Source organism: Emys orbicularis, chromosome 1, assembly GCF_028017835.1.
Source record: "Emys orbicularis isolate rEmyOrb1 chromosome 1, rEmyOrb1.hap1, whole genome shotgun sequence".
Classification (NCBI taxonomy): domain Eukaryota; kingdom Metazoa; phylum Chordata; order Testudines; family Emydidae; genus Emys; species Emys orbicularis.
The window spans coordinates 56,276,240-56,420,418 of NC_088683.1; the positions used below are offsets into that span (position 1 = coordinate 56,276,240).

Sequence of the window (144,179 nt, forward strand, 5' to 3'; positions counted from 1 at the left end):
GTATGGGACTGGGAGTCAGGAGTCCTTGTGGAGAAGTACCTGACAAAGGGACACAGGTGTGACTGAGCCCACCTCTCTTAAAGGCCCAGCTTATTATGTGACAGACAGACTCTGCTACCTTTGCCTGACTCTGAAAGTTGTCCTACTGATATAAAGTTTTACTTCACCTTAGGTATAATTTATTTCAGTACACTTTATTTGTATTTCCTTATGTGATGTGTGTCAATTAACCTCTGAAGTCTTTTACCCAATGCACAGGAGGAGTTAAGATGAATTAACTAAAGGTGAGATGTTAAAGTACATTAAATTTCTGTGTGGACACACTCAATCAGAAGTAAAGTGGCTTTACTTCATTTTAGCTTCTTCCTGTTTACTTCTGAATTAAAATGTCCACATAGGGGTTTTCAGCACTTTAACTTATGTGTATTAACTTCACACCCTTAGTTAATTGGCCTTAACTTTCTTGAGTGACCTCATGTAGACAAATCTTCTCTCTATCCTGCTCCAATGGAATCTACATTCTTGTCATAACTGCATTGGGGTACTCTTCTGAAATTATAGGTTCGGTCTTTGGGGATAACTTTGAAAGTTTCTCTCTCTTTGTCACTCCTTAGATGATTCTTATGAATAAACTTGAGCTTGGTTCTGGACCCTGACTGTATCATATGCACCACTTCATTTATTAAGCACAATACCGGGCCTGTCCAGTATTTTATTCAGTACAGGCTTTCTACCTTCATTATGCTGGGTTTGCAGTGTTAAAGCAGGTCATGGTTTTTAAAAGTCTTAGTCATATAGTTTCCTCAGTGTATAAGAAGACCTTTTCAAATGTTCCCTGGAGACATATCACACACTGGGGTGTAGGTGGTGCGTCATAGTGGTCAGAACAGGAGTGGGAACAGGCGAAGGTTGGAGCAAGGGCTGGTACAGGAAGCGGGTCTGGCACAGTTGGGGGAGTAGAATGCATTGAGAAGCTACTGTGCTGCTGTTGCTACCAAGCTTAAATGATGATCTGCTGGCTCTTCTGTCCAGTCACTTAGTGAGAGCTTATTGGGCCCAGCCGAGCTCATTGGATTGCCAGGCCACCATGCCCGGAGCCATCTCCTCCTAAAGGCCATTAGCACTGGCTTGTCAGTGTATCTTTGGTGAAATTCCTGCAGGAAGTTGGGAGCATGAATATTTTCTTCTGGTTCCTGAAATCACTCCTCTGGCCCATACATCTTCCTGGCTACCAGATACTGCAGCTTCCCCCGAACCTGTTGGGAGTCAAGGACCTGATGGACTTTATGTTCCTCCTGCCTCTGGACTTTTATTGATGCTGGAGGAGAGTCAACCCCATCAGAGAAGGGGTTGTCAATGAACAGCTTGAGGAGGGAGACATACAAGATGGGGTAACTCTTAGAGATTCTAGGAGTTGAACCTTGAAGGACACTGAGTTTATTTGTTTGATGATCTGAAAAGGATTCAGGTATTGGTGGTTGAGTCCATTCTCAAGTCCTGCCAGACTTTATCTCCGACAGCAAGTCAGGAGTGGCTTGCCACATTTGGTTAGCATAATGCTTATAAATAAAAATTAAGAATAGTTTAAATTAGAACATACAATAATGGCAGCTATAGGGTTATGTAATGTAATGGGAAATTCTATAGGAATGTATGAGAGCCCATAGAAATTAATAGGGATGATGCAATCAAGGCAAGGTATTGATTCAGCAGAATCCCATAGAAATAGAAATTGTAGCCCAAGAGGGACTTCCAGTCAGGAAGTAGCTAGGGTTCATCTAAAGGTCAGCTGAAAAAACCCATAGGAATACATTGAGCCCATAGAAGTCTATAGGAGGAGGAGGAGCTTTCTGTACACGTGACTAATTAGCATACGCTAATCTCTGAACGCTGATTGGCTAAACTTGAGTGTCACATTGGAACATGTGACATAAATTAGCATATGCAAATCCCCAAAAGCTGATTTGTTGAATTATGATAAATTAATAACTAATGAGCTGGAATCATATTTAAAGGCGACAACCAGCAGGCTAAAACCTTGTAGGAACAGGTACCTGAAGGAGAACGAAACGCTGCAGGACACCTGGAAGGAAGAAGACGTTCACAGAGCTGCAGCAACCACACCAACAGAACGCTGCTGGGTAAGAAAGCTAACTATTGCCTTACAGCAGCAGAAGGAGCTAGCTACCCATAATCACAAGCATCGATAGCGCTCACTAGCGGCCAGCACTCTCAAAGCAGATACTGTGGAAGCAACATCACAAGCCACAAGTAATGGTTTTCATAAGTAGCTAACGGCCCTTCTACCCTAGCAGCTTTAGCAGCACCGCAGCCCTCTCTCGCTATTATCGTTCTTAAGCAGCTCTTACAGCAACAGCAGCAATCCCCACAGGGTTCTGAGGTTGCCCTGGCAATGGCCGTTTCTGCCACTCCACCAGCAGGAGGCCACCACAGCAGCTACCACAGCAGCTACCAACGGCTTCCGTATCTGTCATCTGAGGAGAAACTTTACCTCAGCAGGAGCAAGCAGCCACCCAATGCAGCCGCTATGACTTGCGATCCACCACGTACGAACTGTGATCTCTAGCTACTGACATAGCAGAAGGACTCTTGTAAGACGACTTGGAGGGACTTTTTAAGAAGACTTCTGTAAGTTTAATTGTCTTTTATCTTAACATGGCATATGGGTGCGACGTGTAAATCAAGCTGGATGTTCGTGGTCTGAGTGACATCTTCCCTCTACCCATCTAATAATTGCCTGATCAGCATTTGTTGGATGGTTAGTGTTAAGTGTTAGTGTTAAGTATTTAGTATCAAATGTTTAACTGATATAATGTCACATGTTTAATTGGTATATTGGCATAAGGCATAGAGTGTTAAGTAAATGATTATATTGTTATGTGCCATAGAATTAAACTGAAATTGTTAATGCAGAATTGTTTTTATTTGCCGTGCCACTTCATTCCCTTTTAAACTGTAACCCTGTCTTATCTATCTCTACTCTTTGACTGTAACCACTCACTTCTAAATAAATACTATTTTTGTTTTTGAAAGATTTACTGCTTGACTGTCTATTCTTAAATCGGAAAGCTGTATCCATGTCCTTTCAAGGGAAAGTTAGCTAGTCGCGGCTTTCCCTGGAACCTCCTTTAGGGCGGGCCACAACCTTAATTACCAGAATAGATACATTTAAAAATAAAGATTTTTAATTAAAAACAGCATTTGTAGGCAATATCACTGGCTTAGTACAACTGGTTTCAAATCTTCCGGTAACAAGTTTTCTGGTAGGCCTGGATTAAACTAGGGGTGAAAATTGAAATGGAATCTTCTGAGTTGAAGTGTGGGTCAAGTTGTTTTACACAAACTTGGCCAACACACTTTTCAGTTGAGTTTTTTCTGCAGCTCTAAGCAAATTTTTTTGGGGGGGAGGGGGGCCAGGGGGTTGCACTTATTTCTTAACTTAGTACATTTTGCATGTAATGCTGTACTCACTAAATACAGTCCTGGAATGATGGCTTCTTTTTACTTTGGAATTATACAAATATCAGACTAGTGCTTGTGAGTGGAGAACTAGTGTCTATCAAGGATACCCAGGGGAGGTAATTTAGTTTTCCCAGGTTTTTTGGGTGAGGGCTTGAGCCATGATATCTGTTAATTGTTGAAGACCCTAGATGTTTCAGTCCAGGCCTTTTAGCTGCTAAATCCTCCTGGCAGAAGGTTTACATATTCGCTCCAGCAACTGTACATCCGAGTCATTTTTGGACTTGATTCTGAACAACAGGGAGGAATTAGTTATGAATCTGAAGCTGGAAAGCAATTTGGGTGAAAGTGATCATGAAATGATAGATTTCATGATACTAAGGAAAGGCAGGGAGGGACAGCAGCAGAATAAGGACAATGGATTTCAAAAAAGCAAACTTTAACAAACTCAGAACTGGTAGACAAGGTACCGTAGGAAGAAAATTGAAGGGATAAAGGAGTTCAGGAGAGCTGGCATTTTCTGAAGGAGACAATATTAAAGGCACAACTGCAAACTATCCCTATGTGAAGGAAAGATAGTAAGAGGCCAATATGCGCCATCAAGAGCTCTTTAATGACTGAAAATAAAAATCTTACAAATAGTGGAAACATGGATGAATTGCTAAGGAGGAGTACAAAAGACTTGCACAAGCATGTAGGCACAAAATCAGAAAGGCTAAGGCACAATATGAGTGTAAGCAGAGTCTGAATGAGCTCTCCCCTGACATCTAATGGTAAGCTGTGGAAAAGGACTTCAGGAGCTGATCTCGTTTGCATTGGCACACCTACCCTGCCTAGGTGCTCATCATGATGGGATTGCTTGCCCAAATGATCGCTTGTGGCTGGTGTTGGATCCCCAGTCTCCTTGTTATTGGGGCAGGAGCAATAAAGGGTTGTTATCCTTGTTGTGTGAATCAAGGGCAGCAGAACTGTACCTGGCATACCCCAATGGAGGGACTCACCCTCAACTGAATGTCACTCGGAAGGCATGGGACATGGGTTCCGAATCCCAATGAGTTGAGAAGGTGGGGACAGGTACTTGTACCTGGTAGTGTAGGCCCTGTTTAAAGCTCCTAGACACTACTTGACCCTTCCTTTCTCCACAGTATAATAAAAAAGCTAATTTAGACTCAATTAAGAGTCTTGTTACATGCTGCAGAGCTGAAATCACTGATACCTAGGTCTAAGTATTAGACCTATTCTGGGATAACATCTCTATTGCAAGAGACTGCTCAGTGTGCACCAACAGTGAGGCTTCCCCACTAACAGCTGAAATCACTGAGAGCTGTGTTAAGTGGTGGGCCCTGAAGACCTCTTGGTAAGTGGCCAGCCAGGTTGGCTGGCGGAGAGGCACGGTGAGTGGGCAGCTGGTGGAGAAGTGCAGTGAGTGGCCAGCCATGCGGCTGGTGGAGAGGCGCAGCCAGCACTGCGGCTGGCAGAGAGGCACAGCGAGTGGCCAGCAGGGCGGCTGGTGGAGAGGGCCAGAGCAGAGCCCCACAGAGTGCGGCAATTGGCTGGCGGGGTGGCAAGCGGGTGCCCAAGCATCAGAGCGTGTAAGGTGCTTCCTTACCCCCGCTTCCACCCAGGGTGGGAGGTGAACTCTGCGGATGACTCTCTGAACTCTTGTCATGTATAGCAACTGTGAGTGGGGTGCAAAGAAAGGACGGGCATGTTAAAGGACTTTTTGGGTTGCTGGACTTAAGAACCTGAGGGGAAAAGAACACTGCCCAACTTACTTGGGGGTGGGTCTTTTGTTCATGGTTTAGGTTTATGAACCCTAGTTGCAGTGTTTTCCCAAATTAATGCTGAATTAATTCCCTCCTTTTATTAAAAGTTTTTGCTACACTCAGACTCTGGGTTTGCAAGAGGGGAAGTATTGCCTCTTAGAGGTGCCCAGAGGGTGGTGGGTAATTGTCCCAGATCACTGGGTGGGGGCTCAAGATGGTTTTGTGTTGTATTGGTGAAAAAGGAACCCCTAGATCAGTGGTTCTCAAACTTTTGTACTGGTGACCCCTTTCACATAGCAAGCCTCTGAGTGTGACCACTCTCACAAACACTTATTTGTATATTTAACACCATTATAAATGCTGGAGTCAAAGAGGGGCTTGGGGTGGAGGCTGACAGCTCACGACGCCCCCATGTAATAACCTCACGACCCCCAGTTTGAGAACCCCTGCCCTAGATACTGAATCCACCCTTTGTTGCTGCTGGCTCAACCTGGCAGAAGAGTTACATGAGTTACACCTAGCAAGGGACATAAAGGCAATAAGACAGGTTTCAGAGTAGCAGCCGTGTTAGTCTGTATCCACAAAAAGAACAGGAGTACTTGTGGCACCTTAGAGACTAACGGGAGAGCATAAGCTTTCGTGGGCTACAACCCACTTCTTCGGATGCATATCATCCGAAGAAGTGGGTTGTAGCCCACGAAAGCTTATGCTCTAATAAATTTGTTAGTCTCTAAGGTGCCACAAGTACTCCTGTTCTTTTTAAAGGCAATAAGAGGTTCTTTAAATACATTGGGAGCAAGAGAAAGACAAAGGCAAGTGTAGGTCCTTTCCTTAGCAGGGAAGGAGAGCTAATAACAGATGACATCTAGAAGGCTGAGGTGTTTAATGTTTATTTTGCTTCAGTCTTCACTACAAAGGCCAATTGTGATCAAACACTCAACATAATATTAACAAGGGAGAAGGAATGCCAGACAAAATAGGGAAAGAAAAGGTTAAAGAATATTTAGATAAGGAGATGTATTAAAGTAAAATATTCAGGTAAAATTTACCATTAAATACTTACAGAACTAGTTGAAGCAATCTCAGAACCATTAGTGATTATCTTTGAGAACTCATGGAGGATGGGTGAGGTGCCAGAGGACTGAAAAAGGGCAAACATAGAACCTCTCTCTCAAAAGGGGCGGGGGGGAAGAACCAGGGAATTATAGAACTGTCAGCCTCACTTTGATACCGGGAAAGATACTGGAACAAATTGTCAAAAAATCAGTTTGTATCAGGGGGTAGGCCGTGTTAGTCTGTATCCACAAAAACAACAAGGAGTCTGGTGGCACCTTAAAAGACTAACAGATTTATTTGGGCATAAGCTTTCGTGGGTAAAAAAACCACTTCTTCAGATGCATGGAGTGAAAATTACAGATGCAGGCATTATATAATGACACATAAAGAGAAGGGAGCTACCTCACAAGTGGAGAACCAGTGTTGACAGGGCCAATTCAATCAGGGTGGATGTAGTCCACTCCCAATAACAGATGAGGAGGTGTCAATTCCAGGAGAGGCAAAGCTGCTTTTGTAATGAGCCAGCCACTCCCAGTCCCTATTCAAGCCCAAATTAATGGTGTGAAATTTGCAAATGAATTTTAGTTCTGCTGTTTCTCGTTGAAATCTGTTTCTGAAGTTTTTTTGTTCAAGTATAGCCACTTTTAAATCTGTTATAGAATGTCCAGGAAGATTGAAGTGTTCTTCTACTGGCTTTTATATGTTACCATTCCTGATGTCCGATTTGTGTCCATTTATTCTTTTACGTAGGGACTGTCCGGTTTGGCCAATGTACATGGCAGAGGGGCATTGCTGGCACGTGGTGGCATATATAACATTAGTAGATGTGCAGGTGAATGAGCCTCTGATGGTGTGGCTGATGTGGTTGGGTCCTCTGATGGTGTCGCTAGAGTAGATATGGGGACAGAGTAGGCAACGAGGTTTGCTACAGGGATTGGTGTTTCCATGGTGTGGTGTGTAGTTGCTGGTGAGTATTTGCTTCAGGTTGAGGAGTTGTCTGTAAGCGAGGATTGTCCTGCCTCCCAAGGTCTGTGAGAGTGAGGGATGGTTTTCCAGGATAGGTTGTAGATCACTGATAATGTGCTGGAGAGGTTTTAGCTGGGGGCCGTACATGATAGCCAGTGGTATTCTGTTATTTTCTTTGTTGGGCCTGTTCTGTAGTAGGTGATTTCTGGATACCCGTCTCGCTCTGTCAGTCTGTTTCTTCACTTCCCCAGGTGGGTATTGTAGTTTTAAGAATGCTTGATAAAGATCTTGGGTTAGTGTTTCTGTGGTGTGGTGTGGTGTGTTGTTGCTGGTGAGTATTTGCTTCAGATTGGGGGTCTGTGAGACCTTGGGAGGCAGGCCAGTCCTCGCTTACAGACAGCCCCCCAACCTGAAGCAAATAGAGAGAGGCAGAACACATGACATATCTTGACTTCAGTAAGGCTTTTGAACACAGTCCTACATGACATTCTCATAAGCAAACCAGGGAAATGTGGTCTAGATTATATTACTAAAAGGGGGGTGGACAACTGGTTGAAAGATAGCACTCAGAATAGTTATCATTGGTTTGCAGTCACTGGGAGGACATATCTAGTGGGGCCCTGCAAGGGTCAGTCCTGGGTCTCATACTAGTAAATATTTTTATATAATGGAGTGGAACATATGCTTATAAAATTTATGGATGACACCAATCTTGGAGGAGTTGCAAGCACATTGAAAGATAGGATTTGAATTCAAAATGACCTTGACAAATTGGAGAATTACACTTGTTTTTACCAAATTTCATCTGATTTCAGATCGAAGTCCTTCATTTGGGAAGGAAAAATCAAATACACAGCTACAAAATGGGGAATAACTGGCGAGGTGGTAGTACTGCTGAAAAGGATCTAGGAATTATAGTGGATCACAAATTGAATGAGAGTCAACAATGTAATGCTGCAAAACAGGATAATATTCTGGGGTGTATTAACAAGAGTGCTGTATGTAAAGCATGGAAGGTAATTGTCCCACTCCAGTAGGCACTGGTGAGGACACTGGTGTGTCCAATTCTGGGTGCCACATTTAGGAAAGATGTGGACAAACTAGAGAGAATCCAGAGGAAAACAACAAAAAATGATAAAAGCTTAGCAAAGGTTAGCAAAACTGGGCATGTTTAGTCTTGAGAAAAGAAGACTGAGGGGGGGGACCTTAGAAAGAGGACTGTGATCAATTGTTCTCCATGTCCACTGAAGGTAGGACAAGAAGTCATATCCTTAATCTACAGCAAGGGAAGTTTAGGTTAGATATTAGGAAAACCTTTCTAATTATAAGAGCAGTTAAATTCTGGAACAGGCTTCCAAGGGAGGTTGTGAAGTGCCCACCATTGGAGAGTTTAAGAGCAAGTTGAATGAACACCTGTCAGGGATGATCTAGGGTTACTTGGCCTGGCTCCAACACAGGGGGCTGGACTTGAGGGCCTCTCAAGGTCCCTGTCAGACCTACATTTCTATGATTCTATCATTAAGGGATGAATGTGTCCTTATGTGGTTATTGTTCCTTTAAGGCCTCTGGCTTGTCTGCTACAAGAATTCCTCAAAACCTCTTTTTAAGTATGTGCAGTTGGATTTAGGACAGAGAGGGAAGTGTGTAACTGCTCAGAAAGTTTCTCCTGTCCCTTAAATGGATTGATTTCTGTAATGTCTACAAGTCCCAGTTTGTAACTTTCTATCAACTTGAACTGCCTTTTCTACAACTATGTCATTTTAGTCTTTTCTTCATGCAAATTGGGGTTCACTTACAAATTAATATCACATCAAGTCTCCATCTTGTAAGATGCTGAGCACCCTTTATTTTCCATTAAGCTAATGAGAGCTGAAGACACTCAGTGTATCACAGAATCAGGTTTTGCATCGTTTGTTTTCAGAAGCTACTAAGAACAAGCACAGCCATGGGGATCATTGTTAATAAAAGTCTTCTCAGTAGGCTTACTATGTATCTGGCTCAGTTGTTTAAGCCTAAAATTAAAATATTTTTATTATTCCCTAAAGAGGGGGGGAAATACTGTAGGGATGTGGCTGAGGGGGGAAAAAGCAATGAGAGAGCCTAGCTATAACACAGAATACGTTCTAGTCAATTAACAGCATCCGTGCCAGAAACCACAGTACCACTGAAAGGAGCTCAAAGCATCTAATGTGATAAGATCATAACTTTTACACTCATCCAGTACTCTCCATTCTTAATATTTTGAGAACTTTCAGTGTATAAAATCAAATTGTCAATTAATCCTTACATGACAGTTTTGAAAGAAAGGGGCTTTTTGCCACTTTTGGCTGCCATCTAGTGTTAGGATGCAGAATATATCTATTCTGTATTTAATTTTTTTTTTTTAATGAAGAATACTATAAAGCTTCTGACTACTGTTAAACTATGTTAAAGTGAAAAACACAGTATTTTCCCCAAAGATGAATTTGAGATATTGGAGTCAAGCAGACTGACAATATCCAGCAATATCCTGGACAAACCTTATGGAATGAAGATAAACTTTAATGAATTAAGTTAAACCTTATTGAATTAGGTTAAATACTTTTAGGGTCCATTATATTAAAAATGCAATTGTGTGTGTGTTATTGTATGTACCTTTTCTACTAGGAGGGTGAGATGATAATGTAATTCCTCCATCATCAGACCTTTGAAGCCACCCCCTGGAGTGGTATGCATATACTAGTTCAAACTAGATTCTCCAGGGACCAACAGACAAAAATGGATTTTTGGATAAATAGCCTGGTTTTAAACTGTCTCAGGGCAAACTGATCCAGCAAACAGACAGGACCTCTGGTCCACAGAGAGCCCCAATCCTTAGAGATGGATTGGAAGGACTTGGCCTATTGAGGCCCATAAGACTGGATGCTAGCTCAGAGCAGAGACTGTTATGAATTTGTGACTGTAGAAGAGACCCCTTTGTGGGGTTTTGAAGGACTGTTCCTGCTAGAGCCTGTTATGGTTCGGGTGATCTCTTGTAAGCTTGTTAACTTGTATAGGTTCTTTTATTGTTTTTAATGTTTCCTCTGTAGCACTTTTACCTTAAGATTAAAACAAGTTTGCATAAAAAGAGCTGTGTGGTATCTGTAACTGTGGGCAGTCACTCTGTTAGCCATCTCTGAAGAGACAGCAAGCAGGTGTGCTTGGGCAGCCTGTCTCTGCTGGAAAAAACATAGTGAAGGCAGCAAACTGTGCAGCCTGGAAATACTCTGGTCAGAAGGGAGGGAGACCCAGGTCTCCACCCCAAAAAGGCAACAGCTGGGGAACTGGAAGCCTAAGAGAAGGTGCCCTTACTGGACCATTGAAGGGAAATACAGATGCTGTTGCCCTGAACTGTGACAAATGTCAACCAACTTTCACCATTAACTTCATCTGGAAACAGACTCATGCTGTTAGGGACTGTCGGACACAGACTACTAGGTGTAGAATCTAATAGGACTCTTCATGATGCTAAGCAGTATGGTCCAGACCACAAAAGACACTTGTGTTGTGCACTGAGTGTTGCAGCGCCTAACTTTTAGGTGCCTAGAAAATCATAGGAACAGCAATGTGATCCATAAATCCTGAGTTAGGTGCCTAGAAATTTGATATAATTGTTTCCAAGGATCTTTTAAGGGGAGATGGGGCCAGCCACACCTGTGCAGTAATTAATTAGCTGCTTCCCAGTCTGAGGGGGCAGGACTAAGGAAGATCAGGTGATAGTTAATGGGCACCTGTGCCTTATAAAAGTGCTGAGTGAGCTCAGTCTGAGAGTTGTTAATGAGGGTTATTAGGAGGCTGGGATGCAAGGAGTACTGGAGCTAGGACTGGCTGTGGGCTGCCATGGAAGATTGTCTGACCCCCCCAAAAAAGGTAACTCCAGAAAATGAAGAAGCACTTAGTAGAGAGGGTGAATGGATACAAAGTAGAAAAAAAGTAGCAGACTCAAATGATGGTGACATAATCAAAAAAGCAAAGCTGAGAAAATAAATAAACCAAAATGTTATAACTAAGGCCACTACCAAAGAAAACAAGAATAGGTGATGTTAACACTGTGAAAGTAGCTATGACTGGTTTTAAGAAAGCATAGGGAATATAGTAAAAGCCAGAAAAATGCAAGATAGGGATTTTTTTAGCTGCATGTAAATACAAAGAGTAGGCTGATAAATGCCTAACAAACTAAAACTTTAGGGAAAGTTAAAATATTTTGCCATCTACCAAAATGTTTGACCGAAATGAAGGGGGTAATATATGGGGTACCACTGGAACTGACCAATGAGATAACAAAAAGCCTAGAAGATAGCGTTAAAAGTAAGCAGCTAACTAGGCCATGTCTACAATACAAACTTTGATGCAAATTATGGCATCATAAAGTTGCTGCAATTAGTATATTGCTTATGTATTGTTCGCAGTGCAGGTACTCAACAGGATTGCTTGTATAGATACACAGTGCGGTGCTCCAGGGGTAGGCATCCCAGTGTGCAACCATTCAGCACTCTCTCCTTTTGGAAGTTTTGGCAATGCATGGTGGGGCAGAAACAAGTTGCACAGGGGTGACTGGGATCAAGGTGGGCAACTGTCTCCATCCCATAATTTTCATGTTGTTTTTTTTTCAAAATCCCACAAACCCGCATGTCCCTCTTCACTGTCCACCATCTCTTATAAAAGCATGGAGCCTGGACAGCTCTGCACTATTGTCATGAGTTTTGGAAGCACAGGACATACAATCCTCCAGTATTTGCAGAGCTGCAAGAACTGAATCATTGGGAAACATGATGATTTCTCTGCCAAGTCTAGTATGTAGCTCTTTGTAAAAGCAGCAGGTCTGCAGCTTGGTACTGGATTGACTGTTGGCCTCTCTGGTATGCCTGCCACAGTTCCTTCGCTTTCACATGGCACTGCTGCTGGTCCCTGTTGTACTCCTTTTCCTGCATCTCCAGTTTGCTCGTAGATGTCTACAGTTCTATGGCTGGTCCATAGCTGTGCTTGCACAGACACTTCTCCCCTTAGGCCAGAAGATCCAATATCTTCTGTCTACTCCAAGCTGGAGCACATTTGGAGCGAGTAGCTGGCATGGTCAGCGAGACAGTTGCACAATGGAGAGCTGTTAAGTATGCTCACCAACCTGGACAATCAGGAAAAGACACTTCAAAAATTTGCGGGTCTTTAAAGGGACCTGGGGCCTTCCAGTCTGCCTGACTTCTGGGCAGTGGAGTTCAAAATTATGACCAGAGCGGTCAGTGTTGGGCATTGTGGGACAGCTGTTGGAGGACTGTTAGGATCAGCATAGAGAACGCAGTGTCTATACTTGCACGACCTCAGTACATCAACCATGGCTCAATGCCACTCAGGGAGGTGGTGGCAGCATAATGGGGAGCTTCTGTTGGTGGGAGACAAATTTAAGTGTAGACATATACACAACTAGGTTGATGCAAAGCGGCTTACTTCAGCCTAATTTTATAGCATAGATCAGGCCTTAGTAAAAGAGGAGGAAAAAAGCCATCAAAAGCTGTACTGATTACATTTAAGGAAGGGACTCTACCTGATAAAATAATACTAGGGCATCAGATCTTTAGAACCAAGCCTTATATCCTCCTCCCCTAAGGTAAGCAGGGCTTTGGAGCTGTGCTCCGGCTCCGTTCCAGCTCCAGGCAAAAACCTGCAGCTCCACTGCTCTGGAGCTGCTCCGCGCTCCAGCTCCGGGCTCTGCTCCAAAGCCCTGATTATAAGTGTCCCAATATGGACATGTGACATGTTTGGTAAAGGGAAAACAAGATGTGGTAAATGTGATGATGAGCACTCCTATGAAAATTGTGTAGATGGGGAGGTCAAGTGTAATAATTGCATTGGGAATTACAGTCCAGCATATAGAGGATGTATTGTGGCAAAACAAACTAAAGAGATGCAAAAACTGTTAATAATATATCTTATGCAGAAGCTCTAAGGAGACTCTCAAAACATTTGGCGGAGAAGGAAGAGAAAATCATCACAGGAAAAGAGGAACTGAAGATACAGCCTGATTCTATAAAGAATATGATAAATACTGAAGAAGGAATCAGCAATGATATATTGGTAGTGGAAAAAGAGGTTTATTGCATTTGTGATAAGTGAGAAATTGCACATTACAAATGGGAAAAATGAAAATTATACCAAGGGCTGTGGAAAAATACTTGTACGTTAGCAATATGTCAATGGATCGTATTCGTGCAATCTTAAATGAGGGTCATGATGAAATATGACCAGTATGGGAATTATGATATTTTGTTGCGATGCACACAGTTTGATAGCACATGATCAAGAAGTAAAAGAAAATATACTTGAAATGAGAACTGAACCAGATATCACTTGTATCCAAGAAACATGGTTGGTTGAAAAGATTGCTTTTAAAATTCTAGGGTATATTGCCTTTAGGTAAGACTGAAAACTAGGTAGAGGAGGCATTTGTACTTTCATAAGGGAAAGATTAAACCACATAGAAGCATTACCGCCGTCCCTTGTGTTCAGTGGAAGAGAACATCCTGGTTATGGGTGACCTCAAGCCCTTTGGAAGCGCTGTAATGCTGTGAAGAAAACCTCAGAAACAACTTCACTGACCATTTGCTGCAGAGCTCTGCTGACTACCCCATTAATGCACACAGCCTGCCCTCCTGCATGTGTGGATGCTTCCTTTCGGTCATTTCCCTTCCTCAGTCCATGAGGCTGCCCTGGGTTATGCCTTGGGTTATTAAACACACCACCCTGGGCATTAGCAGCCCCCGTACTTGTGAACCCCCCTTGCCCCTGCTGCAATACTGTCTGCCTTGGGTCCCCTTCCAGCCCTTGGTCTACATTGGGACTGCCCTGCACTACCGCTGCTGCCTCTGCTAGCCCCCTTTTAAGCAAAGGTACAAGCACCTGAGCAGCAACCTGAGTCCGAAAGAATTGCAGCCTGAAACATCCACTTGCAGCACGGCTGGTACATGAAACAATTAAATTTCCTTGCCTTCCTCTCCCTTCTCCTCCCCTCCCCCCCAACCAAAGCACGTTGATTGTTTCAGACACTGACTAGCCTCCCTCGCTTGCAAATTCACCCTCCCCAATTGCAGCTTCCAGCCTGCCTGTGGGTGGAAGTACCTGGGGCAGGGGGATGCTAGTTCCCCTTCTTTCCACTGTCCCCTTTCTGTGTAATTTGCCTCTGCCTGCCCTTCCCTGTCTCTGGGGCTAGGGGGGTTACAGTCCCCTGTTTTCCCAAGCTCACCCTTCTCCGTGCCCCTGGAGCCATCAGGGCCGGCTCTACCATTTTTGCTGCCCCAAGCACAAAAAAAAAAAAAAAAAAAAAGCCGCTCGGACTGCTGCCCGAACTGCCAAAGCAAAAAAATAAAATAAAAAAGCCGCCCGTACTGTTCCGCCCCAAGAATGGACGGAATGCCGCCCCTTAGCATGTGCTGCCCCAGGCACGTGCTTCCTCCGCTGGTGCCTGGAGCCAGCCCTGGGAGCCATGCTGTTTCACATGCTGGCTTCCACGCGGTCCTGCAGCGAGCCATGCACGGGAGCCTCCTTGCCTGCTGTCCAGCCTGTTCTGAGTAAAGAAGCTGACCTTTTTAAGCCCCTCATTCCTAGGTGGTGAGTCATCCACCACGCTGACTGCTCTTCCAGCAACTTTACATCTTCCCTCCTCCCCCAAGCCAGAAAGCATTGCCTTCTTCTCCCAGCCAGACAGACAAACTCCTCCCTGCTTGAATGCACGGTGGTGATTATCATGAAAGTTGAACTTACAAATGTAGGATTATGTACAAAAATACTGAATTAAAAAATAAAACAATGTAAAATTTTAAAGCCTGCAAGTCTACTCAGTCCTACTTCTTGTTCAGCCAATTGCTCAGACAAACAAGTTTGTTTACATTTGCAGGAGATAATGCTGCCTGCTTCTTGTTTACAATGTCACCTGAAAGTAAGAACAGGTGTTCTCATGGCACTGTTGTAGACGGCATCGCAAGATATTTACGTACCAGATGCTCTAAAGATTAGTATGTCCCTTCATGCTTCAACCAGCACTCCAGAGGACGTGTCCATGCTGATAACGGGTTCTGCTCGATAACAATCCAAAGCAATGTGGACCGACACATGTTCATTTTAATTATCTGAGTCACATGCCACCAGCAGAAGGTCGATTTTCTTTTTTGGTGGTTTGGGTCCTGTAGTTTTCGCATCGGAGTGTTGCTCTTTTAAGACTTCTGAAAGCATGCTCCACACCTCGTCCCTCTCAGATTTTGGAAGGCACTCAGATTCTTAAACCTTGGGTCAAGTACTATAGCTATCTTTAGAAATCTCACATTGGTACCTTCTTTGCATTTTGTCAAATCTGCAGTGAAAGTGTTCTTAAAATGAACAACATGTGCTGGGTCATCATCCGAGACTGCTATAACATGAAATATATGGCATAATGTGGGTAAAACAGAGTAGGGGACATGCAATTCTCCCCCAAGGAGCTCAGTCACAAATTTAATTACGCTTTTTTTTAATGAGCATCATCAGCATGGAAGCATGTCTTCTGGAATGGTGGCCGAAGCATAAAAGGGCATACAAATGTTTAGCATATCTGGCACGTAAATACCTTGCAATGCCAGCTACAAAAGTACCATGCAAATGCCTGTTCTCACTTTCAGGTGACATTGTAAATAAGAAGCAGGCAGCATTATCTCCTGAAATGTAAACAAACTTGTTTGAGAGACTGGCTGAACAAGAAGTAGGACTCAGTGGACTTATAGGCTCTGAAGTTTTACATTGTTTTGTTTTTGAGTGCAGTTATGTAACAAAAAAAATCTACATCTGTAAATTGCACTTTCATGACAAAGAGATTGCACTATAGTACTGTACTTGTATAAGGTGAATTAAAAATACTATTTCTTTTATCACTTTACAGTGCAAATATTTGTAATAAAAATACTATACACCAATTTCAATTACAACACAGAATACAATATATATGAAAGTGTAGAAAAACATCCAAAATATTTAATAAATTTCAATTGGTATTCTATTGTTTAACAGTGTGATTAAAACTGCAATTAATCATGATTAATTTTTGAGTTAATTGCGTGGGTTGACTGCGATTAATTGACAGCCCTAATTGTAATGCTATTTTATACATGTGCATAGGTTATTTGTATGCTACTTTGTAATAAGTCTAATGTTAAAAGCCTTATGCATATGTATGAAAGGGTCAGTGTGTACCAATACCACAACACTGTATTTGTTATACAGTCTGTGTAGTCCCCTGTGCCATTTAAATGTATAATCTCAATGTAATTGGTCCTTACTACATGTATATGTTAGTTAATGCACTACTTTTTTGAGTTGAAGGAGCACAATGTTAAAATGTTAGTTAATGCACTACAATATATATATACTGTAATGCTTTCTTTCTTGCTTTATTGAATATAATTTAGTCACCTAAATTATATCTCAATAAATAAGACTTTGCTCTCCTGTCGACTTATTGCGTCTTCACCAGATCCGCTAAATTGATGCCACTGCATCAATAGGAGTGGCGCCAATTTAGCAGGCCAGTGTAGACAAGCCCTGGGTGAAACAGTCATTACAAATTTATTCAGCAAATATATCCTTTTTTTGTTTTGTTTGAGAATTATTGGTGAAAAGACTTTGATTTTCCTTTCTCTTTACTTTTAAATGCTAAAAAAGATCCAGATTTCTACAACAAATCTATGGGCTACCGAGAAAAAGAGGAACACTACCACCAACCACCATCACCTCCTTGGTATTTGTTGAGAAAGAGCTTAAGTGCCTGTCTCCAGAAGAAGATTCGCAGCAATGAATCTTACATTGAGATCTGCACCTCCCTCTCGTGTGGATTTAGGTACTTAAGTCCCTTTGAAGTACAGCAGTTTAGCCCTCATCATGCCTTCCCTCCATGCCACCCTTCAGCATTTGATATTGGCTAGGTTAGGTGACTCTCTACTCAACATGCCTGCTTTTGTAGAGTCCATTCGGAGGTGCTTAACTTTTCCCCATTGTAGGAGCCTGGGCACCTAAGTCAGTGCTATGAATGCCTAACATTTAAGTCCCCTTTGAGTTCACAGCTGAAGGAGGCAGTGCCATCTGATCCATGAAAAAAATCATCCACATTTTCATCATGTGTAGATCAGGCCTGCGCAGGTCAATTTATCTATGACTGAGCACGATCATCATGTGGAAGCTGCATCTTTCACTACATGCAAAGTGGACGTAGGTAAGAAAACCTGACACACACGGCTCACACCTGCCCATACCCAGTGCCTCAATAGATCCACAGACTCCCCAATGGTCTCCAGCCTGAACTACAACCTTGGTTCTAATCTATAAAGACTTTTCAGAGATGAGGCACCTCAGAGGCAAATTGGATGAAACTGTAGTAAAGACCAGTGTGACGTTGCACTCTATATGATTTTATGAAACTATGCTAATAAGTGTGAATATAATGTAACTGGAATATGCTTCATGCAAAAGGTCTCTTGTAAGGTATCATTACAAAACTTATAATCTACTGTGTTCATCCTATTTGTATGAATGTATCATTCTTGTATCTGAAACTAGAAATACGAAATATAACTCTGAGGTCCTATTGTAATTATGCAAAGTGTGGGCCATTAATGGTGGTTTGGAATCTTGATGGCTCCCATTAACTAGGACAATTGACTGTAGGTGGCTCTGTTTACTTGCAAGCCATCTGGAATCCATCTTAAACCTGGGGCTTTTCCATTTAGAAGGAGTGGTGGGGACCCAGAGAGACAAAAGATTCCCATCTTGTGCCAAAGCTATAGAAGGGGGTGGAACAGAACAAAGGAGGCTGCAGTCATGAAAAATCCCCTAGCTACCACCTGAGCTGGAACAAGGACTGTACTGGGGAAAGGATTGGGCCCAGACTAGGAAGGGGTCTAGTCTGTGAAAGAAGCTTACTGGAACATCTCGGAGGGTGAGATTTACCTGTATTCAGTTTCTTAATGCATAAGGCTTAGACCTAGGGGGAGGGATAGTTCAGTGGTTTGAGCATTGGCCTGCTAAACCCAGAGTTGTGAGTTCAATCCTTAAGGGGGCCACTTAGGGATCCGGGGCAAAATCAGTACTTGGTCCCACTAGTGAAGGCAGGGGGCTGGACTCGATGACCTTTCAAGGTCCCTTCCAGGTCTAGGAGATAGGATATCTCCATTAATTTTTTTTTTTAATTTACTTGCATGTTTTTGTTTTATTTTGCTTGGTAACTTACTTGGTTCTGTCTGTTATTACTTGGAACCACTTAAATCCTACTTTTTATACGTAATAAAATCACTTTTTGCTTATTAATTGATCCAGAGCAAGTAATTAGTTCCTTGGGGAGCAAACAGCTGTGCATATCTCTCTATTAGTGTTAGAGAGGATGGACAATTTATGAGTTTACCCTGTATAAGCTTTATACAGAGTAAAACAGATTTATTTTGGGTTTGGCTCCCATTGGGAACTGGGTGCTAGAGACAGAGCACTTGTTAAGCTGTTTTCAGTTAAGTCTGCAGCTTGTAGGGGACATGGTTCAGACCTGGGTCTGTGTTTGTAGCAGGCTAACATGACTGGCTCAATAAGACAGGGTACTGAAGTCCCAAGCTGCCAGGGAAAACGGGCTCAGAGGTAGTCTCAGCACATCAGGTGGCAGTCCCAAGGGGGTCTCTGTGACCCAACCCGTCTCAGTGAATTATCAGACATACAGATGAACACGGTTTGTTGAAGAAGAGTCAACACGACTTTTGTAGAGGGAAAACATGCCTCACTAATCTATTAGAATTCTTTGAGGGTGTCAACAAACACATGGACAATGGTGATCCAGTGGATATAGTGTATTTGGACTTTCAGAAAGCCTTTGACAAGCTCCATCAGCAAAGGCTCTTAAGCATAATAAGAAGTCATGGGAGAAGAGGGAAGGTCCTCTCATGGATCACTAACTGGTTAAAAGACAGGAAACAAAGGGTAGGAATAAATGGTCAGTTTTCAGAATGGAGAGAAGTAAATAGTGATGTCCCCCGGGGATCAGTACTGGAACCAGTGCTGTTCAATATATTCATAAATGATCTGGTAAAAGGGCTAAGCAGCAAGGTGGTATAATTTGCAGATGATACAAAATTATTCAAGATAGTTAAGTCCAAAATTGACCACGAAGAGGTACACGGGGATCTTACTAAACTAGATGAGTGGCAACAAAATGGCAGATGAAATTCAATGTTGATAAATGCAAAGTAATGAACACTAGAAAACATAATCTCAATTATACATACAAAATGATGGGATCTAAATTAGCTGTTACCGCTCAAGAAAGATCTTGGCGTCGTTGTGGATAGTTCTCTGAAAACATCTGCTCAATGTGCAGCAGCAGTCAAAAAAGCGAGCAAAATGTTAGGAACTATTAGGAAAGTGACAGATAAGACTTCACAAAATATCACAATGCCACTACGTAAATCCATGGTACATCCACACCTTGAATTCTGTGTGCAGTTTTAGTCACCCTATCACAAAAAAGATATATTAGAACTGGAAAAGGTACAGAGAAGGGCGACAAAAATTCATGGCTGGGAAAAACATGTCACAGACCATGAAATCTGATCTACTCCATGGGAAGGGGCAGGGCTGGGGGAGCCCCAGCCGGGGAGAAGTTCCATATGAGAGGGATTAATAAGACTGAAACTTTTCAGCTTGGAAAAGAGATGACTAAGGGGGGATATGATAGAGGTCTATAGAAAGTGAATAAGGACGTGTTATTTACTCTTTCACACAACACAACACCGAAGAGTCACCCAACAAAATAAATAGGCACAGGTTTAAAACAAACCAAAGGAAGTACTTTTTCACATAACGCACAGTCAACCATGGAACTTGTTGCCACAGGATATTGTGAAGACCAAAACTGTAGCTGGGTTAAAAAAAAAAAGAAAGAAAGAATGAGATAAGGTCCATCAATGGGTATTAGCCAAGATGGTCAGGGATACAACCCCACGCTGTGAGTGCCAGAAGCTAGGACTGGGGGTCAGGGAATAGGGCACTGGACAAATTGCCCTGGTCATTCCCTCTAAAACACCGGACATCGGCCACTGTTAGAAGACAGGTTTCAGAGTAGCAGCCGTGTTAGTCTGTACAGAGAGCATGAACAGGTGGGAGTTGTCTTACCAACTCTGAGAGGCCAATCAACTCAGGATTGAATAAGGACTGGGAATGGCTGAGCCATTACAAACATTGAATCTATCTCCCCTTGTAAGTATTCTCACACTTCTTATCAAACTGTCTGTACTGAGCTATCTTGATTATCACTTCAGAAGTTTTTTTCTCTTACTTAATTGGCCTCTCAGAGTTGGTAAGACAACTCCCACCTGTTCATGCTCTCTGTATGTGTGTATATATATCTCCTCAATATATGTTTCACTCTATATGCATCCGAAGAAGTGGGTTGTAGCCCACGAAAGCTTATGCTCTAATAAATTTGTTAGAAGACAGGATACTGGACTAGATGTACCACCAGGCTGACCTAGCACAGCGAGTCTTGTGTAACAGAACCACTCGGAGCTGCCAGGTGGGCCCAGCCTGCCCAGAGCCCCCGGGGTTTGATCTGCGGGTAGCGAGGCCGGGGTGGTGCGCGGCGAGACACGCTCAGCGGAGGGAAGGAGCGGGCGCGGAGCTTGGGGCGGGTCTCTCACGCAGCGCTGGGCGGAAGGGTCGGCGCGCACCGCCCCGCAGCTGGTTCCGGGGTCCGGCGCATGCGCACTGGCATGCCTCCGGTTCCTGCCTGTCGCTGTGTTGTTGTTTTGAGCCAGTCTCCAGGCCCCGCCGCTGTGAGGGACCCGCCGCGGCCCGCGCGCCAGGAGCGACGGGGAACGCCCCGGCGCTGCCCCTTTCTGACAGGGGGGGCGGCAGGTCGCGGGGCCTCCTCGGGGTCTTGCCAGAGGGGGGCGGGGCCATCGCCCAGGAGGTGCCACCCCGCGCCGGCCTGGGGCTGGGTCCGGGTCCCCCCGGGGTAAGTGTCAGCGGGCTCCGCTCCGCGCGGGCCTGGCCGGGCCTGCGCCGCGCTCGGCACACGCCTGACCGGCTCCCCGGGCGTGTGTCCGGGCACCTGGGCTGTGCGCGTCTAGGGGCGGGCGAGAGACTGTGTCAGGCACGTCTGGGGACGGGAGGGTGAACAAGCGAGACTGTGGCAGGCCTGTCTCGGGGTGAGTGTATCTGCGTGGGTGACACTGGGTGTGTATCCCTGGGTGTGCCCTGGCCCCACCCCGCATGTCACACTGGGTGTGTATCCCTGGGTGTGCCCTGCCCCCACCCTGCATGTCACACTGGGTGTGTATCCTTGGGTGTGTCCTCCCCTCCGCCCATGTGTCACACTACTTGTTTATACCGTATATGGCACTGTGTCTACGTGCAGGTGTCCCGTGTTACTGGGTGCCTATCACTTTGTCCTGCCTTTGTGTGTATCACAGCCTTTGGACCATGTTTATCTTGTGTGTGTGATGTCACTGTGTTTATACTGCATATTTCTGTCCTGTATGTGCATATGCCCTGTATCTTGTCCTCTGTATATCATGTATATATCTCTCTGTGCTTATACAGTGCGTGTGCCCTGTTTGTGTGTTATGGTGCTTATACCAGCAGTGAAAACAACGAGGAGTACTTGTGGTTAGAGACTAACAAATTTATTTGGACATAAGCTTTCGTGGGCTAAAACCCACTTCATCAGAAGCATGGAGTGGAAAATATATACATAGTACATGAAAATATAGGAGTTGCCTTACCAAGTGGGGGGGTCAGTGCTAATGGGACAATTCAGTTCTTAACAGTAGAATACCAACGGAGGAAAAATCATTTTTGTAGTGGTAATGAGGGTGGCCCATTTCAAACAGTTGACAAGAAGGTGTGAGTAACAGTAGGGAGAAATTAGTTTTTCTAATGACCCATCCACTCCCAATCTTTATTCAGATCTAATTTGATGGTGTCCAGTTTGCAAATTAACCAGTTCTGCAGTTTCTCGTTGGAGTCTGTTTTTGAAGTTTTTTTGTTGAAGAATTGCCCCTTTTAAGTCTGTTATTGAGTGTCCAGGGAGATTGAAGTGTTCTCTGACTGGTTTTTGAATGTTATAATTCTTGACGTCTGATTTGTGTCCATTTAGTCTTTTGCGTAGAGATTGTCTGGTTTGGCCAATGTACATGGCAGAGGGGCATTGCTGGCACATGATGGCATATATCACATTGGTAGATGTGCAGGTGAACGAGCCACTGATGGTGTGGCTGCTATGGTTAGGTCCTATGATGATGTCCCTTGAATAGATATGCGGACAGAGTTGGCAACGGAGTTTGTTACAGGGATAGGTTCCTGGGTTAGTGTTTCTGTTGTGTGGTGTGTAGTTGCTGGTGAGTATTTGCTTCAGGTTGCGGGGGCTGTCTGTAAGCGAGGACTGGCCTGTCTCCCAAGGTCTGTGAGAGTGAGGGATCGTCCTTCAGGATAGGTTGTAGATTCTTGATGATGCGCTGGAGAGGTTTTAGTTGGGGGCTGTAGGTGACGGCTAGTGGCGTTCTGTTACTTTCTTTGTTGGGCCTGTCCTGTAGTAGGTGATTTCTGGGTATCCTTCTGGCTCTGTCAATCTGTTTCTTCACTTCACCAGGTGGGCATTGTAGTTTTAAGAATGCTTGATAGAGATCTTGTAAGTGTTTGTCTCTGTCTGAGGGGTTGGAGCAAATGCAGTTGTATCTTAAAGTTAGTGAGTGTCTTGTGTTCTTGTCTGTGTTTGTAGCATGTATTGGGTATGTGATAGCTAAGTAGCACCTATGTGTACCTATCACTATGTTTATACTGTGTATGAATGTGTGTGCATGTATACCATATCTGTGTATACATAGTCTATGTATCTGTGCGCTGTGCATGTACATCACTTACCTGTCTGCAGCCATGCATCTCAAAATATGGCTTCCTCAGCTTTTGCAAACCGTGTCCTGACTACTTATGGCAGTATTCACAAGAACAGAGGTGTTAAATCCTGATGTTTGGGCCAAATTCTAGTTGGAGTAATAATCTGCCTGCCTGAATTCTTCCTACACTTTCAGCTGGTACAGCAGCTATTGTATAGTATTTGCATTTCACTCCAGAAGTGGCGGTTCTTCAGTGGTGTCTTAAATCTCAGTGTATAGGTTGTATGAGATTTATAAGATTCAGGATGAAAGGTATTCAAGATATTATTTTTATTGGTGGAATGTGCTGGATTTGCAGTCCTAAAGTGTAAAGTCAACTATTTATTCACAGAACACATACAACACCTTGACTGGAAAAATCATTTTTAGGGATGACATTTCCATGTTACCCTTGGTCTCTGCTCACCTGTCTATTAGAAACTGTATGGGGGCTACCTTCTGATTTCCTATAAGCAAACAAATATTTTGAGTGACTTTGGTTGCTGCTTATTGCCTTGGGGTGCATTTAAACTAATAACTTAAAGTGGGAAGGTTCTGCATGTCATTACCAAATACTCTGAGCAATACAGTACCCCTAAGAACTTCTCATTTGAATATGTTTGTTCCCTATTTAAGTAGAAATAGAACTAAATTGTATTCACTTGTAAACTACTCCTAATCTTTATTTTAACTAATGTTTTTCCATTTCAGATAACATCATGAAGTGTGACTTTTTTGAGATAAGCTTTCTGGCGTGAAGTAAAGAAGCAACATATGAAAGACATAAATATTTATAAGTAATGTCAGTTAATTTGCCTTTAAATGAATATTTGTATCTCCTGATTAACACAAGAAGCCTTTGGGGGAAGCAGAGAAACAAGCAGCTGTACTACTTGTGTAGACCTAAACTTTATTGGAGGATTAGTCATGGTATTCCACTTAGAGTTTTTCATACAAGCAAAACTCAATGTAAATGGACCAGAAGCAAAACACTGGAGTGTAGTAAACACAATTATAGCCATGACTTTTTGTATTATAGAGTTTCTAAACATAGCACTTCTTCTCCCAAGGGACTAACAAAAGTGAATAATCGTATGTCACGAATTAAGAACACTTTTGAATCTGTTTCAAAGGCTGTTTCTGGCACTCACAGTGAACTGGTTGCACGAATAGCTCGATTCAAGCCCAACTCTGGCATATTGGGGAAAGCATTTGAAAATAATGTTCAGGAAAACAATCTCCAGGTAAACCTAGAAAATGATAAACGAACCACATGTGTTGCTGCTCAGGGAGATTACAACAATAGTCAAATTGTAAAGAACTTTGTTCACACAGATGAAAACTCAGAGTCTACATTGATAAGTAGAAGTGGCACTAATCAAGATACTTTAAAAGATTCTGTAGATATTAAAAACAACCTTTTTCATGTAAGCTACTTCACTACAAATTTTGGAGAGACTTACAACTTTTTAGCAAATCATATCAACTGGTACTTTGGCACTAATACTGTTATGGATCAAGAGAAAAAAGGAAATGCTTTTCTACAAGACTCTAAGAACGAACTCAGAAATAAACTCGATTCACCAGAAAGTGACATAATGAGTAATGAAAATAGGATGAGTTCAGCATCCGCTTTAATTTCTGCTGCTGAGATTCAAGATGCTGAAAAGACAAATATTGCTCTTCCAACTTCCACTAAAAAGAGCATTGCAAGCTTCCTTTCATACCCTAGTAACAGTGTACAAGCTTTTGTAGACAGTTATGTAGGCAGTCTGGTCCCCAAGTTAAGATTTGAGACAAAAGCCGCCTCAGAAGATAAATCACAAGAACGCAAAGAGTCTTTGAAAGATGAAGAGGATGGCGGCAAAGAGATCAAAACTGCAGAAGGGAAAGAAAAGCGTTTGTCTCTTCAGAGAGAAAAGGCAAGTATTTGCTTAGTATTTACAAATACTGGGTTTTTTAGCTACTATAGTTGTCAGAGGCATGTTATAATGTTATCATTTCAAAGCTACATTGAAATCTCATCTGCATAGGTGAAACATTGAACCAAGTTATTTGAAGGACTGTCACTGTGAGCCAGATTTATAATAGGCTCTTCTACTTTACGTAAATGAAGAACCAGAGATCGGTTCAGTAAAAAAAACCCAAACAAACATAAAACCACCTTCCTTGAAGCCTATAGTGGTATTCTACTATAAGCCATTCATCTCTTCTTGGAGTAATCTAAGAAAACAAAAATTCTGAAAAAGTCTTGTCAAGTTTTGTATATATCTTCTTGGAGCAGTTTCATATTCTTAATATACATATCTGTTTATCTTTAGATTATTGCAAGAGTGAGTATTGATAACAGAACACGGGCTTTAGTTCAGGCCTTACGAAGATCTTCTAACCGAAGAGTCTCTATCAACAGGATTGAAGAATTGACTTACCATCTTCTAGAATTTCCAGAAACCAGAGGAGTTGCTATTAAGGTACAAATCACTTTCACGCTCAACCTATCAACTACAGATAGATAATAAGTTCTTATGTAATGACAGATGTTTTATCATAAAATAGATAAATGTATAATCTATCACTTTGTTTTTTCTTCTTAAACTGTTGTATCTTATACTTGTACTATGTGAGTATCTTCAATTTTTTTATTGCTAATGTATTACCTCCAAGAGATTCATATGGAAGCCATCATCATTGACAGTTAATGTCTGCTTTGGAGAATACCTTGGACTTTTAATTCTCCTATATGTTAATTGTTAAGGAATTCTTTAGTTCTCAAAGCAATACTGTGTACATTGCCATAACAGAACCCGTATCCTAATTGAGGTCCTTTGTGTGCTCTGTAATACAAATAATGAATAGCAGTAATAAACCTAATAGACTGTTCAGTATGACAGAACAGAAACTTTTCTTCGTACAACTAAAATAATTTGAAGGCTTTTCCTGTCTGAGAGAGCTTTATTTTGTCTTAATAAACACCTTAGATTTTGGCATTGTAGTTCATAACAAACTATGAATACCATATCTGTTCAAAACAAAAGGAAGAATTTAGGCAGAATGGTCCAGATCCAAAAATGGCCCAGATCCCAGATTTAGGCATTACTGTGATGCACAAAACTCCCACTTCCCCTTCCCCTAACCCTGTAGGCATCTAAACTCAGTAGGTACCTACGTTTCTGTCTTTGGGCATGTGTACCACTGCATCAGGCAGGCTTCCAGATGCCTAATCTCACACCTAAACCCCAGCACAATTCTCAAATCAGGTGGAGACAGGTGTTCCCCTGCCTCTTGTCTGCAGGGGCCTGATCCAGAAGGTGTGCTCATAGCATCCTTAACTCCACACAAAATGGCATGGGGGAGAAGGAGGCTACCCTTATAACTAGGACCCTACAAAATTCATGGGCCATTTTGGTCAATTTCATGGTCATAGGACTTTTTAAATAGCCAGTTTCAGATGTTTACATCTGAAATTTCATGATGTTGTAACCATGGAAGTCCCGACCCAAAAGAGGGTTATGGGGGGGTCACAGAGTAAGGGGGGGGTTGCCACTTTTTTGGGGGCAGGGCTTGCCTTATGGGTGGGTGACCGCCCAAGGTCAGTGGGACACCATGGTCCATCCCGCCTCCTCCCCACAGCCAACACAAGGCCCCTTGAACTCCTGAGCCCAGAGATGGGGAGGGGCAAGGCGGGGGGCGCCCCAGCCAGGGTCTCATACTGTGCGCCAGTTTTCAGCTGCTAATCCCGACAGGGCTGTGGAGGGACAGGACTTCCTCTTCCCTTGCATGGGCCGCTCCTGGGGCTCGGTCAGATCCACCTCCAGGAACCGACCGTGGCTGCACTAGGGGAGGGGCAGGGGCCCCTGCAGGGGAAGGGAAAGTCCCATTCCGCCATAGCCTGGCTGGGACTAGCAGCTGGAGCATGTTGCACGTTAGGAGACCCCAGATGGGTTGTCCCCAGTCCTGCCCCTCCCCTACAAGAGCTCTGCGGCTGTGTTGCCTTCAGTGTCCAGCTCACCAGAGCCCAGAGGTGGGTCTGACCGGCCCCAGGAGCTGCCCCTCCAGGTAAAGAGGAAGTCCTATCCCTCCCCAACCCAGCTGGGACTAGCAACTGGAGCCCAGCACATGGTGGGAGTACCCCCAGCCCTGCGCCTCCCGTACAATAGCTAGGTATCATGGGGGAGATCAGATTTCACAGTCTGTTATACGTTATTCAAGGCCATGAATTTGGTAGGGTCATACTTATAACCCTTAGTACAATGTATAGGGTACTCACTCCGGATGTGGGAAACCCCAGTTCACTTCCTCCCTCTACTTGAAGAGAACGGGATTTAAACAGGGGATTCCTGCTTCTTAGACGAGTGCCTTAGCCACTGAACTACAGTCGTTCTGTCTCTCTAGCCTAATGCATATTTAATTGTTTATCCAAGGTGGAACAGCTTCAACAGGAGACCCACATCAGAATAGCCCTGATAGATGGGAAACCCCTGTTCCAATCCCTTTTTTGATCCAGGCCAAGGTCTCCCACATCCTGCAATGAGTACCCTAACCACTGGGCTAAAGGTTCTAAGAGGGGACTCCTCATCTTTCACTTCCCACCCTGACCCACTGGCTGTTTTGTGTGGAGTTAGCCAGGGGCCACTGCTGTTCTTTCAAGAAATGGCTTATACACCTAAGATACCTGATTGTAGCAGAGGGTTCCCAGCTGTGCATTCCAAGCAGCGATACGTATGTAGGCAGTAGGTATAATAGGTGTGTATATGAAACGCTCAGTGTTCTTCCGATGGGCAGCTGGGGGAGGTGCACTGCCTTTCCCATTCTCCAGCTGGTGTGGCTTGGGTCGGCCCTGAGTTTGGAGCTGCTGGGGCTGGCCAGTGGCTGATGCAGCTTGGGCTAATGCAGCTGGGGCTGGCCCAGGACTCGTGTCAGTTGGCCAGCACACCTCAGGCCAATCTGGAGCTGCTTGGGGTGCTGGGGCTGCTCGGGCCGGCACAGCTGGAGCTGGCCTGGGACTTAGGTCGGTTTCCCGGTGTGGTTGGGGTTTGAGTCGGTTAGCCAGTGTGGCTCTGGCCGGCTCAGGGGTGCTTGGGTTGCTGGGGCCGGCACAGCCAGGCCGGTGCTCAAGTAGGCCTGCTGGGACCGGTCCAGGGCTCCTCCAGTGGCGGGGGAAAGGGGGTTTGGGGTTCCGATGGGCCCGGGGCTTTTCTGGCTGTGGGAGGCAGGGCAAGGAGTGCCTGAGGGGTGGGGTGGGGTCTCGTGTGGATGGGGCAGAGCCAGGAGGCTAGCCTCGCTGAAAGTGTCCACCCACTGCCCAGGGGTAGGTATCTCCCTCCAGCCCAGAGATAAGCTCCTATGTCCCTGAGGGGGCAGGGCCTAGGATGTTCCCCTCTCCTCAGTGTCTGATATGGGCTGGCTTACACATCTGCTCACTGAGCATGCTGGTTTTTGTGCATCCCATTTTCAGGCACCTCGCTCTCTCTCCATGCATTGTATAGGGAGCCTAGGTGTCCGGCGCAGGGTTTGCCGATTCCAGTGTGTGGCTAGGTGACTAGAATTCAGGTGTTGCAATGCTGAGCATTGCTATGCTTAAGTCCCTTTTTGGATCTGGGCTAATGTAATTACCTGAGTTGCTATTTGGCTAGTACGCCAGAATTAACATCCTAACTCTAAAACCCCTGTAGCTGTAGTTGTAATAGATATTAGACGTTTTTAACTGTTTCACCCTTGATTTTTGCATTGTGATATAAAGTTTCTCGTGAATACACAAGACACATGGTGTTGGACTTTTTCCTCCCCTCCCCGTCCTGAGATTGTAAATTTCCTTAAAAAAAAAAAAAAAAAAAGAAAGCTATTTTTTATTTTAAGTTAAACTTTGCATTTAAATTTAAATTTTAAACTAGTAAATTAAAGGTGGAAGTTTTTTGGTATTAACACTTAGTCTAAATACAACTTTTTTCATTTCAACTATAGGAAAAAATAATTCCATGCTTACTACAGCTGAGACAAGGAACTGATGAAACTCTTCATGCTGCCGTTATGGAGGCTTTGGCTATAATTGGATATACAGATCCTGTGAAAGCCTGGGGAATTCGAATTCTCACTATTGATGGAGGAGGAACAAGGTATGACAGAAACTGTTTATCCCTTTGTAAACTGCAAATGTAGGTAAAATTGCAGTCAAACTCTAACCTCTAGAACCTGATCCTACAAACATTTGTGTGTGTGCTTAACTTTACATGCATGCTTGGTCCTGTTGATCCCCTAAGATAACTCCCCTGTGTGAAGTAAACTATGTACATAAGTGTTTGTGGGAATCGATCCCTAGTTTGTTTATGGAGGCAAGTAAAGGAAACAAATGTAAGATTATTTTTGTAAAAAGTCTTTCTGTTGTTAATTTATGATTGATCTTAATACTTCTGGTACCTGAGATTAGACATTCTAAAAAAATTAATTCAGTTTTTTTAATCTTAAAGGGTTCTGTTGTGCATTATGCTGGTTAGAGTGCAAAGTTGCTAACTGGTTGGAAGAATCAGCTTACAAAACTTCATAATTGGTATAAAAATGAAAAATAAATGTATTTGCTTGTGGTAATAAACTCGCAGTAAGATAAACAAATACACATGTAGTTCCTGGAGCAAGGATAACACCAAAGCACACTACTCTCTCACATTGGGTATAGCAAGTAGCAGCTTTTCAGGTATTCTGTTTTAGCAGCTCCGCTGGTATTGTCATCTATAGAAGAATAAATGGTGTGGTGAAGAAAGCAATATTTAAAGGCCTACTGATTCATGCATCCTCTTCCACCGCCAGTCACTGATCCTTTCCCCCCCCCCCTCTTCCTAACTTACTTGATGATTAGAGTTCCAATCCTGAAAACACTTATGCACATGCTTAACTTTGCATATGTGAGTGGTGTCATTGAACTCCGTGAAACTACTAACATGTATGAACTGAAGCATGTGCATAAGTGTTTGCAGGTTCGGGTCCTACATTTTTCAAAAAGAACAAGTGCTTTCAAACATGTTCAAAAAATGTGGGTTACAGATAATCCCCAATGGAAAGTGAAATATTGGCCAGTAGCTCATAGGTATAGTTGCACAGTATTTCTTACTCTGGGGGGAATTCTGCGCCACTGCACATGCACAGAATTTATGTCCCCCGCAGATTTCTTTGCTTCCCTGCAGAAAAATGACTTTGTGATGGGAAGCAAAGGGAAGCCACAAGAATGGCCATGCGACCGCCCAAGCAGTATGTTTCTGGTGTCCAGGGCAGCCGGCAGAGAAGTAAATCACTGTGGGGCATGGGCGGGACTGGGGAAGACCCGGCCAATGGCTCCGACCCTGTGCTGGGCTGGGGAGGGCAGGCCTTCCTCTTCCCCTGCACGGTATCCGGGGCCGTGTCAGATCCACCCCCAGATTTCTCCCCCGGCTGTAGGAAGCTCTGCAAACTCTTCCTATCTTCCTTCCCCCACACTTCCTGCACCCATCGCTTCTCAGCTGCATGGGGAGGGATCACTGTACAGGGAGCTGCTCCCCCATCTACCCAATCCTGTGTATCCAGACCCCCTCATACTCAGACCCTCCCACCGAGCCTCACTTCCCTCCCCCCCCCCCCCGCACCCAGAACCCCTCTGATGAGCCCCACTCCCCCTGCACCTGGACTATCCCGACGAGCCACCCACACCCAAATCCCCACCCTGCCGAGCCCCAGCCACCTGCACATGGATCTCCACCCCACTGAACCCCACTACCCCAGCATCTGGACCCCTCACTCATCCCCCCCACACCCAGACTCGCCTGCCGAGTTCTATCCCCTCATACCTAGACCCCCATGCTGAGCCCCAACCACCTTCACCTAGCCACCCCCTTCAGAGTCCCATTTCCATTGCACATAAGCCCACACAACAAGCCCCTATGCATCCAGATCACCCTGCACCTGGATCCACCACTGAGCCACCCGCACCCAAATTGCCCCACACAGAACCCTCTCAACGCACACCTGGATCCCTCCACACTAAGCCCCTTCACACTTGGATCCTGCCTTGCTGGGCCTGCCTGCTCACAGTGATCTCCCACCTCTGTGCAGCCTGTGGCCTGTGTTCCCCAATGCCATGCTGGAGCTTCCACATTTACACCTCTACCCCGATATAACGCTGTCCTTGGGAGCCAAAAAATCTTACTGCATTATAGGTGAAACCGCGTTATATCGAACTTGCTTTGATCCACCGGAGTGTGCAGCCCTGCCCCCCCCGGAGCGCTGCTTTACCGCGTTATATCCGAATTCGTGTTATATTGGGTCGCGTTATATCGGGGTAGAGGTGTATTCGTCAAATAAAATTTGCAGACTTTTTCAGAATTTTAAAATGTGTGCAGAATTTTTTTTTTTTTTTTTTTTTTTTTTTTTTTTGGGCACAGAATGCCCTCAGGAGTAAAATTTCTTCATTCACTTCAAAGGCAGTTATTTAGGACTAAGTCCATGACAAATTTTAAGTTCCAAAACTATCCTGTTTTGGTTACTTGAGTATGGAAATAATTTTTTTTTCTTTTTTAAAGGATATGCCTTGTCACCCCGTTAGCATAACTCCAAAGCTACTCAGCTGACTTTTGTTAATGTTTTCCTAAAGAAAATCACCATTCCACTTAGAGCATGAAAACTTCAACGCAAAAGGAAAAGCCTTGAGACAGTTGACATGGTGATAATAGATTTATATAATGCAATGGCTCTTTTCAGTCCTATATTTAATTTATCTAGCACTGATAGTATGCTCTAAACTGGACAGACATGTTTGATGACAGGGTTCATTCTACAAGGAGTTTACATTCTAAGGACTGTTACTTCAGCCCTTTCTAGCATGAATAAGACTTGCGGAGTCCAGCTTAATTCAGACAATTGTAGGTTGCTGTGATGCTTTGGCAGAGGACCCATGAAGCCTGCAGCTCGGGGTCTCAAGATCATAAAAAGGTAGCAATAGGCTCAGTCTTCATTAAAAATGTAAATACCAGTGTAGTTTTAACAAAAGACACTCGCTTTTCTGCTTTATAGTTATACAAATATTTGAATATTTGCATGGTTTTATTATTTACAAAGAGGCCAGATTAACTATATTAGATACGGAAGGCTTTTATATATCCATAGAATAGATATACATGCAGTGGGTGTGTGTATTTTTTCATGACATCGTGCCATGTTACTTTAATTCTGCTCTAGAGGGATAATCTTCAGGCTGAAAAGTTTTCTTCCTATTTATTCTTTAGACTCAGTGGTCAGAGTGCCAAGGGATGTGCCAGTTGCCTTTTTGGGGGAAATCTGGCTTCCTGGCCACTAGGACCTGAATTTATTTTGACAACCAACAGCATAAAAATTATAAAGCTTCCTTCAGGGACTAGTTTCTTTTAATCACTATCCTCTTGTCTGGTTTTGAAACAATGAGCTATAAAGGTGAATGACAACAGATTGTTTCCCATTTTATGAGACATTAATCCTACCCAAATAAAATATTCCAGTTTTTGTACTTAGTTTTAATTTTCCGAGGGCTTTACATTTTCACTATGCAGCCTTGACTTTTTTCCCATGAATTAGATCTGTGCAGTAGAAACTAAGTTTATGAAAACAGGGGACTAAATTTCTATTGACTTCAGTATAAAATTATTTGTAAATCCTTTAATTTTCAAGGATTTAGATGCTAAAACTTGTAGGTCTCTTCATATTGTAATTTTATTTTTTATGGTATGATTTCTAAAGCAAGGGAATAGAAAATTTGCAAACTTAATTTTATTTGGTGTCTTAAGGCAAATCTGCAAAATTCTTCAACTTTTAAAGTAAAATTTAAATGCATTTTCTTATGTAATCAAAATGTAAAATCAGTTTTATGGTACCCATTTGTGTTTCATCCACTGATATCTTATTTCCTGTACTTTAGTTTCCAGATAATAAAAGTTAGAGATGGAGAAGTCATATTAGATTATCTGCAGGATTGCTTCCTACAGGACACTTTCTAGACAGTTTTTAAAAAGTGACTAGTCATTTTGAGTACCTTAATTTGGCTTGATTTTCAGAATGTACTGAGCACCATGGAGCACATGAGTCTCCTTCAAGGGCTCTTAAGTTAGGCACCCAAAATCATTAGTCACTGGTATTTAACCTATATCTTTCCCTTTCTGATTGCATCCTATTACTCCTCATTATAATTGTCAAACTACAAAATTCCTCTTCCTCCTTTGTATTAAAACCTTGTAGACTTATTATGTCCTGTCTTTGTTGTTGCTTATTCAAACTGTATACATGTTTAGCTCTGTGTAAGACATAACCAAACTACCATTCTCTGTGATGTTGCTTTAATATGTTTCAGGGGTTTAGTAGCACTTCAGACTTTACGTAAACTAGAAGAACTTACTGGAAAGCCTGTTCATGAACTTTTTGACTACGTTTGTGGTGTAAGCACAGGTAATTAGTATTCACATTATGGATTTTTATATGATAAACTTAATAAAAGTAAAAATAAGAAGAAAATCTTGTTTTGAAAAATCGTTTTTTTCCCCCAGGAAAAGAACTCCATCTTTATAAATGTAAGCCAGTTCTTTTGTTAGGGAATACGTTATTTTTTGGTAACTGGCTGCGACTTTGAGAAGTGTGCTTTTGTATTTACAGCATAATTTAAGACCTAGGTTACTTGGCTATAATTTTTTGCCAAGTAGAATCGTAGGTGACACAAAGAATGCTCGTTTATTACCACGTGATTTCAATCTAATTTTATGTTGAGCCATCAAACTATGAGAGGAATTCATTTTTGAAGAAATTGCTCTTTAACACCTAGCTATCAAGATATTTGGTGTCCCATAAATACTGATGAGGAGTATTGCAGGTTTTGAGCAATACCACAAAGGGTCTACAAACAAATGTAACATGCAATAATATTAATATGTTATGTACGTACACCTTCTTTTCCTTGATATTTAGGAGGTTTCCTGGGTCTTGCTGTTTTGGGAGGGGGATTGAAATCCACTATCTCTTTGGCATCACATTCCAAGATGCTTAATAGACACATAATTTTATTGATGTGGTTCATAATTGTTATAAGGTTTGAGTGACTAAAAATGGGCACCTCAGTATAGAAGACAGTGCTTGTTGATCTGATTCTACATAGTATACACTAAAAATATCTAGGAAACTCAATTATGCCTAATAGAACTTATAATTTTTTTAAATAAAGGGGATACTTTTTGCACACAAAAATTATAAAGGATCTGTAAGTTGTGCACAATAACTGAATGATTGTGAGAGAAGTAGTAAGGCTTGTCATGAATATATTAATATGTCAGCACTGTATGTATTATGATCGTGTGTACATACTATTACCATGGCTGGATATTCTTTTTAAACATGCTATTTCTTTAAAAAGTGAGTGTCATGGTAAATATACTTGTAATCTTGGTCTTTTTTTAAAATAGTGTTTTAATTTGAGCCGTTTGCCTCCCCGTGTCCAGGGAAAAGCCTTGCTACTTGCTGAGATTCTTTCCTGTATATCAGCAGGAGTGGGACTCTAGGCAGCAGATGTCCAAAGTGCCTGAAGAGACAAGGCTGAAGATGTGCAGTGAATTTGGGGCCAGGGGAGAGGAAGCAGTTGTGCTCCTCTTCTGAGTTCTGGCAGCTTGTGGGAGGGGGCAGATAAGCAGTTTCCTCTGCAAAAGAGAGAACCATCACAGGGTGAACAAATACAGAGAGGTGCTGAGCTCCTATTCTTCCTCTTGTCCCATGCCAATCTGCTATCCTGGCCTGCTTGTCGCTACTCTTCTGGCAACCATCTGATCTGCCACCCACTTGAAGAGGATACAGCACCTATGTCTCCCTCCACCCCTTGTCTTATCTTCCCTCATAGAATTGGTTTTCCGTCAACCAGCCTTTTGATCTCCCCTTTAGTGGTCTCCACTATAATCATCTCATTCTTGGGAGGTGATATTTCTCACCCAAGCTGCAATATTATGTTAGGGTGGGCACCAAAGCTTCTTTGCCCATCCATGCTGTACATCTTAAGCTACTGTTCAAACAGCAGTGTGTTATTTTCAGGAGCTCCTGCTACTACCCCATGTGTTGATTTAGAAAACAACCTCAAGAGGGGGGCTGATGCTTCTCCCTAGAAAAGAAGAAAGGTTCCAAAACCATCTTAGTATAACAGTTTTTTTTAAAGGTCAAAACTGACCAATTAATCACCCTGGTGTTCACTTTTCAAAAAGTGATGTCAAGTCAGTAACAATGTAATATTATTAAGGCTGATGTAAGTGGTATATTATAGGTTACAACACAATACAGCTTACGTACAAAACAGTATACTTCACTTTAGAAATTTAAGTACCTCATTTCTCCTGTTCTATATATCTCTTCCAATGTAATCTGTTCCCAGAATATGTTAGCAGGCATCATGACTTGAAATATTGCAGTTTGACTTTCCATGAGGAAGTACTGAGTTGAATCATAAATATTAGAAAGAACTTCCAGATCTAATAGGCAGTTTCAAGTAAAAACTATTTATTCATGTCTGAATACTGGTGACATCATAGCATAATTTTTGGAAGCCTTCTTAATCCATCCCTAATTTCACACACTCAGCTTACCTCCCATTTACAAAATGAGAGAGGAAGGCTCCAATCATTTGGTCATTATAAACACCATCTTCACCCAACATCCTAGACATTTTATATACATGGAGATCAGCTGACTGCACAACAACCAAACAGATATCGGGACATGGGAGATCGAGCGTCCAATGGACAAAGACTTTCCCAAGTGCAGACTGCCATCTATCCATCTCCTCGCTGGTCATCTCTTACCATGATGACCCCACACCATTCCTTCTATAATAACTTTCTCAAGGTTATTTCCACCTCTACTCCTGATGTAACCAAAGTACACAAGTTTGTGCCTTTTGATTTCCAAGGACAGAGTCCATTTTTCTCCAGTAATATTTCTAACATCCGCATTCATGTTTTCTGTCCAAAGATATGCAAAAGTCTTTGCCAGAGCCACATCTCAAAGGCTTCAGTTTTCTTCTTGTAAGCAGCATTAGTTTCCATAAATCGCTATGGAAAGAATTAAGCTTTTCGCCAATTGAACTTTCATGTATTTTGAGATGCCAATTTTTTTCCAGAATTTCTTAAGGGAGGCCATGACTGAGCGAGCCATCCCATCCCATCTTCTGTTTTCTTTGCAGCAGTCTTCTAGGCTGGATGTGTATGATCCCAGATAATTAAATTCATGTGCTGCCTCTATAGCTTGACTGTTAATCATGATGTCTGCTTGCATCTGTTGTTAATTGTGTCAGTGTATGTGCCTTTTATTTTTGCCTATTAAGGAATAGTCTATATACCTCACTAACTATTTTTACAGACCTCCACGTTTGTTGCATTACATCAATGGTTGCAGCAAAGAGCATTATATCAGCATATCTGAGGTCAGTTAAGCAGTGTCCATCAATGGAAATCCCAGTTCCTTCCACTTCATCAAAACCTTCTAGGGCTTGTCTCATAATAATTCTGCATACATGTTGGAAAAACTTGGAACAGAATGCATTCAGTGGAAAACCACTTGCTGACACCCATTGCTGTTCACACCAGGGTCTGTTGTTGATAGTGGAGACTTGGGATGAGTTCAGTGAGATGCTTTGGATTGCCCATATCTTCCAGTATCCTCCACAGATGATCATGTTGGATTGTATCAAATGCTTTGGAGCAGTCAGTGAAAAACAGAATCAATGGCTGATTATACTCCCTGCATTTTTCAGTGTTATGACATATTTGCGATTTGATTATATGTGCCTTGTTCTTCTCTGAAACACTTGTGGTAGTGGTTCTGCTTCTGTCATTCCCCTGCTGTGATCCTGAATGAAGTAATGTACCATCTCCGTGATAGTGCCTGTGAGTAAAGCATCACTTTACTCACAGGCAATGTCAGGGAGATGATACATTAGTTACTATACTCTTTCTGCCCTTTCCAAGGAAAGGAGATATAACAGATTCCCATTGTGCAGTCATGCAGCCAATTTCAAGTCATCTATACATCTTTGCAAATTTTCCCCATGAGATCAAGACCTCTGTCACCAATCACTTTCAGCAATTCTACTGGTACACTATCTACTCTTGATGCTTTCCTTGGCTTCATTTTCATAATAGCATGCATCACTTTCTCTTGCGGTATTGATGACTTCAGCTCTGTATTCTCATTTCTGTTATCCTGTATTGTAAGTGAGGTGTACAGATTACATAACAATCTCTTCACCTGCATTTGATATCACCGTCAGTAAGAATCCAGCCATCATGATGATTTTTATACTAGGTGGTGAGGAAAACTTTTTAGTAAGAAACGTGACCACTGTGAACATACCTTTTATATTATTTCTCTCTTTATAATTCTCAAGTTCCTCACATTTTGCTCTGATGTATTCCCTCTTGTCTCATCTAATCTGCCTTTGAATTTGTCTGCTCAAATTTCTTCTATTTTCTCCTGCATTCTTCAGTCTCCAAGCCATTTCCTTTCACCCTGCATGATTTTTTTGCCTACTCAAACACCTTCATCAACTATGGTGCAGTCTGACGCTGACTTTTTGAAATGTGTTTTGGCAGATTCAAGTATGCTAGTTTTCATTTTATTCTTAAATTCATTGGGGGTGGGGGGTTCTCCTCTTTCACCTGTGACAAAGACTCAAACCCATTCTGTACAGAAGTCATGTAGTTTTTGTTGATTTTGAACGAATCCAGATGCATTGGATGCCCCAAAACTCTTATCTTCTTGTTTTTACATTATTTAATGCTAACAGTTTGATGGTCTGACCTGCAGTCTGCACTTGGGAAAGTCTTTGTCCATTGGATACTCAATCTCCCAATATTATTTGATAGTCTGTTTGGTTCTTTGTTGTACCATCAGCTAACCTCCATGTATAAACATGTTTAGGATGTTGGGTGAAGATGGTGTTTGTAATGACCAGATGATTGGAGCCTTCCTCTCTCTTTTTGTAAACAGACTATTGTTCCCATTACTTCTTTATGACCGCATATAGCTCCAGTTTTTGCTTTTAAGTTCCCAGTTACAAGGGTGATGTCTTTGCTTGGTGTTTGAATGAGTGTCTCTTCAAACCATGTGTAGAACCTATGTATTGCGTCATCAGATGCTGCTGTTGGGTCGTAAACCTGTATGATCGACATATTAACTGGCTTAGTTCAAAGGCAAATTATAATGAGTCAATTGTTGATGGGTTCTATCAAAGCGCACACTTGGATATCTCCTTAGATAAGATAAATATAATTCCATATTCTGTTGCTTTCTTGGATCCTGAATAGTATGTGAAATGACCTCTACCATTTATCATCATGAAATGACCTCTACAATTCCATCATAGCTTTGAGATTCCACATACAGCTATCTTACATCTTTCCAATTCTTCGGTCACAATAGCGATCCTCTGGTCATATATACTTTACTCTGATGATTAGTTTATGAAAGTTCAGGTCATTCCTTACCTTCAAGCAAATATCAGGCACTGTATTTCCTGAAGCATTTAGTACACCACCATAACCACAATCAGTACTCTTATATGGTCAGAACCTCTTCCCCAGTGTAATTTATCATGCCTTCTAGCCAGTAAATTAGAAGGCATGTGTGTGGGGGAGGTGTTCCTCACCATTCAGCACCACACATGGATCATGTTACCTTTGTTCTCCCATGTTAGTTCTTGTGAGAGAAAATATAAAAGGTGGTTTGCCATTGCCTTACCTCAGGTTTGTGGCTGCATTGGTTAAATCGTAATTGAATTCTCCAGCCTTTAGATGCCATTACCTCCATCGGCTGTCGCACTACACTCCCCACATGTTCGTCCGTCCAAAGCCATTGATTTTTCCTGAGACTTTGGCCAGTCGCAGGTGGTACCATCTACTTCTATTATGATAGCAGGCTACAATACAGCCTAACCTGACCAGGCAGTATAGATAATATTAATTTGTGAATGCAGGATTTTTCCCTATTACATATTTTCTTTTACTCTGAGAAGTCTAGTTTTTAAATGACTCGAGCAATGGAGCTTTGGCTGCTTCCTTTGGGGAGATTATTCTACTAATTAGACATTTCCTAATAACTATCTCAGTTATATCTAGGACTCTTTTGGGGGGGGATATTGAGCCTAAATTTTCTTTTACCCAATTTAATCTAATTACTCCTAATTTATACCTTTTTGCTTCTCCTTAACAATTTTTCTCCCTCACCAGCATTGAAACTCTTCAGATATTACTAAATTCTCTCCCCACTATCTTAATTGTCTACTAGTCAAATTAAAATCTGTCTCATAATTTTTTTATAAAGGGAAATTATTAACACCCTTTCCCTGATGCTGTGCCTCTACATTTGAGCCCCCAATGGCCTTGTTGTGGGTTTTTGTGGAGGCATGGGAGGGGGAGAGAGGTTCAGTCATAATATCACATTGCCAGTCCATAGCTAATTTGTGGTCCTGCTGTTCTTTATATGTATGCATTTTTTGACATTACTTCTGTCCAAATATTCTCCCCCCCCCTTTTTTTAAATATCTGTAGTTTTACAATATTTTCCTGAACTGCACCAATTTGAATCCAATTTTATTTTATACCCAGATTCCTAATGTCTATACAGTATATAGATTATTTGTGTCCTTGCCCACATTTGCAGTATCGTCTGGTTTACTGTAGTATAAACTCTGCATCTGACTAGAGCTCAGCTTCACTTCAATACATCTATGCTTTTCTTTTGTGCTAGCTGCAAAGTGACTCTAGATTGCAGTGCAAGTAACATTTCTTAGTAATGATAAGGAACGCTCCCTCGGTGTATATGTGTTAACACAGTAGAACAAAAATTCCATGCTGTCATAGATGCTGGTCCTGCCCTTAAAGCCACTGCTGTGATGCACTTGTCAGCATTGTCTCAAGTCCATTCTGTGATATTCTGCAAGCATACTCTTCAAATATCATTGAACCTTTTTTCTCAGCAGTTCAGGGTCAGGCTATTTTGATACACTCTACGTGGCACTATGAATGAATGGCTAACTACAAATCAGTTGCAAATAAATACCGTGTATTACAAAGCACTCTAAACTTTTATTTTTTCAGAGCTTTCCTGGAATCTTTACATCTTTATTTAATATCTTTACTGAACTGATGAGTTTGTTAGACATTCTGTATGTAAAAGGTGAAAAATAAACAGCATGATTTGATTTTAGGCTGTTACATATAGCCTAGACTTCACATGCTAGGTTGCCTTCTCAAATAGAAAAAGAGACTTAACTTGATATTTATATCGTAACTTTTTGCAATAATAAATCAAAGTATATTTTATTGTTTCTTTGACAAAACTTTCTGTAATTTTATTGCTGAAAGTAAAAGCTGTCTCTATCAATTATGTCCCTCCAAACAAATTGATATAATCTTTGAACAAAAAAATGAGCCTGTGACACAAATGTCAATTGATCATACCTTTTAAAGGAAAACATTATAATATGTGAATTATCATTGCTTCTGAAACTTATTATATTAAAATAAGTAATACAGCATCATTGTGTCATCCCAAGTTACATTTAAAATTTTATTTTATTTTTTTCAGGTGCTATATTAGCATTTATGTTGGGGTTATTCCATATCCCTCTGGATGAATGTGAGGAACTGTATCACAAATTAGGATCAGATGTGTTTAAGCAGAATGTCATTGTTGGGACAATGAAAATGGGTTGGAACCATGCATTTTATGACAGTGATATCTGGGAAAAGATGCTCAAGTAAGTTAAAATGGATTTTAAATCATTTCTGAAAATCTGTGATCTCGTTGCTGTTTTAATTGTAAGCAAAAGTTTAAAAACACAGCTCTAAAAGGGCAGGTACATTATACCAATATCTTTTGAAAAGCTGATTGTTTTCATTTAGCCAAAGTATCTGAAAGCCTTTAATACAATCATTCTTCTGTTTCCAGGGAATAAAATGAGCTGTGATTTACAGCTTTCTGATTTTATGCCCATATACTTTCCAACTTTGCTCATTCTGACTCCTTACATGTCTGCTACAAATATTGCTTGCCACATGCTGTGCATTTTCCCTACAGGAAAAGTGCTAAAAGTGAAATAATAGGCTGTGTCAAGCACCCCGCCTCCCATTTTAAATGCTACAGTATGAATCTTCCTACCCATTGCCTTTTTCTTTAAAAAGAAAATAAAAACCACAAAAATATATTGTGATGAAAAGATGTACCTGTTGCTGTGTAAAATCGGTCTATAAAGTGAGGAGCAGTTGGTTTTCTGTGTGTGTAATAACAGATAACAAATTAGGAAATCATTTGTTGAAGAAATGTATTTAGTGTTTTTATATATTAATGTCGGGGGTTTTTTGTGTGTTTTTGTTTTTTTTATTAAATTGCTTCACATTCATATTTAAAATAGTTTTCGTATTCATAATTCATTATATATTTAGAGTGGCTTGCTTTTTGGAAATAGTAAAGTTAAGAAAACCTATGTAAACATTATGGAGGAAAATTGTTTAAATTTTAAACTTTTGGGCTCTTAAAAATGAGAGATAAATAACATTGATTATCTATCAAATAATAATGACAAGCTTCCATATGTAGACTTGCCAATACATTTTAATCCTGATTTTTCAGTACCCATTCTGTTTTGTTCCGTGCCTCTTTTGAGCAGCTTTTATGTCAGCACCCGAGATTGGGTATTGCAATATTATCTTCAGGTATTTACTGGTGAAAGCACTGAGTATTTGTTTAGAGGACATTCTAAAGCTGAGATGGACTAGAACTCCCTATTCGTTACCAGAAAGGATCACTTTCGCTGGGTGCTAACTCTCTCCCTCGATGATAACGTTTCCTTGTAGAAAACACAGCATTACATCTGTGTTAAGACAGTTGAGTATTTGTGAGTCAAGTTTGTCTCAAGCAGGCATCTGTAGATGGTAGAGTAAGGTTGGCTGACACATTTGCTTACCTCAAAAAATTCATGCTCTGGACCATATCTGCGCTACCAAATAGTATCTACTGACGGCAAGTTTGCAACTGTACATAAAGTAGAAGCAACTTGCTACCCAAACAGTAGTATAATGGAGAACTTGTCACATCGTGCTATTCTGGGAAGTCTGTCTTCTGCACTGTTGCTTTGAAAGCCACACAATATTGAAGGTCGCGTCTATTGGTAGAAAATTATACCTGAATTGCTTCACTATCCGGAAGAAGATTGGGGACATAGTTTAATCCTTGAAAACAAATGCTGTTTTAACGCCACATTCAATATTTTAAAGAGATGAAAATGTGGAGCAAACATTTTACAATAACTTCTTTCTTCTCCAGCCTTGCCTGAAATGAAAAATATATGCATCTTCAGGGTTGGCCTTGAATTGGCATAAGATGCCTATTTTGAGTGACAAAGTGTTACAGGTCCAGTCTCTCACCAGCTTGTGATTTTCTGTGGCTTTAGTGGTCCAACTCCTGCATATTTTCAGGTTTAGACAAGATGGAGTCAAGTGACTTGACCCACCTTGGGTTGGGGTATAGGAACACTGCAAGAGCTGCATTGTGGCACATTCTGCATGGAAAGATATCACTTAAATAAGAGCTTTTAGTGATTGCCCATGTGCATTCCACTCTTAGTGTACACGCACAGTTGCCGGAAGTTTTCCCTCGGTGGTACCCATTGGGGTGGCCTGAGCGCCCAGTGCTGCTACATACTGCTGACATTGGTATAAAGAGCCAAGCCAACCTTAATCCCTCCCAGTTCCTTCTTACCACCTGTGATGGAACTGTTCTTCTTGCATTTGCAAGTTCTCTCAGTGGACTGTGCTCTCTTGTATTATAAATAGATAGTTATTAAGGTTATTAGTATTTAGTTAGATTTCTTTTTTTTACGATCTCAGGGTTTCCATCGTGGTGGTATCTGCTGCCAATGAGAGGGAAAGGCAGGGACATCAGGGCACAACCCCCCAAAATCAGAAGACTCAAAGAAGTTAGACCTGTTCGATAGGAAAGTTCATTCTACTGGGCGGTTGCAGCTCAGGATTGAAAACCAGCATGCACTTTTGGGCAGGTATGACTTTAATTTATGGGACTCCATGCTGAAATTTAAAGACATGCTCCCAGAAGATGCTAGGCAGGAGTTCTCCTTGCTAGTGGATGAGGGAAAATTGGTGGTGAGGGCCTCACTGCAAGCTGCTGTAGACATGGCTGACTTGGGCACCTGGTCCATGGCTTCAACAATGGCTGTGCATTGGAGCTCCTGAGTGCAGTCCGTTGGGCTCCCATGGGAGGTCCAACAAGCTATGCAGGATCTGTCCTTCAAAGGATCCTCGCTCTTTTTGGAGCAAACTGATGCTAAGCTCCATGGATTAAAGGACTTGAGGGCAACTGTAAAGTCCCTTGGGTTGTACACCCCAGCCCTTCCAGAAAGCACTTCAGGCCTTAGCAACTCCTCTGGTATTCTATTCCAGTTGTCCGAAAGGACCTGCAGAGAAAGAAGATTATAGGCCTAGACCACCTTTTCCTTCGACCTCTGCTTCAATGCCTGTCCCACCTACACATCCAAGGGGTTCTAAGCAGGTGTTGGGATGGCATGCTTGAGGATGCCATACCAGTTCCCAGGATGCCAAACCCCATTTTTCCTTTGTTTCCCATTTTCTCAATGCTTGGTCCCATATCACCATGGGCTGTTGGGTGCTGAGTGCTATAAAAGTGCTCCGGTTTGTTTCTTCTACTCCCTCCCTGTCCCTCTTTCTCTCACGAAGAACTTCTGGTCCAAGATGTTCAATCTTTCCTTCAGGTGGAAGCCATAGAGGAGGTTCCTCAGAATTTAAGAGGGATGGGTTTCTACTTCCATTATTTCTAATCGCAAAAGCCAAGGGAGATCTCAGGTCTATTTTAGATCTGCATCATCTCAATAGCTATCTCAAAAAGATAAAGTTTTGCATGGTCATCCTGGCATCCATTATTCCCTCTCTGGAGACTGGTACACTGACCTTGGTTTAAGAGATGCCTACTTTCACAAAAAGTTCCTCAGAGTCATAGTGAAGCACTTGCATTACCTGATCACAATGCTTCAGTTTGGCTTACCTGCAGCTCCTCAGGAGTTTACAGAATGTATGACCATTGTAGCATCATTCCTCAAGAGACAAGGAATGCAGATCTACCCTTACTTGGACAACTGACTAGTCAAGGGCTAGTCCAAAACTCAGATTATATCCAGTGATCATTTTATTCAGTCAGCCTTCAAGGCCTTAGGACTACTGATCAATGCAGCCAAGTTTATCGTTTGCTTGGTACAAAGGATAGAGTTTGTAGGGGCTATGTTGGACACTACCCAGGTTAGAGCTTTTCTGCCAGAGTCCATATTCCAAGCTATTTGATCTCTCACGACCAACCTTAAGACTCATCCAACCACAATAGTCTGAAACTGAGAGACTTGTAGGGCACATGGACTTGTGCACATATGTAGTACAACATACGAGGCCGCACGTCAGACCCCTTCAGACGTGGCTGGACTCAGTGTACTCACCAAGTCATCTGCACTTGGACACTGGGCTGACGGTACCTTTGCAGGTTCTAATTTTGCTGAATTGGTGGTTGAATCCTCTCAGCGTTTGTGTGGGTGTTCCCTTCCTCTGCCCTCAGCCATCAATTACTCTGGTTTTAGATATTTCGGCTCCAGGGTGGGGAGCTCACCTAGGGCCCCTCTGAACTCAGGATCTTTGGTCCTCAATGGAACTTGCTCTTCATTTCAATGTCAGAGAGCTCAGGGTGATTCATCTTTCCTGTCATGGTTTCCTACCTCTCATTGCAGGGAAAAACCTGTTTGTCTTTATAGATAACATGGCAGCAATGTTTTACTCAACAGGAAGGGAGGAGCTCAATCATCCCTTCTGTGTCAGAAAGAAATTCACCTGTGGGAATTTTATATAGCCCATTCAATCAACCTCGAGGCCTCATACCTTCCGGGGGCGCAGAACCAGGGTGGATAAAAATCAATGATTTAAAAAAAAAAAAAATCAAAAAATCAGATTTTTTTTTTTTAATTTAAATCGGATTATTTTGATAAAATGCTTTTTGAGGAAAAAATCTATCCAACGATAGTTTTAATTAAGATACATTATAGCTCAAAGATATCTCATCATGGAATAAGGATTATAAATTCTAATTCTATAGTATGAGACAATATATTAATGTAGTGTTTAAGAAAAGTTTTGTAAATGAGTTCCAATAGTTCATGGATTAGGGACCCAATTTTATGGGATTCCAGGGACTTCTGTATAGATTATTTAGCTTAATCTTTCTATCTACCCAGTGGGACTCAGTGCTCAGTCTAGAAGATACCATCAGAGATGCTTAGTTTTGCAGTTCTCAAACTGTCATTTTTTGTCTCCGGAGATAACATGCTTGTTAACAGCAAAAATGTTTTTAAATAATATATAGAGGTGATAAATAACAGACCTCAACCCTATTGTCCCTCTGCAAATGTGTGTACACAGAATCAATCCCTTACCTCTCTCTAAAAGTGCAAAGTTTCAAAAAGTTGAATGAATAGAAGATTGTTGGGGGCGGAATAGATCTGGACAAGGAGAAGAAGTCTGGAAAAAAATGTGAGAAGGGAGGAACAGGCAGTAGAAACAAAAGTGAAACTGTTTGAGCATCATATTCCAGAAGTCTTGAGGTCTTTTTGAGTGTAGCCTTCATTGATTTGAGATCTACCACACCATTCTCTCACTAGAAGGGAAAACCAATAATGGCAGCAGGCCATAAAAGAGACTCAGTTTGGGAATATTTTAATGAAGTTCCTCTACCTGTGGGTAAGACAGGCATGCATGCAAAATGCAAACAGAGCAACAAAGAAATGCAAGGCCTGGTTGCCCGAATGAAACAAATCACTGTTTAAAAATGTATAGTGTGTACCTTCTAAAAATGAAACCTATATCTATCTCTGAGTTGTGAAGAATATGTATTAAGGTTATAACAACCAACAAGAATGCATTTATGTAGAAATCCATGATTAAATCGAGTCTTCCTGACTAGTGATTTAAATCAAATCCACCCTGCGCAGAACGAACTAGCAGATCACCTGAGCAGGTCTTTCTCCAGTCACCGTGAGTGGTCTCTTCATCCAGATGTAGCCAGATACATTTTCCAGCAGTGGGGTACTCCCCAAATTTACCTAATTATGAATAAGTACAACAGAAAATGTCACCAGTTCTGTTCTCTACCAGGCCACAGGACAGATTCCATCTCAGATGCCTTCCTGCTACCCTAGATGGGAAAGCTTTATTTGGCTTTTCCCCCAATCCTACTCCCACATAGAGCACTACTAAAAATCAAGTGGGACCACTCCTGGGTTATAGTAATAGCCACAGCATAACCCTGCTAACACTGGCTCTCTATTCTACTGGATCTCTCAGTGGAGACTCCAATCTCACTCCTGTTGCACCCAGATTTGATCTCTCAGGACCACTGTCGGCTGCTGCACCTGAACCTGCAATCTCTTCATTTGATGTCTTGGAAGTTCCATGGCTAAATCCCAAAGAGCAGGCTTGCTTGGAGCAAGTCCACCAGGTCTTCCTAGATATCAGAAATCCCTCCACCAGGGCCACCTACCTGTCAAAATGAAAGCAGTTCTACATCTGGACTTGTCAAACAAGTCCTCACTGGTACATTCATCCATCGAGGAAAAACTCAACTGTCTGCTGCACCTGAAACAATACAGACTTAGCAATTTTCCTGTATCAGTGTTCACGTGGCAGCAATATCAGCTTTCTGGATAACTGTTCTGTTTTTTTTCTAATGACATGACAATTAGACTCCTTAAAGGCATGGAAAGATTGTACCCTCAACTAAAGGAGCCCATTTCCCCTTGGGATTTGAACTTAGTTTTGTCTAAACGTATGGGATCCTCTAACAGTGTGCTCCTTATTATACCTTTCCTGGAATGTGGTTTTCCTAATTGCTATCACTTCTGCCAGAAGGGTCTCCAAACTGCACATCCTCACATCCAAACCACTGTACACAGTCTTCTTTAAAGATAAGGTGTATTTACAGCCTCTTTCGAGGTTTCTCTTTAAGGTAGTTTCAGATTTTCATATCAATAAATTTACTTGCCTGTATTTTACCCCAAACCATATTCAAATAGGGATGAGCAATGGCTCCGCACACTGGATGTTAAACAAGACCTGTGCCCAAAAACAACCAGGATATTTGGATGCATAAGAAATGGATTGGATAATACAGAAAATATTATGATTCCATTCTGTGAATTAATGGTGCAGCCTTAGTGACGAAACTGTATGCAGTACAAGTCACCTCATTTCAGAAATGATAGAAGAGTTAGAGGAGGCTTAGAAAAGGGTGACCTATTATTTATGTCATGGAAAAACTCTTAAAGGAAGAGAGATTGAAAAGATTGGTATTGTTTCCTTTTGAAAGGAGACATGGGGGCATGACAAAAGTATATAAAATAATGAATAGTATAGAGAAGGTAACCCAAAAACAAGAGGATGCTCAATGAAATTAAAAAATGGGCTAATTCAAAACTAGTAACAGACAATGACTTGAACCATTGGATGAAAATTAGACTGTGGAACTCATTGCCATGGGATGTTGTTGAGGCCGTATGCTTAGCAAGATTCAAAAATTAATTGGACACTTATGTGAATGTTAAGAATATCCAGAGTTATAATAAATAATGCTAACAAATTTGTAGTGGTTGCTGGTGCAACAGTAAACTTTCTCTGCCTGAGTTGGTCTTGAAAAATTACCCAACGTCTACTATCCCAAAGGCTAAGCCTACTTTTTGGGGTGAAATACACCAGTGGTCCAAGCCACACTTCCCAAGGGCAATTCCATATCCCGAGTCTCGCCCAAGCTATGCACCCCTTTTACTTGGTCTTCCACTGGTCCTCTACTTCGATCCGCACAATCTAGTCTCTGTAAACAAATCAATGAATGACCACCCCAAATAAACAGTCAACTCCCCAGCTCTATTGCCCATGGGCAACACAAGCACTCCCCTCTAAGCATTGCGGTTTCTCTACAGGTTAGCAATTGGTACACTCCAGCCCTTGAGCATTTTCCTGGAATGTCCAGTTCCTGGTCCACTGGACACTCAAGGTATTCAGATCTGCTGCTTTCAAAAAATAGGACATCTCAGCTTACCAGTTCCATCTTAGATCAGTGCCCCACTTAACACACAACACTTACGTATGTTTATAGTGAAATCAAGTATTTAAAGAGATTCAAGTAGTAGCAAGTACAAGTATTGGAAAAAAGTGGTTAAATATAAAATAAAATCATAACATTCCTTCTAGAGTGTAGACTGAAATACTGTCATGTATAGTAGAGTAATGCTCCCCCAAAATCATTGCAGCGCTTTACAGCCAGGTTTGGCTGTGATCCATCTCTTCATGAGACACAAATGCTGTCCACTTCCCTCCTAGGTGAAGGACTCCAGTGTTTCTTTGCTTCCCAAAATATACCAGTCCCATACTGTGTCTTTTATTCATCCACAGGAACACTTCCCATGGTGTTTTTTTCGTCTTGTAGATTTCATTTCTTGTAGATTTTCACAATCTCTCATTGTATTCTTTCATGCAAATAGGCATACAATACACTATACCCAATGGCCAGATAGGGAGATAGGTGTCTGCTAGCTCTTGTATGAAAGGAACATGTCTGAGTATGTCACCTCCTGGTGACCTGCTTTAATGTCAAGACCTTAAGAACATAATTTTTGGTATAGATATGTAACTCCTTAAATATTATCCGTACATATGTTTCTCAGTGATTATAACAACCAGTGGGATACCAGACCTTACATGCCACCCTTTGATGAACTATTATGTGTATATCTGACCCAGAGGATCCCTGTAAATACCTATGCACTCCCTGTGCCCTCTGCCAGTTGGCACCAAGCATTGGCTGGGTCACAAAACCACCTTAACTAGTGACTGTGGCAGCACTGGAACTGTCTTTGCAGACTTAGGAAGACAGCACCCCATTGGTTTAAACTTGGGCTGTGTTCAGAAAGTTTTTTTGATTATCAGGAGGGCTAGAATATTTTTATGTAAATGAAATCTTGTATTCTGCAGAAGCTGAGGGAATTTGGCTTGGGCAAGAGCCTACTGTCCGTAACGTGTAGATTTTTCAAGCTCTCCCACAAGAACGTCTATTTTAAGGTGTAAATGAATTTTGTTAGCTGAGACGGAAGATCAGAGGTATCTTCTGATACAAGGCCCTTTGCACAGTGCTGCTTCCATGCTTCTACCCAAACCAGTCTTGGATCATGTAATGAGGTCATCTTCTGACTCAGATGCTGCAGCACTAACCCTAAAGTTGATGTGATGATGGATTCAGCTTTGGATGATTCGCATGGTTTCTCCTTAGCAGTTGGAAGAGTTGTAAAGAATCTATGCAGAATGAAGAATAGATATTTTAACTTCTGTTTTCTTGCTGCATGCTTATATTCTAAAAAAATTGTAATCGTGATGGGTGTTTTTTTTTTTTTTTTTTTTCCCAAGAAGGATGTTTTTATTTCTTGTTTGATAATGGTCAGCACATCAGCAAGAATGACTTTCATTAAAGTAAAACCACTACATTTAAGAATTCCCTTTTCAAGTCCCAAACAGTCAAAGCACCCTAGCACGTTCCTAACTTTAATTACCGGTCCCATTGATTTAAAATTAAGTACATGCTTAAATACTTTGTTGTACTGAGGCCTCAGTCATTCTTTTCAAATCATTTGAATACTGAATTCATCGTTTCCAACTGAGAAGATACAGTGGGTGAAATTTGGGGTCTGTTGAAGTCAATGGCAAAACTCCCATATACTTCAATGCAGCCAGGATTTCACCCTGTGTATTTTAAATAGAAAATACCAGAAGTAAAAGTGGGCATAAATGACTAGTTTTGATTATGCAGTGGTGGGGTAGCCGTGTCGGTCCCAAGATATTAGAGAGACACGGTGGAAGTGATAACAGGCCACTTCACCTTGAATGGTCCCTTGAAATATGTTTTAACTATTTATGCTACACAGTCTGTTCCATCTTGTGTTTAGCTGTGACACACTGAGTAAGTTTCCCAAACCTGAAGAAGAGCTCTGTGTAAGCTCAAAAACTTCTCTCTCACCAACAGAAGTTAGTATAATAAAATATTACCTCTCCCTACTTGTCTCTTTTGACTAATTTATTGTTCTGATGATGCCAAACTGGTAATGCGTTTTCATTTTTTTACCTGTTATATAGAGATAGAATGGGATCGGATCTCATGATTGAAACTGCAAGAAATCCCAGATGTCCTAAGGTAAGTGAAGATTTTCAAAAACTAATATTGTACTGAAAAAAATTTATTAGGAACATATAGCTTTGGGTGACAGTGCCATCACTTGACGAATGTTATTTGTACAAATTGCATGATTTTTTGTAACCTATACTCTGAAAAGTATCTATAAAAACAATCCCCATTTAAAAATTAAAATTCCACAAGATATCGTAAGTATTTGCCAACCCTGCTGTAGTAGTCTTGTACTTCTTAGCTGATTAGTGTCCTGATTTTAGATACATTAATTCCCATGAGATGATGTTTGTGAACCAACTACTAATACATACTTCTCAACTACCCTCGCTTTTATGTCACATCTTGGATTCTACAGAGATTTGCTATTTTGTCCTAGAATCCTTTCAGTGTTTCCTTGCAGTCCTGTGATGTTGGCTGTTAACTTTCTTCCTGTGGGTGGTGTGAGAGAGCTAATAGTCTCTCCCCATTTGATCACCAGGTTTCCTCTTGTCCCTTTGGTAGGTAGTGATCTGTTTGCCTGTAGTATATGAAGGGCACTAATTAATTGAAGGAGTTATATTTAGCACAGCACAAGAGAGAAAAATGAGAAAGGAGAGGGTATTTTGTTTTTGTTATTAGGAAGGAGAAGAAATAAAATAGTACATTTTAGTACAAATAGTAAAGGGAAATCGTGTCTTACTAATCTATTAGAGTTCTTTGAAGGGGTCAACAAACATGTAGACAAGGGGGGTCCAGTGGACATAGTATACTTAGATTTCCAGAAAGCCTTTGACAAGGTCCCTCACCAAAGGCTTATGTAAATTAAGTTGTCATGGGATAAAAGGGAAGGTGCTTTCATGGATTGAGAACTGGTTAAAAGACAGAGAACAAAGGGTAGGAATAAATGGTAAATTCTCAGAATGGAGAGGGGTAACTAGTGGTGTTCCCCAAGGGTCAGTCCTAGGACCAATCCTATTAAACTTATTCATAAATGATCTGGAGAAAGGGGTAAACAGTGAGGTGGCAAAGTTTGCAGACGATACTAAACTGCTCAAGATAGTTAAGACCAAAGCAGACTGTGAAGAACTTCAAAAAGATCTCACAAAACTAAGTGATTGGGCAACAAAATGGCAAATGAAATTTAATGTGGATAAATGAAAAGTAATGCACATTGGAAAAAATAACCCCAACTATACATACAATATGATGGGGGCTAATTTAGCTACAATGAATCAGGAAAAAGATCTTGGAGTCATCGTGGCTAGTTCTCTGAAGACGTCCACGCAGTGTGCAGAGGCGGTCAAAAAAGCAAACAGGATGTTAGGAATCATTAAAAAGGGGATAGAGAATAAGACAGAGAATATATTATTGCCCTTATATAAATCGATGGCACGCCCACATCTTGAATACTGCGTACAGATGTGGTCTCCTCATCTCAAAAAAGATATACTGGCACTAGAAAAGGTTCAGAGAAGGGCAACTAAAATGATTAACGGTTTGGAACGGGTCCCATATGAGGAGAGATTAAAGAGGCTAGGACTTTTCAGCTTGGAAAAGAGGAGACTAAGGGGGGATATGATAGAGGTATATAAAATCATGAGTGATGTGGAGAAAGTAGATAAGGAAAAGTTATTTACTTATTCCCATAATACAAGAACTAGGGGCCACCAAATGAAATTAATGGGCAGCAGGTTTAAAACAAATAAAAGGAAGTTCTTCTTCACACAGCGCACAGTCAACTTGTGGAACTCCTTGCCTGGGGAGATTGTGAAGGCTAGGACTATAACAGCGTTTAAAAGAGAACTGGATAAATTCATGGAGGTTAAGTCCATTAATGGCTATTAGCCATGATGGGTAAGGAATGGTGTCCCTAGCCTCTGTTTGTCAGAGGGTGGAGATGGATGGCAGGAGAGAGATCACTTGATCATTACCTGTTAGGTTCACTCCCTGTGGGGCACCTGGCATTGGCCACTTTCGGTAGACAGGATACTGGGCTAGATGGATCTTTAGTCTGACCCAGTACGGCCATTCTTATGTTCTTATGTACATGGTTAAGAACAATTTGGTAATTAACAGGTGCCTTAGTGTCATTATAGTACTATATTCAGTATTTTATAATTAAATGGTAAAGGTTCAGATTCTTCTGAAAATAGACATGAGCTCAACTGACTCTCCTTATGCTCTGTGTGTAAAAGGAGGACATGGAAAAAGCTGGAATGACATATTACTTTTTGAGGGAGATGTCCTATACTGACTTGATTGGAAAGTTATCTTTGAACTGAGATCTTGCCTTTCTAAGTTCCTGAGTAATAAAATGAGTATATAAATAGATATGAAACTGTTAGTTATTCAAAGTAACCGCTTTAGTGGTGGCAGGGCTATAGTATTATCCAAATAAAACATGCAACCGTACAAGGTTGCTCTCAACTCCTATTGAATTCAGTAAGAGTTGGATGCTTAGTGCCTTGCAGGAAGCATTTAGTACTTCACAGATTAGGATTATATCCTAAAGTGAAAAATGTGTAGGTGTTAAAAAACCAAATATGAGTTTTTCAGTGTGATCCTATTCCCATTGAAGTCAATGGAAGTTTTGCCGTTGGCTTCAATGGGAGCAGAAGACGACCTTTTTGGGGTGAACAGAAAATTGTACTTCATCATTTGTACCTTAATCACTGTCATATAGAAGTTTTACACATATATTGGTTTTTTTCCTGGTAAAGCTATATTTTCTGTGAATACAGTGATTTACTTGTAATTGTGCAACTGAGCGATGGGAGTTAATACGCTGATATCACTTCAGCTTCAAGTGCTGATGAGTAATACTTTCACAAAAACAAAGACTACTTTGTAAACTAGTATGCAAATAGTATCACCCACCCACTAATTTGCCAAGAGGCATTGTTTTAGACAATGCCAGCCATGAGCTATGCATCATCAGTTAAAGATCTTGCAAATTCTTACCATCATATGGTAAGCATTTAGTAAATAGTGAATATAATTATGGGTAAGCATCTCTCTAAAACATTCTGATTGTTACTTCCAGACCTTTCTTTCTGGGAAGGACTACTTTCTCTCTCCTACTTGGAATGACATGCACAGTTCTTTTGTCCATGATATTTCAGTATCTTTATGGAAAATTCCAGAACTATAAAATGTAGGACAATTTCATACTACTTATGACCCTAGTTATTTTAGTTATATTGTAATTTGATTATTTTTTTGTTGAAATATAGTGAATGTTTTTGATCTCTTTTGTTTTCCTGAGATAAGGAAGCATGCCACAAGTGTAATACAAAGGTGCACTTTATACATGAATTATTAAGATATGAGCCTCTGTGCTAGACTGGAGAATCTAAAGTTACTTCTGTTGAGGCTTGTAACATTAGGTACGTGTTGCGCATCATTTTTACTTGGATAGTGCTATTTTCTGACTTTTTGAGTGCTCCTCTTTGCAGCCTTGACCACCTTTTAATGTAGTTCTTTGTGTTGATTAGAAATAACTATTTTATAGTAGCTCCAAGAAGCTGGAAATAACATCCACATAAGTTAAAAATAATAAAACACTTGTTAGACATAGAGACTTGTCTTTAAACAATATTTTTTTCTCCAACATTTGCCTTTGCCTATAACTTACTAAAAAACAGCAACATCATTTTATGTCAGGCATGTGACTATTTTCTGTAAAATTTTAGTTGATAGAGCTTGTGAAAAACAGAATAGCAAATGGTGATAATCTCATTATTTCTCACTGAAAATAACAAGTTCAAGAAAAGATATTTCACTGATTTACAAACTTTCTTAGTTAATACAGAGACCTATTTCCTCTTGACTGTTGTAGCATACGGTGCTGGTAACTCATGATGCCTGTTTGAAAGAGGAATAGGAAATTAAAAGTCTGTATGGTCTTTCTATTACCACCTCCAATTCAAAAACAAACAAAGACGACAGTATTTGGTCCTGCCACGCGGGCAGGGGACTGGACTCGATGAACTCTCGAGGTCCCTTCCAGTCCTTGAATCTATGAAAAACTTTTCCCTCCGTGCTTTCTTTCCATTAAGTTCTGTCGTCTTCTTTTTAAAGATAAAAATAATACAGGATGCTGTCTTTACCTCAGAGTTTGAGTTTCTCTGGCTTTTACGGGTGAGCAGAATCTTGGGGAGGAGGTATCTCAACTCTGCGGCTGTGACTCTGGTTGACATGGGAGAAGCATTGGTGAGCTCCACAGGGAGCAATGTCCATATTTCACAACCAGAAGGGCAATAGAACATGACATAGGATAGAAACAAAGAAAAAAATTTCTTGACTATACCTAATAAAAAAAAAATTGGTTTACGAGGGTGGTAAATTACAAGGGATTAATTTTTGTTCAAGCTAGTCATGTGAATTTTATTTTCCTGTTTTACTTTAACGGTTGTATTGTCAGGTGTACTTGTACTCACAGCATGATGTACAAAGCTAATGTTTAAATCTTGTAGCTGTGGGAGATATAGTGTCGGTATCTGAAATTATCTTTATTTTTCTAACCTACTAGGTAGCTGCAGTAAGCACTATTGTAAACAGAGGAACACCACTGAAAGCATTTGTGTTTAGAAACTATAACCACCTTCCAGGTGTCAAGTCTCACTACATTGGAGGTTGTCAGTATAAATTATGGCAAGCCATTAGAGCATCATCTGCTGCACCAGGTTACTTTCAGGAGTATGCGTTGGGTAATGACCTTCATCAGGTAAGTTGACATCTGCATAAATAAATATCCTGTTACATTATATTTGGAGATGAATATGTAAGAACTATTATCATGTTTAATTATAATATTAGTAATTATTTATTCTTTAGATTATTAGGAAGGGGCAGCAGAGAGAAAATCCAGGAAGGTTAGGGGAAGGAAAGGAAACTCTTCGTTTCCTTATCAATTACAGAAGAGTTAAAAAGCATGAAGAGAGAGAATGTGTCTCTCACTCACCAACCCCCTCCACACACACATACTCCACCCTCGCCTTCAAATTCTTCTGATTCTGGAACGAAACTATACAAGAGTTGCAAATTGCTTCTAAGTTCCTATTTACAACTGGTAATTCATTAAGCATTATTTCACTAAGCAGATGTTATAACTAATATTAAACAATAGCATAAAGCGTGAAAAATACAAATTAGTACTATTCAGTGTTCCCTACACTAGTGAAGTTTATAATTTATTATTTCAATTCCCCTCACTGACAGTCATAACTCCTAAGAGAATTTCCCTTGCAGTCCAAGACCACATGCTATGTTATGAGAATAGGCCTGCTGTCACAGCATCTCTTTTGGCAGCACCCACTTTTAACTAGTTCAGCAGAAATGTATAGTTATTAAAACTTGAATAAGCCAATGTCTTATGTCAACAGCCTGTTCCATTTTAAGGTACTGTTACCTTTTAACTGATTTGTGAGAAAGTAGAAAGAGACGCATACATTTCTTTAATAGTTCTCTTCAGTCTTTCTGTGTTGTTTCCTTCCTCCAATGCTCTCTTTACTGCCAGTCCTGCAGGTCTTCTGATTTTCAAAGGTCTTTTTTATAGCATACAGTTACCTGATACAGGTAGAATGCACTTAAAACTTTTGTTGCAGACAGATATTTTTCTGGTTGTCAGAAAGAGTCATCAGTGGAGATTGAACCTGAGATATTCAGCGCCAAAAGAACAGGCTTCTACTGCATGAGCTAAAGGAGAAGTTCCATTATGTTGTAACTTTAGTACCCTCGATCACTGCATGAGGGTCAGCTGCTAGAAGAGAACACAGCACATTTTAGCCAACAAGTTATACTTCACTGTCCTCTGAATTTCCTAGTGAGTCATATTTGTGTCTGTTCTTAGGGCCTGATCCTGAAAACTTCTGTGCATAGGCCCATCAGCTAATCTTTCTCACAGTGAGAGATCACTAAGGAATTTGGCAGTGGAGTAGTCTTCCAAAGAAAGTGGTGGAAGACACTCTCTTGGCATATTTTAAAACTAAATTGGATGAAACACAAGACTTCAGTGGAGCTATGTCCAGAAATAAAGATGTGCCTGGTAACTGTTTGCAGGCTTGGCCTCTTAAAATTGTAAGCTCCTCAGAACACTGACTGCTTTTTTTTTTTTAATTTGTGCCATTTGCAGCACCAAGCACATAATTAGCACTAACACACCACACCACACACCAAAACATAACACATCACACACCACACACAACAAAACATAACACATCACAAAACACATCCCTATTCTGGATGTCTAATTCAGAGAGTCAGCACTATTGAAGGAATGGATCTTAGCCTGATGCTTGAGAGTAGCCCCATGGTACCCTGTAATATCTTGTTTTGTTTGAAATAAAATAGGAATTGAGGGTATCAAATTATGTCAATAGAGTTTTTGAAATGCTGACTTTCTGTTTTAAAAAATCGTATTTGCATTAGTGTATCTATTGTATGGAGTATGTTTTTTAAGGTATATTCAGAGGAAAAACTTATTAGGTGACCCAGCACATCGTTCTACAAGAGAGGGATTATTCCTTACTGTGCACTTTGTGTTTTTTCCAGTCTTTTAATTTTAAATGTGTCAGGTAACATGTCTTTGTTCATATGTTTCGAGCATGAAATGTGTCTAGTAGTTGGGAAAACAATATATTAAATGCTAATAAATTATGGAATGTTTAAAAATAGTGACTTTACAATTTAAGTAGTATTTGAGTATGAACATTTGCCACTTCAGTCAGATCCTGAGAATCCTTCCATTTTCTTAATATGTTCTTTTTCCTATGTTTGTTTTGAGGCTGTTTCTTTTTGGGGGTGATATATGTGACTATAACCAGGTAAACACTTTTCACCAGTGCTGACTGAGGTTATTATTTTGTAACTGTTGTATTTTTAAAAGAAAAATGGACACATACATCACATTTATTACAAAGCTGAGCGCTGCTTGAGACCTAGCAGTATGTGCATCTCCCATCCGGTCAAGAAGGACTGGAAAGGGGGCTGCCTTTGCTTTTGGAGGCCTTCCAAGCTGCTCCATAACTGCTTGTTGGGTCACTGTTAAGCTATGTGAAGCACTTTTCTTCCTCTTCTCACCTTTCCTCCCCCTTTCCTTGGGCTGAGAGCACTGTTCACATCAAAGTCTATTTCTATATGAAAAATGGTTAAAAAAGTAGAATGATTTTTCCCTCAATAGAATATTTTGATTGTCATTGTTACAATATGATGGGACACAATGGCCACTTCACACCACCCAGGCCTTAAAGATGATGTTATACTCACTTTAAGGCCCCTTTAAACTGCCAGAGCATGTAAGGGGCCTTGGTGTAACCAAGAATCATGTCCATTGACTACAGTTATCGAAAGCTGCTGATGCCAGACTCAGTACCCTATTCATTCTATTTTTCTACTCCCATCTCTATTTTTTCATTCTGGTCCTTTGTGTGGAAAGTCCTCCCAATTCACAAAGTCACCACTCGTTTCTCATTCAGATCTTTCCAAAAACCTCACTTTGTTTATTTTAATTATTAGGAGACAAGAGGTGTGGGATGTGGTGGGATACTCTAAATTATTCCACCTCTGGGTTTCCCATTCTTTCAGTCTAAGCTTTTGGGGGCAGGAACAGTTTTTATTTTTGTGTATTGTACAGGGCTGAGCATGTTTCCAGTACTAAACAAACTGTTTCCTCTAATGGAAAGAAGATGGTAAACTAACAGAATGGAACTTAGAAGACATTATGTCAGACATCAGCAATCAGTGCATACAATATTCAACTTTATAGAGTTCTTTTAAAACTCTCAAAGGTGCTGTTTCCTATGCATTCCTTTCTCCAAGTTAGTGTAAAGTAATTCTGGTATACAGTCAGCTCAGTGCTTGTTTAGTTTGAAACTTCTCCAGCTCAGGTAGGGAGAACTTGATGGTTTATTTCCTCTCTGCTTTCCTAAGGTCAGCTCTCAACATATCCACTTGCCTACTTACGTTTTGAGAGAGAAAAATCATGGATGACAAATGGCATTGGAGAGCAAGCACCAAGGGAGCTCTATCTCTAGAGGGGCAGAAGACTCTCCTGTAGAGTTCTAAAGGATGCAGTCCGAGGAAATCAGCCTTCCCACTGCACTCTTCTTTCAAATCTGACTTTGCCAGTGTGTGCAAGGTATATTAGACAAGTGAACTGGTACGTGACTTGTCAAGGTTGCCTGGACTCTGGTGGAATTTGGGGAAAATCCTAGTGTGCATGCCTTTACTGTGGTGTTGATATCATGGTGATATCTACCTTAGAAATCCCTCAGTTGTACACAATCTGGAACACTCAGTACTCATATTTTCATTACCTACATCCATCAGTCTCATTGACCAAAATACTGCAGAAAAGATTTTTTCCTTTTGATTTTTAATATAGAGAGGAATCATTCAATTTTGTCACCTGGTATTACTTCTTTTACATTACATCTGTTCATTTATCAATTTGATGGGGAAAATTGTGGCTATATTTTAGGAGCTTTGAATACTGTGTACTCTTAAAGACTCGTCTGGAAATGAAATGCATGCTAAAAAATTTATTTTTTTTACAGAAATTATATAGAATGCTTATATCAAATAAATGATATAGATATATGTTTGCAATGGGTCTCAGAACCAGGAGGCATTACTTCAATTGGAAGTAATGGCCTGCGTCAAAGGCTTTAATATTTGTAGTGTTATGTCAGAATGATGACACTTTTCTTTTAAAAACGAGTTTTTCAGATGGCTTGGAAAATGTCCTCTCACCACTCAGAATAGCTCATCATTGTGTTGTCTTTTTTCAACAATACTAATTCTCTTCACATGAATAGTTTATGGAGACATGGTTACAATTTTTACAGTTTAAAAAAATTCTGTAGAGGTCCCTGGAGACCCAGTCAAGGTGTCAAAATGGTTGTTAAAATGTCAGGGAAAGTTATATTATAACTGAAACATTATCCTGTATGGCTTTTGGCCTTTCAGTTTTTGATAAGGGATTACTTAGGGACAAAATGTTGCATCAGTTTGTCGGTTGGTTGCATCCTTCAATTCTGCTTGCAAAAAAAGACCTGACTCTGGGGTATCAGGATGAATACCCCAGAAATATATTTATTCTGACATTCCAAATTTTTTTGTAGATTTTTACAGGTAGTCGGCCTTTCTGTTTCCCCCACTAATGTTGTCTGATATTTGTTGAAACTGGAGTCCTAGCTGGAACTGTATGAAGTAGTTGGATGACTGAAGCAAGGCCAGGATTGAGATGCATTGGCGGAGCGGCATAGGGAATGTTGAACAATGCATTCCTGAACTGTGTCTGAATCTAACCATGGCTATCGGTTTCTCATTAAAATTTTTTTTTCTCTTTCTCTCTCTCTCACACACACACTCAATTTCTAGGAAAACACGTACAACATGGCTCGCTGAACTGGTTGCGGTCAAATTTTGGAAAGGCTCAGAAATTTATTATGCTCATTATTTCTTAAATTTAACTCTTTCAGTACATATATCAACAGAGTATGGGATTGCTACATCTCACAGGCATCAGATGCCTACATATTTTTCCTATTTGTTGGATGGAGATCAGCTGCTATAAAGTTTGTATAGTTTATATTGCCAAAAACAACTAGCAATGTTTGTATTCGCTCAATCGTACAGTGCTATCGTGTTACGCCCTAACAAGTGGGAAAAACAGTGCAGCTGTTGGTAGATGAGAGGAGGATTAATGCTCTTTGTGGTTCAAAAGAGGAACACATTAAACATTCAAAGGGATTTTATCCTTCTAGCATGCTTCAGCAGTAACCATGAAAGTCTAGGGATACCAAGTCATGATGTCAAGATATGGAAGTTATACTACTATCTATATATAAAAAGAAATCTGATATTAAATTGTAGACATAAAACACCCATGATCTGTTAGCATCTCTGTCTTCTTGCTACCATTGAATGTTTTTTTTTTCCCCTTCACTCCCCTCCGAAGGGAAAGCAGTTTCTTATATCTTCTCCTTTTTTCTTCAGTATGAAAAACATTCACTGTTTGGGATACTCAGTAATGTCATTTGAGTGGGCAGCATGGTATGTTAAGCAAATTGTCAGTTAAATAATAGAGCAGGCTAAGATTTAACCAAAATTATTATGCACATTTCACTTGTTTGATTTCACAGGAAAAATTAAACTTGTACCATAGGAATAATTAAAAAATAGAGATTTAAAACAGAAATACATCTTCTTTCTTAAGACAAAATATACTCGTTAACACTAAGGGCTCCCCTTCACTAGCAAATTTCTTCAGACTTCCCATCATTGCTCTGATATATTACAACTCCGCTTGTGGGAGCACTAGTGTAGGCAAGGCACTAATGATTTAACCACCATGTCATCTAGACCTGTTCTGGGTAGGGTTAGATAATATGGTAGTTAAATTGCTGTCAGCTAGTATACATTAGTACTGCTAATAGTGGAATTTCACCTGTGAAAGTGGAATAATGGGAAATGTGAAGAAGGCGGCTAGTGAAGATGCAACCTAAAAAATAATGGAAATATCTTCTGTAATATAGAAAAATATTTTTAAATGTTAAAGTAATATACTGAAGTGCCTAGAACTTCAAGTGGGCTCTTGATAAAATGAAAGAGAAAACAATATAATTCCCAGTTATTTTCCAGACTTTTTTTCTCCTAGTAGCTAAAGGCAACAAACCTGCAGAGGTACTCAACATTTGCACCAAATAAAGAGGCCCTCAAAAGTGACTTGCTCAGTGAATCCCTACCCCAACTGGTTTTAAACTTGCAGCTTTCAAAATTAAACTCCAGACTGCCTCCCATCTTCTAAGGAGACGACTTAGAATGTAGGTCATCTCGGGATGTGGGGCTTCTGCCCTGATTTCCCCCCACCCCCCTGCTGGGCTAAAGCCCATAGTCTTACCACCCCGTTGCAGGGCAGAAGCCCCTAGTCCTACCACCCCGTTGCAGGGCAGAAGCCCTGACCTCCACCCTGCCCGGTCTTGTAGGCAGAGAATTGGGGGGAGGGGGCACATGGGGGACTCTGTGAGCCACACTTGAACAGTAAAAGAGCCACATGTGGCTCATGAGCCACAGTTTGGCCATGCCTGGGATATACTATGGTGATGGATGTGCAATAAAGGGTTAGATAGGATGCAGCATAATAGGTATGTCTTCTCACAATTTTATAAAATTAAACTAAATTAATTTTGAAACTAAGAACTCCAAATATTTATTTTTATCTCTTGTCTCAGTGCAGTTGTTGTCACATGCACTTTCCTCTAGTCCTACTAGAAATTTTCTTTACTGTTTAGGAGAGGAGGAATTTACCTTTATGCGCCAAGTATATGGACGTGTGTAAATTTCTGTTTGTTAGGGCTTCTGGGGAGGTTTGAGAGTATAGGGTGTTTGGGCAAAGTGGAGAGGAAGTATGTCTTGCTGCTATGTTATTGGTGGTTTGTTAATTTTTATTTATTGTGCAGTTGGATGATATCTTTTTGTAGTTGTGAATTTAATTATTGGAGCATTTATAGCTGGTTTATGGTAACTTTTTTGGTATTGTTAGATGAAAATATTTTGTTTAGATTTGTGAATTTGTAGAACTTTATTGATGCAGCTCACCCAGCTAGTTATTCAATACAACGCAAATCTACACAAAGCAGAAGAGGGTGGTATAATGAAGAACTAAATCTGAGTCCATTCAGTTGCATCATAAAGGGTTTGTATGATATCCATGCCATTGTGGAACGGGAGAGTAAAGAGTCATGTTCCTTTTCCACCAGGACTTCCGCAAAATATCAGCCTTCGGTACTGGTTCAGTTAGTGAGCCATCTAACCAGTCTAGACAACTGTAGAGTTCCACACTTAAATGCTACATGCTATAAGAATGCTAAAAGAATCAAGTGTATCAGAGACAGTCTCTCCAGCTCTATCAAACCAGCTGGAGATAAAAGGTGAAAAACACTTCACCTTTCCAAACAGAATTTAAGCTAGTGTTTCTAACAGAGGTACTGGAAGCACAGAAGGAAGCATATGATGTGGACTTGTGGTTTTCATTGCTAGTAAAAGCCAGAGGAGAATACTTAGAGCCACTATTGACAGCTGTTCCCTCAAGGAAGGTTTATTTCCATCATCTCTATAACATGCATCAATCTGTCTCATGGTCAAGAAACAATCATTTAATTCCACCAAGCATGTCAACTACTCTTCAGTCACTAATCTTTCTCCCTCTTGTGGCTAGCAAGAGTTGGTGGCTAGCAAACTATAGCAGCTTGTCACTACTGCCAACATTCTAGACACCTTCCAGTCTGTTTCAGGTCTCAAGTGATCTCAGTACTATGGACAGAGACTATTAGTGAATGGGAGAGTTTCTAGTTGGGTTCTGTTGGGATTGGTCCTAGTCCCAACACTTTTCAACATTTTTATCAATGATCTGGAAGTAAATATAATATCGCTGCTGATAAAATTTGCAGATGACATAAAGATAGTAGTAAATAATGATAAGGACAGGTAGGGCAGCCATACAGAGTAATCTGGATCCCTTGGTCAGTTGGGCCAATTCAAATAAAATGTGTTTTGATACTGCCAAATGCAAAGTTATACATCTAGAAAGAAGGAATGCAGACCCTGCCTATAGAATGGGGTGTTGGATTCTGGAAAGCACTGATGCTGAAAAGGATCTTTCCTGTGTATACAGCATTTATTAGACTGATACTGGACAACTGTGACCAGTTCTGGTGTCCACATTTTAAAAAGTATGTTGAAAAATCCCCAAAAGAGCCACAAAATTTATTCAAGGGCTGGAAAAATGCCTTAATGCGAGACTTACAGAATTCAGTCTGATTACTTTATCAAAAAGAAGATTGAGAGGTGACTTGATCACAGTGTATAAGTATATTTATGTGGAGAAAATATTGGGTACTAAATTGGGTGTTGGGTTTTAAATCTAGAGGAGAAAGGCTTACCAAGAACCAATGACTGGAAGCTGAAGCCAGACAAATTCAAATTAGAAATTGGGCACAGATTTAATTTAATTTAACAGAGAGGGTGATTAACCACTGAAACAAATTTCAAAAAGGAAGTGGTGGATTTGCCATGTCTTGAAGTTTTTAAATCAAGACTGCATGCCTTTCTGAAAGATCTGTTTTAGCCAAACACAATTTATAAGGCTTTAAACAAATGAAAAGTAGGTGGAAATTTTATGTCCTGTGATATATAGGAGATTGCACCAGGTGATCTAGTAGTCCCTTCTCTTCTTAAACTCTATAAATGTAAGGTCAAGCATTTTTATAAGAATTGAACCCTCACAACATCCCGATGAAGCAGGGAAGTTGTATGTTGTATGTCACAGTACAGTAGAACTCCCCAATTCTGCGCACACTGATTTTATGAACAGCCAGTTACATAAACTATTTTTACCCAACAAGAAAAAAAAACCATATCCCTCATCTATGTTCACATATATGTTCTTGGGCAGTGAGCAGAGGTCACCCACACTCTGTGTGGGTATATTTACCTTCCCACGCTCGGGTGAAGGCACCTTGGTATCAGATGACTCCTGCTTTGAAAAGGTAGTGTGTGAGCATCACTGTGTTCTTCAGTGTTCTCTTTCATGATGGCCAAGAAACACTGTACATTTTGTTACCCTTTTTTATGTGCATTATCATTGAATAATTCATAAGTTAACTTATGCACAGTAGTAACTAATTTTGAGATGTGACATTTTATAAACTTTTCATTTTAATGAACTCAATCTCCAATTAGTTCATAAAATAGGAGTTGTATTGTGTATTGTTTGGTGATGTGTGCTCCTGGTTCATTAAACAGTGTACAGACTTCAATTTATGATATATATATACTATGTTTTATATGAAACATCTAACATGATATTTTATGACCAATCATTGTTCTTTAATATGCTAGTTAATATTTAGCAAATGTGCTTCAGTAAGATATCTGAGTATTTTCTCAATATCTAGTATGCAGCCACTAATTCAGCAGAAACTACCAACCAGCTGACCATTTCTTGTTGATTAATGAGTGGCTGAGAGGAGTTGATAGCTCAAGATAATCAGCCCATTAACCCCAGCATATCATTAATCCCAAAGAAATGCCCTGAACAAACATTGCTATTTGAAAAACTTTTTTTTTAATGTTTAACTTCTAATAGCAATAGCATTCATATGCCTAATTAAGAATTTGTAGAGTGACATTTGTGTGTGACATCCATAGATGTTTGTTCATTAGTGTGTTACAGTATCAGCCAGTATTCATGAGAAAATGGTTTTCAAGACAGGATTTATTATATGGGACAGTATATCATTTTAGTAAGAGAACCAATTTTTATCTGAATAGAATTCTTTACATTTTTAATGTCAATATAACAATTATCCTACGTATAAGTGTGTACATGAAAGGACATTCAAGCTTTAGTTATATAGTGTTAATTCATATTCATAAGACCTCTTATTTGTATTTTTGAGTGCAATATTGATTAATCATACTTTCCTTAAATACACAGTATGTACTATGTGAAATTTCAAGAGTTTCAGAAATTCTGTTAATGCTATACTGTGAAACTTAGTCAGTTTACTTTTCTATACATTGTTACTGTCTGCAGAGTTTTCTTCTCAATCCAAGGCAAAATTAAGAGGAGACATTATCTCATCCAGCATAAAGTAATCCTGTCTTTGTTCATAATGCAGCTTGTGTGCCATTTACATCCATTTTGTATGATATTTAAAAGTCAGACTAGATAGCAAAGGAGGCTTTTTATACCAGAATTATTTTTGCAACAAGATAAATACATGGAGAGGGAAAAAATATTCTATTTACGTTTTATTTAATTTGTAATATGGTTTTACTTACCATATGCAAAGAATTTTTTTTAAATAGTTCCTTTAGCCAGTTCTCGTGGCACTAATGTGTTCCATTAAGCAGCCAGATTACAGCAATCACTTCTCAAAGCTCTATTTAGCATTTTTTTCTGGTATTAAACTTTTAAAAATAATAAACAGAATGAAAATCATAGTTTGGTTAATATTATGATGGGTCTTTTACTTATCAATTTACACGGCTACATTTGAGAGCAATTTGAAAGAGGGTCTTTGTCTTTCTGGATGGTAAAAGAATAGATTTATTCTTAAAATGATGGATGCATTTGGTCCGTGGAAGGAAAGTATGTGTTATCCATCATCAATTAATTCCCCATTTTAGAATACAGCAACACACAGCATACATTATAAATGAATCTGGTGACCTGAAGGCATCTCTATTGTTTAGCAAAAGTGTGTATTCTTTTCAAATAAACTGTGAATGAAATACTTTATTCATATGATAAGGGTTACCTTTAGGCCACTAGATCAATTTGCTATAAAACATACATTTTATTAAGATTAAAAACTACTTTTCCCCCTTCCCCTCTCCAAATGTAACTTTTAAAATGGAACAATCCTAACATTAAAATGAAACTATAAGTAGTTAGTTCCAGAGCCTCATGAAAATTTGTATGTCAAGTTTCTGGTTTTAAGATAAAAATACCACCACCCCTGGCCGCCCACCACCATCAAAGCAAAAGTGAGGCAATTCTAGCCCTCCATTATTTAGTGTGTGTAACTTCCATTTTCCCTACTTTTGAAAATAGCTTATGGAGGGGACTGACAGTCCCTAAGGATTTAATGTGCCCGCTGGGGAACTCATATTCAGTAGCACAAAGTGGTTAAACTTTGCTATTTTTTTATTAAAAAAAACATTTTTAAAACTGATTTTTATTCTTCTAGAGCATAGTTCACCTAAAATTATACACCACAAATTAGAAGTTCTTCACACACACATTCAGAAGGTATAGGTAAGAATAATCAACCTGATGACAATTGGATTGTTTAATGCACTTATATCAGAAGTATGTCCCTATTAGGTATAATTCAGGGATTAGTTTATGGTCCTATTGGATTTGGTTTGTTAGACTCCTTTTATATGTAAAAGAAAAATCTTGAATTCGAGCATATCTTTGAAAAAACTAGGATTTAGCAGACCAGTAATAATTTCCTGAACAAATATAAGGGCTAGATCAATGTTTCTCAAACTTGGGACGCCGCTTGTTTAGGTAAAGCCCCTGGTGGGCCGGGCCAGTTTGTTTACCTGCCGTGGTTCGCTGCTCCAGGCCAATGGGAGCTGCTGGAAGCGGCGGCCAGTACGTCCCTCGGCCCACGCCACTTCCAGCAGCCCCCATTGGCCTGGAGCGGCGAACCGCGGCCAGTGGGAGCCGCGATCGACCGGACCTGTGGACGCAGCAGGTAAACAAACCAGCCCGGCCCACCAGGAGCTTTCCCTACACAAGCAGCGTCCCAAGTTTGGGAAACACTGGGCTAGATTGCCAAAGAGATTTAAGCACCTAACTGGCTTTCTAGGTAACTAAATCCAACATCTTGGCACCACTGACATTCACAAAACCACACCCAGCTGCTGCCTAACCCTGTTGTAGGCAGCTAAATTTCCCCTGGTGGGCATGTCAAAAATGCCTAAATCCCAATACCACTGAGATATTCAGCACACTAGTTCACACCTCAGCCCTAGCAGCATTCTCAAACTGGACATTTTCTCTATCTGTGTCACCTGCGGGACCCAATCCATTAAGCATGCTCAGATTATGCCTAATCTGCACAAAAGATAGCCGAGGGAGGAGAGTGTGTCCTAACCACCAGGCTATTGGGGGTTCAGGGGTTGGGTCTCTCAATCTCTTCTGTTGGAGCTGTTCCAATTTGTAAAAATAATATTTCTTGGAGCAGGGACATGAATCTGCCTCTCCCACCTGCGAGGTGAATGCCGTAACCACTGGGCTGTAGAGTCAGTCTCTCACTTTCTCTGTGTCTCTGCCCAAACCAGAAATATTGCACATAGTAAAAGGTGCTGCCTAAATTTGGTCTCTAGGCTTGGTCCTGTCTTCTGGTCTGAGGATGTCCACTGCCACTTATGCAAGCACATTAACTGAATTTACAATATACTTGGCAGTGCACACTCACTTATTGGAAACTAGGATAGAGTTTTTAATCTATTTAATTTTTTTAGAAAGTAGCCCATTTTAACAATGTAGAAGCTTTTCATATGCCTCAACCCAAGAACAAGCCTTAACTTTAATCTCTGTTAATTATGTTGATTTTAGGTTTAGACTTGAAAAATACTTTCAAGAAGTTCTTTCAAAATCTTGCCTTTGCCTGCAATAGTCTTGTATTAGTTCTGTCTCCACTTTTTCACAAATATAATGAAGGTAAACAACAGAGCAAGTCTGTAAAAGTAAACTAGAAATGCAAAGCATGTCTGCACAAGCAGTGAAATGAAATGGTTACTATGGAGCCAACAGACTCAGCTCCCAAATATCAGACTTGGCTGTACCAAGACATATATAATAGTAAATTATTTTTTTCACAGAGCTTAATAGTATTATAGTGAATCTGTGCAGTATACAGGATGCCATAGAAAATTTCAAGGCACAAACTGAGTTTGACAAATTTAAGAAATATAATGACTGGCTATGAACATACATACAAACAGCTGGCTGCCAACAGTGAAGTATGACACAATTAAACTGTAATTAAGTTTCTATTGTTTAGTACAATATATAATATTGTAATGTATTTTGATTTGATCCTTACTGATTATTTATATACTCTAAGACCAGGATTATTCAAGTGCAGTTTGTGACCTTCAAGGGAAGAGAAGACCTCCCATGAGGTCAACAGTACTTGCTCTGTGCTCCTGAGTTTCTAGTGGGGGGGCATAAGATTGCTGTGAATGGGGGGGGGGGGAGGGGGGAAGGATAGGAGGGGGAGCAAGGGGATCTATGGGGGGGGTAGCAGGGAGAGCAGCCATCTCCACCCTGGAAAGGGGCATACCAGCAATTCCTATTGCCATTCCTATGGCAGTTCCTTGGCAGCTGGTGCCCTGTGGTGGCTGGCATCCTGTGCTGTGATGCCCCACTGCCTGGGTGGCCTGTCCTCCACCCCAACAGCTGGCATATGTGCTTCTGCCCCTCCCCTGGGCTAGGTGCCTCTGCTGGGACTAGTGGTGGCTAGAAGGCAGAGAGCGGAGAGCTGTTCCTAGTGACCAGCCCAATCCTCGTGCACTGTGGTGGCTGCTCCAGTCTCTCCTGTGTGAGATATTGTGGTGGTGGAAAACACTGGGGGGGCAGGGGGACATCCATCAGCTGCCACCCTCCAGTATTTCCATTGTGGGGACGCTAGCCTTCTTCCCACCTCATTCCTGTTCCACTGCTTAGAATCATAGAATTCTGCTTCTGGTTTCTAGCATGTGTGAGATTTCCCTATGACTTTAGAAGTCTGTCTGCCTCCTTTATAATACTTATCCATCCTTGCCACAGTTGACTTCCATATCATAATTTTAATTCTTTACCTTTGAAACCGATAGTAGTTGGCTGGTTAGGGTTGTCTTTTTTTGGGGGGGGGGGGAAGGATATTGGTTTTCGTCATTTTGGTTTTGTTTGGTTTTTAACTTAATCCAAAGGATATGCCCACAAAAAATACCTATTCTTACTGCTGCAAACTAGTATCTTGCAGGCTGGTCACAAGAAATCATTTCCTAGGCTACTATGCAGTTACAAGAAAATCTGTTGGGTTTTTTTTTTTTTTTTTTTTTAAGCTCTGCAAGAGTCTGAGCCCCCTCAAATCTGCACCAGTAAAACTGAAGAGAGGAATGTCCCACAACTATTAGTGAATCTGTTTTGTAACATGGAGAGAAGGTGTGAATTTTTTGGGAGGGGCAGAATGGGTTTAAGAGATTTGAGAACCACTGCTCTAAAGGCTTGGTCCTGACAAAGACAGGGTGCATGCAAACCCCATCAACTTCAAATATTTAAATTTGACATGTACAAATAAACCAGAAATGCCTAAAATTACCCCTTGTGTGTTGGACTTCAATGGGACTCAGTATCTTTCAGGATCTGTATATGTTGAATTGTGTATATTTTCTATCTCACTTTATGTAAAAGCTTGTACATTTATGTGTATACTGTAAATTTGGAGGAGCTTTTAAAAACTTGACCATCTCCTTCCAAAAGAATAAATAGGGCAAAACTACAAATGGCTGCATTTAGAATCTCATCCATTTGATTTCCCACACCCTATTTATTGCATCGTATTTGCTTTTTCGTTATAACTGGCACATATCCGTTCCTTTGGCAGTATCAAGCTGTAACTGTGAGTTCTAGTGCTTTAGAAGTAAAATTCTTATTTTTCCCCCAGACTTGAAATTACTATTCTAACCAAGAGCACACATTCAAAACTTCAAGGAAAAAATCATACATTGTAATGTGTGACAGACCCAGACCAGTGGGGTACAGGAGTCTGGTAGAGGGCAAATATACTGGTCACTGGATGAGTAGTTTTCTGTTCCCTGAGTGACCAGAGAAGGGGCTGCACTAGAGTAATCAGGAACCTGCTAGAACCAGTTAAGGCAGGCAGGCTAATTAGGACACCTGGAGCCAATTAAGAAGAAGCTGCTAGAATCAATTAAGGCAGGCTAATCAGGGCACCTGGGTTTTAAAAAGGAGCTCACTTCGGTTTGTGGGGCGAGTGTGAGGAGCTGGGAGCAAGAGGCGCAAGGAGCTCAGAGTGAGAGGGTGTGCTGCTGGAGGACTGAGGAGCACAAGCGTTATCAGACACCAGGAGGAAGGTCCTGTGGTGAGAATAAGGAAGGTGTTTGGAGGAGGCCATGGGGAAGTAGCCCAGGGAGTTGTAGCTGTCATGCAGCTGTTACAGGAGGCACTATAGACAGCTGCAGTCCACAGGGCCCTGGGCTGGAACCCGGAGTAGAGGGTGGGCCCGGGTTCCCCCCAAACCTCCAAATTGACCTGGACTGTGGGTTCTTCCAGAGGGGAAGGTCTCTGGGCTGTTCCCCAACCCACATGGTGAATCTGAGGCAAGAAAATCCGCCAATAAGCGCAGGACCCACCAAGATAGAGGAGGAACATTGTCACAAATGTTTGTTGTTGAATTTTCATGTCACACTAGATCTATGACTATATTATTAAAAATTAAAAGATAATACTGAATTACTTTTATAAAAGGCTCTGGTAAAATTTGTCACTGTATGAAAAACTGTATATTGACCAGTATGAAACTAGCTGATTTGCTGTTGAGCAAGGGATGTTAACTGAACACCTATTGGAAAATCTTTTTCAACGCTCATTTACATACTCTTTCCCTGCTGTACCACTTCATTATGCTCAGTGTTCTGGCAGCAAAGCTGACTTACATCTGGAGAGGTGTTGCAAAAATCATAATGTTAATAAGTGTGACTTATTTGCTATCTCACTGACTGCAGCAGCATGACAGGATAGAGCATACTAAGAATGGAGAAGCACCAAAGGGCAGGGATGACTTATATATTTGGTTAAGAGAAGAGGGGGACTTGCAGCTGTTGTGAGTGTAAACAAAGGGAAGAGATGTCAAAATGTAGGGCAAGGAAAGACAACATAAGAACCAGAGAGAATAAAGGGAATGAGCCACTTGTCAGCTCTGGCCAGTTGCCCAGTAGTCTGATAGAACCCTGGACATTTGCACATACTTTATATGGATGCTTGTTAACCAAATAGTCATTTGAAGAGTGGCAGTAAATTGTAGTCACCCTTTTCATCATGGATTCCAACGTACCAATCCCTATGGGTAATGACCATTGCATTTATATTATGACATGTGATTTAGGCTGACACTAAAGTTCAGCTTCTGAAAATACAATTTTTTAAACAAATGTTCACTTCAAATCTAAACTAACTGATTATATATGCTTCCATGATGTACACAGTATTCCGTATAAATAAAAACATGAGGCTTTATACTGGAATGTGTTCTGTACATTCTGAAAGGAGCTGATCCTCTCCTCACCTCCTGAATTTTACAGGAGTTGAAAAGGCTCAGGCCCACACACGAGGTGCTTGTGAGCTTGGAGAATTGCACCTTAAATTGGTAATTTTGTTTGGGATATAATTTAATCTTGATGAAAACATTTTCGGTCTGGTAAAGCAAGAACAGGTTTGTTTGAGTTGTTTCTTGATCTTTCCTTAGGATAAGCTGAAAGTTGAGGGAGGCTTTGAGACAGTAGAATGCATGTATGCACAGTGGGTCCATGAAATGTGTGTGTTATAAGTGTAAATCACTATTTTGAAAACAGAGAGAGAGGAATGAATATTTGATCTTAAAGGTAGAGATGTCAGAATGCATGTTAGTCTACTGTACATGCTTCTTCTGATACATTCCATACTTCTTGTTGATGCCTTGCATTCACTAATTGTTATACCTGGGAGTATTCAAAAGTTCATCATGGTTTAAGTGCAGCTGATTATACATTTAGATGAAAAACAAGCTAGTCTATAGGTTAGAAAATGCAACTTGTCACCACAGCTGCTAGGCTCTTGTACACTATAGTTTCCACATTCTTTTCAGTGATGGCCACTCCACTGTATAATTGTATTGTACTTACCAAGGTGTTTCATAGCCTCATTCCGTTACTTGATTTCACACAATCATGAACTTGTATTGCTCCATCTCTTCAAGCAAGAGTCAAACATCAATAGCTTGGGTAAGTCTTTTCACATACCAATATACTACCCTTGGCCTGTCATTGGTGTTCTTTGCTGCAGAAGAATGCTGGGAATGGTGATAACTACACCTCCAATATTAAAATAGATGAAATGCTTCAGAAAGGTGATTGATAAAGGGTTCAAAAAGGCAGAGACAGTGGAAACTGGGTCTTCAAATCAAACTGACAAACTTGACATAATTTCTTTTTAAAACAAAGGCAAGAAGTCAAGAACAAACCTTCAGATTTTGGCCCACAAATATAATCCTTGCACCCAGGGATTGGTCAAGTTTATCCTATTTACTCATCAACTCCTCGTCAATGTAGAACTTTGGCATTTTTACCTGACATTGTTTTAGTACCTCTGCATTTTCTTTAATTTTAGTCTATCGGATATTCCATAGCACTGAAAGGACATGAGACAAACTGAATGATTAGCCTACATTTTGGTTTGTGTCTATTATACTAATGCCTGACTTTTAGAAGCTAAGAATGCTTACAACCATGGAAAAAAGCACTTAAAATAGTAACCAATATGGAACATGCTCAGCAAATGAAGAAAGAAACGAAATGAATATTAGCACAAACCCAAATCAAATTGACAATAAAAATAGAGGGATAGCCGTGTTAGTCTGAATCTGTAAAAAGCAACAGAGGGTCCTGTGGCACCTTTAAGACTAACAGAAGTATTGGAGCATAAGCTTTCGTGGGTGAATGCCCACTTCATCAGACGCAAGTAATGGAAATTTCCAGAGGCAGGTATAAATCAGTATGGAGATAACGAGGTTAGTTCAATCAGGGAGGGTGAGGTGCTCTGATAGCAGTTGAGGTGTGAACACCAAGGGAGGAGAAACTGCTTCTGTAGTTGGATAGCCATTCAGCGTCTTTGTTTAATCCTGATCTGATGGTGTCAAATTTGCAAATGAACTGGAGCTCAGCTGTTTCTCTTTGGAGTCTGGTCCTGAAGTTTTTTTGCTGTAAGATGGCTACCTTTACATCTGCTATTGTGTGGCCAGGGAGGTTGAAGTGTTCTCCTACAGGTTTTTGTGTATTGCCATTCCTGATATCTGACTTGTGTCCATTTATCCTCTTGCATAGTGACTGTCCAGTTTGGCCAATGTACATAGTAGAGGGGCATTGCTGGCACATGATGGCATATATAACATTGGTGGACGTGCAGGTGAATTAGCCGGTGATGTTGTAGCTGATCTGGTTAGGTCCTGTGATGGTGTTGCTGGTGTAGATATGTGGGCAGAGTTGGCATCGAGGTTTGTTGCATGGGTTGGTTCCTGAGTTAGAGTTGCTATGGTGCGATGCATGGTTGCTGGTGAGAATATGCTTAAGGTTGGCGGGTTGTCTGTGGGCGAGGACTGGCCTGCCTCCCAAGGTCTGTGAAAGTGAGGGATCATTGCCCAGGATGGGTTGTAGATCACTGATGATGCGTTGGAGAGGTTTAAGCTGAGGACTGTAGGTGATGGCCAGTGGAGTTCTGTTGGTTTCTTTTTTGGGCCTGTCTTGTAGCAGGAGGCTTCTGGGTACACGTCTGGCTCTGTTGATTTGTTTCCTTATTTCCTTGTGTGGGTATTGTAGTTTTGAGAATGCTTGGTGAAGATCTTGTAGGTGTTGGTCTCTGTCTGAGGGGTTGGAGCAGATGCGGTTGTACCTCAGCGCTTGGCTGTAGACGATGGATCGTGTGGTATGTCCAGGGTGGAAGCTGGAGGCATGAAGGTAGGCGTAGCAGTCGGTGGGTTTTCGGTATAGGGTGGTGTTAACGTGGCCATCGCTTATTTGTACGGTGGTGTCTAGGAAGTGGAGCTCCCGTGTAGATTGGTCCAGGCTGAGGTTGATGGTGGGGTGGAAGCTGTTGAAATCATGGTGGAATTCTTCCAGGGTCTCCTTCCCATGGGTCCAGATGATGAAGATGTCATCAATGTAGCGTAGGTAGAGACGGGGCGTGAATGGACGAGAGCTGAGGAAGCGTTGTTCCAGGTCAGCCATAAAAATGTTGGCATATTGTGGGGCCATGCGGGTGCCCATGGCGGTGCCACTGGTCTGGAGGTATATATTGTCACCAAATTTGAAATAATTGTGCGTGAGGATAAAGTCACAGAGCTCAGCAACAAGTTGTGCTGTGTCATCATCAGGGATACTGTTCCTGACAGCTTGTATTCCATCTGTGTGTGGGATGTTTGTGTAGAGAGCCTCTACATCCATGGTGGCTAGGATGGTGTTTTCTGGGAGGTCACCAATGCATTGTAGTTTTCTCAGGAAATCAATGGTGTCACGGAGATAGCTGGGAGTGCTGGTGGCGTAGGGTCTGAGTAGGGAGTCCACATATCCAGACAGTCCTTCAGTGAGAGTGCCAATGCCCGAGATGATGGGGCGTCCAGGATTTCCAGGTTTGTGGATCTTGGGTAGTAGATAGAATAACCCCGGTCGGGGCTCTAAGGGTATGTTGATTTGTTCCTGTGTTAGTGTAGGGAGTGTCCTGAGTAGATGGTGCAGTTTCTTAGTGTATTCCTCAGTGGGATCTGAGGAAAGTGTCCTGTAGAATTTGGTATTGGAGAGTTGTCTGGCAGCCTCCTTCTGGTAGTCAGACCTGTTCATGATGACAACAGCACCTCCTTTATCAGCCTCTTTGATGATAATGTCAGGGTGGTTTCTGAGGCTGTGGATGGCATTGCGTTCTGCACGACTTAGGTTATGAGGCAAGCGATGTTGTTTTTCCACAATTTCTGCCTGTGCACGTCGGCGGAAGCATTCTATGTATAGGTCCAGACTGTCATTTCGACCCTCAGGCGGAGTCCATGTGGAGTTCTTCTTCCTGTGTTGTTGGTGGGAGGGTATCTGTGTATCAGTGCGCTGTTCAGTGTTATCTTGAAAGTATTCTTTGAGTCGGAGGCGGCGAAAGTAGGCTTCCAGATCACCGCAGAACTGTATCATGTTCGTGGGAGTGCTGGGGCAAAAAAAGAGTCCCCGAGATAGGACAGACACTTCTGCTGGGTTGAGTGTGTAGCTGGATAAATTGACGATATTGCTGGTTGAGTTAGGGGTACCCCTATTGTGGCCCCATGTGGTAGGTAGGATTTTAGACAGCTTACGGTCCTTTTTCCTTTGTAGAGAGGTGAAGTGTGTAATGTAGATCTCCTGTCTTATTTTAGTAAAGTCCATTTATGTGGAGGGTTGGTTATTTATGAAAGTCTCCAGGTTGGAGAGCTCTTTCTTGATGTTTTTCTGTTTGCTGTATGGGATGCTGATCAGGTGGTTCCTCAGTTTCTTTGATAGTGTATGGCATAATCTCTCACTGTGGTCCGTGCAGTATGTAGATAGCAATGGATTTTTCACCTTCAGTCCATTTGGTATGATGTCCATCCGTTTGCATTTGGAAAGGAAGATGATATCTGTCTGTATTTGTGCAAGTTTCTTCATGAGGTTGATAGATTTCCATTCCATATGGCTAAAAGCAGGATTAAACAAGACTGTGAATGGCTATCCAACTACAGAAGCAGTTTCTCCTCCCTTGGTGTTCACACCTCAACTGCTAGCAGAGCACCTCACCCTCCCTGATTGAACTAACCTCGTTATCTCCATACTGATTTATACCTGCCTCTGGAAATTTCCATTACTTGCGTCTGATGAAGTGGGCATTCACCCACGAAAGCTTATGCTCCAATACTTCTGTTAGTCTTAAAGGTGCCACAGGACCCTCTGTTGCTTAATAAAAATAGATACTCTCAAACTCCAACCAAGGATTAGTATGTTGTAAAGAAGATTGTGATAATCTCAATGTGTTTTATGAATACAATTGAATAAGGAATTATTTTTGCAGTGTCGTGTAGAGTCTCAGACAAACATGAAAAGCTCATCATGATCCCATGAAGTGATGCACTTTATGCAATATTTAGGTCAGTCATTCAGGATTTATGTATTGACTATTTAAAGATGTTTTGTTTCAATGAAAACATTTTAGTTTCCAGTCTTCACCAATATGAAGTGAGGAAACAAATTAAATGAACTTTCAGATTCTAAATACTCGATTTAAGTGTTTATTATACAATGACATTTGGAAATCCTTCATTGTAACTGCATTGTCTATAGCTAGTACCCTGTATACAATGTATATACATGGCTGAAGATCAGTGCAGATCATTATTTAAGTGCTGCATAACAGTGCTCCACAATCTAGGATTTCTTCTTTTTTTTTAGTATATAACCCTAACGGTTACAAAGAAAAGTCTCACAATGTGAACCAAATGTAAATTGATATGGTAATGTCTTCCTGAGTCTGCAGAAGGCCTGAAACAATAGCTATGGTAAGTCCGAACATACCTCACTAATGTCAATAGGATGTTAACTCTGAAGCCAAATGATGACATTAACTGTCAACATTTACTCTTTCACCAGTGTTCATTTTAACAGAAACAGCATTCTATTATGTTTTTGTCTTTGTTTAAATTAGTAGCAGATTGGGAACAGGATGCAGTCATGTAACTAGTTCAAGGGGGGGAGAAAGAAACCAAACCTTCATACACACACCCCCAATTTGTTTCCTCTGCCCTGGCCCAAAAGGGGGAGGGAAAGAGGAAATACATTGCTCTCCCCACTACCAACATCCATACTTGCTCCAAGATCTCCAAAACTTCCCGTGACTCACCCTCAACTGTCTGTATTCAGCGATTAACTTCCAGTTCCTCCCCCCCCCCCCCAAACTTCTATAACTCATTTATTAATTGTCAGTACAAAAATTCACAATTTAAAATCGGGGCAACATAAAATAATTGAATTTATATTAGAATAAACAGCTAGTAGGAATAAGTCTCGTGCCACATAGGATGTGCAACCTTGTTGATAGTCATGATTACTTTGCCAATTACTTTGATTAGACACAAATAAATGAAAAGATTGTTTATAGAACTTCCCTGTCAGTTATTTCTTCAAGTATTGTAACTCCCATTATTTTTAATAGACAATAATTTAGGCTGTTTTAAATCTTACCCTGTTATATAATCACTAGTATTTAAAAAGTATGCATTTTCAGATAAGGTGGCATTACATCCTACTTTTGATATCAGCGCCTGTTTCATGCCCTACCTTTCTTCACTATAGGAGGGATTTTAAAATTTATGTTGAAATCCCGGCCCCATTGAAGTAAACACCCATTGACTTCAATAGTATCAAGATTTCATCTTTAATATCTCAAATATATATGAGGTAATTTGGGATCTTTGTGTGTGCTCTAATTTTAACTATTCTTTTGGGAAGAGAACCATCGACTGAGCTAAATTTTGGAGAGAATCTTTTTTTGTAAAACTCCCTTTTTCTTCCTTTAGAGCTGCTGGCACCCATATTTGGGCAGCACTTCTCTTGAACCTCAGTCCATATCCCACTCATGCCTTCAACTTTAAAAATCTAAATTGGAAGCTGTGCACAATTTCTAACTTTGTTTGTATGCAGCTGAAATTGGCTTCCCCTTTTTATAGAATACCAATTTAATCTTTACTCTGTGTGTTCTCAATGCTAGGATCTTTGTAATACAAGTTTTTAGGGGGGAAAAGTGGGTGGGGAGGGAAGGGGTGTGTGTGTATACATGTACACACACACACACTTTTAAAACTCTTTGCATAGGTCTGTTATCCCTGTAAGATACTTCAGGTGCATGTTGTGCTGGGAACATTCCAGTGGTTGTGTACACTGCACACTCCTTTGGCCTGGGTCATGGCCACACACCCAGACTTAGTAATATCCCAACATGAAGTTCACTTCAGTATTATTGCTTTAATGGATTTGCCTACTTTACAGGTGATTATAATTCCATTCAGTTTTTGGCGACAAGTCACATATTCTTCTCTACAGCACATGGGGGAGGGTTGTGTGTGTGTGAAAATCAGAACTGTAATGAAATTTAAATGAAATTCACTAGAATGAGTAGATGTGATTCAGTTAACATACTCTATTCTAAGATTAAGAAAATAAGCAGGGAAAATACAAATATTGAAGTTTTAGATTAAAGTCTGTGAAGAAGCTAATTATTCATAGGACAACACTATACTTTGGTTTTGGGTTGGGATTTTTTTGTATAGAACACAGATTAACAATAAATGAGGATAGGGTGTACCAAAACGAGACTGTTCGCTTCAGCTGTGTTTTGAGCAAAATGTGCAAACCAGTCCAACAACAGTTCAAAGAGCTTTTGTAGATCCAAATGAAAGCTTAAAAAAAAAAAACCTCATCAAGCCAATAATCCTGTTTTCACAGCACTTATTTATCCATTGCAGCTGTAGTTTAAAAAAAAAAAAAAAAAGTTTCTGTTGAACGTGAATCCACTCTAAATTATTTATTATTCCAAACTACGCTAGAGTATGAATGCATCTTTGGTTATTCTTGTGATTTGATGGGCCAGTGTTAAGAGCTGATATGTTTTTATTTTACATTGTACTGTAACTATAATCTCTATTTACATTATTTAAATATTATTGGACATGATTTTGTTAGGTTTTATTATTGTAGTTTAAATCCAATCCCAGGCCCTAGACAGCTCTCTCATCAGTTAAAAGTGCAGTCCTTATCCACTAAAATCAACTCAAACAAAACACCAGCTAAACCTCATACAGACAAGCGCTAATATGCACAAATAAAATTTCTCCTCAGATTCCAAAAAAAAGCTCCATTTCCTTAGTCTTTCCCAATGCCTACTCAGAACAATGGGCTTTTACCATGCCCAGAAGGAAAGCAGATTTGGGCTGTTTTGAACAAGGGGGAAGTGAATTCCAAATGTGAGGGGCTTTAGGAAAGCACTTGAGCACATTCCTGAGTTGGGAAAAAAGTCCCATAACTCATCACAGCAGCACATTGGAGAAAGATTGTAGGATCGTAGCGGTGTAATGTTGACACACACGCATTATTGGACTGCATCTCTGCAGTAAGAAGAGGTTGTAAGCTACCCTCCTCTGGTTTCTGTTTTCACTCGATTCATCAAGTGACTGAGGCTTTGTCTACACTAGCACTTTTGTCGGTAAAACTTTTGTTGGTCAGGGATGTGAAAAACACAAACACACGACCGACAAAAGCACCGGTGTGGAGACGCTATCCTGCTGACGTAGTATAGAGTGGCTACACAGGAGACCTTACAGCAGAGCCGCTGCAGTGGTACAGCTGTGCCACTGTAAGGTCTGTAGTGTAGACAAAGCTGTGGTATCTGGTCCTGCCCCCACTATAGGCCAATTCATTTTAGTGGAAGCAGAATCAGGCCCTTAAACAGGTCACAATTCGACTGAGCTATTAACGTACTTTGAGTAATGGTTAGTTGGGCCAGACACAAATAGAGCTACAATCACAGGAAAAAAAGACTACTTGCCTCGTATCAAAATTCAGCTTTCAGAACTAGGAGGTCCACTTTCATTAAAATAATCTGCCCTCCAACAGGAGAGTTATTGGGGTTTTAAACCATTGGTGTGAGTCTTAGCAGTGATATAAATCCAACATTCACACCAGAGTAAAAGGTGTTATTCCAAGATGAGTGTCTATCACAGTTATAACATATCTCTAAGCTTTAAGGGTGAAATAAATGTACAATAACTGATATGTACTTGCAATAAGAAAATAACTGGTTTTAAAAAAAGTATCAAAATTAGTGGCAAATTGGTCTGTTTTCTCCAGAGGTAACTCAGTTTTACATAGCCAGTGAAAATGTTATTATTTGGAACTTTTAAATATATCATTAAATGCAGAAATATTAAAAACCATACTTCTACCCAAAAGAAACCTAAAGGTGAAAATTTAAACTGTACATTTCCAAGGAATTCAAATTCAGCTGCTGCTTGTTGAACTTGATTATGTTTTCCATTTTGACTGGACTACTTCAGACTTTCACAGTATTTTTATTTTTGTGATGTTTTTCCCCATGTATGAAGTCCTTTTCAGCATTTGGATTTTATATCAAATTCTTTTGATTGGTTTGAAAGATGAAATATATGTTTGAGTATGTGTCACAGTTATTGTAAGGGCTAATTGCTTAGTAAAGGATAATGTGACATCAGCTCCAGTGAAGTAGTTTTCCAAGTGCATAAGTGTTTAGTGACTCACTAGTCTTGGTAAACTTTTAAAGGTCATTTTACAGTTAGTAGAACACATTTTGATTCCAGAAAATATTTAGTTCCTTTTTTAAAAAATATTGAAACATTTGAAATTGCATGTGAAGTAGCTTTGTAGAACAAGCCAATTTCAGGCAATCAGACTATTTTCTGCAAAAAATCTGATTTGATTGTATGAAATTGTAGCAAGGCTTTTATTTGACCACTATCTGGAAAGGGGCTTGCATTTTTGTATTGTTTCTTAAATGTTTTTGACATAAAATTTAATTATGTCACTGAAATATATATATTAACACACACAATCCTGTTAAGAAAAGCACCACTGTGGTTGCAGCAAAATTTGCATTGGTTATATGTGTAATCATATTAGCACTTGAAGAACAACCCTTTGGGGCACCTGAAAGTGAAAGGTGTCTATATCTTGTCTGCTTTTTGAGGACTAGAATGGCTTCAGACATTTTCTGCAGTACATATATTTTATTATAGTATTTTTACAGACAGGACTTTGGTAGGACCCAAGTGAGTTAATCCTCTTCTCTGAATGCATAAAATATAATTGTCATAAGACATCAGCCATCATATTTTTCTCTATTTATAAAAATTTTTAGATCTCTACAGTCTATAAATGCATCTAGTAGTTATAGTGCCATAATACATATTTATAGCCTTGTAACTACAGTCTATTAATACACCTTGTAGTTCTAGTGCCATTATATGTATTTATAGTCTTGTAATTCATTTTTCCAAGTTTGATTTTGCATAATTTGATTTTTCTATTATTTAAATAAAAAGGAAAATGCCCCTTTTGCTTCTGCAGTTCTCCATACAGCTCCCCTTATCCCTTTGTTCTCCTTCAAACTTCCTCCCTTTCTCTCACACTTCTTCCAAAGCTGCACAGCTTTTAACATGCGTCTTTTCTTTAACAAACAAAAACTTGGAATTCATATCATGATCCCTATTTAAAATGCAATGGTTAAGGGTTAGAGACTTGAACAGAATAATATTGGAGGCCAGAGCAGCAATGCATAATATGTAGTAAATCCTTATTACATCCTTTGGTGTTCATCGTAATAATGATCACGTGAATTGTTCTGATTTTACTGTAACTGTAATAAGTAACTCTGTTGCTATTTAACATTATTTGATGTCCACTTATTAGAAAGTGAAGTGGGTCCTGAAATAGGAAAGCATCCCAACTCAGGACAGGCACTTAAGCACATGCTTAAATGCCATTAGAATCAATGGGATTTAAGTACATGCTTAAAATAATAATGTAATCTTTGAAGAAGGTTATGTTAATGCAAAATAGGAGCCTTTTAGTTCATGCCTGCAGTGGCCACAGTACTTAAACGACTTAATTTGTATGTTACCAAATATCGTACATTTCACAGTATAGCCAATACAATTGTGCAATTACACAACATTACAACTTGTCAAAGCTGCAAGATCAAACAATATTACACAGGGATAAAATCATAGGACGAGAGTACCAATTTAAAAAACTCACATGGTACACCCACATCTTGAATACTGCGTGTAGATGTGGTCGCCCCATCTCAAAAAGATATATTGGAATTGGAAAAGGGCAACAAAAATTATTAGGGGTATCAAACAGCTTCCATATGAGGAGAGATTAATAAGACTGGGACTTTTCAGCTTGGAAAAGAGATGACTGGGGGTGATATGATTGAGAGCTATAAAATCATGACTGGTGTGGAGAAAGTAAATAAGGAAGTGTTATTTACTCCTTCTCAAAGCACAAGAACTAGGGGGTCACCAAATGAAATTAATAGGCAGCAGGTTTAAAACAAACAAAAGGAAGTATTTCTTCACACAACACAGTCAACCTGTGGAACTCTTTGCCAGAGGATGTTGTGAAGGCCAAGACTATAACAATGTTCAAAAAAGAACTAGATAAATTCATGGGGGATAGGTCCATCAATGGCTGTTGGCCAGGATGGGCAGGGATGGTTTCCCTAGCCTCTGTTTGCCAGAAGCTGGGAATGGGCGACACGGAATAGATCACTTGATGATTACCTGTTCTGTTCATTCCCTCTGGAGTACCTGGCATTGGCCACTGTCGGAAGACAGAATACTGGGCTAGATGGACCTTTGGTCTGACCCAGTATGGCCACTCTTATGTAAATTGGCGAAAAAGGGAATGAGATAGGTTGTCCCTTAGAAAATACAATCTTAATTTCTCAATTACTGAGGGACAATCTTTGATCATTGCTATATTTGCTTTCCACAACCAAATCTCTGTATAATTTTTCATGAATGATATACCTGAATATTTGGATACTAATATCTAAACTGTATCTTTTAGATTTATTAATCTAAATTTGGGTTATTGCTGATTATGTACTATATGTATTGTATGACTTCTAAATGAACCTTTGTACTTTTGGATAATCTAAGCACCAGATGTACAGACACTCTTTCCTTAACCTGTGTATTATATAATTTTAACAGTGGCTTTAATAGAATTCCCCTGTGGTGGATGCAACACTTCTTGAGTTAGGAACTTGTCGTCTATAATTTTTAGAAATCCCAAGGATGTTTTAGTATAGGCAGCATGAGATCTCCATGGTGATCCAGTTTTTTCCCTCTACATGTTAAAGATATGTGCTTAAGGAACCCATCATCCTTCTTCTCTAGTGTGATTTTGGTGGTCTGTAGCAGGCCCCAATTGGTGGTAACTCATCTTGTGTGTTATCTGTTAGGACAATGCTCCATAAGCATTCAGGAAAAATTTGTTTCAGAGTTGTCAGTGACTCAAACAGGTAATGCCATTTTTGACATAGAGTGCCTCTCCCTCTCCCTGGTTTCTGCTCTCTCTAATGCCTTTGTTACCACTTCCTTTTCTTTCCTTGAATCTGGGATGGTGATGCTTCCTGAATCTGGCTGTCCAAGCGCTCTTCAGCTTTGACGCTCTGCGGAGTCAGTATTTGTTCTTCCCAACCACAAGTCTTGTCTTCCAGCACAGCCACCAACTTGCACTTCATACAGAGTGTCACAGTTAAAAGCTAACTGCACCTCTGTTCCCTTCCTGGTTTCTCTGAATATAACCCTTTATGTGTCAGGGCTCGGGCCTTTACCTATCCTGGGATGGAATTCCACTATTCTCCCACTCTTAGACTGTGTCCTGGACTATGGTACCCTGTGTATAAATCATGCTTACCCAGCAGGTCTGACTGCATTTAGCACCTGCAGTTCTCCCATTACAGAGTCTGTGACCAATAGTATATAGCATCTGTCATGATCAAATGACCTTATTAAAACCCAAGTATTGTTTATTTTAACAGTAGGGAAAAAGCATTTAGAGAAAGGGATTTTGAAACCATCTACAGATGTCTGTCTTACCTTAAAGGCTTTCCATCCCCTTAAGGTAACCTAGCAGGCCCAGTTTCTTCAGACACCACAGCAGGTGCCTATTTCTCATCCTGGTTTCCCCAAACAACTCCCCTCCCTCTCTCTCTCTCGTCCCCTTTTTTTAAACTGCTGGTCCTTTTGATCTTTTATGCTCCCCAGTTGTTTCCTGGCATTGTCTCTTAACAATCCTCAACTGTTTGCTGAGAAGTGGTTTAACTTGAGCCATTCTCTCATTTCCTGCTTGTTTTCATTACAGACCTCTATTAAGCTAAACCACTATATTCATATAGTAAACATCCCGATAATAGATCCATGTACAATATTTGTGAATTATTACACAGTATCTCCAATTTCTTCACATGGAAGAAGTCCCTTTTGGCTTCAGGCGGGAAAGCAAGTACGGCATAGCCCTTGCAGGTCACTATCTTCTCCTTGCCATTGCATTATTGAACTTAGAACTGTACCTAGAGCGCCTCTTGCATTCCCTTCAAAACTGCCATTTGCCCTTCCTGTATGCCTGTTTAGCAACCGACTTCTGTACTAAGCCTCACTGCTTGAATCCACCCCCTCAAAAAGAGGGAGGGATTAACCACACAAAGACTTCAAATGCAGGGGGCAGGGGCTGATCACAGACGCAAGGTTCCAGCCACATGGTCCTCACAGAGATACAAATCAATCCTGTCTCACCTGGCCTATTCAGGTCCCAGAAGCCAAGCCACAATGACCCTCATGGAGACCAAACCACAGACCAATCACAACACTCACCAAGTTCCCATTTGTTCTGTTTCATTAATTTGTCATGTTTCAGTTTTGCAGTGTTAAATTATAATGAAAATGCAAGCAGCTTAATATAATATTAATTTGCAGGATGGAGGCCTGCTTCTGAATAATCCCACTGCTTTGGCAGTCCATGAGTGCAAATGCCTTTGGCCAAATGTCCCACTGCAGTGCGTAATATCGTTGGGCACTGGTCGATATGAAAGCGAGAGGAAGAACAGCATCACATACACAAGTTTGAAAACCAAACTTACAAATGTTATCAGCAGCGCAACTGACACAGAAGGTTAGTATCTAATGATTTGTCGTCTTGTCTCTAATTGTTTTTAACTATTTATGGTTCTCAGGATGTCACTTGTTATCATTAGAAATACAGTATATCAGAAAACATATTATACCATGAAAATATATGCAATAAAGAAAATGTAAATGTGTCTTGTGCACTTTTAGTCCAGGGAAAATTTCATAACCTTTTTTCAAATTGGGATTACATTGTTAATCTCTTTGCCTGCCATACGCAGTTGGATTTCAGGTTTAGTGTAGATGAACAGTCAATTTAGACCAAAGCAGGAAAATGGAGATTTAAAGAATAATTTTTTTCAGTAATCTGTTTTCACAATACGTCGTAAATATTTCCATTTTCTTGCTATATTTTAAATTTATCGTTTTCCCTCTCTTTATTACCTCTGATATTGGCTTTTTATTTTTAGTTATTATTATGGATGTACTGGGTAATTTATAGAGCTTGTGAAATATGCATTTAAATTATCTCTCGGAGTCTGCACCTTGAGTATGCTATTACTAAGCTGTCTTTAATTGATGAATACATCACATCTCAACAGTGTAACCATAATGCTGATGAGGTATTAGGAATACAAAACTACATCAAGAAAGGTTACAAACCTTAGAAATCAGAATAAGAATTTGGCTGAGAATTATAGTAATCAAGTAGTGTTTATTTTGTTTGTTTGTTTGTTTGTTTTAACTTGGCCTTCAGAAGAAGAGCAATCCTGGAAATCATTTCAGGAGTAAAGGAAATAGGGGACACTTTCTGTGTATATAGTTTCAACTGTTCGCAGAGAAATATTAAAGCAGTTGATCCAGAACATTGATTTGTCTTCTGAAACTTGTGACATTTTTAAAAATGCCCTCTTCACTCTAAGGACCAAGTTCTGTCTGTCAATGAGTGTGTCTTTCTTTGATGTCAATGGGAGCCATTCACACACATCTGAGAGCAAAATCTCACCCAGGCATGGGAGCACAGGAGAATTACATAATTAGATGGTCGTACCTTTCTCTATTTTATAAGCTGCAGAAATGTGGATGTCTGAAAGAATGTTTTGTCCGTATCAACACTTATTGGAAACCCAGGCTCAGAGTGAACTGATACATAGTGATTTAAAAAGTACCCACATGTCTTTATAGTTCTCCTGCTGCTTAGTTCCATGTATGAGCAGAGCGACAATGTGCGACTACTCAGTAAGGCAAGCCGGATTTGGTCTCTTATTAATTTTACTTTGCCTCTCATCAGTGTAAAATGGTGAAGTGGAGAGGTAGCTGAGTTGTTCACCTTGTTTAGAAGTAGGGAAGGAAGAGAAGCTTATCTAAGCAATTTGGTGATATGAGAGCTACTATGGCTAAGAAACAGTGGAGAGGGAGGAGAGATTGAAGGAGGTGATTGGTGGGGGTGAAGCTGCTGTGAAGTTAATTAGTCTGCAAAAGCAAGCCGAATTTGTAGGACTGCTTTTCTCTTGATTTGTCAGAAACTTAATTAGGATTTAACATTTTACTATCTTTGTTTTAAACCAGAAGTCCATACTATGCTGGATGGCCTGTTACCTCCAGACACCTATTTCAGATTTAATCCTCTGATGAATGAAGACATACCTCTGGATGAAAATCGTAAGGAAAAACTCAGTCAGTTGCGGACAGATGGAATACGGTATTTAGAACGAAATGAAGAAAAAATTAAAAAAGCTGCCAAAATCCTAACACAAGAAAAAACAGTTTTGCAGAAATTTAATGAGTGGATAAGGTTAAAAGCCTATATGTGTGAAGGACTTCCATTTTTTTCCAAACTGTGAATATGTAATTAACGAAAACTCATATATACCGTTCCAGAAAATCCAGCCAATTCTATAAGGGATCTGTGCATACATCGTTACTGTATAATTCTGGATAGCTGTCAAAGTCCAGGGAATGCTGGAAAAAGCACTTCTCAGTCAAGCACTGGTATAGTGCTGCCTGCTTTGTACACACATCCTTGGAATAAGGTTTTGTGGTGTTCCTTTTTTGAGCTTTAGAAACATTACTGTTGTACTGGTTAATTTTAGTAAAATACTGGTGGTTTTTTGGCTGTTCATGCAGGCCTATTTTAGATTCATTACACCTAGCTCACTTTGTGCCACCTAAGATTAACAATTATGAAAAACAAATGTGCTATACATTTTTGTAAATATATACCATAATCATGTTGACAGTAACACCTTGTTTATTTACCTATTACTGAATTTAAAATAAAAACAAAAATCAAACTGATTTCTAAAAGTATATTGTAGTCTCTGCAATATATACTACAAGCTGTTTTACTGCCAGTGAAGGTAATATCCTTTCAGTTTATGAAAACCTAAAGCTGGGCCCACGTAAATGCACTTTTCCATTTCAAAGATAATGTTAAAATAATTTGTTTTCAATATGCATTTTTTTGTGTGTAACAGTTAACTTTGTCCAGTAAGATGTTTGCTGATTATAAAAAGGTATAAAATACTCAAAATCAACCAGTATTTTTTCTGTAATTTTAAGATGTGCTGTGCATTAACTTTTATAGGTTCAACTCCAGAATAAATTATTCGTTGTTTGAAAATAACTCTCAAACTTCATCCCAGCAAATATTCTTGTCACATAATAAAGGAAATTAACTCTTGAAATAATCCACTTCTCATGCTGCAGTAGTGACTTTCTTAACATATTGAAATCTCAGAATTGGATAGCACCAAACTTTAGAAATCAGTGTACAAGAAAAGTATATAAAGATGATGCATGGAGTAAATAAGTTCAAATAAAATGTGTATTTTCTTTTATGCCTTGAAATCCATGTGTGCATTCCCTCAGTATTTGGTTGACACTAGTGTTGTGTGTTTATATGTAGCTTAAAAGGTTGCTTTTGGAAAAAATATTTTGTTTTAATTTTATTATACCCATCTTTGTGGCCCATTCCACTAGCCTTATTTATATGATTTCTGTGAGAATATGTTAAAGAAAATGACAAGTATAATTGGACCCCTAGAAACGGTGTAGCTGTGTGAAGATTTGGGGAATCTGTCTATGTACAATTTATGAATTCCAGTTTGAGATTATAAACTGTGTGTGTCATTATCAAACTACAAACTTCATTTTGGAAGTGGAGCTAGCATGCCTTCTCTGTTGTCTTTTTTTCCTCCATGTTATACTGAAATTCCAAGGGGTAGTGTCACGGGGCTAACGATGGAGGATCATTAAACTTTGATGGTCCTCTAGTCTCATAGACGCACCCTGGCACAGAGAGTTAGTTTCTGTCCAAAAGAACCAGTCTGCCCAGACAGAGCAGGGGGTCACCTGACAAAGGGCACTGGCAGTTATTATATTAAAAAAAAAAAGAGGTCTTTTGCAGGGCATTTTAGAGAGGGAGAAGAGACCAGAAGCAAAAGGCCGGCTGCCAGAGTAAGAGGAGACTCCATATTCCAGGGGAGAAGCCATGTGCAAGATGGAAGTAGGAGAGGAAGGATCCATTCCTAGGCTCCTTAAGAGACGGGCCTAAGCCCAAAGAACACTTGAAGTGAAGAAACAGAGGCAGGGAATAGCAGGTGTTTTAGTATTTTGTCTAAATCTGTATATTTTTATGCTATATAAAGTAAGAGTAATTGTGTTAAAACTTTGCAAAGCCCTGTGTGTTGTGTGCTTCAACTATTGTGTTTCTGGAGTGGTAAGTAGTAAACCAGAATGCCCACAAGGTTGGAGCTCTGGGAAAGGGTGTGCTTAAGCTACTGGGGAGTTTGAGGGAGGCAGCAGTAGGCTTAGGGCAAAGGCAGTGGGGCCTCAGCTCTCAGAAGGGGGTGCTTGACAGAGAATCTGTACCCCTCAGAGTGTGCCCAAAAACCCAGAGGCAGTGCTTGCCCACAGTTTAGTCTCAGGAAGCCTAAAACCCATGAGTCAGGCATAATGGGAGCCAAACACAGCAGTGTTGTGAGTGTCCAGCCCAGAGAAATTTACCAGGGCTGTGACAAGCTGCAATGCCACTTCTTTCTTTTTTAAACCCACCATGTGAATATGGTGTTACTGGAAATCTAGGGACTTCTAGGTGCCTAAATACCTTTAAAAATCTAGCCTTCAGTCTTGCATCTTTTTGTTCACTTGAGTAGCCCTAATGACTCTAGTGGGACAACTGTGTCAGTAAAAGTTGCAGGATCTGTCCCTGGGTCAGGCTTGTCTGATGGGTGCTTTAAACATGGATAAAATATTGAACTTCAAAGTGTTAGTATGTCAAGAAGCAAAACAGCATTGGAGGCCTTTCAAAAGCCCGTCTTCCATTTTGCCTTTTTGGAGTGGATAGCGGAGTAACCAAAGTCTAGATCTTCTGTTACATAATTCAGTTACCCAGAATGACTCACTTCCTTTGATTGCCTACTGCTGTGTATGTCTTTTTAAATCATAGGTAGCTGCATTAGCCTGTCTCTAATAACCCTTTTGAGGGAGTGGCTCTGAGGGATGCAGAGCAGGAAGAGGAAGCTCCTACTGAGATCGTGCATTCCTCTCAGCAGGGTGCCACATATCTCAGGGTGTGATTAGGGGAAAACAAAATCTAGGCTTTCAAATTTCACATGAAAGACTCTTGTCACCTCTCTGCCCCACCTGTTCTTCCTTCCTCAACCTTTATAAGACCCTCCACCATTTCCAGGTTTCTTTTTGTCGTTGAAGCTAGTAAGTTCTGTTAAAGACCACCTGTAACCCTGGGCTGAAGTGTTTTAATCATCTCCGTGATACGAATAAATTCCAGATACCTGAAGGCCAAAGAAGCCTTTGTAATTTGTGGCACCAGAGGATGGGAGTGAGGTTGGGTTTTTCCTTGATCTGGGGAAAGATTAGAAAAATAGAATGCCACAGTAATTGGGTGAAAGAATCAAGTATATTGGTCATTTGTCATTTTTTATTATGAACACTCCTCATGCACCAGAAAGGGTTCCCAGAACAAAGACTAACGTTAACTACTTAAAAAGAACATTTCTATAGTCTTTGCTACAGCCTGGTTTGCCCTTTAAGGCAAACTGGGCTCAGCCTTGCTGTGACCAGACAGCTATCCCCCAGCTGAGGCTGATGGACTTAATTATATGACTGACCCTAGCTTGAAGAGATCAGAGAGGGGGGTTACTTAAACAGAGCTGTGAACACAGTCAAAGGAAGTGATCAAGAGAGAGGAGCAAGGGGTGTTTCTTCTCTGAAAAGAGTCTGGGGAATTCATGCTGGAAGAGACCCTCAGGAAGCATGTTAGGTTCTTGCGGAGGAGGTGGTGAGAGATTGCCTACAGGTAGTAGGGAAAGCCCTGAAGAAAACTGCCATAATCTCTGGGGAAGGACTGGGAAGACTCAGACAGCAACAGGCCATTGTGGGGCCAAGGAAGTGGTCATTAGGGGTCACTAGAGGCTAATTTCCCTGCAATGCCATGACTGGACACCAAGGAGTGCTACAGAGGTAAGTGCAACCTATAGGGCCTTGGTGGGGAAAAGAATTGTACAGTTCCCATCCTCTCTTCAGGATCTTCACCCTCAAGTATCCTTAAAGCCAAAGGAATGGCAAGAATCTGTTTAGTTCACTGACAGTCTTTCCTGTGATCTGTGGAGTAAGTAAGGGGAGGTTTAAAAAAAAAAAAAAAAACCTATACACCACTGAAGGAGGCACAGGAGGTGTTTGATGAAAAGACAAGCCATTCTGTCAATGTCCTTTGGCAAAATGGACATTTTAGGGTAAAGTAGGGCACAGTGCCTACCTCACTTTTCTCCCCTCCCTCTGGGTTAGATGGCTCTCAACCTTTATTTGTAACACTTGCAAATTCACTTCGCTCCCGAAGGAGTTCAATTGGAGCTGGAACTGGATTTTATTCTATTAAATCTTTGCTGCTGCTAGCCTGTATCTGGTCTTTATTTGTAACAATTTTTCTTCTATTCTTTATAGTGTAACAACATTATTTACTGTAGCTCTATTTCTCTCGTTAGGTATACTTATAAATTATACATAAAAGTGAGCTGAGCTGCAGAGTAGAATTAATTCTGACTCTTTCACACCATTACACACACACATTCCTAAGACAAATGTACAAAATCCTTTCATAGTAAACACCTTGATCCTCAGGACAAAATGCACTGTACAAGCATGAATTAGGAGCATGCTTTCCCCTTTGGGCCAAGTGAAAATATACAGGGGCCATACATTTGTGATTGCCTATTTACTTCAAGAAAAACGGTAACAGTTCATTGGAATCTCATCTGCTCTGGACATGTTCCCACAACCTTACACATAAATTAAGATTGTATATTCATGTGGGGCTCTGGTGCACTTTGTTATGCTCACAAAGGTGCTAGAAAAAAGTGGGTTAGATGGCTCTCAACCTTTCCAGACTACTGTACCCCTTTCAGGAGTTTGATTTGTCTTGCATACCCCCAAGTTTCACCTCACTTTAAGACCACTTGCTTACAAAATCAGACATAAATATACAAAAGTGTCCCAGCACACTATTACTGAAAAATTGCTTACTTTCTTATTTTTTACCATATAATTATAAAATAAATCAATTAGAATATAAATATTTGTGCTTGTGTTTCAGTATATCGTCTATAGAGCAAAGTCATTGTATGAAATTTTAGTTTGTACTGACTTTGCTAGTGGTTTTTGTGTAGCCTGTTGTAAAACTAGGCAAATATCTAGATGAGTTGATGTACCCCCTGGAAGACCTCTGTGTACCCCAGGGGTACACATACCCCTGGTTGAGAACCACTGGGTTAAATAGAATTGCAGGAAAATTATAATGACTTGGAGGATGGCCTGGAGGATGTGTTAATTAACTGCATAGGATGCATTGAGCTGTGAGGGATCACAAATACTTTGAACAAAGGGATTTAAATGCCTTATGATTTTGTTAAATTGAAGAAATTGACTAAAACCAATAAAATGAGACTCTAACGAACAAATGTAATTTTGATCATGGGAGAAGAATAATGCAAAAGCACAAGCTGGAGGCACACAGCTTGGTGCAGCACCACAGCGAAAGCTCTGGGAGATATCACGGTTAACAAATTGAAAAAGAATCAACAAAATGACACTGCTGAGGGAAAAATAAACCTCTAGTATCATATCATATAGGGTTGTATGAATAGGAATATGTAGATGGAAGAATAAGATTTTAATCTTGCTATGCTTAGCATGTAAGCCCTCAAACAGCATATTGTAATAGGTTTTGTTACCACGTTTCTTTAAAAAACCTGACAAACTGGAGAGAATAACAAAGGGTGGGAAAACAAGAAAGACTGAATCAGAAAAGGCAGAGAGGTACTGAAATTTTCAAGCTAGAGAAAAGATGGCAATGCCCAATTTTAGACAGTGGACAAAAATAGATGTCAAATTTAAAGGTGAATTAAAATGCTTTAAAAGAAAGAGTGATATCCTTGCCATTGATTTCACTGCAGCCAGGATTTCACCTTGTGTGTAGTACAAACTATGCGACTAATTCTGGAGTAAGGTACTAATCAGAATTAGGGTTGTCAATTAATTGCAGTTAACTCACGCGATTAACTCAAAAAAATTAATCACGATTAATTGCAGTTTTAATTGCACTGTTAAACAATAGAATACCAATTGAAATTTATTAAATATTTTGGATGTTTTCTACATTTCCATATATATTCTATTCTGCGTTATAATTGAAATCAAAAAGTATACAAAAACAACAATGTAAAACGTCAGAGCCTACAAGTCCACTCAGTCCTCCTCCTTGTTCAGCCAATCACTAAAGACAAACAAGTTTGTTTACATTTACAGGAAATAATGCTGCCCTCTTTTTAGAATCACAGAAAATTAGGGTTGGAAGAGACCTCAGGAGGTCATCTAGTCCAATCCCCTGCTCAAAGCAGGGCCAACCCCAACTAAATCATCCCAGCTAGGGCTTTGTCAAGCCTGGCCTTAAAAACCTCTTAGGATGGAGATTCCACCACCTCCCTAGGTAACCCATTCCAGTTCTTCACCACCCTCCTAGGGAAATAGTGTTTCCTAATATCCAACCTAAACCTCCCCCACTGCAACTTGAGACCATTGCTCCTTGTTCTGTCATCTGCCACCACTGAGAACAGCAGAGCTTCATCCTCCTTGGAATCCCCCTTCATGTAGTTGAAGGCTGCTATCAAATCCCCCCTCACTCTTCTCTTCTGCAGACTAAATAAGCCCGGTTCCCTCAGCTGCTCCTCATAAGTCATGTGCTCCAGCCCACTAATCATTTTTGTTGCCCTCCGCTGGACTCTCTCCAATTTGTCCTCATCCTTTTGGTAGTGGGGAGCCCAAAACTGGATACAATACTCCAGACGTGGCCTCACCAGTACCATATAGAGAGGAATAATCACTTCCCTCGATCTGCTGGCAATGCTCCTACTTTTGTAGCTGTCATTGCAAGGTATTTACATGCCAGATATGCTAAAAATTTGTTTGCCCCTTTGTGCTTTGGCCACCATTCCAGAGGACATGCTTCCATGCTGATGACGCTTGTTAAAAAAAATAATGCATTAATTAAATTTGTGACTGAACTCCTTGGGGGAGAATTGTATGTCCCCTGCTCTGTTTTACCTACATTCTGCCATATATTTCATGTTATAGCAGTCTCAGTTGACCCACCACATGTGGTTCATTTTCAGAACACTTTCACTGCAGATCTGACAAAATGCAAAGAAGGTACCAATGTGAGATTTCTAAAGATAGCTACAGATAGGGTGACCAGACGTCCTGATAAAATCGGGACTGTCCCAATTTTTCGGTGTTTGTCCTGATATTTCGCTTTGCCGGCAGCACTCGGCTTTTTTTTGCTCCGCCGGTGGACTCCTCCTTCCCCCGGTGTCCCGATATTTTGTTCCTCTCATCTGGTCACCCTAGCTACAGTACTCGACCCAAGGTTTAAGAATATCAAGTGCCTTCCAAAATCTGATTGGGATGGGGTGTGCAGCATGCTTTCAGAAGTCTTAAAAGAGCAACACTCCAGTGCGAAAACTACAGAACCCGAACCACCAAAAAAGAAAATCAACCTTCTGCTGGTGGCATCTGACTCAGATAATGAAAATGAACATGTGTCGGTCCACACTACTTTGGATTGTTATTGAGTAGAAGCCATCATCAGCATGGACGCACGTACCCTGGAATGGTGGTTGAAGCATGAAGGGACATATGAATCTTTAGCACATCTGGCACGTAAATATATTGCGATGCCAGCTACAACAGTACCATGAGAACGCCTTTTCTCACTTTCAGGTGACATTGTAAACAAGAAATGGGCAGCATTATCTCCTGCAAATGTAAACAAACTTGATTGGCTGAACGAGAAGTAGGACTGAGTGGACTTGCAGCCTCTAAAATTTTATAGTGTTTTATTTTTGAATGCAGTTTATTTTGTACATAATTCTACATTTGTAAGTTCAACTTTCATGATAAAGAGATTGCACTATAGTACTTGTATTAAGTGAATTACAAAATACTATTTCTTTTGGGTTTTTTTACAGTGCAAATACTTGTAATCAAAAATAAATATTAAGTGAGCACTGTACACTTTGAATTCTGTGTTGTAATTGAAATCAATATATTTGAAAATGTAGAAAACATCCAAAAATATTTAAATAAATGGTATTATATTATTGTTTAACAGTGCGATTAATCACAATTAATTTTTTTAATCACTTGACAGCCCTAATCAGACTGAATAAAGGTAGCAAAATCTGTCCCTAAAATAATATAATTTACACTGTATAGTGAATGTGTAAACTTAACATTTACAAATACATTTGAAAAGTAGAGTGAAAGGAATTTTACCTGCCAGAAGTGTGTTCAGAATTGTGTGTGTCTTGTGCAAAAATAATCAATAATGGCACGGGGGGGGAAAGTGTAACGGATGAAGTTCCCTGCTTAAATTTAGATGAGGATGGTATCAGGTCTTTTGCAGAAGTGACACAGAACTCTTATCTCATCGTGAGAGGCAATAGGAAGGAAAAGCTCAAACAAAGGAAGAAACAGGTATAGATATCTTGTTTATCATTCTTAAGCCTACCCATTTAACCACTAAGCACCTTGGATCTCAAAGTCTTTCAAAATCAATAAATATAAATATAACAGGATTTCCTTTATCTTTATGCTACCCCAGAAACAAAGGAAGTCCACAGGTCATCTGTAACTCTTCAATAACATGAGTGGAAAGGAATGCGGGGGCAGTTTCACCTGCCAGGGGAGGGAAATAAAGTTTGTCATTTGTTTTTGTTTTTTTTAAGGTCCTATGTTTGGAGCCTCTTTTATTGTCCTCAGAACATAAGCAAATCAGGCAGGAGATCCCTATTCAAATCCTTTCTTCTCCTTTAGCAAGGAGGGGAGAATTGAACCTGACTCTCCTACATGCTAGGTGAGTGCTCTAACCACTAGACTAAGAGTTATAAGGTGAGCATCATTTCCTCCAGCTGGATGTTAAATGGGACCTGATCCACTAGATGTGCACAGAGGCTGCCTACCAGATCAGGCCCCACACGAAGTAGAGTGGCCCAAGTAGCTAGCCAAGTTTAGGGCCCTGCAAGGTTGTTTCCAGTAAGATGAGAACCTCAGTTATACGAGTCAGGTGTTCTTGGTGTAATATTGTTTCTTTACCAAAAAAGAAGTCCTGTTTTCCCAAACACAGTAGAAATAAGCAACAGCAGGCAGTTTCCTTGCTCAGAAACCCTCAATTGTGACTTTTGTGATCTCTGTGCCTAAGAAACTCTGTCGCTATGTTTCCTCTGGAGATCATGCTCACAACTCCTCCAGCCTTCTTCTGCTCTACTACACACAGGCTGTAACCCAATCTCCTAGTCCATGCCTTTGCAACCAGGTTTCTGGCATGCCACACAGCCTAGTCCTTGGGTGGTAGCCTCAATTATTTGCAGCTGTCTTTACTATATAAAGGGGCTTGATCGTTCTTTCTGCTGAACTTGAATGAGAGTGATTGACACATCCACTGGCTTTAATATGATTTCTGATTATCTTGGGATCCAACACTCTGCTGATAGCAGCCATTGGCATCCTTCAGCACAACAACATATCAAACCATGAGTTTAAATGTTCTTGTTATCACTGGGAGCAAAGTATATTTAAAAATATTCTTTGGTATAATACAGTTTGTCTTTTGAATTGTAATTTAATACAGTTTCTTATAAGAATATTTTATAATTATAGCTTAATTTCAGTTCAAGCATTCTAAAAAGGAAACCAAATACAGTATCATATAACTGTAGTAGCCTAAGAAACATCATAATTGAAATGGAATTTGAAAGCCCTCAATTTTGAGGAGGAAAGACCATACCATTGTTTGTTTTGATTTTTCTCAAATAACACCATTGAGGATAGCTAGAGATACAGCAGTTGGCAAGCCAATAAAGTAACATGCTGATCTTAGTAAATCTACAATTTAGGTTTTAAGATTCACTAAGTTGTGAGGGGGGAGAAAGGCTTGGATCATACCTGTATCTATTAACATAAAGCTAAAATAACCTTATGTAGATAACTCCTTCAGCATCTCCAGATTTTCTCAGAGTTTTGCTAGTAAAGTACTAAGTGTGACGTTGTCTGATTAAAATATAATTATGCAAGCCATTATTTCTACCACCGTTCTATACTTGCAACGAATCTTATATAAAGGGTAACTCATGATCAGGAGGGTTAAACAGTTTGCAGGTTAAATGTCCCAAAGCTGACCTTTAAAGACATGTTAGAAATGGTAATTGGGGCCATTCTATGGCTAGGTAAGCTAGAACTTTGAAATGCAAACCTATATTGTTAGATGTTAGAAGTGATACTAATTGTGTGTATCTTTAATGCTAGCATAGAATCATAGAACTGGAAGGGACCTCGAGAGGTCATCTAGTCCAGTCCCCTGCACTCAAGGCAGGACTAAGTATTATTTAGACCATTCCTGACAGGTGTTTATCCAACTTGCTCTTAAAAATCCCCAATGATGGAGATTCCACAACTTCCCTAGGCAATTTATTCCAGTGCTTAACCACTCTGACAGTTAGGAATTTTTTCCTAATGTCCAAACTAAACTGTCCTTGCTGCAATTTAAGTCCATTGCTTCTTGTCCTATTCTCAGAGGTTAAGAAGAACAATTTTTCTCCCTTCTCCTTGTAACAACCTTTTATGTACTTGAAAACTGTTATCATGACCCCTTTCAGTCTTCACTTCTCCAGACTAAACAAACCCAATTTTTTCAATCTTCCCTCATAGGTCATGTTTTCTAGAGCTTCAATCATTTTTGTTGCTCTTCTCTGGACTTTCTCCAATTTGTCCACATCTTTCCTGAAATGTGGTGCCCAGAACTGGACACAATACTCCAGTTGAGGCCTAATAAGCATGGAGTAGAGCGGAATAATTACTTCTCGTGTCTTGCTTACAATACTCCTGCTAATACATCCCAGAATGATGTTCACTTTGTTTGCAACAGCGTTACAGTGTTGACTCATAGTTAGCTTGTGATCCACTATGACCCCCAGATCCCTTTCCGCAGTACTCCTTCCTAGGCAGTCATTTCCCGTTTTGAATGTGTGCAACATTCAGTTTGATTGTTCCTTCCTAAGTGGAGTACTTTGCATTTGTCCATATTGAATTTCATTCTATTTACTTCACACCATTTCTCCAGTTTGTCCAGATCATTTTGAATTTTAATCCTATCCTCCAAAGCACTTGCAACGCCTCCCAGCTTGGTATCATCCGCAAACTTTATAAGTGTACTCTCTATGCCTATATCTAAATCATTGTTGAAGATCTTGAACAGAACCGGACCAAGAACCAATCCCTGCAGGACCCCACTCGTTATGCCCTTCCAGCATGACTGTGAACCACTGATAACTACTCTCTGGGAACGATTTTCCAACCAGTTATGCACCCACCTTATAGTAGCTCCATCTAGGTTGTAGTTCCCTAGTTTGTTTATGAGAAGGTCATGCAAGACAGTATCAAAAGCCTTACTCAAGTCAAGATATACCACATTTATTGCTTACCCCCTGTCTACAAGGCTTGTTACCCTGTCAAAGAAAGGTATCAGGTTGGTTTGACACAATTTGTTCTTGACAAATCCATGCCGACTGTTGTTTATCACCTCATTATCTTCTAGGTGTTTGCAAATTGATTGCTTAATTATTTGCTCTATTATCTTTCCGGGTACAGAAGTTAAGCTGACTGGTCTGTAAGTCCCTGGGTTGTCCTTATTTCCCTTTTTATAGATGGGCACTATATTTGCCCTTTTCCAGTCTTCTGGAATTTCTCCGTCTTCCATGACTTTTCAAAGATAATTGCTAATGGCTCCGATATCTCCTCAGTCAGCTCCTTGAGTATTCTAGGATGCATTTCATCAGGCCTTGGTGATTTGAAGACATCTAACTTGTCTAAGTAATTTTTGACTTGTTCTTTCCCTATTTTAGATTCTGATCTTGCCTGGCATTCACTATGTTAGACATCCAATCGCCACCAACCTTCTTGGTGAAAACCGAAACAAAGAAGTCATTAAGCACCTCTGCCATATCCACATTTTCTGTTATTGTCTTTCCCCCCTTATTGAGTACTCTGTCCTTGGTCTTCCTCTTGCTTCTAATGTATCTGTAGAATGTTTTCTTATTTCCTTTTATGTCCCTAGCTAGTTTGATCTTGTTTTGTGCCTTGGCTTTTCTAATTTTGTCCCTACATACTTGTGTTATTTGTTTATATTCATCCTCTGTAATTTGACCGAGTTTCCACTTTTTGTAGGACTTTCTTTTTTTTTTTTTTTTTTTTTTTGAGTTTTAGATCATTGAAGATCTCCTGGTTAAGCCAGGGTGGTCTCTTGCCATACTTCCTATCTTTCCTACACAGTGGTATAGTTTGCTCTTGTGCCCTTCATAATGTCTCTTTGAAAAACTGCCAACTATGTTCAATTGTTTTTCCCCTTAGACTTGCTTCCCATGGGATTTTACCTACTAACTCCCTGAGTTTGCTAAAGCCTGCCTTCTTGAAATCCATTGTCTTTATAGCATATCTTTATAGAATGTAAACAGACAGTTCCTTTCTGTCACTATAACTATTATTTCAGAGATCAAAAGGGAATATTAACATTTAGATGAATCTTGGGTAAAATAATGTCATTGTCTATATGCCTCTTTGAAGTTTGTAATAGACTGCCTAATGCATAAATTACCCTATGTTAATTTGTGTAACTAATTACTGGTGGTGTTTAGAAAGCACCAAAAGCCTATTGTTTAACCAGGACTGTGTGATCAAGTGGATGCCAGAACACTGTATAAAAAGACCCTTGGGTCCTGATCCTGTTCACTTCAGATCTGCTCGAGGTTTCATGCAGGGGAAGCCTAAGCCACAAGGACTGAAATCCCAGTTCTAACTGGATCACCCTGAAATATAAACATTGGACTATAACCTATGGACTATTTCTGAAAAAACTCTTTGCAACTACAAAACTCACCATCTCTGCTATGAATCTGAATATTAAGAATTGAACTTATGTCTGTATGTATATTGAGCTTTTAACCATACACTCTCTCTCTTTTGGTTTTTAATAAATTTTAGTTTAATTAATAAGAATTTGCTGTAGTGTGTATTTGGGTAAGATCTGGAATATTCAATAACCTGGGAGGTAATGTGTCCGATCCTTTGGGATTGGTAGAACCGTTTATTTTATATGATGAAATAAGATTTTCAGAAATCATCATATTTGGCTTAGGTACCTAGATGGAGTCCTGAGGCTGGATCACTTTAAGGCAGTGGTTCTCAAACTTTTGTATTGGTGACCCCTTTCACATAGCAAGCCTCTGAGTGCGACCCCCCCCTTATTAATTAAATAATTATTTATATTTAACACCATTATAAATGCTGGCTGCAAAGCAGGGTTTGGGTTGGAGGCTGAGAGCTCGTGACCCCCCCATGTAATAACCTCACGACCCCCTGAGGGGTCCCGACCCCCCAGTTTGAGAACCCCTGCTTTAAGGGAACTGTGTTGTTTGGACTTCTGAGTAACCAGTAAGATAATAAAGAATCTGTTTTATGCCGGCTTGGTAAATCTAAGTATTGGAATATCCACCAGCTTTTGGGGGATTTTCTGCCCCATTCTTTGCAGTTCACCCTAATTGAGTGACCATAGCTGGCCCCCACTGGGACCCTGGTCACACTAAGGTAATTGCTTTATAACCTGATAAGAATATATCTCAAGTAAATGGTCTTTTTTTTCCCAGCAAAACCGATGGATTGGTTCCTGTTCAGTGGATTAATGTGACTGCTCAGCTGGAACCAGGAACTCGGTCTTGTCAGTTCAGAGCTGTTTTGTAGACTGTGTCTGGCTTCTTTTTCAGCTATGTCAGGCACTGGGAAATAGGGAGGTAGAAGAGAGAAAGACAGATAAGACAAGCAATCATACAGTCCAATAAACAAGGAGTCAGTAGTCACAAGTGTTGCAGAAAAAAATAGTTTAGGAAGGTTTGAGAGTTTGAAAGTTATATTAGAACTAATTTTTATCCTTCTACCTGGAAAATCATGTAGCTCTGTTACCATGAGGTAAGTTTAGGAATAAGAGGGAAATTAAACTTGAAACCTCTGAAAATGACTTAACATAATTTTGCTATGAATAACCTTGTCACAACTTTAAAATCTGAGAACTTAGCTGGAAGCAAGTGCTGTTGTGGCCCATTGATGCCGAAGGGGGGTGAATGTTATAGAGTTCTCCATTCTAGCTGTACAAGTTAGCTAGATAGTAGACTTAAACCTGTCATGGGTCAGTGCTGAATAATGCCTGGCTTTGGGCTATTGCAGATTTGTGTGAATTGCACACATTGGGATGGAAGGAAAAGGAAACATTTCCCTAGGAGGTTGAATTTTAAAAATAGTGGATGTTTGCAGCTGGCTTGTAATGTAAATCCCTGGGAAAGGGGTTTAATGTACAGAGTGCAGGTAAGGCAGTCCAGGAGGAAGTGTATTTATCCACAAGGATAAAAAATACAATATAAAGTGTTGTGTTTATGCCACTAGTTATAACCAGAAATCTTCTTCTTTTGTATGGCTTGGGTAGGTAGCAACGATTACAAATTTACATCTAGATTAGATAGCCAGCACATTGCCGCAGCAAAGAGATGTTATATGTCCTTCAGTCCCCCGGCGAAAGAACGAAGGGGACACTCAGATATGATGTGCTCCATTGTTTGTGCCTGGTGACCACCGTCACATACAGGTGTTTGCTCCATTTTCCATTTAAAAAGGGTATGTCCACATCTCCCATGAGATGTCCTGATGCGATTCAATCTGCACCAGTCTCTCCAACATAAATCAAAACCCAATGGTTCCTCTGAATGGTCAATGGTGAGCTGTTTGTTTTGAGTGGTCAAAACGCTCCATGTGGCTCTCCATTGAACCTCAGCGTCGAAGTTGAGTGTAAGGGTCTTGATGCGGTTCCATAGAGGGTTACAGGATTTTAATCTTGTGTTTGGCAGGTTCTGAAGTCATCGTTGAACGGGATCCTTGTGTTTGCATTGACATGGTTGAGAAAGCGAGATGTCTGGGCAGTTCTTCAAATCTGTGGAGGCTGGATGTGCGATAGCACTGGGAGCCAGTGAACTGGAGTCAATTTGAGCATCCTTTGACACTATGCGCATGGTGTTATTCAGTTGAGTATCAAGGAGTTTAGTGTGACTGCTATGAGACCACACTGGCACACAGTATTCACTAAAATCAACATCCCTGCCCCATTTTGAACTGGATTCCCAGTTCCTGATCATCCAATGTATTTTTTGTCTTCCCTGTATTATCCATCTACTTCAGACTGTAAGATCTTTGGGGAAGGAACTGTCTTTTACTCTATACTGACTAAGCACATTGCAGACAGTCAACAAAATGTCTTTTCTCCCCAGTTCAGTACAGCTGCTATAGGCTTACATTGAGATGACTCAGAGTAAGTAGGAATTATTCACATAAAACAAAATATTAAAAGAAAAGCAGAATATTGGTTCAAGAATTCAGAATATATCCAGAATCTATTAGTTGAAATCATGTAGCATTGCTACAGCCTTATACTATTCCAGACCTTTGCTGTGTCACTCCTATAGAGCAGAATTACTCACATTCCATTTCTGTCGATTGCTTATTCATTAAATCACTACTGCTAGGCTGGCTGGTGCCTAACAGCAGCCATATTCAGGGAGTGGCCAACTGCATAACAGATCTACACCTCCTGAATTAAGGCTACTCTACATCAGTTACCACTCAGTTACCCAGTTAGTCCTTTTACAGGAAAAGGGGTTAAAAAAACATTCTTTTGTTCTGGAGCAGATTAGAAAGACAGATATTGCAATGATCTAGAAGGATGGTTGGACTAGTCATACACTATTTGTGTCTCTTCTTGCTCAGAGAAAGCAAGTAAGAGGATTCCCAATGCAGAGGAGAAACCAAAAATTAAGTGGGACATGACCAGGGTTGGATAGGGCAGCAAATAGAACTCTTAATCCCTTAATCTCCCATTTAGGAGTGTGACTCTCAGGGCTCCCTAAATATATATATCTTATTTGCCATGACAATCCCTGGACAGCTTTTCCTCCCCAGACACCTGAAAAGAAACAAAAAAGGTAGGTCACCATGTCAGGTTATTTTTTTCAAAAGCCAAACACATTGCTCCTTGTAAATCTCATCACCTCAAACAGTAACACAGCAGGTTTTATATTTTCTAATCTGATGCAGATATACTTGAATAGCTTTACAGTAATATAAGATTGCAAGCCTTCATTTAATTTGAATTAAACAATACCCTTTATGGCTATTTTATATGTTAATGTTAACCTCTTGTCTGTAGTCACCTTACCTCATAGGTAGGGGATGACATTACACCAGCTTCAATGTTAGTGTTTTACATCTTTTTTGGCCTTTATTCTGTTAAATATACTACTTATGTGTACTGGTAGGTATCTGTGTCAGAGAAATATAGCTCTAATCTCTACTTAAATGTCTCTATTGTTACTAAACAGGCTGCATTGGTAGTCGCTGGCGAGCAGTCAACTGCTCTCAGATGCATCTGATCCCTCTCATCTCAGCGAAGATGTCTAGGATTGCATTAGATCTGCTCAGGCAAGTCATCTTGCCTTGTTGTAGGTCCAGTCTCATCTTACTATCAAAGTCTAGGACAACATCTGGTGAAAATCAGGGTCTAGGTTTATTTCCCTAGGAATGGAAGGTATGCTAGTGTTCCTGTCTGAGTTCAGACATGACTTTCTCTGTTACTTTAGGTTCTTCATTATCCCTTTCCCAGAGAAACTCAGCACTTTCCATGCATTAGCTCCAATTTCTGACAAACTCTCACTAGGTCTGTCTTACAGGCTAATTTTGTGTGGTTTGTACTCTAACGTTGACTCCCTTCCTCCACCCCCTCTTCTAGCACTCTTGTTCACTTTAAAATGTCAGTGCTTGAATGCCTACTTTTGAAAGTTAATGCTGCTGTAGCTATTAATTGCTAAAAGATTACAGTAATAATCTTTGTCCTCAACTATTTTCCTGTTTATTCATAGACAAAGTTATACATGGGTAAGGTAATTCTCGTAGTTACTTTTTGAGTTTGAGTTTGTGTCACTGAACAAAAAATAACACAAAGTGCTATAATAAAACAAGAAATAACCTTGTCTCATGTTCAAAAATGACAATGTTAGGGTATTTCTAAAAGGCTGAGTTGAACACAAATGTTTCTTGCTTATCTCTTGGAAGATACTTTAAGACATTCAGCAAATAACTGAAACAGTAATATAGCTTTCTCTTTTTCAATGAGAGATGACTGAAGAGCATAGAGAGAGCTCCTTTTTTTAATCATGTAGCTAAAATAAAGGAAGATAAGTAGTGTTGGAGAATTGGTCAGGAAGGGGGGGTTGTTTTTGGAGAGTTGGGGAAGGGCACTTGTAAAATAAAAATATAACTTCAGAGAAGTTGGGGCAGGTACCAAACCAGTGGCAAAGGGGTTGGAGGTAATTTAGCAAGCATATGGGAGACAGACCTAGATGATACAGGAGAGGAGGAAGTAGTTTCCTTAGAAGGTGGACTGACATTAAGAATGTGCTGAGGATAAAAGATAGGGGAACAAAGAAAGTAGAAGAAAAGGGAATTATCAGTGGAGAGAGGAAAATACTATAATTAAATGGTGCTATCGTAGATTGAAAGAAATAAAGGAATTCTTTGTAATTCACTAAGGAATGGGAGTGGGTGGAATATAAGCTAATATTATAGATGTTTGAACTTGAGTGTATGTAGCTAGTATGCATACCAGGGGATCTTATTCTCTGTCCCCAAGGCTACAATACTTGTTCATGCACTAAACTGGGGGACTAATAGCTTTAGACTCCAACTGGAACGCTGGATGTGGATTTCTAGAGGTCACAAGGTGGTGGAGCTAGCTTTGGGACTTGTTCAATTTTTGTTTGGTCAATATGTGACAATCCTATTCTCAATATTTTTTTTCTCGTAACACTGCTTGCTGTAAAACAGCATGAATAGCAGCTGGCACTAATACTACATTTTGCTCTGAAAAGCAAACTAAGTTCATTTAGCATAGATGTGTTGTAAAGAAGAACTTTATGCGTATAAAAAGTGTAGAATTGAACAGCTTGGATAATTGGCCTGAATGGGGAGGACTGCTAGTGTAGAGTAAGGAGATTTGAAGAAATCAGCGTAGGGTTGCCAGTTTTGGTTGGATATATTCCTGGAGGTTTCATCATATACATATTCTTTAATGAAAAGTTAATCTTTAATTCCTGGAGACTCCAGGACAATCCTGGAGGGTTGGCAACACACAATCACTCTCTCATTCTGACTGAGCTTTCAGAGGACCTGTTGTGATCGGCACCCTACTGCTTCCCCTGGGATCAGAATCCCAGCACCCCGGCCATGTTTCATGCCCTCACTTATTTACCAGAGCTTTCCACTAATTTCAGTGGAAAGTTCTGCTTGAAAGTCGATAGCACAATATGGCCCATAGACAGGAGAGGTCTGACATAATGAGGATTGCTGTAGGCTGGGTCCTCCAGTGGAGAGTAGTGAAACAGAGAGACACCAGACCTCACTACCAGCATTTTCAATAGCAGGTACCCCCCTTTATTTCACTCTGCAGAAGGAATCAAAGAGGGCTTCTGGCCAGCAGGACCGGTGCAAGGAAGTTTCGCGCCCTAGGCGAAACTTCCACCTTGCGCCCCCCCCAACTCTGCGGCAGCTCCCCGCCCCCCCGCCCTGAGGCACCCCCCCGCGGCAGCTCCCCCCCCGGGGAGCCGTGCGGCAGCTCCCCACCCCAGCTCACCTCTGCTCCCCCTCCTCCCCTGCTCTAATTCTCCTCCCCTCCCAGGCTTGCGGTGCCAAACAGCTGATTGGCACTGCAAGCCTGGGAGGTGGGAGAAGTGGAGCGGCGACCGCTCGGGGAGTAGGAACGCTGTAAAAAAAAATTGGGGGCACTGCTTTTTGGCGCCCCCAAATCTTGGCGCCCTAGGCAACCGCCTAGTTTGCCTAAATGGTAGCACCGGCCCTGCTGGCCAGATGATAAGAGTGGAAAGACAAAATAGTTTTGTGGCATAATGCAAAAGGACTGAGTGGGGCTGAGGGTGCAGGCAGAAAGGAGGTGAGACTAACCAGGGGAGAAAAGAGAGAAAATGGTGGCAAGAGAGAGACAGATTGTTAAAGAATGTGAAGTGGGAGATTGGAAGAAGGAGTTCAAGAGAGGAGAGAAGAAAATCAAAGTTAAGGATTGAAAATATGCAGTAAGTAATAGGAATAGAGAAATGAAGGATAAAAAATATCTTTTAGGGCGCTGAAAAAGAGAGAGCTGTCTTTAAGTTGGATGAGAAAAAGTATGGAGGGCGGCAAAGCAACTGGACATTTTAAGCTTTTTGAGCCTTTTTGTTCTGTGTTTGTACAGTGCCTAGCACAAGGAGGTTCCTCATCCATAAATGGGGCCTCTAGGCTCTACGGTAATACAAATTATAAGATTTTCAAAAGTGTGAAAATAATAGTAAAATTAGTCTGAGGAAAAAATGGACACAGAAGGATTGAGGAAAAGATGCAACTACATAGGGGCAAGAACAGGGAAAGAATGAAGATTTTATCTTCTAGTATTTGCTGACAAACGTTACCATGTGTTAATACATGCAGTTTGGCTAATCAGTCTACATATTTTACCTATGTTTGCATTATGATGTGTAGACACTAATACTGAATATGTGAGGACTGTAGAATTTGAACCCAACACTGTCCCTCTCCTTTGGGAGAAAATGAAAAACTCTCTATTCCCAACTTGATCAGCTTCAAAACGTTCCAACTCCTCTTCCCCCAGACATGCAAGTTTGAAGTACAATGTGGGCCTTATTTAGGACTTTGCACATGGCCACACAGAACCTAAAGCAGAAATCAATGGTAATTTTGAGTGTGTAATTTTGCAGGATGGGCTCTGTTGCTAACTAAATGAACTATGTACTAAAGCAGGGGTAGGCAACCTATGGCACGCGTGCCGAAGGCGGCACGCAAGCTGATTTTCAGTGGCACTCACACTGCCTGGGTCCTGGCCACCGGTCCGGGGGGCTCAGCATTTTAATTTAATTTTAAATGAAGCTTCTTAAACATTTTAAAAACCTTATTTACTTTACATACAACAATAGTTTAGTTATATATTATAGACTTATAGAAAGAGACCTTCTAAAAACATTATAATGTATTACAGGCACACAAAACCTTAAATTAGGGTGAATAAATGAAGACTCGGCACACCACTTCTGAAAGTTTGCCGACCCCTGTACTAAAGCAAAGAGACTGATTCAATTTACTGTTGATTTATACATGTTGTGTATCTACTTTTAGTGAGGAGAAATATCATTTAAGTTTGGAAATCTAGAGAAGTGTTTCCTTTCACTGAGGGTAAGAATTACTGGGTGATTTTTACCCCCTTCCCCCTGCCTTAATAAACAAACAAACCCTTTATTTCTGTGTTGGGAACTAATACACATACTAATATAATCTGGCCTATCTATGCGAGGATAGTATATTAGCCAAGTATAGATGTAAAGTTTAGAGGGGGGAGAGATAGCTCAGTGGTTTGAGCACTGGCCTGCTAAACTCAGGGGTTGTGAGCTCAATCCTTGAGGGGGCCACTTAGAGGTCTGGAGCAACAATCAATACTTGGTTCTGCTAGTGAAGGCAGGGGACTGGACTCAATGAGTCCAAGGTCCCTTCCAGTTCTAAGAGATAGGATATCTCCATTAATTTAAATTTATTTATTTATTTAATTTTAGATCCCAAATTTAGGTTTTAAAAACATGTTGTTATAAAGTGTAACTATTTGTCATTTTTTTTATTGTTCAATATTTTAAATGGAATTGAATGTACTCCTCTGTTGTGCCAAAAACCTAAACACACCAATCACACATTAGTATATGAGAATCTGAAAATGACATTCCAGTGTCCAGAATCCAAGCAGAATTAAATGCAAAAATAAGAACAGTTGCTGTCCCTGGGCCCAGCAGGACCTGCCAGACCACTTTGGGGATGGTGGTGATAGGTAGGGATGATGAAACCTACAAAAATCCTATACCTAGCAAGACATGTGCCAAACATCACCTCAGTCTCTTGTCTGTAATCCTACAGACACTTAAGCGTGTGCTTAATTTTAGGCATCTCAGTAGACCCAATTGTCTTCCATGACACTGTTTACATGCATGAAATTAAGCCTATGCTTAAGTGTTTGCAGGATCAGGAATTTGGCTTGTATGTTGCTTTTCCCCATGCCCTCTGTGTTTTGTCTATATGGACTGTATGCTTGTGGGGGCAAGGATCTCTCTTGCATTCTTGTGAATAACAATAATAATGTTGAAAAGTAAAGTCAAATAGGAAAGTTTTCACTTTTTAATAGTTTCAGGCATTACTAATAACATAGGTAAGGAAACTTGTAAAGTATAATTCTTTATCTTGATGCTATCCTGTTAACAGATTCTAGGGAAAATGTTTAGTTGCTTAGCAAAAGAAACTAAATAATGGTGATTAATCTGCGAATAAAGGCTCCATCCAATTAAACTGAAGTCAATGGAAATACTCATACTTCGCTCAATAGGAGTTAGATTGGGCCCTAATTGTGCAGCTCTCAAAAATGAAGTGCATTAGTTTAAGAATTAGAAATCAAAAATGATTTTTTAAATTTAATTTGATCTAATTTCAGTATAGAGATAAGGTGGATGAGGTAATAACCTAGGACCCACATGGCTACAACATTAATTTCATTAGCATTATTCAAATCATTATAATGGTTGACTAAAACCTGAAATGAATCATTTACTTAAAAAAAAAAAAAAAAAAACCTACAAGGCCATCAAACTAAAATTCAAAGACTTTCTTCCTCAGGGAATCATAACAGACCCTACAAATTTATCCAGAGATTTTCTCACTTAAACTGCTTCAAATCATCAAAACATATATATATACCTTTAGGGCAACAGCCTGTATGTGATCCAATGGCATCTCCTTTTTGGAAGCTCCAAAGGATTTAGAATAAAGAGTATCTCAGGAAATCAAACTACCGAAGTTCTTTAGGGCATCATTCTGGTTAAAGTCCCCGGCATCACTTCCATCTGATTTTTTTTATATGGTGCAATTTTTTAACAACGTTTCCTCCTCCCCCCCCCCTTTTTTTTTTGTAGTTGCTCATGCAAAATCCTTCATTCCCAAACTCCCTCGCTCATGAGTCCTAATACATTTGATCATGTGGACAAAGTTCATATTACAAAATTGTGTTTGGGGGGAAAAACAAGCAAAAAAGGCAGAAATTATTCCTTGATCGGCAATTTCCCTTCTCACCAAATTTACTCTCTCCTCCACCACCCCTAAATCTCACATAATCTCCAATCCTGCAAATACACTACTACCTCAATATAACGCGACCTGATATAACACAAATTCAGATATAACGTGGTAAAGCAGTGCTCCGGGGGGGTGGGGGGTGGGGCGGCTGCGCACTCCAGTGGATCAAAGCAAGTTCAATATAACGCGGTTTCACCTATAATGCAGTAAGATTTTTTGGCTCCCGAGGACAGCGTTATATCTAGGTAGAGGAGTACTTAAACACACAATTAACTTTACACATTGGGTAGTCTCACTGAAGTCAATAAGTCTACTGGCCATATGTAAAGGGGTGCATAAATCTTTGCTGGATCAGGACATACGGAGTAATGCAAAACTGTTTCACTCACAAAAATTAGTTCACACACTAATCAAAATTGACAGCCTTAAAAGGAGAGTTGCCCCCAAGCTCACTTTCTGTTTTGTAAAACTCCAGAGATTAGATGATTAACCTGTGAAGTGTTTTAGATAAATCTCTCAAGGTTAAGCCTGACTTTAGGCTTCCTATTTTTAAGAACTTTTGAGTGAGATGTTTTTTACAACAGAGAAAGGTGAATGATGCAGTCATGCACACAAGAAATATTTAGAGTTTGCAGACTACATAACATCTGCCCCTGTACACTCTGGATAAATTCCTGGCTCCAGTGAAGTTAATGGCAAAACTCCCATTGACTTCAATGGAGATAAATTTTCACCCAGTTGGATACAAATATAATAAATAAATATAGAGTAGGCAATATTCTTTTCATCTCAATAAGCGAAATTTTGACATCAATAAAAACAACTAGTTTGCCATGGAGTATCTGCCATGGAGTATTCTGTGGCATACCCTTCAGTTTAATTTAAAAAAAAAGAATTATCAACTGGACCCATTAAAATAGTTTGTGGACAATGAAATTGATATTTATTATGCACTGAAGCTGTAAATTAGATATTAATTATTTTCAAGAACCAAGTTCTTCATAACACAGCACAACATGTGCATTCTCTCTTTTTCATCTTCAGTGTGATTATTTTCCAGACAAGTTCTCTACATCTTACATCAGAAGAATATATCCTAGATGGCATGCTGTGAAACGTAACCTTGTTACTGTATACCAAACAGTGCAGCTTTTACAGTAGACCTTTAGCACTAGAGCTTTTGATCTTGTCTTTTTCTGCTTTGATTTATTTAGTTTTCCTATATTTATATCACAGTTTATCTGATGCCTAGAAATACTAGTTTTCTATATGCATTAGTACAGCAAGCCAGAAATAACCATTAAGGAAAGTGAATATACTGTATTAGCAGACCCTCTGAGAGAAATTAGTAATAATAAAATATTAGTTAGATGAAAATATACCAAGTTATAAATGTAAAACAGTTTGCTAAATCAGTTTGTTGTGTGGCTTATTGTAAAAGAAGAGGTCAGGGGAACACTTGAACTGGCCACTCCCACCTTAAAAGGTGACCAGGATATTGCAGGGATGGTGCCTGAGTCACTTAGGAGCCTAAGACCCATTTACTTTCAATATAACTCAATAAGTCACTCAGGTGCTTTTGAAATTTTTGTCTCTTACCTTCACCGCATTCTGCTCCATACATCAGCATGAGGGACATCAAAGCAACTGGTGTTGTAGAACTTGAACTAACTCACATTACTGTCAGTGGGAGTCCTTCCATTTTCTTTAATGAGAGTTGGATCAAGAGCAAAATGTTTACAATTTTTTTCCAGTTGATACCATCCTCCACCCTATATCAGCACTCAGCAAATGTTAGCTGGTAGCTTCTTCCTACCCATGCTTCACAGGAGTCCATGCCATGACTGATATCCATAATGGACTCTATGCCTTTATACATGGTATATTTCCCTACGCTATAGCACAGATACTTATGAGAAAGCCTTCTATATGTCAATTATATGAGTGTCATATGCCATTTTATATCACCTGACTGGTGTTTAAGTGACCAAAAATTGACAAATATCAAAGAGTTAATAAATGTAGTATTTAATGCAGTATGTAAAATGGAAAAAGATAGTGTTAATGCAGCACAAAGACTGAGGGATGGATTTTCAACTGCCTGGCAGCTTGTGCAGTCACTTACACTCAGCAAAGTGAGAGTAAAACATTACAAAACCAGAATGGTAGTAAAATGACTTCATAGAATGCAAAGTTACAGAGAGTCACTCTGAAAACTTACATGAAGAAAAGTGAAGGTTCCCTCAGAAGCTTAAACTCCGCACATCATAAATAGTTGGTATTCTAGATTATTGTTTATGCTACTGAATGTCTACATTAGAATGTATACATACTCTGTGTGTGTGTGTGTAATATATATTCTATCTCACACACAACTTTCGGAGCTTAAATTACTGTGGAAACCATGACTTTGAATTTTGTGACTTGTGTGATTGTATACTTAATAGTGTACTAAGATCTGTTACATGCACACAAAAGGGTGTAAAAGAGCAGAAGCTGTAATACATGCGCTCTCTCTCCTTCAAAGTCTGTAGAAGCTCATTGCTGCAGCTCTGCAAGGTTACTCTCAGAAGCTGGTGGGAACGCAAGCAGACAACTTTCTGGATGTTAATGCTGCTCTCAGCATTTCGTGCCTGTACGTCCTCACTCTGGGAGACAACACCTCTCTTAAGAGAACTGTGTCCAATGGGAAGGGTAAGTTAGGCAGCACCATGGCGTTCTAGGCCCCCTGGCTTCCTCTTGCAGGTTGTTGGGTTTTTAAATTGTATTTTTACTACACGCATGATAAACAAAAATAAGTTAGATGAGAATCAGAGAATGCTATATCTGAAGGCTGTGTAAGTGCAGAAGTAGAAGTAAATTACATCATGGTGTACTATGTGAGTGCTTACTGTTTCTTTTTTTTAAATGTTAACACTGTTAATTAGTCTAGATAGACTTTCCCTCATCCATCTAATCTTGGACAACAAACTGATAATATCTAATATCTTGCACAACATTGATTGACTTGAACTTAGTATCTATGGAATCTAAAGTGGAGATCAATTTAGTAAAATCCTAGATATTTAAACTTGTGCTGCATCATTTATAGAACCTGTCATTTATCCACTGTGTTTTCAGTAGTACAGCTTTAACATTGCCACAGTTGTAATGATGACTTTGTTGGTACAGTCAGTAGATTTAGGATAAGCTTTTTGCACACTGCAAACATTGTGTTCTGCACTATTAAGTTAGTGCCATAGAATTCATCTTGTGGGTTGATTCATCTTTAGTAACTATGTCTAGGAAGTATCCAACTTCCAATGATTGGAATGTTGATGTGGACGGGTACAGCTTGCTCAGGAAGGATAGACAGGGGAAAAAGACAGGATAGGCCCACTGCTCAGAGAAGAGGGAGAAACAGTAACAGGAAACTTGGAAATGGCAGAGATGCTTAATGACTACTTTGTTTCGGTCTTCACCGAGAAGTCTGAAGGAATGCCTAACCTAGTGAATGCTAATGGGAAGGGGGTAGGTTTAGCAGATAAAATAAAAAAAGAACAAGTTAAAAATCACTTAGAAAAGTTAGATGCCTGCAAGTCACCAGGGCCTGATGAAATGCATCCTAGAATACTCAAGGAGCTAATAGAGGAGGTATCTGAGCCTCTAGCTATTATCTTTGAAAAATCATGGGAGACGGGAGAAATTCCAGAAGACTGGAAAAGGCCAAATATAGTGCCCATCTATAAAAAGGGAAATAAAAACAACCCAGGAAACTACAGACCAGTTAGTTTAACTTCTGTGCCAGGGAAGATAATGGAGCAAGTAATTAAGGAAATCATCTGCAAACACTTGGAAGGTGGTAAGGTGATAGGGAATAGCCAGCATGGATTTGTAAAGAACAAATCGTGTCAAACCAATCTGATAGCTTTCTTTGATAGGATAATGAGTCTTGTGGATAAGGGAGAAGCTGTGGATGTGGTATACCTAGACTTTAGTAAAGCATTTGATACAGTCTCGCATGATATTCTTATCGATAAACTAGGCAAATACAATTTAGATGGGGCTACTATAAGGTGGGTGCATAACTGGCTGGATAACCGTACTCAGAAAGCTGTTATTAATTGTTCCCAATCCTGCTGGAAAGGCATAACAAGTGGGGTTCCGCAGGGATCTGTTTTGGGACCGGCTCTGTTCAATATCTTCATTAACGACTTAGATATTGGCATAGAAAGTACGCTTATTAAGTTTGCGGATGATACCAAACTGGGAGGGATTGCAACTGCTTTGGAGGACAGGGTCATAATTCAAAATGATCTGGACAAATTGGAGAAATGGTCTGAGGTAAACAGGATGAAGTTTAATAAAGACAAATGCAAAGTGCTCCACTTAGGAAGGAAAAATCAGTTTCACGCATACAGAATGGGAAGAGACTGTCTAGGAAGGAGTACGGCAGAAAGGGATCTAGGGGTTATAGTGGACCACAAGCTAAATATGAGTCAACAGTGTGATGCTGTTGCAAAAAAAGCAAACGTGATTCTGGGATGTATTAACAGGTGTGTTGTGAGCAAGACATGAGAAGTCATTCTTCCGCTCTACTCTGCGCTGGTTAGGCCTCAACTGGAGTATTGTGTCCAGTTCTGGGCACCGCATTTCAAGAAAGATGTGGAGAAATTGGAGAGGGTCCAGAGAAGAGCAACAAGAATGATTAAAGGTCTTGAGAACATGACCTATGAAGGAAGGCTGAAATTGGGTTTGTTTAGTTTGAAAAAGAGAAGACTGAGAGGGGACATGATAGCAGTTTTCAGGTATCTAAAAGGGTGTCATAAGGAGGAGGGAGAAAACTTGTTCACCTTAGTCTCTAAGGATAGAACAAGAAGCAATGGGCTTAAACTGCAACAAGGGAGGTTTAGGTTGGACATTAGGAAAAAGTTCCTGTCAGGGTGGTTAAACACTGGAATAAATTGCCTAGGGAGGTTGTGGAATCTCCATCTCTGGAGATATTTAAGAGTAGGTTAGATAAATGTCTATCAGGGATGGTCTAGACAGTATTTGGTCCTGCCATGAGGGCAGGGGACTGGACTCGATGACCTCTCGAGGTCCCTTCCAGTCCTAGAATCTATGAATCTAAACTTTCTAGAGCTATGGAAGTATTGAGAATGTAGATTAAATTTACTTGTGAATGGTTTGAAATTCAGTAGTATAGAATTTGGATAGGCTATTGGCTGTTCTAGACTCTAGTCTGGTCCTTGGAGCCCTTTCGGATAGTCCTCAGGACAGTTGGAATAAAGAATGAAGTGGAGAAATCAAGGGATTGGTATTAAGAGATGGATGTGGAAGGTGGCCTGCAGAATGAGAATGAAAAACCTTCTAGTCACAGCCTGTAGGAAGGAGCTGTAATGGCTCATCATCATTTTACAGGAAATACAGCATTTCCCAGAATTTGGCCCATATTAAGCTTCAGTTGCACGAGTTTGGTATTTTAAAAATGATTTTATTTATTGCATTGTTGTACAGTGCCAGAGCAAAAGTAACATGCATCTGAAGAAGTGAGGTTTTTACCCATGAAAGCTTATGCCCAAATAAATCTGTTAGTCTTTAAGGTGCCACCAGACTCCTTGTTGTTTTTGTAGATACAGACTAACACGGCTACCCCCTGATACTTGAGAGCAAAAGTATTGGCTCCAATCCTGCAAACACTTGTGTTTAACTATATGCAGGTGAGTAGGGCAATTGAGTTCAATGGGACTATTTTTGTGAAAAGTTAAGCATATGTAAATATTTCGTGATCAGGACTGTTAATAAGCAATGACTATATTAACTCTGAAAGTCAGCTTCCGGATGTAAAATAGCACTACTTAAATTGCAAGCAATTGCAATTGACGCACCTAGCACGACAGGGTCATGTACAATGACTAGGGTTCCTAGGTGCTATTGTAATACACTTAATAAATACCAATAATAATCCCTAGCTCCAGTTAGGAACTACTCTAAATTATCCATTTAAAGGTTAAAAATACGAGGTTAAAAATACCGTGTATTTAAAATAAAGCCTTTGAATTGGACTTTGAATTGGGTGTAAAGGTCTGTTTGTGCTGGTCCGTTTGCGGAATCGGGACCTCTGTTCCTATTAACAACGCCCGACTGTTACTGCGGGAAGAGCATCCACCCCCTCTCTTCCTTTTGTGGTACTCATGCCCGTGGTCGGCGTTTGGCATCTTTCTCCCGGGCGAGGGTGCAAACAGACTAGTCTGTGGTTTGCTGTTCATAGCCAGTTTCATAAAGACTAAGAAAAGGCGAGTTGGTTTATTCTTTACTAAACACTGCGGCAGAGATTAGTCTGTTTAGAAAAATATGTTTCAGGTGGAATAGCCCCTACCCCCAATTTTGGAAATCTTTGTATCAGCTGTAGATGTCTAGGAACACCTTTCGTTAGGGCACACGCCTGTGATGCGAGTGGCTGTTCTTCCGTCTGGCCAGGCTGAGGCTGGGACAAGTTGCAGGGGCAATTGTATTCATGCATCTGTGCGGCACAAGGTCCTGAGCCGGGGCGCGCGCAGCGTGGCATTAACGAGTCCAGGCGGCCGAGGCCCGCCGCCTCCCACCCTATCAGGTGCTCGGGGGAGAGCAGCTCGCCGCCGGCCGCCGCTGGCTGTCCGGCTCCCCGGCGTGCACGCTCGCGCGCGCCCCCAGCCTGCCCAGCTCCCTCCAGGCGGGCGCGCGCCCCGCGGAACTGTCGGGGGCGGTGGGGATAGGCTCGGGAGCGCGCCTGCCGGAGCGCTTTGCTCCAGCCTGCCGAGTGGGGAGCAGGGCCAGGGGCTCGCCGCGGGAGGTGCGCGCCGTACCACCATCCCGAGCTGGACAGCGGGGCCGCAGCCACCCGTGAGTAGCCTCCGCGGGGGGAGCAGCCACCTCCTCGCCGTGCCCTGCGGCAGCGGGGAGAGGCGGCGCCGCTGCAGCGCCGGGCATGGGGAACCCGCGCCCCTCCGCCCCCCGGTGTCCCGCGCCGGCTGCCCCCAAATGCCCAGGCAGCCCGGCGGGCGCACGCCCAGCCCCGCCAGCTGGACCGTCCCCGCCGGGCTCCTGGGGCTGTGCAGGGCGGGGGCCGGCGGGCACGGGGGGCTGCGCGGTATGGTCAGCGGCCGGGGAGCCTTGCTCCGGGGCGGCTGGTGAGCAAGACCGGCGCCCCGTCCCGCGGGGGTTGTGTGCGCGTGAGCGCCGTGGCCATGGGCTGTATGTAGCTATTTATACACACCTACCTCCAGGGACGTGCGCACAGGCGTGTGTGTGTGTTTCCCTAGCTCCCCGCCCGCCGCCCCGGGGTGTGGGTGCTTGTGCGGCTCCCGGGCATGGCCCGAGCCCTGGCAGCACGGGCTCGCTCCCGCCGGGGCAGCGCTACAGGTGCGGTGCGGGCCGCCTGGTGCCGGGGCACGGTCTGCGAGCGGCAGGTTGCAGGAGCTGCGCGGGGACCGGTGTGCGGTGCCCGGGTGGATGCATGGGGCGCGGGGGGCGGGACTGACTGTGCCGACGCCCGCACTGATGCCGGGGCTGGGAGAGTCTCTCCCATCCCTGCTGCCTCCGCCCGGCCATGGCCGGAGACGCTGCGCGCGTCGCGGTCCTTCTCCGCTGACCGGGATCCAGCCACGCCGGGCTGGCCTCGCCCGCGGCGCGCTCCGCTGAGTCGGCCGGGGAGGTCGCCATTTCACGCGCACAGAAGGGGGCAACAGGCTGCCTGCTTTGCGGGGCGCCCTCTTCCCCTGCCTCCCGCAGGCCGCCTTTTCTCACCCTTGCACGTAAGTGCATTGCAAATGCGCAGCGGCGAAGGAAAGGAGCTGCCTCCCTTGGCTCAGGCAGGCCGCTGTAGCTGCTGCCCTCTCCTCCCACCCACCCCGCCCCCTGCTCCTGTCTCCCTAACAATACACGGAGGGAAGGAGCTGTCTATGCTGAAGTAGCAAACTGCCTAGGATTAGGATTGAAGAGCCCCATGCACGCTGCTAAACGCCTTTCCTGGCTGTAGAGCAGTTTTCTGATGAGTACTGAGCCTATTGCTGGGGGATCATTCACTGCTACTAAAGCACTAGTGAATTATCATTCGTTAGTGCTATTTTTTATTCTTAGCTGTATCCTATTATACAGATGGACATTAGAACTATACCAGCACAATCTAGCTTAATTTGAAACCTGTCAAATATATCGTATTTTGAGAGTGTACAGTGTATTCAGTAAAACCATTTATTTTTAACCCAAAGATTCCTTGCAGCTCCATCAGTAACTGCCTTTCTGCATTTTCCTTGTGGTTAAATTTATATGCACATACTGGTAAATACTGTATACCCTATAATTGGTTGCAACAGCTTAACGGTACATAGATACTGAGGTGTTCATCTGCGCCGTTTCTCTGCTTCTTCCCTTTTAATAGTAACTGGCAGAAAACGAACATAAAGTCTGTGTGGCAAATGTATTTACCTTTTAGTTAAAAAGTAATAATTAACCTGACCTTGATCTCTTACTATACCATTGAGCACAAAAGGTTATTTTTGAAGTGTTAAATGTGTTTCAATCTAGGCCTTGGAGTTCAATAGTAAATTATATCTGATTATCCGAAAAAAATCACAAGACTTCCAAGCTGTTAAAAATTTAAGACAATATTGTGCTTCAGTCAGATCTCCAGTGCTGCTCCATATTGGCCATCTGATTAAGAAAGGTAGTGCAAAACATTTCTTTGGTGTTTGTATTGTATTGTAAAGGACATACAAATGGTGTGAGACTGTAGTATGGGAGTCTAATACTATCAGGGATGTGAATTTTTGTGCTTAAGTAGGGTCCAATTTGCACTCATTACTCCAGCAAAACCTTTTGAGTGAGGCAGTGAAGATTAGCTCTTTCTTTATGGTGTTCCCATTCTTCAGCCTTGTAGTATTTTCTTCTCTGTTGTTTTGCTGTTTAGACTCAAATTAAAAATGTGTTTAGTATATAGTGTGGAACAGTGGATAAAACTTTAAAACCCAATCCTGCACTCATTGAAGTCAATGGTAAAACTTCCATTAATCCCAGTAGCTGTATGATCAACTTCTTCATCTTTTCCAGTTGTTTGACATAATTAACATTTTACACTCTAAAACGGAAATCGATAGGCTAGGCACAGAGCTGGGCACTGCTCAGTGTCAGTAGGCCTCTGACCCTCATTTTAGATTTCAGTTCTCTATATGTGCTGAGAGAAAAGTCTCAAATTTTGGTCAACAAATTATCTATAAATATGTGACCTGAAAAATGGAAGAAGTTGTTCAGATGGTACAATACTGATGCAAGAATTTATTTGAAAACCAATTTGCAGGGGCAACAGACATCCTATTTTTAATTCAAACTATTTTATCTCTTATTATCATGTATTTGAGGTGGGTTATAATATAAGCATTTCAGGGAAATCTATATGCAATTGGTTGATGGCTGTACTCCTTTTAAAATGTTTAATTACCGAGCAAATGACTTAGTGTTAAACAAGTGAATATTTTAATACAAATTACAACAAAAACAAATATTTCAAGTCAGAAATATCTGTGAAATGATATCTAATCTGTGATGTAAAATTAACGTAAATATAGGATTTTTTTTTATGCTGAGGCCATTAAAATTAAATATTACCCTATATATTCTCCCAACTGGTAAGAGTCTGATGCCCTTACTATGCAGTTAGTCTCACTGACCTCAATGGGAATACTGGCAAAATAAGAGAACACTCATCCTTAGTAAGGGCATCAGAATCTGACCATTAATTAGCATGCTTTATCTCCAGTGTGGAAAAGATTGTCTAATTGATATTAATTCTGTGGTTGTTAGAGAGAAGGCTTGTAAGTGAGAAAAGGATAATGGTGTAAACATTCAGGTGGATGTTTACTACTTTGGTGGTGCTGCTAGTTAGGTCCTGCTGTGTTGGGGTATTGCCTCCTAATGTGGACTCTGCAAAGATGACAGCATAAGCTTTAGCTACAAGATCATAATTGTTTAGCAGAATTAATGGGAGAGTGGCAGCATCACCCTAATTTACTTGTTTTATTGGTGTGTAGGATTCAAATTTCAAGTAGTCAAAGGTGATTTTTTTTTTTAAAGCCAGAGACGTGAATCTCTACAGTTACTATTTGAATATAAGAAATACTGAGTCCTAAAAAGGCTAATTGGCCTATTACATAGATTAAACTACAGAATAAATATCAAAAAGCAACGTTAAATAAATCTGTTTTGCATATCTGTAGATCTATAATTTCCCCAATTGCCCCAAATCACCTTGAATTGAGATATTATTTACCCTATGTTTTTCTTGGCTGTCAGATAACAAAGCCAAACACAGTCGAAGCAGACATTGTTATTAAGTGGCGTTAAGACAGGCTGGTAATAGTTTTTATTGCATGTATGTTTACATTCTGTTTTATGTATAGAGCAGGAAAGAAATGGAAAGCAACATTGAAAAATATATAGAATCATAGAATCCTAGAATATCAGGGTTGGAAGGGACCTCATATATCCCAGGAGTGTAAACTGAGGGAATGAAGTAGCAGGTCATCTGCTCTGCAATATGCAATGGATTTGATATTGCCTTCTTGAGTGGGCTGATAGTATGTAAAAAATTGAATCTACTTTCTTTATAGTACTGATTGCTGAATTTTAAGATAGCAAGCAAATAGAGCCTATTGTGTGTCATATTAAAGATATTGTCAGTTTATGTATACGTTTGATTAATGTTGTAGATTGTACTATTCCTACTATCATTTAAAAGATGTTCTAAGCTTCAGTACATTGTTCTTTAAGATTGAAATGATGCTCCTTAAGTTTCATCATACTGTTTGTTGCTCAGTAAAGCATAGTTGCAAGCTAGCTATATTTCATTCTTCTGAGCCACTGAAGGCTGGCTGAGCTTTTCAGTTATTTACCTCAATAGAAAACTGAGAGGGAAAAAAAAAGTGAACAAAGGAGGTCTGTTTTGCCTGTCCCACTTGCTGGGTTGTTGTCTTTGCCCTTTTCAGTGAAGGAGGGGGTACAGCTGGGTCAGAGTTGAAGAACACTAAAAAAGGAATTCAGCTCTCATGTCGAAATTTGAATGATAGCTTAGTTTGAGTGCTGAGTGAGTTTGTTTGAATTGAAAAATTTTGTATTTATGGAAGCTATAAGTGAAAGATGGTGATGGACCAACAGAGAGAGCGCGCTACATAGTATAGCTAGAAATGTGTTCAGTCCTTGATTAAAATGCTCAGTAAACATCGAGTTATCTGATGAGATTTTTAAGATTGTTGGTAGTGATGCTAGACACTGTGCAACACTAGACATTTGATTGTGTGAATTAAGGGCAAGCCCTTGCAGCTGGCATACATTCAGATTTACTTGTCTAGCCTAATTGCATTGCAAATACTCGTCTTGACCACTCTTCAGCCTTCCTCTTGTTGTGCTTGTTGAATACATACAGAAATGTTCATCTGGATCTTCTATTACTTCCTGCATTTGTTTCACTTTTGAAATGGTTCAATTCATAATGTGATTACAGCTTTCTCCTTGTTAACTTTTAGTATGAAGCATAACAGCTTGAATTATAAAATGTTCCTGTAAGAGCTCACAGTACCCCTTTATTGCTTTAAGCAACTATACTTAGTATTTGATCCAAAATCTCTCAGATGTGTGCAAAAAAAGTCAAATGAGGAAAAAGAACAGTTCAGAAATAAAGACGTGATAATTTTAAAAAACAGCTGCATTAGAAAAGAGTTTGCCTTTCAAATTGTCAATTAAACAAGACAATTAAGACTAACTTGGCTTCTTGTCTGTTTTTTTTTATAAGTCTAACCATAAGATCTCAGAATTTTGGTGAGACATAAGGAAGAATAAGTTAGCCCTAATTATGTGGTGTTTGCCCGCACCATTAAAATATATTGAGACCTTTTTATTTCAGCTATTTGTAAATATAGTTATTGCTGTAGTTGTTTAATATTTTTCCTTGGAATAAATAGAATTGATTTGTAACTTAATTGCTGGATAAATTAATATCACTGATCTGTATTCAGGTCCTTGTTTTAGACAATATCCCCAAATATGAATATATTAATTTTAAAACATAATTATCCCAGAAAGGGGTTACCAAGATGCTTATAAAAATTAGAGTAGCATGATCTTTCACTGTTATAGCCATTGTTTCTCATTTCCCTCTCCCCCTCAATATCTCGCCATTCCTGTTTGTTGTCATCCGTGCTGTTTGTTTAATTTAGATTGTAAAATACTCTGGGAAGGGACTTTTTTTTTTTTTTTAAGTGGTCAGTAAGATGCCATTTACACCAATATAAAGATCAGCAAAACATTTTTTAGCAAAAACACCAATAAAGAGACATTTAATAGCTTAAATGCATCAGATTGATTGACGGACAAATCAAAATTTGCTACAGGGTTTGGACAGATGAAGGTACACTATATGACCAGCAGATGCACAAATTAACTTCACACAACGTTTTGTGACCGAAAACTCAATGGTAGTGTGTTAGCTCACCTGTAAGGATGAATCATTTAACAAAAGGCACTGAGTGATGACAACCTCTTCTCCTGCTGTTGTCCCTGGGGAAAATACTGTAATATGGAAAGTGTGGTGTATGTGGAAAGGAAAGGCTGTAGAAGTTGGTGGGTAGAGAACAAAATCTATTATGTGAAAAGCGATCATGTAAATGAAAGGGTCAAGGGCAAAAAGCACTGGAGGCTTGAATAGAAAGTAGCAATGAAAGTGAGAGACTTGAGAATAAAATACTTAAGAGATTTGAGGAGAAAGGACAGTAGTTTTTGATGGAGCATTAAGAGTTGAATGGATTGAAGAAAAACGTACACCTTCGGGAACCAATTGGGGTGTAAGATTGTGGTATGAATTGGAGAAACAACAGTGGAAAAGATAGCTAATAGAGGTGAAAGTGAAAAATAAAAATAAAAAATAAAAATAGATCAGGAGGGAAGGCAGAATCCCCAGAAAGAAGTTCAGAAGCAGAAAAGATTAGTTACTTGGAGAAGAACAGTAGAAGGAATAGAAAGTAGGGGCTCTGCACGCTAGCCCTGCCCCAGGCACCAGCTTCGCACTCCCGTTGGCTGGTTCCTGGCCAATGGGAGCTGGGGGTGGGGGGCGGTGCCTGCAGGCGAGAGCTGTGTGGAGCGGCTTCCGCCTAGGAGCCGGACCTGCTGCTGGCTGCTTCTGGGGTGCAGTGTGGTCTGCGGTGTCAGGACAGGCAGGAAGCCTGCCTTATCACCCCCACTGCGCCACTGATCAGGAGCCGCCCAAGGTAACCCTGCGCCCCAACCCCGCACCCCAATCCCTTGCCCCAGCCCTGAGCCCCCAAAACCCAGAGTCCCTTCCTGCACCCCAAACCTCTCATCCCCAGCCCCACCCCAGAGCCTGCATCCCCAGCCCAGAGCCCTAACCCCCTCCTGCACCCCAACCCTCTGCCCCAGCCCTGAATCCCCCAAACCCAGAGCCCCCTCCTGCACCCCAAACCCCTCATCCCCATCCCCACCCCAGAGCCTGCATCCCCAGCCCAGAGCCCTGACCCCCTCCTGCACCCCAACCCTGTGCCCCAGCTCAGAGACCCCCCACACCCTGAACCCCTCATTCCCGATACCAACCCTCTGTCCTAGCCCTGAGCCTCTCCCACACCCTAAACCCCTCATCCCCAGCTCCGTTGGATGGCGGACATCAACAATTTTCTTTAACTGGGTCACCAGAAAAAAAGTTTGAAAACCACTTGTGACGTTGCAGTCTATATGGTTTTATAAAAATATGCTAATGAGTGAATATAATGTAACCGGAATATGCTTCATGCAAAAGGTCTCTTGTAAGATATCATTACAAAGCTTATCTACTGAGTGTGATCATCCTATTTGTATAAATGTACCACTCTTGTATCTGAAACTAGAAATATGAGATATAACTCTGAGGGCCTATTGTAATTATGCAAAGTCTGGGCCATTAATGGTGGTTTGGAATCTTGACTCCCATTAACCAGGACAGTTGTCTGCAGATGGCTGTGTTTTACCTGTACGTCTTCCTGTATACGTGTGTGTGCTGGCAAGTGGGCAATGAAGTCTTGCAGTGGCATGTGATCATGTTACCTGAACTGGAATCCATCTTTAACCTGGTGTCTTTCCATTGAGAAGGAGGGGGTGGAAACGCAGAGAGGGACAAAGGATTCCCGCCTTATGCAAGAAATTGTATAAATGGGTGAAAGAGAACAAAGGGGAGGAGCCATCATGAAGAATCCCCTAGCTACCACCTGAGCTGGAACAAGAGCTGTACCAGGGGAAAGAATTGTGCCCAGGCCTGGAAAGTGTCCAGTCTGAGGAAAAAACTTACTGAAGCATCTCTGAGGGTGAGATTATCTGTATTCAGTTTGATTAGACATAGATTTGCGCGTTTTATTTTATTTTGCTTGGTGACTTACTTTGTTCTGTCTGTTACTACTTGGAACCACTTAAATCAGGGGTCTCAAACTCAAATGACCACGAGGGCCACATGAGGACTAGTGCATTGGCCCGAGGGCTGCATCACTGACACCCCCCAGTCGCTGCCCCCGCAGGTAGCTTAGCTGCCACATAAAATAACTCGGGGGGCGGGGAGCTTGGCAGGCCGCAGGGAAGAGCTCCACGGGCCGCGTGTTTGAGACCCCTGACTTAAATCCTACTTTCTGTATTGAATAAAATCACTTTTTACTTATTAATTGACCCAGAGTATGTATTAATACCTGGGGGAGCAAACAGCCATGCATATCTCTATCAGTGTTATAGAGGGCGAACAATTTATGAGTTTACCCTGCATAAGCTTTATACAGGGTAAAACAGATTTATTTGGGTTTAGACCCCATTGGGAGTTGAACATCTGAGTGTTAAAGACAAGAACACTTCTGTTAGCTGCTTTCAGGTAAGCCTACAGCTGTTAGAGGATGTGATTCAGACCTGGGTCTGGGTTTGCAGCAGGCTAGCGAGTCTGGCTCAAACCAGGCAGGGCACTGAAGTAGTAAGCTGACAGGGCAGGAAAGCAGGGGCAGAAGTAGTTTTGGCACATCGGGTGGCAGCTCCCAAGAGGGTTTCTGTGCTCCAACCTGTCACACCACTGATTTAGACAGACTCTCCCCAGCACTGTGTGTGGCCCTGGTCCTGACACTCTTTTTCCTTCCCCGGCATGATCCTTGGCTAGTTGGGCTTGTGAGGGGGTATTTGGAAGGTCAGCCTGCCGCTGTTATCCACAATTGCTGTATTGGCTGATACTTCCCCACCCAGAGCTGGGACTTTTAGAGACTCTTTACGCTGCTCTGGCATTTTTACCTAGCATACAGGGGCTGGAGTGAGTTGAGCATCTGACTCAAGTCAATGTCGATAGAAAGATTTGTCTTACTTATTTACAATGTGCCCATCGCTACAGTATATAGGCAGCCATATAAGTGTTTTGTCCTTCTTCTGTTTTCAGAAGGGAATTTCAGCTATTGTGTGGTACATGTGGAGGGGATTCACATACTTTTCCTTTCTCAGGGCTAGTCTACACTTACCCGGTAGTTCGACGGCTGCGGATCGAAGTTCCGAGTTCGATTTATCGCGTCTGGTGTGGACGCGATAAATCGAACCAGGAAGTGATCCCCGTCGACTGCGGTACTCCAGCTCGGCGAGAGGAGTACCGCGAAGTCGACGGGGGAGCCTGCCTGCCGCGTGTGGACCACGGTAAATTCGAAGTAAGGTATGTCGAATTCAGCTACGTTATTCACGTAGCTGAATTTGCGTACCTTACTTCGACTTGGGGGGTAAGTGTAGACCAGGCCTTAGTTTGATTGGGATGGAATATTTGAAGCCAACCGATCATTCAAAGTTATTCTCCCTAGTTTTATCTTTAAACCTTGTAGTGGCAACAGAGCTTCTCAGACCATGACTTGGTTACCTTTTATAAACCTAATGAATAAATATAATCTGGCCAGGAAATAGAGCCTTAAGTGTCTCTCTTTAGGCAACTGTATTTGAAAAATTTTGACCACTTAGAAAATGTTGTTGTGGGGGAAGCTGCATAGTCCAGCAGCATGATTAGAGTGGAGGAGACAGAACTGAGAAGAAGGTGCCTGTAGCAACCAGAAACTAGAGGGAGGCTGGAAAAAAGCATGGGGGAATCCGGAAGATGAGGTCTTGGAGGAGAAAGAGAACTGAGAGCAGAGACAACGGGCTTGGAACAGAGAAGATGAAAATCTAGATGGAACAGTAGACAAAGGCCAGAAAGAGAGGTTAGAAAGGAATATAGTTGAGTTTTATCTATGGTACAAAACAAATTGATATGTTTAACACATTCTGGGTAATTTCCATTAAATGGTGTGTTTAAAACCACCATTTATATATATTGTGGTTATATACTGTATATTTTTAGAACATTTAAAATAATTGGAAATATTTCTTTAGGGTTTCACAAAACCTAAACCCCTGTGATCTTCTGTTTCAAGTGCTTTATGTTTGAAAATCATCTCCAGCTGGGGTTCAGGAGACAGAAAGTCAATGGGGACGGGAAACTCCAGCTGTTCCTTTGCCAAGATTTAAATTTCTTGCTCACACCCTTTTCCCTGCCAAAGAATGGCCGGTTAACCAGGTGATTGTCAATTTGATTTTGTTGACACCTGGCTGAGGTGTCAGTTTGCCTTTTGTCTCTGAGGAACTGGTTTGTGTCTGCTTTTCTAAACTTGGAACATGGCTCAGTAATATCATAGAGTAGAATTTTAAAGCTTTACGTGCAATGTTGCCGCAGATATTTTACCAGGACAATAATGATCAGCAAATTGAGTTTTCAAATGATACCTCACGAGGCATACTTTGTACAACATTTATCATAGTCTTGTAAAAGGGGTGAATGTAGGAATACAGATTGTCATAAATACCATCTTGATCTATGACCGTTTGAGATGCAGAATGTAAATTAGAGGAAGATTCAGTGCAGTTAAGTTAGGGTAGTGCGTATACATGGGGAGTTGGGCCAACATTTTCTGGAATATATCAGTGACTCTATTGGTCAGACTGTCTGATCCTACGTGAATTCTGGGTTATCTCAGGTTTGTCCTTTACCTAGTGTATTTCAGTGTTTAGATTCACAGGGGTAGGCAACCTATGGCACGCGTGCCAAAGGTGGCACGCGAGCTGATTTTCAGTAGCACTCACACTGCCCAGGTCCTGGCCACCGGTCCGGGGGGCTCTGCATTTTAATTTAATTTTAAATGAAGCTTCTTAAACATTTTAAAAACCTTATTTACTATACATACGATAGTTTAATTATAGACTTAGAGAAAGAGACCTTCTAAAAACGTTAATGTATTGCCGGCACGCGAAACCTTAAATTCGAGTGAATAAATGAAGAGTCGGCACACCACTTCTGAAAGGTTGCCGACCCCTGGTTTAGAAGCTAATTTTGACATAGTGGAGTGAACTATTAGAGGTACTGAGTTGGCTTTGTTGAACTGTGGTAAGTTCTTTGAGAAAATGTGAGAAGAAAAGGGAAAGAAGGAGTTGTTGCCTTGGAAGATACGCAGTGTTTGCAGTCTTTTTTACAGTGGTACACTGTATATTTGGTGGAAGGGATTTAGGGAGTCTGCTTAGTTGAAGCAGAGAACCTTAAGCCAAGAACATATGAGTAGTGTACTTCAGATAATCATAGTTAGTACTGTAAATGTTAATGGCGCTCTGCAGGGAAAATAATAGACACAACATCCTTTGACCAAAAGAATTTACAACATAGACCAGCCAAAGTAGGATATAACAGTTGAGATAAGGGAGGGGTTGGGGAAATCATTGATGTGGGAGCCAACATAGGCAGGAATAATGGGAAAAGAGTCAGACGACAGTAATGGGTGCAGTATAAAAACCTAAATAGAATACAGTAAAATGTTAAGATAAATTTGAAAGAGGAGGAAATAGCAGGTAAATGGCAATCAAGAAGTGGAAAGATTATAATAAGCTCAAGGGGCTGCATAAAAGTAGGTGTGAAGCTAAGAATGGGTGAATGTGTGGCCCAAATGGTATGTCTATGCTGGACTGTTTTTATCTGGAGTTCATTGATTGTCAGTTAGGCTTAGGCTAGGGTAACACACAATTTTATCCTGGAACAAATACTTGTAGATGCTTGTTGTAGACACGCTCACCAAACATGTTAGCGTTTGTAGGAGGAAATGAAAGCACTGTGAACACTGATTATTTGCAAGGGCAGTACAGATCTCGAAAATCCTCTTGCAGCATGATCTGCAGCATCAGATTGAAGGAATAGATAGAAGAGGATTTGGAATTAGACTCTATAGCCTAGTTATGCACAGAAATCTTCAAATGAACATCCATGAGAGGGGACCCTGCCTTTTAATAACTAGCTAGAATATTATGTGACTTTTCTTTCATTTTTGGTAAATGTTAAAAACCTCTAAAGGAGTCAGTCTTGCTTAAATAATAGACTGCAGAGGCTCTCCAGTGCTTTAATGGTTAGAGTATTTGAAATGACACTGCAGTTTAGCAGAGGAACATGTGCAGTAGTGTAAGGTGCAGAAATAATGCTGATACTAGGTTTATATGTCTAACATCTTCTAAATGATGAAAGGTGGAGATCACAATTTTATAAAACGTACCTAAATTATTTCAATATATGCTTTTATCAATTGCAGGTTTTGTCTGTGGTTATGTGACTTAATCTTCAGCATAACCACTGTAGACTGTATCTAAACAATTATCCAATTCTGATGGGTAGAGTATGCAATAAGCTAAATTTTTAACCTGACCTTAAATGTATGTGTGCTTTTTTATTTTGATATCTATAGTAGTAGTAGTTGGAACCCATTTGATGCTGTGGGTGCTCATACACTGAATTACAATTCGCAATACCAAATGCAGTTAGTATATTTAAATAGTCTGCCTTGCAACACTAAACATTACACACCAAAAATCAAAGGATCATAGAACCTTTCAGTTGTTTCTTGAACCACCTATAAGCCCTAAATGTTTGTGAAAACAGACGGGCAATACGTTTTCTGACTGACCAGGGTTCTTGTGGTTTTGTTTTTAATAATATTTTTGACTTCAAAATAACCCACTGTTTTTCTGAAAGGCAAAAATAAAAACCCTGAAATTATCTGTTGGGAGTGGGGTTGACAAAAATGAACCACCAAACCCAAATTATGTGATTAACTTTGAGCATTTTCCTTACGCAAAAGGACAGGTTGTTCAAAATGAAAAAAATTGCAATTGTAAGTAAAACCCAGGAACATAGACCTTACTAGTTAATAGATTGAGGATTTAGTTGCTGCCATTATTTAGTGTTTGCCTTTATTCTCCGAGCATGCATCACTAGTGGCAGAACAGGAGCTTCAGAACAGCATGTGACTGCTTTGGCTTTCCTTCTCCCATAAGCAGAAGGATTAGCACCCCATCATAAACACATTCTGAGGCTCTTCTTCTGGTCTTTCCCTGGAGGCCTTTGCCTCTCCAATCCTATGCTGGCATTTAAAGCAGTTATAAGAAAGTAGTTAGACATCTAAATTTTATCTTGTATGCCTGTAATTCAGTGGTCTCTAACCTTTTTATGCCCAAGATCACTTTTTGAATCTAAGGGCAACCTGGCATCTACCCCGCCCCTTCCCCAAAGCCCCGCCCCTTCCCCAAAGCCCTGCCCCAGTCTCTCCATCCCCGTCCTCCCCCGTCACTTACTCTCTCCCACCCTCACTCACTTTCACTGGGCTGGGGCAGGAGTTTGGGGTTTGGGAGGAGATGCGGGCTCTGGGCTGGGGCCAAGGGTTTGCAGTGTGGAAGGAGGATCTGGGCTGAGCCTGGGGCAGGGGGTTGGGATGCAGGAGGGGGTGAGGGGTGCAAGCTGTAGGAGGGAGTTTGGGTGCAGGAGTTGGCTCCGGGCTGTGGCAGAGTGTTGGGGTGCAGGAGGGGGTAAAGAGCGCTGGCTCTGGAAGGGTGATCAGGGCTGGGGCTTGGGGTGCAGGAGGGGGCTTGGGGTGCTGGCTCTGGGAGGGGGGTCAGGGCTGGGGCTTGGGATGCAGGATGGGGTTCAGGAGGGGCTATGGGGTGCTGGCTCGGATGGGGACTCAGGGATGGGGGTTGGGGTGCGGCCTCCCACCGGGCAGCACTTACCTCCGGCAGCTCCCGGTTGGTGCGGTGAGGCTAAGGCAGGTTCCCTGCCTACCCCGGACCCACACCGCTCCAGGAAGGGGCCAACACGCCCCTGTGGCCCCTGGGGAGAGAGTGTGGGGGGGTGACACATGGCTCTGCGCGCAGCCCCTCTCTGCAAGCACCGCCCCTGCAGCTCTCCTGGCCAATGGGAGCTGTGGGGGCGGTGCTTGCAGCCAGGAGCAGCAACCGGAGGGAGACCCCTGCCTGCCCCTGGTACTGCGCTGGCCGCTTCTGGGAGTGGCGTGGGGCCAGGGTAGGCAGGGGGTCTGCCTTAGCAGCAGCCACACTGCACCGCCAGAGATCACGATCAACTGGGAAATCCTCTAGGATCGACCAGTCGATCGCAATGACTAGTTGGTGACCACTGCTGTAATTGACAGTAGGTGCATCATTGCAGATGCAAGGTTTAAAAGCCTTCTTTAAAACTTTCTCTATTTTTTTTAAGACTGTGACTAGTTTAGGAACTCCCCCAGAACAAATATTCTTAAAAAATATTTGCTGCAAAGGGATGTTTCTGTATGAAAACATGAAAATGTTCATATAAACTAGTAATTGCAAATTATTAAACAACTAGTTGCAGTTTAAAAAAAAAAATAAAGTAGGACCTGCCAAATATTCACATCAGGCATAATAAATATCCTGTTCTTCTATTGTTCAGCAGATCTTACATTTTTTAAATGCAACATGAAAGAACATGTATTGTTTAAAGTACTTCTTTCCTCAGAAGAACTTTATCATACCTTGCTTGTCAGAAAAGTTTCTTTTATTTTAAAAAAGCAGGATTTGTATCTGTTAATATTATTCACTCTTGAGAAAATGAAGGCTTGGATTTTTACCCAGATAGTTCAATTTTTGACTAGAGCTTCAGTGTGCAGGGACTAAGAACTATATTGTCAAGAAGATAAAATGTCCAGCAGCTGGCTTTGTGAGACAGCACCACTATCCAGCTTGAAGGACCAGAACAGCCATCTTCTCTTTACTAACTTCATCAACAGTCTGAATAAATGATGCAAGCTATTGTAAATCTAATTATCCAGTAGCTTATTTACAAGTATAAAATTTGGCTCAGGGATTAAGTGAATGCTGGGATTTAATTCTGTGAAGTTTTGAAGCATCCAAAGTAAAAGAGCTTTCTGTGCAAATCTGCTTTTAATGATATTTTAACATAAAATTATTGGAGATTTATGATGATACAAGAAGCATAAAACTTTACTTCAGCTTAGAGAAGGTCACCAGATTTGAAGTATTTTGGACAAAGGGAGGGGAGCGGATTCCAAATTCATAGGGCTTTCTTAGAAAGAACGTGGCCAGCAGCCTCTCCTCAATTATATAAGCAGTACTTGGGCTCAGGTTCCTCTGCTGATCTCAACTTTGGTGTTATGGCACAGGGTGATAGATAGATCCTAAATAGCCTAAACCTCTAAAAGCTAAGGCCAACACCTTAAACACTACCCAGAAATACACAGGCAGCCCAGTGCAGGTCATGGAGTACAGGTTCACTTTGTTTCAAATGGGATATCCGCTTACTAAACCGCCACTGTGCATCAGGCTTAGCTTCCACATCCTTTTAAAGGTGTACTCTATGTAGAGTTCATTGCAGTTGTTTAATCTTGAAGCAACAAAGAGATAACGGTTCCAAGGTCTGTCTCTGAAAGAAACTGTCACAATCTCTTGGCTGTACATAAATGATAAGAAGCTGACCTGGCTGCAGCTGCTACCTGATCTTCTAGGAGCAGTTGACAATTCAATGAGACTCTTAACCTGCAAACCTGTACAACAAATGACAGGTGCACACCCTCATTTGAATATTCGATATTCTCGTTGTATCCTCCAGCTGCATATGTGAAGACCCAAGTAATTTAGATAGTACACATTCACTTCTGTGAACAGTACCCTTCCCTCCCCCCAAATGTTTAACTATCAAAGTGCATAAACATGGACACTGTCTGTTTGGTTCCATAGTATGTAGGCATATGTGAAGTCACTTTAGACTAGAGATCTGTTACTGATCTGGCACCAGCGAAAACTGAGATTAACAGTGAAGTCAATGTTGAATCAAGCCTTTGATCTCTTGTTCTTTCATTCATTTATAGTTTGATACTACTTTAAAGTATGTGGAATATTTATAGTGTCAAAGTATTATCCCAAGATGTATTCAGAATGTAATCTGAAGAATAGAAAATAGATTTATGCATTAAACATTAGTGAAGCAACACCAATGCAGATTAATTCAACTGATTGTGCCAGTTGTCTTGTTTTGAGGAATAATTTAAATTAACGTTTCCCAAAAGGGGAGAATATAGTTCTTTGTCTCTCCAAACAACATTTTAAGCAGACAGTGTTCTGTCAAACTGTGGTCTAAAAGTTCTCTCCTTATCTTGTTTTTCCTAATGGACAAAGTTGAAAACATTTGTGGGAAAGTGTAGGGACACTATTTTACTTTTTTATGTGATGGCATTTTGTATCTTAATTGCAACCTTATATTGTATTAATAATTATCGCTGATTTTATATGCAGTACATGGCAATAATAGATGCACTGTTTTAAATAAGGCAACCATCCAGTTCCTGAATGCAGAGTCTAAAAAGTCAGAAGTCATAATCCTGATGACAGAACCAGAAATCCTAAGTAAAATGGTATAATAGTGCCGATATCCCTTTTAATATGGTAAACTTTTTTTTTTAAGTGCGTAGAAAGCATAAGACAGTGAAGCAAGAGTTGAATAGTGCAGAAGTGAATTCAAAGCTTGGAAGCAGCCATATTTTGCAAATTTAAAGAGGACACGTTTGATTTGAAAATGAATGGAAGACATTTTGCTAGTGACTTGAAATTTGTTGGGGCTTTTTCCTGTCCTTTTCCCCATTTTTAGGTTGTGTTAACATTTTACTTTAGAGCGTTTCACAGAAGATGCGCGCGCACACACACACACACACACCACGCTGTGTTTATATAGAGGAAGAGTACATGAGGGTGTGATGTGGGCTAAAGGTTTAATTTAATTCAGAATGACCACAATACAAATGAGTGGCAAAACATTGGTTGAGTTGTACATGTCATTTCAAAAAGTGTGAGTAAAACCTTTAGATCACACCACTATGTATTCTTTATAAGCCACATATGTTGTAAAAAAAACCCAAACCCTGTTCTAGGAATGTTTTACAGAGGATTTAAAAGTACTATTGGGACATTTTTTTGATCTTCTTTAGTTACCGTCAGTCCAAATGTATAGAGTTCAGAGGAAGCCACAAAAACTGTTAAAATGACATAAAATAGCTTTTCTAAACCGAAAATCACTCTGGACACCAAGCGTTAGAAGCAAGTGCTGTTTGGGAAATCTCCTCTTGTCAACAGTATAAAGCTCGTATTCTAGTTTTGCAGTGTCATGAGATACTGTATCTTAAACCTCTCAAGAATCCAGGAATTAATATCACGTAGGCTTTGGGACAGGGTCACTTTTGGAAGGTAAAGAGCTATTCCACATTTGGAAAGAACTGAGGGGGAAAAAATCGCCAGATTATTTTTAAAATTTGCAGTTGTTTGAAGGTGCTCAGTGGTTTATATGTTAAAAATAGTCATGGAGCAGATGGACAAAGGGCAGATATTGTGGTCAAAGACCAAATTGCATAATCATGTGATTTTAAAAACATCACTTTAATTAAAAATTCCACATTTATAGCAGAATATTCCCACCACTAATGTGATGTGTGTGGCTGCATTTCTGTCAGATGTATTTCCAAGTATAAAAAAGCATATCCTGATCCCTAGATGCCTTGGACTTAATTTTAAAAACACAGTGACATAAAAACCCAGCAGCAAATATACTGTATGAGTGCAATTCATGGATTGGATAGAACAGGAGTGAATTTAATAATCAAATAGATCTGATGTTATAAGTATTTTTAACAGGATTATGGAATGCAAATGGCTTTATGTAAGATGGATTACCCGTGCTTTTAATATTTGATCATTTTAGGGGTAGATGCCTGCATTTTATACGCAACCCAGTACAGTGGGTTTGGAAAGTGGTGCTCTGCTGATTAGAATCCTAGATAATATTTTTAGTTCATTTCTCTTTTCACAGTTTAAAGCGTTGAATTTAAAACCAGTGAGCAATTATTTTAATAGTTTTCAAAATGGATAGCCTCTTTGGGTATGTCTAATTGACAATTTAAAAACCCATGACTGGCTTGTGCCAACTGACTTGGGCTTGTAGGTCTCAGGCTAAGGGACTATTTAATTGCAGTGTAGATGAAGCCTGGGCTCTAGAACCATGCGAGCTGGGAGGGTCCCAGAGCTCAGACTGCAGCCCAAGTCAGATCGTCCACACTGCAATTAAACATCCCCTTAGCCTGAGCCCGGCAAGCCCGTGTCAGCTGGCACAGGCCAGCGGCGGGTGTCTGTCTAACTGCAGTATGAATGTACCCTTAGTCTGATAGTTTTTGAGCCTCGCTTCAATAGGTATCAGCCTTATAACTATTGCTTTGTGTACTTTTCCTAAGGCAAAGAATGTACATGGCCATTCTACATAGTTGTCAAAACAGCACCACAAAACACCTAATGCATGCTATATACAGGAGAAATTTTTGGGACAAAATGTCATACAATAAACAAGATCAGTGAAATGTTAGTTTTGGGCTGAAGTACGTGGAAAATGTCATGAGCAATTAAACTCCAAAGAATGTCTGAAAAGTCTCATACTTCCAGTACTGCAAGTTCTTGACCTTTTGGTAAATGAAATTTCAGGAAGCTTGCAGCTGGCACGGAAGGGTCGCTTCATGTGACTGTGCATTGTTGGTGGTGCTTTATTCTGTGAATGCTTATAATATGCCACTCCCTATTAGAGGAACAGGAGAGTGACTCTTCTTTTAAGGTAACATGACTCCCTTTGGAAAGCTGAAGTCTTTGAAATCCATGGAGGAATCATTTTTTATTAACAAATTTAACTGGAAAGGTGTCAAATAGTTGACATTTTTGGCTTTTATGCTAGTTTGAACTGATTATTTTGTCTCTAATTTATCAACATTTATAAGGAGATAACTATGATCAGAGGAGGACTGTGATACTACTGCCTAGTGCTAACATCATGGTCCCTACCAAGCCTGCTATTTATGCTGCTGTGCTCCTGTGGAGGAACACTTAGCAGTAGCTTCTACTGCACTGCAGAGTGTACCCTTTAGATATAGGCTGACAGGAGGAGGCAGCATAGGGGCTATACAGGAGGTAATGACTTTGACCACTGGGAGCACTTAATAGATATTTATGTAATATTGCATATCAGAAGTTTTCCAGCAAGAAAACTATAATTTCAGCTGGTTTTAATTAAAGGGAATCAATATCATTATCTATCTTTTCCCTTTTTCTTTCAACTGCTAGTAATGCATTCTCATAAGAGATGTGAGCACAAGTTGCAGATTATAATTAATTGCAGTTGGCCTGATGGCTGAAGGGCAGAACAGAATTCTGTTTCACTTGGATCAAAATATGGGTCCAGTGCCCTCAACCAGGAGGTGAATTGTTATGATGACAGCATAGACTGCCTCTACAGAAGGGAGTGCCTTGCGTTGCGCTCAATCTGCCCCCTCTGGCTGAAGTTCAGATTGTTTGTTAGTTATTGAAGGACTGCACGGGGAGCAACACTAAAACCTGCAAGACCAGAGGAGGAGGGGATGCTGTGAGTAGGCTCATTGACAGGTGGTGAAAGTAACAAATGGAAACATCTTAGAAAACCTCCCTTAAAACGATTAAGTATGGAATTTACACTTTGAAAATCCAGTGTGGTGGGGGGTACCCTGGGTTCATTAAGTGGACCCCAAATCCCAAACCCCCACGTGCCTGAGAACCCTTACCCTTTCCTCCCCCTAGGACCAGATCCCCTGGTGGTTCCCTTCAACCCTTGAGGAAAGAGGAACTAACCCCAGAAACAGATGGTACACTGAGTTATCAAACAGCACTTTTATCTGGTTAGTGACAAACCCTTGATTAGTACAAGAGAGCATGGGCAGGGGGAAGGAGGTCGGCTGTGGGAGTCTTATATACCTCCAGCCCAAGCAATAGCACAGTGTACTGAGTCCCCAGTGCCTAGATGTAGAGGAATGCTCTCTAACCTGCTAGAGGCCTCTAGCCTTAGTCTCTTAGGGTATGTCTACACTACGGGATTAATCCGAATTTATATAATTCGAATTTAGGAAACCGATTTTATAAATTCAAATGTATTTGGCCACACTAGGCACATTAATTCGGTGGTGTGCGTCCAAGCTACCGTACTAGCATCGATTTCCAGTTCCAGCGGGTCCAGCGTTAATTCGATTTAAAGCAGCTAAATCCGAATTAAAGTCGTAGTGTAGACCAGGCCCGCGTCCTAAACAGGGTGCCTTCCACGCCATGCACTGGAGCTTGAGTACCATGTGAGCTCAGAGGGTAAATCCCAGTCTCTGCTGCATTGCTTGGTGTCTGTCCCCATGATTGCTGTGCTGATCAGGACTCCCATGCTAAGTGCAGGCTGGTCATTCATCCTGGCTACGCCTGTGCCCCTAGCCTGTTTCCTGAGCCAGTCCTATAGCCCTGTATTCAGGCTGTTTGGCCCTGCTTCCTCTAGCGGCAGCAGCCACATGTGCTCAGGCCTGAGCATATTTCCTTTCTCTGGGCCTACCCCTGTGTCTGCTGGTATGCCTACAGCCAGTCAATTGGCCTGAAGCCAGTTCACTGTCCCTGCTTGGGCCGGCTGCAATCCCACTCTGGAATGGGGAATTTCTCCCTTCCAATGTGGAAGTGGGCTGGCAGCAGGACATCAGGATGGGATTTCCTCCCAGTCCTCTGTCTACTAACAGTGCTCCAAGGCCAGCTCCCCTCTCTACTTACCCCTTAGGTCTTGTGGGAGCAGGGCTGCTTCTTTTGCATGGCTGCTGATCTGTTGAGTGAGTGCTTCACGCCAGGTAAACTGCCAAACCTTCCCAAATCGTAATCTGAGATGATTACCCTGTAACATGGCCGCTCTATGGTAAAGTCCTTACAAAATTTTACATTAAAAATTAAATATAGCTAGCAATTTACGTGTGAAGTTAGAAGTCAGTCCCACCAAAATTAGTCAAGTGTCTGCAAAACTTTGCCTACAGGAAAGCATATGTGTAATCCCATTTAAGGTAGTGAGACTACTTGCAGTGATTAATTAAGCATTTGTGTGTGTGTGGTTGTTTTTTTTTTAAATAATTCTCTTCTGAATTGTTTAAGGGAAACGTTTGTTTTTCCCCCTACACATAAAATAGTGTCTAAGAGTATTTAAACAAATAAAATGTTCTTGGGTTATTTTACATATACTATTAACAAAATGGATACTTAGATTTGTAATATTTTTCATGAAAATGTTAAGTTTTTAAAATCTCTCCAGTGCTCATATGGTACAGACTAAATTGGCTCTGTCCTCATCTCATCTTATATACCATTTTAGGCCTGTATTCTTACTAATGTCCCATGAACTTCTGTGTTATGGAAGCCCAAGAAGGTCATAAACCTTGGCTCCTTGGCAAGTCCAGTCTGTTCATTTTCTTAATTCACTTGGATCTAGGCAATGGAGGATATTTTAATATATTTTATAAAACACTTTATTGCCTTAAAGAGAATTTTTGGTTTTGGGGAAATTAACTCCAGTGTACAAGCCAAGAACTTCATGTGTTGAAGCTTGAATTGCCCACTCCTGTGGTAAAACTCATGGGAGAGGGCAAAGTGGGAGAAAATCTCTGCAAGGTGTTTCTCCCAGCATTCTCCCTGGTGGTTCTGTTGATGAAGAGGGAAATTTTGCCATTTTGCTCACATCCACAGTGCTGACCCCAATGGATATAGGAGATAAGGCCATCCATGCAGAGGGCCTGTGCTGGTTCTGTACCCTTGTATACTCTTACATGGAAGAATCTGGCTACCCATTTTGTGTACCTCAAGTCTGTGCAATCTGGCCCTGAGTTACTAGGGCTCTATGGAGAATCTGAAAATCTTTGTAATGTTTTCATGAAAAGGCTGTGTAACTTACTTTCTTTGCTCACTTTGAATTGCTACCCACTAGGTGTGAAAGAGTTAATTTCTTCTTTGAGTAGTGTCTCTATGGATGCTCCACTTCAAATGTACAGTCGCCTCTTGGGCCCTTGATCAGAGATTTCTACAGCAATAACAACAAGGAGTCCGGTGGCACCTTGAAGATTGAGGCCTTGGCTACACTGGCAATTCACAGCGCTGCACTTGCTGTGCTCAGGGGTGTGAAAAAACACCCCCCCTGAGCGCAGCGAGTGCAGCGCTGTAAAGCGCCAGTGTAATCAGCGCCTGCAGCGCTGCACGCTCCCTCGCAGTGCTGCAAGCTATTCCTCTCGGAGAGGTGGAGTATTTGCAGCGCTGCGAGAGAGCTCTCGCAGCGCTGGCGGCGCGACTACACTCGCGCTTCACAGCGCTGCCGCGGCAGCACTGTGAATCCGCGAGTGTAGCCAAGGCCTAACAGATTTATTTGGGCTTTAAGGTGTCACAAAAACAAGGAGTCTGGTGGATACAGACTAACACGGCTACCCCCTGATACTAGCCAGCAATGTTTGTTTGGCGCATGCATTCACCCTCCACCTCCTTGGGGCAGACACAGAAGTTATACAGGGGTTGCAGTGGAGGTGGAGGGATGAGGGCTCCAGCTGGGGGTGCGGGCTCTGGGGTGCAGGAGGGTGGGACCGAGGGGTTCAGAGGGCAGGAGTGGGATCAGGGCTGCTTCCAGAAGCAGCAGCATGTCCCCCCTCTGGCTCCTACACAGAGGCACAGCCAGGTTGCTCTGTGCACTGCCCCGTCTGCAGGGGCGGTGCTTGGGGCAGGGGCAGTGTGCGGAGCCCACTGTCTGCGGACCCATTGCACACATGGATCGGGGCAAGCCCCAGACCCCACTCCCTATCAGGAGCTCGAGGGCCGGATTGAAATGTCTGAAGGGCCGGATGCGGCCCCCGGGCCGTAGTTTGCCCACCCTTGCCTTAGATGGAACACTGTGTCTGTCTAGAGTGCAGTCAGCCTTTTCTTTTCCTTTATGCAGTTAGGTAGTCTATAGTTGTAGTTAATGTTTAGTGTAGTTAGTTTTAGATGAGAGGATTGAGAATGTTTTTCCTCTTTTCCTTCTGGGAGACTCGTCCTGGCAGGGCATGCCTGGCTTTCCAGGCTTCAAGCTCTGCTTTCTTTCCAGGAGGCTATACTGGTAAGCAACGGGCAGTCCAAGTGTGTCCATTGCCTTGGGGAGTCCCACATGTCCCTGAAGTGTTCCGTCTGTTTGGCCCCAATGTCCAGCGCTAGGAACTACAGGGAGACAAAGCTTAGACTGCTAGCCATGGAAAGCTCCCTGAAACCACCCTCTGAGCCAGGTCAGGAGACTCCCCCGCCCCGCCCCCCACTCCCATTACATGTGTCCCCGTATAGATCCAGTGCCACGTCAACCAGGGGCATGCTTCCCCTAAGACAGGGAAGTCTTTGGAGCCCGTTGGGAAGATTCCCAGAAAGAGGAGTGCAAACTCTCACTCTAAGGAGCTAGTTCCAAAAAAGACCAGGTCCCTGTCGAGGTCCTCCATCTCCTAGGATACAGTTTGGGCCAAGGACTCTTCTTCCCAGAAAGCCCCAGAGCTGCAAGAACGGGAAGCACAGCTCCAGTAGGGCACCATACCAGTAAGAAGGATAAGCAAGCATTGGTGCTTAACATCTACAATGACTGCATTATGTCTGTAATTGTAGGTACCATCGGCTTCAGCTATGGTGACTCTGGTTACAGTGTTGGTACTGGGGTCCTTTCTGGTACCACAGGAATTTCAATACTCGAGGTACCTCTCGATGTCGGATGAGCCAGAGTCCCTGTTGTTGATGGGTACCGAGCATCTTTTGATACTGAGACTTTGGTCTCTGAATGGTCATTCCGCGGGACAGGACTCTCCTCTGTCCTTAATGGCTGCCCCCTCCACCCATCGGAGGATGTGGAGGAAGAGGTCTCCCAATTGGTCTCCTTGACTTTTGGTGAGAATTCTTCTACATACCTCTTCGGAAATCTGCCTTTGCACAGGGAGGACCTTGCAGGTTACGAAGGATGGTGAAATCAGCCATGCCAGTCACCCCCCTACAATGGCCATATTGAGACCTGAGGGCTGCCTATTTGCAGCAATTTCACAGAGCACTGGTAGGCCCAGGGTTTCACATACTCCAAATACTCATCCATGACAGGCAGGGACATTTGAAGAGCAAAAGGCTAGGGCAGATGAGGAAGTCAATCCTGAGACTCCCATTTCATCATTGTCACTGGATACGGCAGTTATGCCTCCACCACATTCCACGCATACAACTTCAGGCAGTTTCAGGACCTCATTAGAAGGGTAGCAAACACCCTCCAGATCCCTGAATCTGCCTGCTCCTCTGGATTTATAGCTGTGCGCTTTAGCCCATCTCCCTCCTTTTGGAGATCAGCTTATCCACTTCCACCAGGCTTGGGAGCAGATCACCACAGACAATGGGTTTTTGGAGGTCATAACCTCAGGCTACATCATCCAGTTCATGACACTCTCTCCCTTCCACCCCCCTTACTTGTCCCTCTTCATGAGCGTCTACTGAGGCAAGAGATGGACTCTTTCCTCTGACTAGGAAAAATAGAATCAGTCCCTTCCCCTCACAGGGGCAGGGGGTTCTATTCAAAATATTTCTTAGTGCCAAAGAAAGATCTATAATGCTTAAACAAGTTGGTGAAGCCTCAAAAGTTCAGGATAGTGACTCTGGCAACCATAATTCCTTTACTGGAAGACGGGGATTGGTTTTCATCCCTCGACCTGCAAGATGCTTACTTCCATATAACTATTCACCCAGTGCACAGAAAATACCTATAATTCACCATAGGCCAAGATCATTTCCAGTATCAAGTGCTCCCCTTCAGCCTATCCTTGACCCAAATGATGTTTTCAAAAGTTCTGGTGATAATGGTGGCTTGTCTTTCGCTGGAAGCATTCCTGCTGGTCTTGTACCTTGATGACTGGCTACTCAATGGCCGCTTCTTTGAGGTGGTGTTATCATTCACCCAGAAAGCCCACACTCTGTTTCAAGAGTTGGGCCTACTGCTGAACGTAAAGAAATCCATGCTGGTACCAGTACAAAGGATACAGTTCATAGGGGCGTACTTAGATTCATTGATGGCCAGAGCATACCTCCCTTTAGACAGATTTGTGAGGGAAGCCGTCAGACCACAATAAAGAACTGTCTTCAACTCTTGAGCCATATGGCAACTTGGACCTTTGTGACCAATTGTGTAAGGCTATGCCTCTACTGCTTCCAGGGATGGCTCAAAATTACATATTTTCTGAACTGGGCCACCTTGGACAGGCAAGTGATGGTCCTCTTGCTCATAAAGAACTCCCTAGACTGGTGGAGGAGCAACTCATCTGTGTAGGCATCCTTTTCTGTTGCCTAACCTCATCAGTGACGCTGTTAGGATGGAGAGCCCACTGCAATACTGTCATGATTCAGATCAGATGGACAGCCCACAAAACCAGTCTCCACATGAACTTGTCAGAGCTCAGGGGGGAGACAGGAATGCTTGCTCCCATTTCCTGCCCCTCATCCGGGCAAAGCAGTCTGGGTCATGTCAGAAAACATGTCCTGCAAGTTTTACATCAACAAAGCAGAGAAGAGCAAGATTCCCCTCCTTGTGCACCAAAGCCATAAAGCCCTATATATATATACTTAATATATGCCTCCTTATGGCAGACTTAATATAGTCTGCCTAATATAAGTCTTATGGCAGACTTACCCTATATATATATAGGGTATATATATATATAGCCCACCATACCCAGTTTTCAGCAGTCTGCCTCCCAGGCAACCAGAACACCGCAGACATTTCTCCCACTACTACAAATGGGAGCTGGACACTCAGGTTCTCCACAGCATATTCCAGAAATGGGGACTGCCAGAGATCGATCTTTTCAGCACTTCTGAGAACAAGAAGTTCCCCCTTTTCTGTTCAAGGGGAGGTCTGGGTCACTACTCTGGAGTAGGCCTTCCTTCTACCATGCAACAAGAGTCTGTTCTATGCTTTTTCCCCAAACATCCATGTTTCTAAGAGTGCTAAACAAGATCAGGCAGGACAAGGCCAGAGCTATCCTCATAATATCTACCTGGCCAAGACAAGCTTGGTACTCTTACCTGCTTCAACTCTATGTCCAAGCTCCGGACCATTCCTTATCTCCTGTCTCAGGATGTGGGTCATGCGCTTCACCCCAACCTAGTGGTTCTGTGCCTCAGGGCGTGGCTCCTGGATGGTTCTCCGAAGCAGAGGCTTCCTATGCCACGGGTGTGTAGCAGATGCTATTAATCAGTAGGAAGAAATCAGCCTGCATTATTTACCTGCAGAAATGGAAGACATTTGTCCATTAGTGCCGATGGCACTATCTCAGACCTGAATAGGTTTTCTCTTTCCTCACCCTAGCCTGTTGTATCTGAAGACTTCCAGGTTATCCATCAGTTTGATCAAGGTACACCTGGCTGTCAATTCATTCCCTGTTAAAGGGATTCTCCATTTTTGATCACCCGGTATCATCCAGTTTTATTAAGCATCTGGGTAACCTTTTCCTCCACATTAGACTCCCCATCCCGTCTTGGGACCTCGACCTGGTTCTCAGCCACCTCACGAGACCCCCATTTGAACCAATGGTGACCCGCTCCCTACTTAATATATCCATGAAGACAGCTTTCTTAGTTACCAATCATGTTGGCCTATAGAATTAGGGGGATTGGAGCCTCGATGGTAGATCACCCATTTACAATGCTCTTTAACGATAAAGTCTCTTTATGTCCACATCCTAGGTTCCTACCAAAGATTACATTGGATTTTCATCTTAACCAGTCTATTCGTCTACCAGTATTTTTTTTTTTCTGAAACCTCATAGTTCTCCAGAGGATCCTATTTCTATAGCCTGGGCATTAGAAGGGCCTTGGCCTTCTCTCTGGATAGCACTAAGCAGTTTAGGAGATCACCTAGATTATTTGTATCCTTCACAAATGACTATAAGGAGACACCTGTCTCTACTCAGAGACTTTCTAAATGGATATTGGGTTGTATCTCCACCTGTTATGAGTCTGCAAGTGCTCAGCTCCCGGGGTCAGAGCTCAGTCAACGAGATCACAGGTAAAATCTACTGCATTTTTGAAGAATGCTCTGTGTATGAGATGTAGAGCTGCTACCTGGGTCCTTGGTCCCATTTTCAAAGCATTACTCTGCTCCATGCTGGCAGATACGATACAGCACTTGGCTTTACAGTACTGTCTTCAGTTCTGGACCCAGTACCGAAGCTCCCTCCTCCCTTTAGGGATACTGCTCGGATGTCACCTGAAGTGAAGCAACCATAGGGACACTTCTTGAAGAAGGAAATGTTACTCATCCTGTGCCGTAACTGTAGTTCTTTGAGATGTGTACCCCTATGGGTGCTCCACTATCTGCCCTCCTTCCCCTCTGCTTTGATTCTTCCCTTGGGGATGCCTGGGTAGAGAAGGAACTGAGGGCAGTTTGCCCTCATACCCCTATATAGCCTTGGTGTCTGCCATAAGGAGGCATAGGGTGCATGTGCGGTCTGAAGGGACACTGCTGGCTAGAAACCTCCGATGGAGGCCTCAGGAGGCACATGCGCACCTGAAGTGGAACACCCATAGGGGAATACATCTGGAAAAAATAGTTATTGCACAGAGTGAGTAACATTTCCTTCTCCCCTGGGACAGGGGAATAAGTGATGGGGTGTTGATGTCATGTAGGCTTTCTAGGTTGGTTTGAATGAACTATCAGGAGCTGTCCACATATGAATGAAGTTGCCTTGACAAACAATTGGACATTAACTTTTAATGAATTGGGGCCAAGGGAAGCAGAATGTGTGGACACAGTGTGGCAGTAACTGGAGACAAAGGAGTAATGTGAAAGCACACTGTGATATAAGACTCTGTGCTGGCAGGGCAGAGGGGGAGAGAAGATGGAGATGAAGTCCCTGGAGGTTTTGGACTAGAATGGCAAGTAATAGTGCCAACATGGATTCTCATTTAAGCTTTGCTTTTCCATTTAAACCTAACCTCATCATTCTAACCTGAATGCTGTACTCCTGTTGACTAACTCATGCTGGCTTGTTTTGAAGAGGCTGGCCTGCTTCGCTGCAAATACCTGCTAGTTGCATCACTCCCTAAAGGAGTAAGGTTTCTAACGGGTCTAAACTCATTTGAATCTGCTGGAGAGCCGTGGTGAGAACCGGGTGCTGAAGCCAGAGGGCTCAGTTTTGAAGTAGTGGAGCCATGGGTTTTGCCCTAGCTTTGCAAAAAGTGGCACAGTAAGGCCTAGCCCAGTAAAGGGAACACTGGCAGGGAGACTATATAAAAGCTGGAGGCATGGTACATCCTGTAAATCTGTGGCAGATTTAAAACCCCACTGTCCTGACAATTCACACACACACAAAATCCTCCTTGTGGGGAGACTCTCCATGCCCGTGATCTCTGAGATAGACAAAACATAAATGTATTATAGTTTTCATAAGTAAGGACAGTATGAAATTGAAAGTACCATATAAATGTCATAAGAGGTGTAGATAGAAAATATTTTTCCTACTCATGGTATAAATTTAATTTTTCAAAGTTGTTATCTTAAAGTTGGGAAAGAAGATTCAGAATGGTATGCATTTGGCTTCAGACTGTCTAGTGGGCCAGGCTGCTGTTGTGATATTGGACCCCACATTTAAATGCCATATAAAATAGTAACATGAGGTTTGTTTATTAATTCTAAGTATTATGACTACGGTGTGAATGATTACTCACAAGTAAAATCTTGTTGTGTGTTTAGGAGGTAGCAGTGAAATACTTTCCTTGCTGTTTTAAATGGTATTTTAGTACAACAATACAGGGTTTAGGAATATCTAGCAGCCAAAGGCTGGTAGTATGCATTGATTTTGTTTCTCTAACTCACTGTGCATATATTACCATTTCTTCCCTTCAGCTTCATCAATATTTTGTAGGTGCCGTTTCAATTAATATTACAAAACCAAATCAGGAGCTGTTAAATGGTCTCAGGATTTTTTTATAAGGTGAAAGTAACATTTTTCAGAGAGGTTGTGCTGCCCCATACGGGATCTCTTAGTAACTCTCTCCTCTTTGCTACAATTGGGCCTTGTGTTTCTGTCACTTAACAAAACTATATTGAGAAATGTTGACGTTGAACTGAAGGTATTCTAGGTGATTTTGGGTATGAGAGGCAAGAAAAATATGCTTGATCTCCCCCCTCCCATCTCTGCTAGGAAATAAAATGCAAATCATTCCCCCTCTACGCATCCACCCCCAGACACGAACACATTTATACAGTGTGAATGTTGATAATGTAAATTTAATAAGTCCAGCAATCCAAAAGTTACAGTTCTCTATGGACGGCACATTGCATAGACTGGGAAAGGCTGTGCCTCCCTGAACAGCTGGGCATGGCCCCACCCACACTCCTCCCCGAAGCCCTGCTTGCTCTTCCCCCTTGGCCCCAGCCCAGGCAGGCTGCTCCTCTTCAGAGACGTGTGCTGCTGGGGCTGGAACTAGGGCGGCCGGAACTTAGG

The 144,179-nt window shown here is 41.2% G+C and overlaps 1 protein-coding gene across 2 annotated transcripts; it reads left to right on the forward strand.

Annotated features, from left to right (window-relative positions):
• Positions 1-24,006: 24,006 nt before the first annotated feature.
• Positions 24,007-87,404, forward strand: PNPLA8 (patatin like phospholipase domain containing 8). 2 transcript variants are annotated; one of them, XM_065415144.1, is made up of 10 exons: positions 24,007-24,481; positions 24,542-25,128; positions 25,528-25,677; positions 29,168-29,319; positions 33,546-33,640; positions 40,805-40,976; positions 50,461-50,518; positions 55,023-55,031; positions 84,391-84,586; positions 86,110-87,404. In XM_065415144.1, the coding sequence occupies exons 1-10, from the start codon at positions 24,007-24,009 to the stop codon at positions 86,382-86,384; spliced, it is 2,169 nt and encodes a 722-aa protein (XP_065271216.1). In that variant the 3' UTR covers positions 86,385-87,404. The 2 variants fall into 2 exon arrangements, with proteins under 2 accessions (XP_065271216.1, XP_065271209.1); XM_065415137.1 differs by having other exon boundaries at positions 24,007-25,128; positions 55,023-55,217.
• Positions 87,405-144,179: the final 56,775 nt, after the last annotated feature.

Coding starts and splice junctions, on each gene's coding strand:
- PNPLA8 (XM_065415137.1), top strand. CDS start 24,007: ATGTCAGTTAATTTGCCTTTAAATGAATATTTGTATCTCCTGATTAAC. Junction 25,129..25,527: donor TGTCTCTTCAGAGAGAAAAG/GCAAGTATTTGC, acceptor GTTTATCTTTAG/ATTATTGCAAGAGTGAGTAT. Junction 33,641..40,804: donor CGTTTGTGGTGTAAGCACAG/GTAATTAGTATT, acceptor TATTTTTTTCAG/GTGCTATATTAGCATTTATG.